Source organism: Tamandua tetradactyla, chromosome 19 (genome assembly GCF_023851605.1).
Source record: "Tamandua tetradactyla isolate mTamTet1 chromosome 19, mTamTet1.pri, whole genome shotgun sequence".
NCBI classification, from domain to species: Eukaryota; Metazoa; Chordata; class Mammalia; order Pilosa; family Myrmecophagidae; genus Tamandua; species Tamandua tetradactyla.
Genome location: NC_135345.1, coordinates 69,443,657 through 69,574,891, shown reverse-complemented (window position 1 = coordinate 69,574,891; position 131,235 = coordinate 69,443,657). Strand labels below are relative to the sequence as shown.

Genomic DNA, 131,235 nt, shown 5'->3' with positions numbered 1-131,235 from the left:
TAACAAGAAATTCATTTCAAAAAAAAGGTAAATGAATGAAATTGAGTAAGTAACTCAAAAAACAAGTGGAGGGAGAAGATGGCGGCTTAGTAAGGTGCGCACGTCTTAGTTCCTCCTCCAGAACAACTACTAAATAACTAGAAACAGTACAGAACAGCTCCCAGAGCCATGACAGAGACCAGACACACAGTGTACCCCAGTCTAGAATGGCTGGACCAGCTACGAGACTCTGCTGCGGTGAGGTCCCCGAGTGGTGCGAGCTTCCCTGGGCCACGGCGGCTGGCGGCCGCCCCCCTCCTTCCCTCCTTCCTGGTCTGGCTGAGAGACTCAGATCGGCGGTTCCCCAAGCCACGGTGGCCAGCGCCCCTCCCCCACATGCGGCTTCCCAGGCTAGCTGGGATCAGCGGTTCCCCAAGCCGCGGAGCCGGCGACCGGAGCCCCTCCCACACACGTGGCTTCCCAGAGGGAAAGGAAAGAGACTCCAACAGTAGTAGAGTCTGAGCCCAACCTAACACCAATAGTGGCATTAATGAACAACTCCTGACTACTAAAAATAGGCCCTTAGCTCAGGCAAAACTGATCAAGGTGGAAGTCGCCTATTGGGCTAACTGAAAAAGAGGAAAGGGGGTGAAACAGAGCCTTCTGCGGCTGTTTCTGTGGAGGCTTGGTTGCCTCTGGGCTCAGTACTGGGATTACACAGGTTGCGACTGCCCCGAACACAGAGGCGGGCTGCTTTCAGGGCTCTCTACCACCTGAACCTTCCCCGCGGGAGGGGTGAAATGCAACTCAGATGGAATCCCTCCCTCAAGGAATTCAGATCCCAGGACTTCACAATTTGAAGCCATTAAAACCAACCTACAACCTTTCTCCTGTCTCCATCACACATCCAGCAGCAAGAGTCTTTCAAAGTTAAAGGAGCCACAACATCTTTTGCTGGTGGGACCCGCAGACAGACAAGCACCACATACTGGGCAGGATAAGAAAAACAGAGTCCAGAGACTTCACAGGAAAGTCTTTCAACCTGCTGGGTCCCACACTCAGGGAAATCTGATTAAATGCCCAGACGCCAGCAGAAGATAATGGATCACGCTCAGAAAATTGAAGATATGGCCCAGTCAAAGGAATAAACCAATAGCTCAAATGAGATACAGAAGCTGAGACAACTAATTCTGAATATACGAACAGAAATGGAAAACCTCTTCAAAAACCAAATCAATAAATTGAGGGAGGACATGAAGAAGGCATGGGATGAGCAAAAAGAAGAAATGGAAAGTCTGAAAAAACAAATCACAGAACTTATGGGAATGAAAGATACAGTAGAAGAGATGAAAAAAACAATGGAAACCTACAATGGTAAATTTCAAGAGACAGAGGCTAGAATTAGTGAACTGGAGGATGGAACATCTGAAATCCAAAAAAAAACAGAAACTATAGGGAAAAGAATGGAAAAATTTGAACAGGGGCTCAGGGAATTGAATGATAATATGAAGCGCACAAATATACATGTTGTGGGTATCCCAGAAGGAGAAGAGAAGGGAAAAGGAGGAGAAAACTAATGGAAGAAATTATCACTGAAAATTTCCAAACTCTTATGAAAGACCTAAAATTACAGATCCAAGAAGTGCAATGCACCCCAAAGAGAATAGATCCAAATAGGCATTCTCCAAGACACTTACTAGTTAGAATGTCAGAGGTCAAAGAGAAAGAGAGGATCTTGAAAGCAGCAAGAGAAAAACAATCCATCACATACAAGGGAAACGCAATAAGATTATGTGTAGATTTCTCAGCAGAAACCATGGAAGCTAGAAGACAGTGGGATGATATATTTAAATTACTAAAAGAGAAAAACTGCCAACCAAGACTTCTATATCCAGCAAAATTGTCCTTCAAAAATGAGGGAGAAATTAAAACATTTTCAGACAAAAAGTCACTGAGAGAATTTGTGACCAAGAGACCAGCTCTGCAAGAAATACTAAAGGGAGCACTAGAGTCAGATACAAAAAGACAGAAGAGAGAGGTATGGAGAAGAGTGTAGAAAGAAGGAAAATCAGATATGATACATATAATACAAAAGGCAAAATGGTAGAGGAAAGTATTACCCAAACAGTAATAACACTAAATGTTAACGGACTGAATTCCCCAATCAAAAGACATAGATGGCAGAATGGATTAAAAAACAGGACCCTTCTATATGCTGTCTACAGGAAACAAATCTTAGACCCAAAGATAAACACAGGTTGAAAGTGAAAGGTTTGGAAAAGATATTTCATGCAAATAACAACCAGAAAAGAGCAGGAGTAGCTATACTAATATCCAACAAATTAGACTTCAAATGTAAAACAGTTAAAAGAGACAAAGAAGGATACGATCTACTAATAAAAAGAACATTCAACAAGAAGACATAACAATCATAAATATTTATGCACCGAATCAGAATGCCCCAAAATATGTGAGGAATGCACTGCAAACACTGAAAAGGGAAATAGACACATCTACCATAATAGTTGGAGACTTCAATTCCCCATTCTCATCAATGGACAGAACATCTAGACAGAGGATCAATAAAGAAACAGAGAATTTGAATATTACAATAAATGAGCTAGACTTAACAGACATTTATAGGACATTACACCCCACAACAGTAGGATACACCATTTTCTCAAGTGCTCATGGATCATTCTCAAAGATAGACCATATTCTGGGTCACAAAGCAAGTCTCAACAAATTTAAAAAGGTTGAAATCATACACAACACTTTCTAGAGTCATAAAGGAATGAAGTTGGAAATCAATAATAGGCAGAGTGCCAGAAAATTCACAAATACGTGGAGGCTCAACAACACACTCTTAAACAACCAGTGGGTCAAGGAAGAAATTACAAGAGAAATTAGTAAATATCTTGAGGTGAATGAAAATGAAAACACAACATATCAAAACTTATGGGATGCAGCAAAGGCAGTGCTAAGAGGGAAATTTATTGCCCTAAATGCCTATATCAGAAAAGAAGAAAGGGCAAAAATTTGGGAATTAACTGTCCACTTGGAAGAACTGGATAAAGAACAGCAAACTAACCCCAAAGCAAGCAAAAGGAAAGAAATAACAAAGATTAGAGCAGAAATAAATGAAATTGAGAACATGAAAACAATAGAGAAAATCAATAAGACCAGAAGTTGGTTCTATGAGAAAATCAATAAGATTGATGGGCCCTTAGCAAGATTGACAAAAAGAAGAAGAGAGAGGATTCAAATAAATAAGACCAGAAATGGAAGAGGCGACATAACCACTGACCTCACAGAAATAAAGGAGGTAATAACAGGATACTATGAACAACTTTACACTAATAAATACAACAACATAGATGAAATGGACAAGTTCCTAGAAAGGCATGAATAACCAACTTTGACTCAAGAAGAAATAGATGACCTCAACAAACCAATCACAACTAAAGAAATTGAATCAGTCATTCAAAAGCTTCCCAAAAAGAAAAGTCCAGGACCAGACGGCTTCACATGTGAATTCTACCAAACATTCCAGAAAGAATTAGTACCAACTCTGCTCAAACTCTTCAAAAAATTGAAGTGGAGGGAAAGCTACCTAATTCATTCTATGAAGCCAACATCACCCTCATACCAAAACCAGGCAAAGATATTACAAAAAAAGAAAACTACAGACCAATCTCTCTAATGAATATAGATGCAAAAATCCTCAACAAAATTCTAGCAAATTGAATCCAGCAACACATTAAAAGAATTATACATCATGACCAAGTAGGATGCATCCCAGGTATGCAAGGATGGTTCAACATAAGAAAATCAATTAATGTAATACACCACATCAACAAATCAAAGCAGAAAAATCACATGATCATCTCAATTGATGCAGAGAAGGCATTTGACAAGATTCAACATCATTTCCTGTTGAAAACACTTCAAAGGATAGGAATACAAGGGAACTTCCTTAAAATGATAGAGGGAATATATGAAAAACCCACAGCTAATATCATCCTCAATGGGGAAAAATTGAAAACTTTTCCCTTAAGATCAGGAACAAAACAAGGATGTCCATTATCACCACTATTATTCAACATTGTGCTGGAGGTTCCTGCCAGAGCAATTAGACAAGATAAAGAAATACAAGGCATCAAAATTGGAAAGGAAGAAGTAAAACTATCACTGTTTGCAGACGATATGATACTATACGTGGAAAACCCAGCAAAATCCACAACAAAACTACTAGAGCTAATAAATGAGTACAGCAAAGTGGCAGGTTACAAGATCAACACTCAAAAATCTGTAGTGTTTCTATACACTAACAATGAACAAGCTGAGGAGGAAATCAAGAAACAAATTCCATTTACAATTGCAACTAAAAGAATAAAATACTTAGGAATAAATTTAACAAAAGAGACAAAAGACTATACAAAGAAAACTACAAAAAACTGCTAAAAGAAATCACAGAAGACCTAAATAGATGGAAGGGCATACTGTGTTCATGGATTGGAAGACTAAATATAGTTCAGATGTCAATTCTACCTAAATTGCTTTACAGATTCAATGCAATACCAATCAAAATCCCAACAACTTACTTTTCAGAAATAGAAAAACCAATAAGCAAATTTATCTGGAAGCGCAGGGGCCCCAAATTACTAAAAGTATCTTGAGGAAAAAAAAACAAAGCTGGAGGTCTCACGCTGCTGGACTTTAAGCATATTATGAAGCCACAGTGGTCAAAACAGCATGGTACTGGCATAAAGATAGATATATCGACCAATGGAATTGACTAGAGTGCTCAGATATAGACCCTCTCATCTATGGACATTTGATCTTTGATAAGGCAGTCAAGCCAACTCACCTGGGACAGAACAGTCTCTTGAGTAAATGGTGCCTAGAGAATTGGATATACATATGCAAAAGAATGAAAGAAGACCCATCTCTCACACCCTATACAAAAGTTAACACAAAATGGATCAAAGATCTAAACATTAGGTCTAAGACCATAAAACAGTTAGAAGAAAATGTAGGGAGATATCTTATGAATCTTATAATTGGAGGCAGTTTTATGGACCTTAAACCTAAAGCAAGAGCACTGAGGAAAGAAATAAATAAATGGGAGCTCCTCAAAATTAAACACTTTTGTGCATCAAAGAACTTCATCAAGAAAGTAGAAAGACAGCCTACACAATGGGAGACAATATTTGGAAACGACATATCAGATAAAGGTCTAGTATCCAGAATTTATAAAGAGATTGTCCAACTCAACAACAAAAAGACAGCCAACCCAATTACAAAATGGGAAAAAGACTTGAACAGACACCTCTCAGAAGAGGAAATACAAATGGCCAAAAGGCACATGAAGAGATGCTCAATGTCCCTGGCCATTAGAGAAATGCAAATCAAAACCACAATGAGATATCATCTCACACCCACCAGAATGGTCATTATCAACAAAACAAAAAATGACAAGTGCTGGAGAGGATGCAGAGAAAGAGGCACACTTATCCACTGTTGGTGGGAATGTCAAATGGTGCAACCACTGTGGAAGGCAGTTTGGTGGTACCTCAAAAAGCTGAATATAGAATTGCCATACGACCCAGCAATACCATTGCTAGGTATCTACTCAAAGGACTTAAGGGCAAAGACACAAACGGACATTTGCACACCAATGTTTATAGCAGCATTATTTACAATTGCAAAGAGATGGAAACAGCCAAAATCTCCATCAACAGACGAGTGGCTAAACAAACTGTGGTATATACATACGATGGAATATTATGCAGCTTTAAGACAGAATAAACTTATGAAGCATGTAATAACATGGATGGACCTAGAGAACATTATGCTGAGTGAGACTAGCCAAAAACTAAAGGACAAATACTGTATGGTCCCACTGATGTGAACCGACATTCGAGAATAAACTTGGAATATGTCATTGGTAACAGAGACCATCAGGAATTAGAAATAGGGTAAGATAATGGGTAATTGGAGCTGAAGGGATACAGACTGTGCAACAGGACTGAATACAAAAACTCAAAATTGGACAGCACAATACTACCTAATTGTAATGTAATTATGTTAAAACACTGAATGAAGCTGTGTGTGAGCTATAGTTTTTTATATATATTTTTTGTATTTTTTATTTTTTTCTCTATATTATCATTTTATTTCTTTTTCTATTGTCTTGCTATTTCTTTTTCTAAATTGATGAAAATGTACTAAGAAATGATGATCATACATCTATGTGATGATATTAAGAATCACTGATTGCATATGTAGAATGGAATGATTTCTAAATGTTGTGTTAGTTAATTTTTTTAATAAATAAAAAAAAAGCAAGTGTAAATTGCAGGGCATTTTCCAGGGCTACCTCTACATTGAACTTATCTCCTTTCATACAAATTAAACTGAAATTACTAATGCAATAAAAATGAGTTGACATATTAGAAAAGGTCTTTTCCATGCAAAATTCATCCATCTATCCATTTATTCATTTTTCATCCATCAATTTATTTATCCATTTATTAGTGTTTTTCAGTGCTTACCATATTCCAAGCCCTATTCAGACCCAGTCAAATTAAGTTCTAGGGAAGAGCAAGCCAGGCAGAAGAAGAAACAAGTGTAAAGTCCCGAGACGGATGCAACCACTGTGGAAGACAATTTGGCGGTTCCTCAGAAAGTTACATATAGAATTACCATACGACCTAGCAATCTCATTTCTAGTTATATGCCCAAAAGAATTGGAATCAGAGATTCAAACAGATATTTGCTCATTGATATTCATAGTGACATTATTCATAATTGCCAAAACATGGAGACAACCCAAGTATCCATCAATTGATGAATAGATAAACAAAATGTGGTATATACACACTTTGGAATATTAGTCAGCTGTGAAAAGGAACACCGTTCTGATACCTGTGACAACATGGACAAACTTTGAGAACATCATGTTGAGTAAGGCCAGACACAAAAGCGTAAATATTTTATGATCTCACTGATATGAAAGAATAAGCAAACTCATAGAGTCAGAACCCAAAATATAGTTTACCAGGGGACAAAGAATAGTTAAGGCTTACGATGTATAGAGGTACAGGGTTTCTATCGGAATGTTTTGGTAATGGATGATAGGGATGGCAGCACAGCATTGTGAACATAATCAACTGTATTGAAATTTTTAGCTGCATGTGATTAAGAGGGGAAATGTTAGGTTGGATACATGGTACTAGAATAATTTTTTTAAATATCCATGGAACTGCACAACACACACAGCGGACCTAGGTTAATTTATGGACTATAATTAGTAATACAATTATAAAAATGTGCTTTCATCAATTGTAACAACATGTATATCAATGCAAGCTGTTAGTAAAAGTACAGCAATGGGAATCCTGTATTTTGTGAATGGCTGTACTGTAAACCGACAACTTCCCTTATTGAAAGAAAAAAAAGATACTGAGGTGATTAGAAGATTGGTAAGTTTAAGGAACTATAAGATGCCAATGTGGCTGGAGGAAAGCTAATGGAGAAAGATCAGTACTGGATAAAGTTGAAGAATTAGGGAATGAGGGATGTTTGGATTTTATTCCAGATGTGAGGGGAAGGTTTGGGAGGGAAATCATGATTAACTTTCCATTTTCTAAAAAGTAATTGGGCTTCTCTAAAGAGAAAGAACTATAGAGGACAAAAGTAGAAGGAACACTAGTCAGAAAGTTATTACAGTCATCCAGGGAAAGGATGATACTGACTTGAATTAAGAAGCTAGAATGAAGATGATGAAAACTAGTTGCTTAAAAAAAAAAGTGAAAACTCTTTCTATGCTAAATACAAAAGAAATTAGTTAATGGGACCAAGGTCATGTGGTAGGAATAGACAGAAGAAAACTCAATTTCTGGTCCTCTGACTCTGCCCAAAACTCTTTCATCATGACCCACAACCTCTCGTCAGCCCTTTCTGTTTTTCTGCCACTGACATTGGTCTATTGAAGGGCCATGGGAAGCTGTTTCTCCATGTCCTTATCTATAAAGCTTGAACAATGTGTCCCTACTTCATCGGGTTTTTCTTTGGGTGAAATGAGGCTCTGTGAACCTTCTAAATCAATTATATGATATATAGAAAATATGTGTTATATTTTCTCAGTTTTCTAGGGCTGCTATAACAAGGAACCACAAACTGAATGGCTTAAATCAATAGAAATGCATTGCTTCACAGTTTCAGAGGCTCAACATTTGAGATCTGTGTTCACGTCCCCTCCCCCTTGTTATAAGAACAGCAATCATATGGAGAAGGGACCCACACTACTCCACAATGATCCTATTTTCACTTATCTAATTCCATCAGAAATGATGCTATTTCCAAATAAGGTCACATTCAAAAGGTTGTTACTTCCACATTTATTTTTTGTGACACTATTCAGCCTATAAAAGTTATTTTAAAAAATATAAGAACCAAATAACTCTGGGCAATGTAATTTTTTAAAGCAAGTGTAAGTTTTTCCTTTGAAAATTAGTCAATTAATTTATTTCACAATTGACTATACATCTGAAATTACTTTATTAAATTTCATGATGATAAGAAGAATGTCTTTCTCTAAAGATCAAAATCATAGTTTTAAAAAACTGCCACTCTTTAGCAATAAGTTCAAAATCCTCTCACTTTTGAAGTTTCCAATCTTATTAGATAAGGCATTTCAGTTCTGTCCTGTCTAGCTACGTAGTTACATGAAAGCACTTCTCTTTTTTGAACAGATTGTGTTGAGCTCCTTTTCATACTTCAAGCCAAAGCCTGATAAGGAAAAATTACAGCAAGAAAGTTTCAATGTTCATACTCTCTTGTTACCAACATTTCTATTTTCTCATTAAATGAAGTTAGCATTAAACCTCTCTCTTAAACACACAATTCAGATAAAGTACTTTTCTTAAATTTGGGGAAAAAGTATATTATAAAAAAGACGTCTGGATTTCTCTCTTTTGCAAAAACATAGCATACCTACCACATTATGGTGCGAGCTTTTGTTTGATAGTTACAGAACTCTCTTGGGCAGAATTCAGGAATTGACACCATTTCATTGAATACTGTGCTGTTTTGAAACTGTTATGTTCCCCCAGAAAAACCATGTTCTTTTTCCTAAACCGGTCTTGTGGGGACAGACCTATTGTTTAATGTGGGATCTTTTGATTAGGTTGCTTCCATGAAGATGACCCACCTAATTGTGAATGGGATCTTTCTTATTAAGTTGTTTCCATGGAGATGTGACTGACCTAAATGTGAGTGACACTTTCTCATTAGGTAGTTTTCATGGAGCTGTGTTTCTGACCATTCAGGGTGGGTCTTACTCCACTTACTGGAGCCATTTTGGAAAAAGGCTTCAAAGCTGACACAGACAGAGATGTTTGGAGATGCAGTAAGAGAATGCCCACAGAGAAACAGGCCAAACCAGAAGCCAGAGAACCAGCAGATACCAGCCACGCACCTTCCGAACTGACAGAGATGCTGTAGACATCATCAGCCTTTCCTGAGTCAAGGTATCTTTCTTTAGATGCATTAGTTTGGGCATTTTTATGTCTTAGAAGTGTAAACTTCTAGCTTAATAAATTCCCTTATAAAAGCTAACTCATTTCTGCTATATTGCATTTTGGCAGTTTTAGCAATCTAAAAAAACACCAATATTAATACATTCAAAGTATGGTAGTCAACCTTTTCAATACTATCCTGAACCCTATAGATTATCCAAAACATCTTCTATTCTATCTGTTAAAACTTGCTTCAGATAAAATCAGTTTTATAAGGATATCTATGTGTTTATTGGCAGCAGTTATGTTAGGATATTCTCACATAAGCTGGTTTGATAGGCTACTCCATTGTAAGCTGTTTTCAGCCTCTTCACTTGACCAATTTTATAACTGTGTTTCAACTAAAAAACATTATTTTAATGCATAACTTCCACATGTTTTCTTACTAACTGCATTACTTGACTAGGAATATTTTTCTTCGATACATACAAATGACAGAAGTCTAAAGTCCCTTCTTTTCCAGGATTTTTTGGGATAATAATGTGTGACAATGGACTAAAAAAAGGATACTGATGTTCTTTATACTTGCAGCCTACACAATACTCAAAATATCTTATGAAGTCAGTCAAGTTGGTAAGGACATCAGGCAGCCCAGAATTGTTTTGGGCACTGTAACAAAGAAAAAAAGAGTTGTCTCATTAGTTTTTCAAACAACTACTTTGCCAATGTATTCACATATACACAAATAGAGTGTATCTGTTTAATATTGCTGACTATATAATTCTAAGAATATTTTACCAAGACTTAATAAGTTATTTGTTAATTTCCCCTTTTGTTCAAGTTTTTGGCATATCATGTATGTCTTATATGTTAAGCAATAAAGTTCAAAACTATATGTAAAAAATATCTCATTAACAATGAGTAAAAGAAGTGTGATTCCATAAAATTCTTGCAGTGAAAAGATCATGGTTTCTTGTGGATCAAAAACCTGACCATTAAAAGTACAATCTTAAATGATAAAAAGTAATGATAATAACGACAAAAATTATAACAATGCTGATACTTATGAAATAGTTACTATCAGACATCTCATGTATTAAATCCATGAGAAATATTATCATCATTATTATTTTTAAGAGGAAGAAACTGAGGATGGGAAAAGTTAAGTAAGATGTCTAAAATCCCAAAGCTGGTAAATTACAGAATTAGGAATAGAAATCAGGATCTTACTTTCTAAAACCTAGGTACTTATTCTTTAAAGACCAATCAATTGTCAGAGGCCTTACATCAAAACTAGAGAATCTAGAAAATGAATAAACAAAACTCAAAGCAAGCAGAAGAAAAGTAATAAATATTAGAGCAAAGAATAAAACCAGAAGTTGGGTTCTTTCAAAAGACCGATAAAATTGGCAAACCTTTAGCTAGGCTAACAGAAAAAAAAGAGAGAAAGGAGACAGAAATAACTAAATATTTTAAAAGGCCATTATCGCTAACCCCACAAAAATAAGAAAGACTATGAGAAGGTACTGTGAGCTGGATGACAACAAATTGGAAAACCTAGATGAAAAGGAAAACTTGCTAGAAACACACAAACTACTTACACTGACTCAAGAAAAAATTGAAGTTCTCAACAAACCAATAACTAAAAAAAAGATTGAATCAGAAATCAAAAGCCTCCCCCAAATGAAAAGCCCAGATGGCTTCACAGGTGTATTTTACCAAAGGTTCCAACAAGAATTAATACCAATCTTGTTCAAAATCTTTCAAAAAATTGAAGAGAAGGAAATACTCCCTAACTAGGAAGCTAACATCATACTCAGACCAAATCCAGGTAAGGAGATCATCAGAAAAGAAACTAACAGACAAATATCTCTTAGGAATATACATGCAAAAATCCTCAACAAAATATAAGCAAACCAAATCCAAGAGTACAACAAAAAAAAATTATGCAACATGATCAAGTAGCATTCATCCAGGTACGCAAGGGTGGTTCAACATAAGAAAATCAATTAATTAAATATACCACATTAACAGAAAAAGGAAAAACCCACATGATCATTTCAATCGAAGGGGGAAAATGTCATTTGAGAAAATCCAGCACCCTTTCTGGATAAAAACACTTAGAAAACTAGAAATAAAAGAAATCTCCCCTACGTGATTAAGAGCATCTATGAAAAATCCACAGCTAACATCATACGCAAAGGTGAACGACTGAAAGCCTTACCTCTAAAATCAGAACAAGACAGAATGTCCACTGTCACCACTATTGTTCCAATATTGTATTGGAAATTCTACTTAGAGCAATTAGGAAAGAGAAAGAAATAAAGTCATCAAAACTGTAGAGAAAATTTTCCCTATTTGCAGATGCCAGCATCCTATACACAAAAATTCCAGTAGCCTTCTCTGCAGAAACAGAAAAACTAAACATCAAAATTATATGGTAACGGACTCTGAAAAGGTAACGACATCATGAAAAAAGAATGAAGTTGGAGGGCTGTGCCAGTTTGAAAGGATTTATGTACCCTAGAAAAAGCCACACTTTAATCCTAATCCAATCTTTTGGAGGCAGCCATTTCTTTTAAACCCTATTCAATACTGTGTGTTGGGAGCTTGATTAGATTATCTCCATGGATGTGTGGGAATTAACTTTGTGGGTCTTGACTAGTTTACTGGAAGAAAAAGCATTTTAGAGAAAGCTTCAGAACGATGAGATAGTCATGAAAACTGCCAGAACCCACACAGTCAGAGACCTTTGAAGATGAAGAGGAACACACCCCCAGATTTGCTTCATGAAAGTAGAAGCCTGGAGAGAAAGCTAGCCGATGTCATTGTGTTTGCCATGTGCCTTTCCAGTTGAGAAAGAAACCCTGAACTTCATCGGCCTTTGTTGAGTGAAGGTAACCTCTTGTTGGTGGTTTAAATTGGACATTTTTATAGACTTGCTCTAATTGGGACATGTTCTCAGCCTTAGAACTGTAAGCTAGCAACTTATTAAATTACCCTTTTCAAAGCCATTTCATTTCTGGTACAGTACATTCCAGCAGCTAGCAAACTAGAACAAAGACTTACACGTCCAATTATAAAATGTAATACATTATAGGCCTCTGATTTTACCTTTACCATGATCATAAAAGTGGAATCATGCAGTAAAAGTGAAGGAGCAGCTAGAAGGAAAAATCTGAGAGGATCATACGGTAGCCCATGACAAGCTCTGGGATCTGTCCTGTAACTATTTGTTGAAGAGTGCTTTGAAGACTATTGCTGTTTTTTCCTTTTTTGCTTTGTATTTATGTTATATTATACAACTAAAAAGTTTTTAAAAACTGAGAAGGCATATAACAGAGAAGATAGGATTAAACAAATTAGTATGACTGCTGAATTATTATATTGATATTTCTTATGGTCTCCAATGTCTTGGAGCAGCTAGAAGACAAAACAAAATATTGTGGAACTATAAACAATACCAAACTTTAAGATCTGCTTTATAACTACTTGTTAAAATATACTTGGAAATGTATTGCTTTTTGTATATATGTTATATTTCACAATAAAAATAATGTTTAAAAATAAAATACAAAGTCACAGTAATCAAAACAGCATAGTTACCAGCCAAGGGCAAATATAAACCAGTGAAATTGAACTGAGAGTTCAGAACACCAGCACATTTATGACAAAATGATTTTTTACAAGGGTGCCAAGTATACTCAATAGGGAAAGAAGAGACCCTTCAACAAATTGTTCTGGGAAACTGGATGTCCATGTGTGAAAGAATGAATGTGGGCCCCTAAATCATACCATATTTAGAAATCAACTCAAAAATAGTTTATAAGCCTAAATATATGAAGCAGGACTATAAAACTCCTAGAGGAAAACACAGGGAAGCATGTTCAGGACCTTGTGTTAGGCAATGGTCTCTTAGATGTTATACACAAGGCACAAGCAACAAAAGAAGAAATAGTAGAGACCTCAACAAAATTTAAAACTTTTGCACATTAAAGGACTTATCATGAAAGTAAAAAGACAATGAGATAAAATATTAGGAAATCACATAGCTGATAAGTGTTTACTATCCAGAATAAATAAAGAAATCTACAGAATAAATTTTAAAAACTCAACAATTAAAAGACAACCTAATTTCAAAAAAAGGGCAAAAGACTTAAATAGACATTTCTCTAAGGAAGATACACAAACGACCAGAAAAGTACATGAAAAAACGCTCAGTATCATAAAATATTAGTGCAATCAAAATATAACTCGTAATGAGATACCATTTCAAACCCACTAGAATACTCCTAGTAAGGAAACAGGAAATTACGTAGGATTGGTTAGGATGGGAAGAAATAGGAACACTCATCTATTGCCGGTGGCAAAATAAAATGGTGCCGTCACCATGGAAGCAGTTTGGCGGTTCCTCAGAAAGTTTCGTTTAGAATTACCATGTTGCCAGCCTTCCTGCTTCTAGGTATAAACACAAAATATTTGAAAGCAGGAACTCAAACAGATATTTGCACATGGTTGTTCATAGCAAAATTATTCACAATTGCCAAAAAATGGAAGCAATCCAAATGTCCATCAACTGGTGAATGGATAAATGAAATATGGTATATACATGCAATAGAATATTCCTCAGCCACAAGAAGAATGAAGTTCTGACACGCGCAACAACATGGCTGAGCCTTGAAGACACCATGTTGAGTGAAGTAAGCCAGACACAAAAGGGCAAATATTTTGTGGCCTCATTGGTATGAAATGATTAGAATTAGGAAGCTCATAGTCAGATGTAGAATATAGGTTATCAGTGGATGGAGTGGGGGTAAGGAAGGTAGAGTTAATGTTTAAATTGTACAGAGTTTTTGTTTGGGGTTGCTCATAAAGTTTTGGTAATGGATGGTGGTGATGGTAGCACAACATTATGAGCATGATTAACGGCATTGAATTATATATTTAAATATGGTTAAAAGGGGAAATTTTATGTATGTTGTTACTAGAATAAAAATTTATTAAGAACACAGGATTGTACAGCACAGTGAATCCTATAGTTAATGATGAACTATAGTAAATAGTACAATTATAAAAATGTTCTTTCATGAATTCTAATGAATGTGTCACACTGATGCAAGTTGTAAATAATAGGGTGGTTTACAGGAATATGTATTTTATGCATGATTTTTATTTATACCTACAACTTCTCTAACTGCCCCCCCCAAAAAACAATCACTTACATGATTTGCATTTTTCACATATAAATGTTACCTTAGGGTTATAGATCTACTGTAGAAAATTACCATGAACTTGTTAGCGTAAAGCAAATTGATTGTCTTACAGTTCTAGAGGCTAGAAATCTGAAATAAAGGTGTTGGCAGAATCATACTTCCTCTGAAACCCCTACAAATGAATTCTTTCTTGCCTCTTTCTAGCTTCTGGTTGTTTGCTGGCCACCTTGGCAGTCCTAGTCTTGTAGCTAAAACACTTCAATCTCTGTCTTCAATGTCATACGGCCTCTTCGCATTTGTCTGTATCTCTTATTCTTTTCTTACAAGGACCTATTTCCAAGTCAGGTCACATTTTGATGCATTGGGGGTTAGGACTTCAACATATATTTTTGGGGGAAGCACATTTCAATCCATAACAATATTATTTTTATTTTCCAAACTATATGAGTTTTCAACCAAAGAAGCAGGCTATCTAAATACATTTTCTGGGTGGGCCATGGTGGCTCAGCAGGCAGAGTACTCGCTTGCCATGCTGGAGACCTGGGTTCGATTCCCAGCACCTGTCCATGCCAAATAAATAAACAAATAAATACATTTTCCTCTGCATGATACCATCCTCTTATTAGTGCCCTCCACATTGTGGGAATCACCATGCTCTGATGATGTGGATTTTCAAAAGTGATTATGTAGTCAGATCCCTACTACAGATGAATATTGACTTTTATTCAAATTGGAACCTTCAGGATCATGACACTCAGATGATTTAACTTTCTGTATGTTCTTCCTCGTGACTATCTAAACACATATTCACTTTCAGTGTTATGGTACACTATATATATGCCCTCTTTTTGGATCATGCTGTTTCCAGTTATCACCACCACATAGAATCTTGCCTGTTCTCCTCTCTTTCCCAGGCTCATACTGCCTACAGTCTCTGACCCATGAAACCATTTCACTATGACCACCTCTCTTCCAACATCCAGGCCTAGATGTTATCTCTGGAGGTGTCTCAAGCTTCCAACCCTCTAAAACAATGCAAGTGACCATGGTGGGGTAGAAAGATTGACCTCTTCCCAAAATCCGTGCCACACTTTTTTCAGAATAAATACTGATGGGGTCTGAGGTCTACAGAAAGATCTGTTGAAGATTTCATTAAGCTTATTCAAATACTCCTGCCTTAAAATTTTGCCAAGCCCTTCATTTAAATAAAATGCTCTTCTGTTTCAGGTCTTTACCCTTTGAGACCTAAAAGCTGTCACTTAGTGCAAGAGACCTGATGCATCATCTGTGTTCCCTCTGGCCACTTATCCAGTGAAAGTCCATCCTCATCTCCAAGAAAGAAAACTAAAGCTTCTATGCATATTAATGGGATTAAAAAGTAATGTTGAGGGGAAATGTAGTACGAAGATATTAGGAGTAGTGGTAAAAGCTTCTGATCTCCAAATGAGCCACCAGAAATTGGTGTTTTACTATAGTTTAAACTACTATAGTTTTTTTCTGCATACATGGTTAACTGACTTAAACACTATTTGGCAACTCCTAAACTGTCCTCTTAGTTCTTTAATGCTGTCTGAACTCAAAAACACTCATACTCAAACTCGTTGTGGGTCCTCTGAAAAATCCTGCCTTTTGATTTTCTTGTCATGAGTTATGCGTCCTCATGGTGATTTCATTGACATTTTCTTTGTTCTGAACAGATTTAAGATGCAACTCTGCTTCATTTCAACATTAAAGGCCATAGTTTTTCTCTACTATTAATAGTCAGAGCTATTTAATGAGGAAGTATAAACTTGTATTAACTATGAAAATCATAAGCAATAAAAATCAGATCATAAAAATCAACACTAACTCCAAAGATACATTTATACCACCTACTTGGCCAATTTAAAGAAAAAAGATCTTCTAAATTACCCTAAGATATTATGGTCTAATTATTATATTTTTCTAGTAAGAAAAAAATTCCCGTTTAGTTTGTAGCATTTAACAGAACAAGGAAACTTTTTCTTATAAAACTCTAAAGCTTTTTACAATTCCCTCTCTAAAACTTTTCTGTACAGAAGACCTGTCAAACTCATTTTCTCTAAATTGCCTGTAACTTCACTTTTTTTCCAAACTCAGCTCAGGAAACATTGAATGCAACATGAAAGGCCCTTGTCTTATAACAACACTTATTCATGTCATGAGACTGAAAAAGAGATTTCCTTTTCTCTTTCAGCACTTCTGTCTTCAGAACTTTCAATTCTTTGTAGTTTCATATAATCTTGGGGGGTGGGGGTAGAGGGCTGAAATGCCAGAGTGGAGACATATTGTAATTGTAGAGCCTGCCTCAGTGGCAAAATTTGAGAAAATAACTCTCTCATGAGAAAGACTCCTCTGATAAGAGGGTTTATTTTACAAAAAAAAAAAGACGCAAATGAACAAAGAAAGAAAAGGTTTTTATAATGTTCCTTTAAAATCTGTTCCTAAATTTTAAAAGCAAAGATGAAAGGTTTTAAAAACTCATTTAAAAGTGGACTGAATAAAATGGCTCTGTAAAAGGGATTAAAAAAAGAAAAAAGAGAGGGGGAGGAATAAGAATTCGAGGGCTCAGAATGTAAAATTACAGAGTATTCTTTATGATAAATTTTACCTCCAGCAGTTTTGTAATTATCCATCAATTAAAAGAAAACATTGATTCATATGTGAGCATATATTGTAAAGTACTTAAGTATGCTAGTTTGAAAGTATTATGTACCCCAGAAAAATCATGTCCTTTAATCTTGATTCAACATTGTAGGGTGGAAACCTTTGATTAGATTGCTTCTATGGAGATTGACCCACCCAAGTTTGGGTATGGCCTTGTGATTAGATTATTCCACGGGATGTGATGTGCCCAATTGTGGGTATGACCTTTTGTTAGATGGAGATGTGACTCCACCATTCAAGGTGGGTCTTGATTAGTTTAGTAGGTTCCTTTAAAAGGGGGAACATTTAGGAGGAACCATGGATGCAGTTGCTTCAGAGCCAATAGACGCACAAACATTTGGAGATGCTTGGAGTGCCAACAGATAGAGCAGTCACTTAGACATGGACATGTGGCGATGCAGAACCTAGCAGACATTGCCACGTACCTTCCCATGAGGTGCTAAGCAAATGAGATGTTAAGCAAGCCAGAACCCAGAGTTGTGTCCCAAAGGAGCTAAGTAAGGCCTACAGATGCTTAGAGAGGATACCACTGACAACAGAAGCTAGAAGTAATGAACCAGGAACAAGGATCAATAGATGCCAGCCACGTGCCATGTGCCTTTCCATGTGACAGACATCAGCCTTTCTTGAGTCAAGGTATCTTTTTCTGGGTGCCTTAGTTTGGTCATTTTTATGGCCTGTGAACTGTAAACTTGTAACTTAATACATTCTCTTTATAAAAGCCAACCCCTTTCTGGTATATTGCATTCCAGCAGTATTTAGTAAACCAAAACATATGTATGTATGGAAAGTCTACATTTTGACATACTGGATTTTTTTCTTTTGTTTTTTTTTCTTTTGTTTCTTTGTTGACATATTGAATTTTAATTATTCAGGCAAGTCTTACTTTTTAAGAAAGCAAGAGATATGTGTGTGTATATTTGCAAAATAGATTTTTTATGAATCTCAATAATATTGAATGATATGATCATTAGATGTTGCTGTGTAGAAATAAAAATATTTACAATATAACCACATAACCAGATTGTATCAGAGCTGTTCCATGAACTGTGTACAACCTCACACTATATGTACACACACTTTCCACTGAATCCTTATGCAGATTTCGATTTTCAATAACATTTGACTTTCATCAATAAAAGTTGACTTTCATCTTAGAATCTCCATCATGATGCATGATATATAATAAGCCTTTAATGAATGTTTTTCAAATGAGTGAAGGTTAAAAACAAGAGTGAAGGTTAAAAACAAGAGGAAATTGGATATAAGGAAATTTTATTTCTTCCCACAATGGATAGGGATTGTAGTCACAAGAAATTTTATCTTACGTGCAGCCAGTTTTTGTGCGTTCTGAAATTAAAACTTGCTTGTTAAAGAATCCAGAATGCATTTGCTTTAAACTTTAGAAAAAATTCTTCCAAAGCCCTTTCCCAGTATACAGCCACCTGAGTCATTAAAGGCTAAGGTGCTGATGAAGAGAGTGCGAGAGATGCTTTCAAACACATACAACTATGGAACTTAAAGAAAAAATATGCACACATACCTACATTTACATATGTATGCATGTATATATTTACATTTATATGTACAAAAACTCATATTATACATTAACAGAAAATGAAGGAAAATATCTTAAAAAAGGATAACTAGAGAATTTTACTAAGACTTATTCTTATATGTTAGGCAATTTTTTACAGAAATAGTTAACAAATGAACCAACACACTTATTAACAAAATACAAAATGGAGTATCTCAAATTATGAATTGGATCTATTTTAGGATTACCTCCTAAATCAGCTTTATTATTATCTAATTAAAATTCTCATATAGAACAATGTCTCTTCTAAAATTGCTTACTTGTTTTGTTCAAAAACCAATAAAATTTCTTCCTTCCTAAGTGTCTTCTAAATATTGAAATACTTTTTTGTACTGCCATGTGTGATTTTCTTACTGATAAAATGCTTTTTCCTCATGAAACATTTTCAATTTGAAAACTGGATAGAAAAATGCATAACGTGTTACATTTACTTTAAGAAGAAATTCATTTTTTTAAATTTCACCTTAAATGTTCAAAAATATATCTAAGTGAATAAGTTAAAATCAAAAACTGTTCCATCTTTTTTTAAAATATATTATATAGAAAACATTACGTTAATGGAAAGTAATTTAAAAATTAATGACACTGAGTTCATGAGTGGTTCGGTGATCAAAAGCTCATCTGTCATGCTGGAGACCTAGGTTGGATTCCCAGCCCATGCACCAAAAAACAAAACAAAATCACTGATACTGTCAATAATAAATCATACCAATTTTCACTTTTCTACATTCTTTTGTACACAGTTCTCATCTATATACATATAATTTATATGATTTGTACTTATAGTAATAAAAAAATTGCATTCTGCCATCTTCACTTTTTATCTCCAACAAAATTCTATTCTGTTTCATGATAATTATCAAAAGGTTTTAATTTTTTCTTTAGTTTATATGTCGATGCACTAGCTAATATTCATTTAAAAAATTATTTTTAGTCTTTCTAATTTCAATCCAATGGCTTGTTTTTTTATTTGGTTGATTGACTTTTAATGGTAAGTTTTAAAGTGAATGCTTAGAGTTGTGATAATAAAAAGAAAAAGAAGAATACTTTTAACTTTTGAAGGTTTTCTAATAAAAATGCATTATCACAAATGTAAGGTGATAGAGACACTTTCAAATGCATACAATTATGGAGCATAAATTGAACCTTAAATTACAACAACCATATAGCACCCCTTTGTTCTACAGAATCTTCTGATCATCCTGTGTGCCTTTCTTTGAATGCTTCTAAACATTTCATTGCTTAAAATCTGACCTTTTAAGAGAGTCCCTTTTTTGTGTAACTTAGAATCTTTTTAAAGTTCAAACTCAAACTTCCTATTCTAACTGATATGATACATCCTTACTACAAACTCAAAGTATACCCCTAATACTGTATTTTTCTTAGGTACAACTCTCTTTTAAGTCCATATTCTGCCTAATGGTAGCAACATATTGTCTAAAGGATTCCATAAATAGTTTGGGATTTTCCCCATTATTACCATTTCCCTCCCACTCCCTCTCCCCCAAGTTTCAGGTGACCTATTTTACAGAGTGTCAAGGCCGTGGGGCTGAGGGGCTGAGCCTCAGTCATCACATGTCTACACAGTCATCTCCCAAGGTGCAAATTTCCCATCTGGTCTGCAAGCACTATCAACCTTCCACACCTATCCCCTCAGAAGTCTGCCTTTCCACCTTGTTTCTGACTCAAAGATCATGTTGCTGTCAATGGCCAAGTATCACCTCAGACCTACCCAGATCTGCCAGCTTTCTCTTTTGCTCACTTCTGCATGCCCCTTAGAGGCATTGAAAAACGTGGGGGGAGGCTTACTCTCCCCTACTACATTGAGTGACCCACAAACTCAACAGGGCCATCTCAGTATCTCTTTGCCTCAACACACTCTGCAGTCTCCATACTCAAGGACTTCAACATCTGGGTGGCACAAAAAACTCTGCAAGGCCATCACTTTCCAACTGCAGATGAGAAGAGGCACACGAGCTTCTCTGCTTTTAGATCCTTCCATCTTTGTCTCAGTTTTATCATGCCTACTCTCCAGAACTAACCCTGAGTTGGGGGAGAAGTATGGGAAGGGTCGAGGGGTCACAGGATATTTGTCAGGCTAGTGTCCTCCTCTCTGGTTCTCTCCTTCTTCCTCCAGCCTACAAAATCTTCATCTAGTTAGGTCAAATAGGAAAAAATGTTATCTCTCAATAACAAAATATTTTTCTATTCTATAGTATAGAGCTCTAACTTAAAATAAGAGTGTATTGTATATACATAGTGAAATAACATATATGCAAAATAGTATATATTTGCATTTACATATGGTTTAAAGAACATTTAAAAAAGAAGCACTAGTACATGTATAATGAGAAATAGAACATTTTTAACACTCTTAAATCTTTGTAAGAGCTCAGTTTTAATAATCAGGCTCTTTTTAAAAGTAGATAAATAAGCAAACAAACAAGCTTTTAATATATTGATTCTGACACATCCCTTAATTGTCTATTTGAATTATCTTTACATTTACCTGCTGTAACAACTTTTACTCAACAGTAGGACAGAATGCATACTGTGGTGTGAGGTTAGCAAAAGAGTAATAGGATTAAGAATAATTACCAGCACTGAAAGAACACTACAGATAGTATTTCAAATTCTTATTATGCCTCATTTGTTTTACTTTCTGAAAATAAGAAAACATGCAAAGTAGGTCAATATGATGAGTTCTCAAATATTTTATCTCAGCTATCATCTCTTCCCTTATTCCTTGACTTCAATTCCTTTCAACCTTTCTTTTTGTGGTTTCTACTTGTATCATGATTCCAGACTTTCCCCTCTCATTTTACTCTCTTATTATTCCCCTAAAAATCCAGCACCCAAAATTGCATACAGTACTCCAGATATGGCCCAATAACTGTGGGAATGCTATTTCCTGTGATTTGGAAAGTTTAATTCTTTCATTGAAGCTCAGTATTGTCTGAAGTTTTTAAGCAGCAGTAGCATACTGTTGACTTATTAAGTATTTGCACCTCTAAAAAATGTTTTGCTTATTCTATACTTAACAGCAAGTTTTAACTTTAATGCAGAACCATATATGAATATGCAAATACTGCACAGTATTTCAAATCTATCATTTTTCCTAGGATTTTACAATTTAATGTGTTAATATTATTTTGACTCTTATCAAGTCTCTTGAATGGGCTTAAATCTCTCCATCTAACTGCTTTATTTAAAACCACTTTCATCTGAATGATTAATAACTTTCTAACTGTTCCCTTTCAATTCCAGTTTTTCCATCCTTCAAAACTTTCCCACATAACGAAACCTGTGTTATTTTAGCAAACAGTTAATCTGATCATATTTAAACCCATCATAAGCACTGCGCTGCCCTGAAATCAAGTTCAAACACATTTACTAGCTCTTCAGACCCTACAGAACCTGGACACTTCCAATTTTTCTCAACTCTTCAGAAGCCAACTCCCCAATCCCACCTCCACTCCCCTACCCCACCTACATACACACACATCAATTTATGGTGAAATTATCTTGAGGTAGTTTTCATTTACCCCAAATTGCAATGCTCTCTTTGCTTTGTGTCTGACTAATTACATTACATTCATTAATTACATTCACTTGTCTAAATATTATATTCCTATGCATTTCTCAGGTCTCAGGTTAGATATCACATCCTCTGAGTACCCTTGCTTGATTCCCTCCCCCATCATAGCAAGATTGAGCTTCATTTTTATGTTCACATGGTGCTCCATACATGCTCCATCAGGTGTTTGTTATGGTATGTTTTCATTGCCAGTTTATTTGACTGTCTTTATGGTGAGACTGTACGCTCCTTAGAGTATTATTTTTAACTCTATAATTTGCATAGTACCTAATACTATATTGCCCATAGTACGTGGCAATATATATTGGGGAAGAAAGAAGGAAAAAAGTATACTGTATCGGGGTTCATTGTTTCTTGATCTCCAAAGACATTCTAAGACATTAATTCAGGAAGTTTCTCATACATACATTTCAGTATAAGGTCCCAGGAGCTTATTAGAGATTATGGTCATCAGATGATAATGCAGTATATTTATAAAAGCCCACATGGAGAAAGAAGGATTGAGATAAGCTTAAAGGATGAGTAAGATTTACATAGACAAGTAGGAGTGGGAAAAATATCCAAATACTTTGAACATATGAACAAAGGTGTAAAATCTGAAATACTCAAATAAATGCATTAAATAGAAATTTTTAAAGAACAGGATCCTATTAATAGCTGATATAAGAAATTGTCATTTTGGTTCTTCTATTTCCAGTGCAAATATAATTTCATGGGTATCTTTCTTTTTACATGACATTGGGAAGAATGAGATAGCATAGGTAGGACACCGATTCTATTTTATCATATAATGTGATTGAGTCTTTTTAATACATAAATAGGAAGTCTTCTCTCCCAGCCTAATATCTGCATTCTCACTGCTGGTCTCTGGCCTCTGGCAAATTCTTTCTCTTCCAAGTAGCTAAACATTAGAGTGTATCCTGTTTAGTCTCCACAACAATGTCAATATTGGCTGCCAAGAACAAGAATGCTGCCCAAAATCTTGGAAAATTACTAATTAGCTCATATATGATTTTGTTAAATAAAAACCAGTGCCCTTTGGATTTCAGTGTATCAAAATTTCTTTAATGAGCGCTAGTGTTTGGGTGGAAGTAAAATTTTCAGGGAGGAATTCATGAAAGGATGATTTACGGGTTGAAGGAGGCAGGCGAGTTATGAGTTGGAAAGCATTCATTTGCTAATGGAAGGTTACAGACGAGAGAGCAATTGGCCTTCCACAGAAGAACAATAAAGAAATTGTCACAATCTTGGGACCTGGAATCTAGAGATTGAGAAGAGCTGCAGCATGTCTCCAAATTCACCAAAAATATGACGCTGAGTAGAGGCTCACTGCCCTCCCCAAACTAGGTGGTCCTATTGCTTTCTCAGTCATAGTAACTGAGAGTTTTAAATTTGCCTCCACTTGGGTCATATGATTACTTATTATTTAAGAGTGACATATATACAGCTCATGTTTTACTATGGTAAAATTAATTAGTAAATGTTTGGAAAACACTTTGAAGATGAAAAGTTGTGTAACTGCTAAGTATTATCATTATACAATTATCATAAAGCATACAAGTCACAAAATCTTGTAGCTAAATAGGTGAAGAATGACTGTGTTGTGCAGCACTCTAGAAGAAGATGGCAAAGGGACAAGCTCAGGAGAGAGAGCAGATACGGACACCTCTTCAGAACAGGTGGGTTTTATGGAGAGAGGGCAGCAGGAGGCCTTGCCATTGTTCAAATAAATTTTCTGAAGAGACCAAATTAATTAAGTAGCATAGTTTATATTTTAAAGTTCTTAATAATAAGTTGTTGCCTCAATCACTTTTATGGAAAAAAGAGTAATATAAATGATAAAGGATAAGATTGATAAATTCTATTCAGTAGAGCCTGCATTTCTCATAATTTTTTGTTATAAATCCTTCAATCACTATTAGAACATTCATTAAATTACATATGTTATTGCTGAAGATATTGAGTGTCATTTTACTTTTAAGAAGATAATGTTACTTTGAAAATTAAAGGGACGCAAGATTTTAATATATTTCTAATGATGTTTGTTGATATAGAGACATAATATTTATGTTCACCCATCTGCTCTTTTACCTATAGAAAGAGTAGTCCAAAATTTAGATCTGAATTTTTTAAAGTTTTGAAACATCACAATGATTCATTAGTATGCATTAGTACCTTGTTCAAAAAAATACCAGAAGCAACACAGAAGATTTTATTCCTTCCTGTTGGCAATGCCAGAAAGCCAAAAATATGCTGTCAAATATGGACAAATAATTTTTGCATTTTGATTCTTAAGATATTCAAATTAATACTCAAAGATAAAATTGACATACACATTACAGTCTTTCCTGGCACTCCAACAAAATGTATACCTTCATAAATCTATTGAGCTTGACTCAAAATTTCAATGAAAATTTCAAACACTTTTTTCTGGTTCTGAGTTCTTGCCATCTTCTAAATTCTAGATGATACTAGGCAGAGTGTAACTGTCTGATAAACAGCTTTAATCATCAGTCGCTTTGCATACTCACATTGATGGCTTAGTTCCCAGTAAGAAAATTTCCAAATTACGCTACTGCTAATCTTTTAAATTTTAATTAACAAAAGGCACTAGTGAAAATATTTCATCTCAGTTTGTAAATAATGTGTTCTGTCCTTCATGTTAATTTGCTCAGCCCTTCATGTTCCATAAATATTTTATGAGAAAAAAAATGTGTAGACAGACTCTGGTTTTATCTTTTTTTTTTAGGAGTTAATTGTTTCTTAAGTACAGCTCACCAACAAGTAATTATTTCTGAAATCCAAATAATCCTTTGGCATCATAACTACTTTATCATTATTATACCTAAATGGCTTCAGCATATTTGATTAATACATAAAACACATATGGAAAATTAAGACACTTTGTTGAAATTAAAGCAGGTTGCTCTATTTCTTACTTCAGCTTTCAACCAAGATCCAATTTCTTTTTAATGATAAGAAGTCTATATTTCAATCAACATATGATAACACTTAGAGAAAATAGAATTCATATGTCATTTTTTTAAAGAATGTTTTAAAGAAAAGACTCTGGATGCTACTAAAATTGAAACTTCTTTTAAAAATTAGAAATTTAAACTCTGGATAAATCCTTTCCAATCAAAAGATCATTTTGTAAGTAGAAAGCATATCTGCATTTTACAAATAGATAGTTTCTTCTTGCACCTTTAAAATTGATTTTTATTCATTAACCATAATTTTGTATTTGTGGGTCAAGATTGTCTTAGACTCTCGTTTCAAGATAAGTGAGAGTTATGAGTGGGATGTAAATATCATATATATCAACTAATAAACTGAATATATAGTTTTCCCTTATTTACAATTAGGAAACTGGGAAGGGTGATTTGCAAAGTTCCTTTCAGCTCAAAACAACTATAGTTTTTTTAATCCAGGGACTTTATGTTGGAGGGAAGTTTGAAGTCACGCAATACTAATAGATGAATGCCTGTATACTAGAATCACTTATGTATCACACTGTAGACAAACCAAAAAGAGAAATGATAAATTAATGTATTTGTGAATCTATAGGTTGAATTATACAAAATTACCAGTATTCAACACTTTTTGACCTACAAAGGTAGCATTTTTTAGATGGTTCAAACTTATATGAGGACATGGTTGAGAAGAATAGAAATACATATCTCAGATGTTTGCCACTTCATATTTCTCACCCCATTTATTACATTCGTTGGTGTTAATCCTATGGCACATTGTGTTGAGTGAAATATGCCGACCCATATCTTTAAATACTCCATATGTAAGTATGGAAGAGGATGCTTTAGAATGACATGTTCGTCTATAGGAAATTAATTTGTCAGGGTTTTAGCATATCATTTGGTCAATTCCTTTTCCAAAAAAAAAAAATGTAAACAATATTTGAGATTCAAAAAATAATTTTCCCAAAGTAAAAAGGTGTTTTCCTCTAAGATTTTAAACATTTTATTACAGACTAAGAAAAAGTTCATGGGAATTGAACATCTGTGAAAGTATTGAGATATCAATTTTATGTGCAGTGTACAAACATAATTTGAAGAGAACATTTTAAATGGACACAGTGGTTTTAAGGCAAAATAAGATTTCTATAAAGATTAAGACTTGCAAATTTCATTTGTCTTGGAGATCTAGTTGTTAACATTTTTTCTAATTACCCATTTTGGATAATGCTAACTACAAAATAAATTTCCTGATAGATATTAAATTCTGTTTGCAAATAAAAGTCAAACTGATAAAGGTGATTATGATAATCAATATTTAGTATAGTCATTTCCATATATTTTTTCTTTGTATATACCAAAAACATCTTAAACATGCATAAAAACACACAAACACTTCCCCACACACAAAAACACAAATATATTGGAAGCATGGTATGTACGCATATCTGTATAGTATATAAAATGGAATTATTTTATAAAGTCCTTGCATTTTATATTTAACAGTCATGTTCATCACTATACTCCCCTAAGCTTAGCACAATGCCTTGCACATAAAAAATGCTCAATAATATTGCTAGAATCAGTTATTTATTTAACTTCCACAGAGATACTTTTTCTTCACAACCATGTATGACAAAGAAAAATATTACTGAACAATAATAAAACATATAAATAGGTATAAGTTGCCCTCCAACTCATAAATAATATGGCAACATAGTCTAAAAGTTATATTATTGCCTTCCTTTATCCAACTATGCATCCCAAGTGGTATATATCATTTAATGACTTTACAATCCCACAAGTCTATGAATAATGATGAGTAAACCCCAAGGTATCTGAGAGGCAGTTTTAATTACAACATTAATTAAAGGATGGAGAAGGTAATAAGCACCCTAGTGTTCTTTTTGGCAGCCTAAATTTTACCTCATGACTTATAAATGAATCCAAGCTATTGTATATAACCTGCGTTAGCCTATGTTATCTTCTCCTATCCTGTTTTTTCTCTTCCTAAAATCTTTTTTTTAACTTTTCTTTTTTATCCTTTCTATAAAGTCATGCCCACATCCTTAGAGAATAAGTGAAAAGACATTACATGCATCTAGCATAAAAGGCACATATTTCAAACACAAACTCCCTGGTCAAATTTGATATATTCATTCAAAAATCTTTATGAAGTATTTAACATGTGCCAGATATTTTTCTAGTATATGTAAGAAATAAAACATGAGGCCTCATGAGGCTTGGAACACACAATACACCAATAAACAAAATTTCAATAACCAGAAGCATACAAAAAATGTGCAAAAATTTTTCCCAATAATGTAAAAAAAATGCTGTTATTCTTCCCATCTTTTCTCTATTCCTTCCACTAAGAACAATCAAACTCTTGGACATTACATATAAAACAAACATTAGATTCTTTTTGCCTGACATATCCCATCATTGGAGCTGAAGAACTGGCAACCTGGAAATGCCAATGGATGCAGACATAAAAAGTCCCCCAGAATATCTGCTCTTTCTAGCTAAAGACCATGAAATGAGCAGCCTACAAAGACAAAAAAGAAAATTAAAAAAAAACTTTTAGACAAGAAATTGTCTAAAGACTACAGATTAATAATTAATACAGAGTGTGGTCCTGCTCTCACCCACACCAGTAAAGATACACTGGATATCCTACACTTCCACCACTGGGGCTATAGCAGATGTACTCCAACACACTTCAACAGGGTGATGTCAAGAAGGCCAAGTAGGAAACCAGGACTTTTATCCTTCCCATCCAGTCATAAGGTGCCTCACCCCTCATGATGTCTGTGGAGGCCCTGTGGAATGCTAAAACAACCATCACAGACACACAATAATGAGATTCATACACAATACTAGAGTGTCAATGAAAGTGAAGAGGGGAACCAAAATTTTGATTGCCACCAAGAAGTAACAAAATGTTCACCTCTCCACCCATGAATGGAGCCATGTCAGAGAAGTCCAGCTAAAACAAGAGATAAAAATAAGAACACAGGACTCATAACATAATATAAAAATGTTCAGTTTCAATTTAAAAATCACTTACTACAATAAGAATCAGGAAAATCAAACTGAGTGAAATATTTGTAAGATTTTAAAGAAACCATGATAAAAATGCAACAGGATTAAATTATGAGTACACTTGAAACAAATAAAATATTGAAAGCCTCACAAAGAAATAAAATGTTTTAAGAAAAAATACAAGACATAAAGGAGTACGACACAGAAATTTTAGAACTGAAAAATATAATAACTGAAATAAAAACTCAGCAAATGGTCTTTACAGCAGAATGAAGGAAACAAAAGAAAGAACTAGTGAACTAAACTATAGAATAACCAAAATTACTCAATCTGAACAACAGAGAGAAATAGACAGAAAAAAAATGAACAGAGCCTCAGGGGCCTATGGGACTACAACAAAATAGCTAACTTTCTTTCATAAAAGTCCCTATGATGCTTAACTACATGGGTCAATTTGGTTAGGTTATGGTATCCAGTTTGGTAAAGCAACCACTGGCCTGATTGTTACCGTGAGAATACTTCTTAGATGGATTTGCATCTATAGTCAGTAGTTGCATCAATGGCTGACTATAACTACAATTAACAAAGTAGATTGCTCTCACCAATGGGGATAGTCCCACATTCAATCATTTAGAGTGCTTAATGAGAATTTCAGAAGTCAGAAAGAATAATTCCTGCTTCTAATTCAACCTCTAGTTCTCCTGAGGTATTCAACCTTAACCTCATCATAAATTTCAACTTGTGACCTGGAATTTAGATTTTCCAATTGTCATGGTCAGGTTCATGTGTCAACTTGGCCAAGTTGTGGTACCTGTTTGTCTGGTTGGACAAGTGCTGGCCTGTCTGTTGCAATGAAGACATTTCATATAATTAGATCTTGATCACATCAGCTGCTCCACAGCTGATTTCATTTGTAACCAGCCAAAGGGGAGTGTCTTCTGCAATGAATGATGCTTAATCTAATCACAGGAAGCCTTTTAAGGAGAATTCAGAGGAAACAGGCTCTATTTCTGCTTCAGCTGGTGAGTCTCTCCAGTGGGGTTCATCAAGACCCTCCATCTGAATCATTGGATTCACAGCCTGCCCTGTGGATTTTGGACTCTGTATTCCTGTGGTCACATGAGACACTTTTATACATTTTATATTTGAGAGTGTTCTTTGCTCATTCTGTCTCTCTAGAGAAACCTAACTAATACACCAATCCACACAATCATGTAAGACAATCCCTATAATATATGATATATGTATAATATATATATATGGTGTATGTGTGTGTGTGTTTGTGTGTATCCTGAAAATTTTGTTTCTGTTTCTCTGAAGAACCCCAACTAATACAATCCTGGAGGAGAAAAAAAGAAAATGAAGCTGAAAAAAATACAAGCTGAAACTTTCCTAATTTGGCAATAGACATAAGTCAACAAATCTGAGAAGCTGAATGAAATCCAAATAAGATAAACAAAAGGAGTCCACACCAAGATACATTAAAGTCAAACCTTTGATATTATAGATAAACAGTAATCTTGATATTAATAAGAAAGTAATGACATCTTACCAATATAGGAAAAACAATTCAAATGGCAGTGTGTTTTTCATCAGAAACCATGGAGTTCAGAGGAAGTGGCACAATATTTTCCAATACTAAAAATAAAGAACTCTCAACCCAGAATCCTGTATCCAGTAAAAATGTTCTAAGGAAATGTGAAGTAATCAAGATATTCTCATATAAGGAAAGTAAGGAAATCTGACACCAGCAGAACTCTCCATAAAGAAATGGCTAAGCTGAGTTTTCTAAACAAAGGATATAATAAAGGAAGAAATCTTGGAACATAAAAAAGAATAAAGAACATAGAGGGCAAAAAAATATGAATAAGTACAATAGGCTTTCATTCTCCTTTTAGTTTTCTAAATTATGTTCAGTGGTTGAAGCAAAAATTATAATACTTTCTGATGTGATTCTAAAGATATGTAGAGGGAATATTTAAGAAAATTATACTATAGATAAAGGAGAGTAAAGGAAATTAAATTTCTACTCTGCATTTGAATTGGTAAAATGTGACACCAGTAAAAAGTAATGTTATGTGTATATAATATAATACATAGAACAACCATTAAAAAGTTACATGAAGGGCGGGCCACGGTGGCTCAGCGGGCAAGAGTGCTTGCCTGCCATGCCGGAGGACCCCGGTTCGATTCCCGGCCCCAGCCCATGTAAAAAACAAACAAACAAACAAAATATAATAAAAAATAAGAAAATGTTTAAAGATGTTTCCCTTTCTTCCTCCCTTCCTTCCTTCCATCCTTCCTTCCTTCTCTGTCTTTCCTTCCCTTCCTCCCTCTCTCTAAAAAAAAAAAAAAAAAAAAAGTTACATGAAGACACATGATCAAAAAATATTGTAAATAAATCAAAACCAAATTCTAAATAATTTCCCCCTACTCTACAGGAAAGCAAGAAAAATAAAACCGTGAATAACAGAACAACCAGAAAAAAGAAAAGCTAAAAATTTTTACTTGGACCTTAATATATCAATAATTATATTATTTGTAACTAACCTAAATACACTATTAAAAAAAGAAATATCACCAGATGTATTTTTAAAATGGACCTGATTATTTATCCCCTACAAGAAATGTGTTCCAAATGTAAAAATATAGGCTGGTGGAAAACAATGGATGGAGAAAGACATATGCCAAGATTACTTTTAAAAAATCAAGATTGAGTGTGTTAACATTAGATAAAGTAGATTTCAAAGCAAGGAAAATTTCTGAAGAATGAGAGATGAATTATAAACTAATAAATGACCATTGTCCAAGAAGATGCAGATATAAATGTATGAATGCAAGCATACATATGATATGAATCATAAATATGAATATGCCAAACAATTATAAATATGAATGCATCAAACAACACAGCTGCAAAAGATATAATGCTTGGAGACAGAAAATGCCCCTGGAGATGCTAAGAAATGAAATTCAGAGTTTGTTCCAGAGAAGCTGAGAGAGGACCCACTATTGCTTAAAAAAGGAAAATGCCTGAGGAGAAACCAGAATGACCTCCCACAGGAGCTAAGAGAGCACGTTCAAATCCAACCCATGAGAGAAAGGCCAACAGACATTGCCACACCACTTCCCATGTGGCAGAGAAGCCCTGGACATGATCAGCCTTTCTTGAGTGGAAGCATCCTCTTGCTGATGATTTAATTTGGAAATTTTTATTGCCTTAGAACAGTAAATTTTTAACCTAATAATTTCCCTTTGTAAAAGCCAATCCATTTCTGTTATATTGCATTCTGGCAGCTTTAGCAAACCAAAACAGATTTTGGTACCAGAGAGGTGGGGTACTGCAATTTGCAAATACCAAAGTGCTAGAACAGCTTTATAAATGTGTAAGGGGAAGATTCTGGAAGAATTGTGAGATGCTTGATAGAGAAGGCCTAGATCATTTTGAAGAGACTCTTGGTAGAAATGTGAACTCTAAAGATACTTCCAATGAGGCTTTAGACAGAAATAAGGAGTGTGTTTTTGCCAACTGGAAAGAAAGCAATCCTTGTTTTAAAGTGGCACAGAACTTGAGAAAATTGAGTCTTGATGCTGGATGGAAGGTGGAATTTGAAAGTGACAAGCTGGTATATCTAGCTGAGGAAATTTCCAAACTGAATATGGAAAATTAAGCCTGGCTTCTTCTTGTAGTTTATGGGAAAATGTGACAGGAAAGGAAAGGAAAGCTGAGAACTCAACTCTTAGATACAATGAGACCAGAAATTGATGGTCTGGAAAATTCTGGGCTTTGAGAAATTGAGACCCCAGAGAATTGTGCCCCATGTGAGAATTTAACCAAATATGGAAAAAATAAAAAATCAGCCACTTCAGAAAGAGCCAGGATTGGAGATGGAGTTATCCAAGGAGGGTTTGTAGAAAGCTCTACTGTCTGATGATTTTGACCCCCATATGCTGCACGGCAAGCCAATATTTGTGTGTGTGTGTGTGTGTGTGTGTGTGAGATCTGTATGGATGAATCACTGCCAATATGAACTTAAAGGGACAGAAAAGGGACAGATAAAAGGAAAAATAACTTCAAACGAATGGAAGCTAAGGTCTGGAGCCAGGAAATCTTGGGTCAGGAGAGTGGACCCCCTGATTCATGCAAAGAGTGTGTGTTTGCCCCAGACACAGAAGGCATATGGAAAAGTGTTGCTTCCTCAGGCCTCAGAGAGGGTGTATCACATTCCCCAGGGATTGGGGGAAGCCTGGATACCATCCCACTGTTCTGAAGAGGTTGATGTGTGCCCCAGAGATGGCAGAATCCGGGTACCACCCAGATGCTTAAGGAGGGTTGGCCTGAAAACATGATGGTCTCCCCAGCAGTCCCCAATGTTGCAACCTTCACCCTTGTGTTTAGAGAAAGAAGGCCCACTGTGTAAGCCCTTAGAGAGGATTGGACTACTGCTATCTCAGGCCCTGAGGATAAAACATCATTCTATAAATGACTCTCAGACTATGAAATCTAATGGAGCTTGCCCTTCAGGCTTTTGGAATTGTTTGGGTCCAATGACTCCTATTGTCCTTCCAATTTCTCCCTATGGACGTAGAAACGTTTATGCTATAACTGTCCCTCATTTGTATATGTGCAGTAAATAACTTGTTCTAAGGTCACAGGTCCACAGTCAGAAGATAATTTTGGCTTAGGGTAGAGCATGCCTGTAGCTAACTTTGATGAGATTTTTACTTTCTGACTTTGTAGCATATTTGTATCATTATTGAAATGGTTTAAGTCTTTTGTAATATTGTGATGGAATGAATGTATTTTGTGTATGGAAAAAAAATGTCTTTTTTGGGTCCAGAAAGTGGAGTGTGCTGGTTCAAAACTGTTATGTTGTCCCAGATAATTCATGTTCTTCTAATCCAATCATGTAGGGGCATGCCTATTATTGGGTGGGACCATTTGATTAGGTTGTTGCCATGGAGATGTGACCCTGCCCATTCAAAGTGGATCTTAATCTGCTTACTGGAGCCCTGTAAGAGGGAGATATTTTGGGAAAAAACACAGACACTTGGAGAAAGTAAAATGCCCTGGGAGATGTTAAGCTAAGCAATGAAATCCAGAGTTTTCCCCAGAGAAGCTGAGAAAGGACCCACCATTGCTTAAAGGAATAAAATGCCCCAGAAGATACCAGAAGAACCCATGGGAGCTGAAAGAGCCATTTTGAAACCAACCCAGGAGAGAAGAGACCAGCAGATGTCACCATGTGCCTTTCCATGTGTCAGAGAAATCCTGCATGCCATTGGCCTTTAAGTGAAGATATCCTCTTATTGATACCTTAATTTGGACATTTTCATTGCCTTAGAGCTGTACATTTATAACTTAATAAATCCCCTTTGTAAAGTAAAAAAAAAGAAATACACTAGAGACATACAACAGATACGAATAGGCAGAAGAAAGAATTAATGAACTAGAAGACAGGACAATTAAAATCATATAGTCAAAAAAAATAGAGAAAATAGGAAAAAAGAAGTGAGTGAGGCCTAAGGGACATGCAGAACTACATGAAGTGCATCAACATATACATTGTGGAATCCCCAGAAGGAGAAGACAAAGGAAAATGAGCAGAAAGAGTAGTTGAAGATATAATAGCTGAACATTTTATAACTCTTATGAAAGACAAATATACATGTGTAAGAAGCACAATTTATTCTGTGCAAGATAAACCCTAATAAACCTACTCCAAGACACATCCTGATCAAAATGTCAAAGGCCAAAGATAAAGGGAGAATTCTGAGAGCAGCAAGAGAATAATAATTCATCACCTATAAGGGATCCTCAATAAGACTAAGTGCCAATTTTTCATCAGTAACCATGGAGGTGAGAGGTGTAGTGTTGTGACATATTTAAAGTACTGAAAGATAAAAGTTGTCAGTCAAAAATTCCTTATCTGGCAAAACTGTCCTTTAAAATGAGGGAGAGTTTAAGACATTCACAGATAAATAAAAACAGAGAGTTTTTGAGATAGATAACAAAAAAATTGCTATACAAGAAATGCTAAAGGAGTTCTTCAGTTTGAAAAAAGAATAGAAGGAAGATTCTGGGAGCAGCATGAATAAGATTTACTGTAAAGGTAATTGCATGAATAAAGGTAAAACCCAATAGCACTTTATCTTCAGTATATAATTCTAATCTTTCTTTCCTATAAGATTTACAATAAAATTAAATAAGATATAATTATATCTCCTTGTATTGGTCACACAAAATATAAAAAGGTAAGGTTGACAAAAACAACTTAAGGAGGAGAAATAAAAGGCTATCATAGCACAGACTGTGGAAGCTATTGAAGCTGTTATCTTTTCAAATAGTAGGTAATAGACTTGGGTTTTTATTACAAACCCGAGGGTAGCCATAAAGAAAGTATTTTAAACATATAAAGAAACAGAATAAAAATGGGATCAATCAGTTCCATAACAAAAGATCAACTATACACAAAATGAGACTGCAATAAAGGAAAAAAGAGGCAAAAATGATATGAAATATAAAACCAAAGGACAAGATGGCTAAAGTAAGTTCCTGCTTCATTAATAACACTGAATGTGAATGGATTATACTCCGCAATCAAAACGCATAGATAGGAAGGACAGATTTTTTAAAAACATGATCCAACCACATATTGTTTAAAAGGACTCATCTTAGACTCAAAAACATAAAGAGGTTGAAAGTGAAAGGGTGGGTAAAAATGTTCCATGACAATAGTAACCAAAAGACAATTGAGGCAATATTGAACAAAAAAAAAAAGCTTTAAGTAAAAAAAAAAAAAAAAACACCTGTTACAGGAGACAAATAGGGTTACTGTATACTGATTGTGTTGGTTTTACAGACGTATGTACCTAGGAAAAACATGTTCTTAAATTCAATCTCTTCCTCGTGGGTGTAAACTCAGTCTAATTAGAAACTTTCGGTGAGTTACTTGAGTTAAGAAGATGGGGCTCACTTCAGTCAGGATGGATCTTAGTCCTGTTAGTGGAATCCTTTAGAAGTGGAATGAAATTCAGCCAGACAGAGAGAGAAAGTGACAGGAAGAGAGAGGCTGGGCATTACAGAACCTGGAAGAGAAGGGAGAGACCAGTAGAAAACACCATGTGCCTTGCCATATGGCAGAGGATCCAAGGCTGACAGCCAGCCCCAGAATGCTGGTCTTCAGGGACAAAGCATCATCCTGCAGACTTGGTTTGGACTTTCTTTCAGCTTCAAAACTATAAGCTAATAAGTCCCCAATGTTTAAGCCAGCCCATTGTAAGGCATTTGTTTGCACAACCTGGGAAATGAAAACACTGATAAATGTCTTAAAATCAACATGAATAAGTAATAATCATTAACACTTCTGCACCTAATCACACTGTCCAAAAAATATAAGGCAAATGCAGACAAAACTGAAGAGGGAAATAAATAGTTGAAGACTTCAATATACCACTTCCATCAATAGCTAAAAATCAAAACAGAAGCTTAAAAGGAAATGGAAAACTTGAATACCATTAAAAGGAAATGGAGAATTTGAATAATAAGATAAATAAACTAGAATCAGAAGACATATACAGAACACTGTACCCCAAAACAGCAATATATACATTCTCCTCAAGTGCACATAGATAATTCTTCAGAATAAACATATTAGGTCACAAAACAAGTCTCAATAAATTCTAAGATTGAAATTAAAAAAGGAATTTCTCAGATCATAATGGAATAAAGATAGAAATTAATAACAGACAGAGACTTGAAAAATTCAAAAACGTGGAAGTAAAAAAAAAATGCACCTTAATCAATAGGTCAAAGAAGAAATCACAAGGAAAACCATAAAATGTCTTTAGGTAATTGAAAATCAGAACACAATGCATCAAAAGTTATGGCAAATAGTGAAGGCAGTGCTCACAATAAAATTTATAATCCTAAATGCTTATTTTTAAAAATAAGAAAAAGGAATTACTGTAAACTGTAAGTGGGGAATTCATAAGCCTCTAGCAAACACAAGCCCAGGAGAAGAAATGGGTTTTGGATTAGGCTCCACACAGGCTTAGATAAATCAAAGAGAATCCCGCACTTTTCAGTTACCTCAGGCTGATCTTCTTGATTGGAGACCATCAGCCAAAGCAGAAATTTGTGCTTATCTCCTTATAAGAGAGTTAAGCTCTACAGAAACCTTCAGCTAAAGCAGAGCCAAACTGCAAAGACAGTGAAAACAGTTTTTAGCCTTGATTTGTCTGTTCTGATTGGCCCCTGGCATTCTAGAAAATCTGTCATATCAAAAGCTGGATACACAGTCAAGTGATGGCCCAGGGACTAACTCCTCCAGTTAAAATAGTAACATGTATAGTGTGTAACAAGGTATTACAGACAGATAAACAGAAAATGATGGCCCAGTCGAAGAAACAGGGCAGAAATCCAGGATCTACCAATGAAGAGGACAAGACTTGCCAGAGACTTTAAAAGAATGATCTTCAGATAGATGAAAGAGAGGGGTGAGGGGTATGGTATGTATGATCTTTTTTTTTTCTGTTATCATTTTATTTCTTTTTCTGTTGTCTTTTTATTTCTTTTTCTAAATCGATGTAAATGTTCTAAGAAATGATGAATATACAACTATGTGATGATATTGAGAATTGCTGATTGTATATGTAGAATGGAATGATATGTTAATATTTTTGTTTGTTGCTAATTTTTTTAATTAATAAATAAATAAAAATTTTTTTAAAGAATGATCTTCAAAGTAAAAAACATTGCTAAAAGAAACCAAAGACCTAAATAAATGGAAGTACTGTTGCAGGTGATGGGTTTTAGTTATTAGTACAAGTATAAGGATGTTCCTTCATGAATTATAACAAATGTATGCCACTAATACAAGATATTGATAGCAGGGTATACAGGGAAAATATGCCTAATGTAAACTGTGGATGACAGTTAATAGTACTATTTTAATAATCTTTCATCAACTGTAACAAAGGTAACCTCTGTTAATAAAATAATGCAATTATAAAAAGTGTTATCAGTGCAAAATTTTAGTAGTAGCGTAGTATATGGGAAACCATGATTTTTATGCATGACTTTCCTGTAAACCCACTACTTCTCAAATAAATTTTTAAAAAGGAAAAAAAAGAATGATCTTCAGTATGCTCAAGGAGATAAAGGTGTAGAGAAAGAACTAAAGGATATGAGGAAAACAATGAATGAACAACTTGAGAATTTCTCCCGAGAAATATTGGAATTGCAGAACACAATAATTGAGATGAAAAATACCCTAGGTAGTTTCAATAGCCAATTAGAGGTGGCAGAACAAAGAATCAATGAACATGAAGACAAGGAAATAACTCAAGTTGAGGAGAACACAATTTTAAAAATTAAAAATAATAAACAAACCCTAAGAGACTTGTGGGACACCATCTAGCATACCAACATACATATTAAGAATGTGATTATATAAGGGCAACATGATGGATCCTTGTGGTGATGGAATGTTCTGTACCTTAATTGTATTGCTGTCGATATCATGGTATATCAAAATGTTAGCATTGGAGGAAACTAGATAAAGGGAATGAATTGTTCTCTGCATTTTTTTACATCTCCACGTGAATGTAGAAATGTCTTAAAACAAAATGTTTAATAAATAAATAAATAAAATTTATTCACTTAGGTAGGACATTTTATAGAACTTACCCAGTAGCTTTAACAAGTAAGTGCTATGAAGAAAAAAAAGTGGGCTATAGAAGCTGTTCTACAATAAAAGAGACTTAACAGATACAAAAAAAATTAATGTAATGTGTAAATTTTTATTGGTTCCTGCTTCAAACAAACTTTAAATGAAATTTTAGGGACTTATAGAGATATTTGAATATGAACTTGCTGTTAGAGGATATTAACAAATTATTGGTAATCTCATTAGGTATGCTAATGGTCATATTAAAATGCTTTTATGCTTTTTAAAAGACAGAGACCGAATTCTTTAGAGTTGATGTCATGGTGCAATTACTATAAAATACTTCAGGAAAATAGAGGAAGTACATGTGGCAAAAATTATTAGTTCTTAAACCCATGTGATGGGTCTAAAATAAAATTTCTCCTGATTCCAGTTGTTCCACTGTGTATAGTCCCATTTCTTTGCTCCTCTTTCCAGCAAAACTGCCTTTAAATGTGGTCAATAGTCATTGTCTCCAGTTGTCTGTTCTCCTTAAAATCCTCCCTAACCAGTCTCCTATCCCTTCCTCTTCTAAAATTTCTCTCATCAATGTCACTAACTACCCCTATGATGCTAAATCCATTGGTCAATTTTCAGTGATCATTTGCTCATCTTATTTGAGTAATTAGCAACATCAGACACAGTTGAGCCCCTCCCTCAATCTTGATTCATGGACGCAGACTTTCTCTCGGCTTTCCTATTACCTCACTGGTCATCTATTTCTTGGTCTCTTTTGATGGTCTTCCTCTTCTCCCTAATCTCTTGATGTTGGAATTACCCACTGATCATATCTTAGTCTTTTTTATCTACATTTAGTCTCATGATCTCAACCAGTCCCAGAACCTAATCAATATATTAATGAATCTGAAATATTTATCTCCAGTCCATATCTCTTTCCCACATTGTGTATCCAACTGACATCTCTACTTGGATGCCAATCAAGCATCTCAGATATAACAAAAGGGAACTCATAGTCAGAGCTCCACAATGAGATCCATCAACAGCCTTCCCCATCTCAATTCATGGCAGCTCCATCCTTCAAGTTCTAAAGCTAAAGACCTTAAAACCATCCTTGGCTCCTCTTCTCTCACATTCTACTTCCAATCTATCAGGAAAACTTGGCAGCACTATACTAAAAGTATATACAAACTTCTGCTTCTTTTCATTGTTTGATTGTTCCAAGCCAATATCATCTTGTGCTTGGCTTATTTTAACCATTCCTATCTTGTTGCTCTCTTTCCAAACTTGCATCCTGCAGTATATTCTCCACAAAACTAGCCAAGTAATCCTATTAAGATCTTAGGTTAGATCAACATACTCCTCTGTTTAAAGCCCTCCAATGCTCCCCATTTCACACAAAGGAAAAGCCAAAATTCTTACCATGAACCACATTGACCTATGTGATTTGGGCCCTAAGTACTTCTTTTACTACACTTCCCCTTATTTCTTGCTCCAGCTGCACTGGCCCCCTAACATATCAGGTATGCTCCTACCTTAGGACTTTTGTCTAGTTGTTCTCTTTTCCTGGAACATTTCACATGGTTAACTGCCTCACCTGTTTCAAGTCTGACCATTTTAACTTTTCAGTAGGTGTAACTAACCAGTACCTTTAAAATAGCATCATGCAACCATCATTATCTCACAGTCCCCTCTACATGTTTAATCTTCTTTACCTAGCTCTTCTTTTCTTCCTCAGTCCTTAATATCTCTTTTTTGGTTAAATAATTGATTTACTTATTACAGTTTTTGTTTGTTTACTGTCTGCCCTCAGTGAAATGCAAGCTCCATAAAGGAAGAGATCTTTGTGCCTAGAACAGTGTCTAGCACATAGTAGGATACCTATAAACATTTGCTGAATGAACAAATTAATCTTGGTTTTATTATTACCATTATTACTTATATGCAATGAAAATTAGACAGAACAAATATTGTATTCACTAATTCTACATCTGTTTTCCAAGCTCAGCAGTCCACTGAATCCAGTTAATGTAAAATAATACTTTTATACTTAATTCCAAACCCATATTTATTTCTGAGAAAGTCCTATGTCATGCTCATATTAACACTTGCACTTTTCGTCCTTTTTTGCTCAGCAGAAGACAGTCAAACACAAAAATGAAACTTACAAGATGTGGAAAGATTACTCTGGGTATCTTAATGATGGTGATTGCCGCAATAGTAATTGGAGTCCTTGTTTATTTTATTGCTTATGGTAAGTATTCATTATGTCTGGCTTTCCAGTCTCATGAGCTTGTTGATCCCATTATTTGAAAAGTCAAGAATTTTAAGAGTGTAGGAAGGAAAGGAATCAAACGAAATTTCTTGGCAGAAAAAATTTCTTATGATAACTAACATCTATTGAAAACTTTGTTTTTTAATGGCTTTTAGCTTAGGGTATTCTAAGAACAGAAATACAGTGTACTCCATTTGTTCTCTCTGAGAAATATTTAGGTGCTTAGAATACATTGATCAATAAAGTAGCCAAAATCCCTACCATTGCTGAATTTATAAAGGAAATAAGTAAATGGACAAATAAATATAAAAGCATAACATTTGAGATTCTAAGATAAGATTTCTTACTCCAAAGTCTATGTTCTTTATTCTATAGCAATATTTCTATCCTTTTATAAGAGTCTACCAATGAAGTATAATATTCCCTAAAGTTGAGGGATGAAAGCAAAAAGAATAGTCAGCACAAATTTTTCTACATCTTTGGCATAAAAATTTTAAAAAGTTATAAGATCTTTGAGTTTGATTTTTATTAAAAGCAATTCTCTTGTCACATTCTATGTACCCTTGTATTTCCTTTCACCTAATGTTTCCTAACCTTTTCAAGGATGGGGATCTTTTAATAAGGAAAAAAAATTTTACACATTCCCATAAGTGAATAATTACTCTGTTGATTAAGAAAATACATAAAGACAAACAAGTACTGTAAATTACTAATACTTTTAAGTTAACTTGTATTTATTTACATCTATCTGTGTTTGAAAAACAGTAACACATGCATGTACTAGAATCATTGTTTATTAAGACTACAAGAACACATACTTGGTGTATATATAAATGTTTTTACCCTGAATGCTTTTCTGCTGCCATCATGACCCCATTGAATATAATCCTTGACTCACAGGCTCACTACTGCTTTAAAACATAACAGTATTTTCTGAAAAAATAATCACATTTAGAAAAGAGACTGGTTAAATGAACATCCAATTCAATTTATAAGGGGAAATAATTTGCATATAGGTAAATAAAGAGGGTTGTACACAGTAGGAGTAAAGAGGCTGTCACCCTGGGAACTAAATGTTTATGAACATCTCTGCTCCATCTTCCATATATGTCCTTCCATGGACACAGGCTGATTATATGAGCACCATCTTTATGAGATTATAATACTAGCTGTTGCCACTCCAAGTCAAGGTCACTGCCAAACCATCATACCATACATCCATAAACTTTGAATAAGAGGTGCCCACTCACATGATAGACCCAGAACATACTGTCTTTCATCAAGGGTATATAAGTGGATGAAGATGTCAGCTTTGGAGCAGTGTGTTCTATAATTTCTCATCCCATCACAACAACTCCAAAATGTGAACAGTAGATATGTTTTTACTTTTACCTGTAGCTGAGAAATTAATGTTAAAAAAAAAAACAACAAACAGTATGACCCTAAAACAACCCTTGCAGATCAAGGAACACAGATTCTGACTCACACCTGAAATATCTAAAAGGCAAGACTGTTGGTGTTTATCCAGCAGAGTTTTATCAACAAGAGCATGTTGGCAAATAATGCTTTGTTGTGTCCTATTGTCCAGGTATAGACCACACAACAAAGAGGCCCATCATCTTAAATCCTGTTCAAGAAGCCACCTGAAGGGATGGGCAGAGCTCAGATTAAAGAATGGGAATCATCTCCAACTGCCTGAGGGTTAAGGAAGGAATAAACTCTAGCTTGAATGAAGATACATTTGTCCTTGTCAAAAACTGTATTTGAGACATTTATAACAATGCACAGAAGGGAGAGTTAAAAGTTCAAAAGTACCCAGAAGGGAGTTAGTTTTAAATGTCTACCAAATCCAGAGAGTGTCAAAGCTATATGCCAAATTCTTAATCATTCAAGTTAACACTTTCCTCTTCCTATCTTCCACTTTCCTCTCCAAACCTGGAGGGATCCAAATAAAGTTAATTAAGAAAGGAAGAACCACAGAATTGGGTAAGTAAAGAATTTGGGGAGGGAAGAAACCCCAACTTTAAATCAAGCTCAAATTTTGATTATTAATAAGGCATTTATTTTAATTTTTGAATTGATATCATGGTTTATAATTTACAGTGATCATATGACTTTCGATTACTATATGTTTAAAAGCAAAAGTACATTATAATTATATCCCATAAAACACACTTGTTGAAATAATAATTTTTATGTGTGCATGTGTGTGCATGTAATCACCATATTCATTGTATCCTAAAGCAATCCTATACAGTAGGCCTAGAAGGAAAAATTCATGTGAAAATGAGTATGAGATCTTAAAATTTAAGATCTCACCCTGGAGTTAGTCATAGTAATACCTATTTCACAGTAATTCTGAACTTCAGTTTCCTTTAAAAACTTACAAAAGGAAGAAAAAACATCCAGCATTAAGTATTTCTTCATCAGAATAATAAAGCAAGTTTTCTGTAAGTCATGGAAAATCTATAAAAATTAGATTAGAACCTTGAGACTGTGCAAAGTTCTTTGATAGTGGCTTCTCAATTTCTAGATTTTATTTCCTCATCTCTTTAAAAATCATTGAAGACTTGCCATCAGAAAGATCTTTTTAAACCACTAAATGAATGATTTTGTCACTAAATGAACAAAATCTCAAGTTAATTAACTGAATTGTATACTTTTTAACCAGATGACTTGTCATCACACAGAGGCAGCCTATGATGTTCTTCTTTTGTAAATTAAAAGCTATCAACATCCTTTTAAATTTTTCTGGTTTATTATCCAAGACTCCAAATCTGAAAGCGACTAGCCATGTCCTCAAAATAATTCCTTTTTCATTACAGCCAGTAATTAAACAAGGGACAGCTAGACAAAACAAATCAAAGAATACATTTTTCCTCCTAGTCATTTTTTTTCTGCTTTATATGACCCTATATTATAATGATGTTTCTATTTTACTAACTTTTTAAGAGAGATAATAAGTACTGTGCAAATAATAAGGTGGGAGAAAGAATAAGGTTATCTGAAACTGTACACAGATTCCACTTCAGCATTCACTGGGTAGCTACTATACGCTTAGTGGCAGGTACTAGACCAGGTGCTATGATAGGGATAAAATTATCCTACAGTGGTACAATTTGTGCCTTTTAACTGAACAGGAGCAATCCAAAATAAAAGCTATATTTTCCTAGGAGTGACCTATTATGTATAGGTTTTGATCAGTGGGATGAAAGGAAAGTGGAATGTGCAACTTCTGACCTGTTTCCCTACTGGGAAAGGACCTGATCTTCTATTCTGTTCAACCTCCCTGCTGGCAAAGCCACCTTGAACATTGAGGTAACCTTGGCAATAGAGGCTGTTTAAGTTTGTAAGCTGCCAGAATGCAATATACCAGTAATGGAACAGCTTTTAAAAAGGGATTTTAATAAGTTACAAGTTTACAGTTCTAAGAAACTGAAAGTGTCCAAATTAAGGCAACCAATAAGAGGTTACCTTCACTCAAGAAAAGCTGATCAGTCTGGACCACCTCTGTCAGCTGGGAAGTCATGTGACTGGCATCAGCTGGTCCCTTGCTCCTGGGTCCCATTGTTTTCAGCCTCTATTCCTATAGCGGTTCTTCACTTTTCTTCTCCACAGGAGACACAAAATGTCACTCTGGTCCATCACTCGGAGTAGGGACTTATGGAGGTTGGGTGATTGATAGAGTTTTAACTCAGGTCTATCTCACAGTGGGTCCAGTGGGGTCCTGGACCCATTCTGTGGTTATTTCCCCATTTCCAGAATACATAATCGGAATCAACACACTCAGCAACTGGCAGAATCCCCACATTGGTTCTCTGGCTCATGGAGTATTATGGTAGGAAAGGCCAAGTGCAAGCCACTAGAACTGCCCCTACCTAGCAAAATAATGAATCAGAAGCAATACTGGATTCTTGAGGGGATTGAAGAGATTGGTCCTACTCAAGGACTTGAAGAACTCAGGGGTGGTGATTCCCATCACATCCCCATTCAACTCTCCTATGTGGCCTGTGTAGAAAACAGCTGGGTCTTGAGGATGACAGTAGATTATGGTAGACTTAACCAGGTGGTGACTCCAATTGCAGCTCCTGCTCCAGATGTAGTACCATTGCTTAAGTAAATCAACACATCGCCTGATACCTGGTTTGCATCTATTGATCTGGCAAATGCTTTTTTCTCAATAGCTGTGAGTAAGGACCACCAGAAAGAGTTTGCATTCAACTGGAAAGGCCAACAGTATACCTTCACTGTTCTGCATCAGGGGTATGTCAACTCTCCAGCCCTATGTCACAATCTTGTCTACAGGAACCTTGATCATTTCTCCTTCCCACAAGACATCACACTTGTGTTAGTTTACAAGCTGCTGAAATGCAATGTACCAGAACTGGAATGGCTCTTTTTTTGGAATGGATTTTTAAAAGGGGAATTTAATAGTTACAAGTTTACAGTTTTAAGCCTATAAAAATGTCAAACTAAGGAATTCAAGGGAAGAAAACTTAGTTCAAAGAAAGTTGATGTGTCAGGAAAACTTCTGTCATGAGGCTGGCATCTGCTGGTCCCTTGCTCCTGGGCTCCATTGCTTTCAGCCTCTTCCTGTGGAGGTTCCTCACTTTGCCTCTCCACAACTGCCCTTCATCTTTTGGCTTCCCTTGGCTCTCTCCAAGTTTTGGCTTGCTTAACATGTCATGGTGATGTCTTCTGGGCTTAAGCATCTCCAAACATCCATTTGTCTGTTCTGCAAGTTTCAGTATCTGTATTCTCTGCTCTGAAGTTTCTGTCAGCTCTGTCATTTCCATCAGCTCTGACTCTCTCCAAAATGTTTCCTCTTTTATAGGATTCCAGTAAACTAATCAAGACCCACCTGGGATGGGTGGAGTCACATCTCTAACAAATCAAAGGTCACATCTCTTTGGAGATATTTGAAAAAGTTTCCAACTTATAGTATTGAATCAGGATTGAAAGAAATGACTGCCCCTGCAAGATTGACTCAGTTTTAGAACATGGCTTTTGGGGGGTACATAATATTTTCAAACTGGCACACCAGAGAATGATGACTTCAGAAGAGGAAGGTTTTAATACTCAAGTGGATAAGATGACCCATCTTGTGGATACAAGTCATCCTCTTTCCTCAGCAACTCCTGCCATTGCCCAATGGGTTCATGAACAAAGTGGGCATGGTGGTAGGGGGATGAAGGTTATGCATGGGCTCAACAACATGGACTTCCACTCACCAAGGCTTACCTGGCTATGGCCACTGCTGAGTGCCCAATCTGCCAGCAGCAGAGACCCACACTAAGTCCCCGATATGGCACCATTCCCTGAGGTGATCAGCCTGCTACTTAGTGACAGGTTGTTTACACTGTACCGCTCCCATCAGGAAAGGAGCAGTGATTTGTTCTAACTGGAAGAGATGCATACTCAAGATATGAGCTTGCCTTCCTTGCATGCAATGCATCCGCAAAAACTACCATCCATGTATTTATGGAATGCCATATCCATTGTTATGGTATTCCACACAGTGTTGCTTCTGATCAAGGAACCCACTTCACAGCAAATGAAGTGCAGGAATGGGCATATGCTCATGGAATTCTCTGGTCTTACCATGTTCCCCATCATCCAGAGGCAACTGCTTTGATAAAACAGTCAAGTGGCCTTTTGAAGAGACAATTATGGTGCCAACTAGATGGCAATACCTTGCAGGGCTGGGGCAATGTTCTCCAGGAGGCTGTGTATGTTCTGAATTAGTATTCACTCTATGGTGCTGTTTCTCCCATAGCAAGGATTCATGGGTCCAGGAATCAAGGGATGGAAATGGAAGTGGCACCACTCATTATAACCCCTAGTGATCCACTAGGAAATTTTTTGCTTCCTTTCCCTGAATCCACAAGCTCTGCTGGCCTACAGGTCTTACTTACAAAAGGAGGAGTGCTCTTACGAGGGAACACAGCAATGATTTCATTGAACTGGAAGTTAAGACTGCCACCTGGCCACTTTGTGCTTCTCATGCACTGAATCAACAGGCATGAATTGGGATTATAGTTCTGCCTGAGGCAATTTATCCTGACTCTCAAGGGAAGTAGGACTGCAACTACACAATTGAGGTAAAGAAGAGTTTTCCCGGAATATAGGAGATCCTCTAGGGCGTCTCTTAATACCACCATGCTCTGTGATTAAAGTCAATGGAAAATTGCCACAACCCAATACAGGCAGGATTACTAATGGCCCAGAAACATCAGGAATCAAACTTCAGGTCACTGCACCTGGCAAAGAACCAAAGCCAGCAGAAGTGCTTGTTGAGGGTAAAGGAAACATAGAATAGGTAGTAGAAGAAGGTAGTGATAAATGTGAATTACAAGCATGTAACCAGTTACAGAAATGAGGACTGGGATTGTATTACAAGTGTCTTTTGTATTTGTATTTGTACATAAGCAAATATCTTATTTTCTTCTTATCATATGTCATAAGTAGTACTTTCATGTTATAATATTAATTATTTTCACAATGTTTTGGTAACATCACCACATCCATTACCAAGACATTTCCATTGTTCCAAATAGAAACCCTGTACATTTTTGTGGGAAGTGAGGTGAGGACATGGGCAGGCTCCAGGAAGTGAACCCGGATCTCCAGCATGGCAAGCAAGAATTCTACCACTGAGTAGCCTTTGCACTGCCCCGAAACCCTGTATATTTTAAACCTTAACTTACCATTCCCTATCCCCAACCCATACTCTGATAACCTCTATTCTAGATCTGGACTCCATGAATTTGCTTATTCTAATTATTTGAAATTGGTGAGTTCATACAATATGTCCTTTTGTGTCTTGTTTATTTCACTTGATATGATGTCCCCAAGGTTCATCAAAGTTGTTTCATGTATCAGGACTTCATTCCTCTTTACAGCTGAATAATATTCCATTGTATGTATTACACCTCATTTAGTTTATCAACCAATCAGTTGATAGACACTTGCATTGCTTCCATCATTTGGCAATTATGAATAATTCTATTAATTTTATAGTGGAATTATCTGTTCAAGTCCCTCTTTTCAATTTTTGGGGTTTATACTTAGCAGTATAGTTGCCAAGTCATATGGCAATTCTATACATAACATTTGGAGGAACCACAAAATTATCTTCTGCAGGAGCTGCATCATTTCACATTACCACCAGCAATGAATAATAGGTATAGGTGTTCCTATTTCTCTGCACCTCTCCAAAACTTGTAATTTTCTGTTTTACTTTAATAGCAGTAATTCTACTGTGTGTGAAATAGTATCTCAATATGGTTTTGATTTACACTTCTCTGATGAGTAATGATGTTGCGCTTCTCTTCATGTGCTTTTTAATCGTTTGTAAATCTTCTTTGGCAAAATATCTATCAAGGTTTTTGGGCATTTTTTATTAGGTTGTTTGATTTTTTGTTGTTAAATTGAAGAATTTCCTTAAATACTCTGAATCTTAACTCTTTATCAGATATGTGGTTTCCAAACATTTTCTCCTGTTGTTTAAATTGTCACCTTACTTTCATGATAAAGTCCTTTTGGTTTTAAGTTTTGATGAGATTCCATACATCTATTTTGCTGTTGATGTTGCTTATGCTTTAATGTAAAATCTAAAAAAACAATTGCTTAACACAATTGAAGATGCACTCCTATGTTTTCTTCCATGACCTTTTTGTTTTAATTTCTGACTTTTATATAGATCTTTGATCCACTTTGAGTTGAATTTTATAAAATGCAAGAGGTAAGGGTCCTCCTTTTCCTTTGCAAATGGAAAATTCCATTTGCAAAGAAACTATTCTCTCAAAATTGAGGGCTCTTTACCCCCTTGTCAAAAATCAGTTGACCAGGGTGCATAGGTGGTTCGGTGGTTAGAATGTCTGCAGTCCATGTGGGAGACTCAGGCTTGATTCCCAGACCATGCACACCACCCCCCAAAAAAAATCAGCTGACCAATCCTCGCCTGCCATGCTGGAGACCAGGGTTCAATTCCTGGTGTCTGCCCATGCAAAAAAAAAAATCTGTTGACCATGAATGTGAGGGTTGATGTCTAAATTCTCAGGAGGGAATTTAACACTATTTAGTCTTCCAATCCATGAACATGGAATGTCCTTCCATTTATTTATCGTCTTTGATTCCTTTAAGTAATGCAATGTTTTTTGTGTGTATGTCCATCATTGGTTAGATCTATTCCTATATGTTTTATTCTTTTGGTTGCTATTTTTAATGGATTTTTTTCTTTATTTCTACTTTTGATCATTCATTACTTGTGTCTAGATGCTCTACTGATTTTTGCATGTTGATCTTGTACCCTGCCACTACGTTGAATATATTTATTAGCTCTGGGAGCCTTGTTTTGTATTTTTCAGGATATTCTGTATATAAGATCATGCTATCTGCAAATAGGGAAAGTTTTAAATCTTCCCTTCCACTTACATGCCCTTTATTTCTTTCTCTTAACTAATTGCTCTGGTAAGAACTTCCAGTACTGTGTTGAAAAACATTGGTAATGGTGGGCATTTTGTTTTGTTCCTGATCATAGAGGTAAGCTATCAGTCTTTCCTCATTAAATTGGATAGCTATGGATTTTTCATATATGTCTTACCTCATTGAGGAAATTTCACTCTATTCCTAGTGTTCTAAGAAATTTTATCAAGAAAATGTTCTGGATTTTGTCAAATACTTTTCCTGCAGCAATTGAGATCATCATATGTTTTTGTCCTTTATTCTGTAATGTGATGTATTACATTAACTAACTTTCTTATGTTGAACCACCCATGCATATGAGAGATAAATTCCACTTATTCATAGTTTATAATTCTTTTTATGTGCTATTGGATTCAGTTTTATAGAATTTTGTCGAGGATTTTTGCACCTATATTCAAAATAGAAATTAGTCTGTAGTTTTCTTGCTCATAGTAATTTTATCTGGGTTTGATATGAGAATAAGTTTGGCCTCATAGAATGAATTAGGGAGTGTTCCCTCCTCTTCAATTTTTGGAAGAATCTGAGCAGGATTGATATTAATTCTTCTTGGAATGATTGGTAAAATTCCCTTATGAAGCTCTCTGTTCCTGGACTTTTCCTTGTTGGGAGGTTTTGTTAAAAAAAAAAAAAAAGGAAAAGGACTATGCCTTTTTGCATCATATAGCTGTTTTTTCCTAAAATTTTTTCACTTCCTATAGTTAATAATTTTCATGATCTGCATTTCCTTTGTGTCTTCAAGGTGTTGTTTCCTTCTCTTGAAATATTTCTTCAAAGGCCTATGTTTTATTTTTGTTTTTCCATTTGTTCTTTTTTATTTTATGCAATTTTATTGATATAAGATTTATATATCAACATAAATATATTTTATATATTTATATGATTTATTTATATCATATAAATCTTCAAAGTATACAATAAATGGCTCAGATTATCATCATACAGTAGTGTGTTCATCAACAATAATCAATTTTAGAACACTTTCATTACTCAAAAAAATAACACCCAAAATATCCCATACTCCATATCACCCCATTAATTATTTATTGTTTTTTTCCTTGTTTTCTTACTCTTCTACCCAAACACTGGATAAAGACAATGTCAATCACAAAGTTTTCACACAATCACATAGTCATACCATAATAGTTACATAGTTATACAATCATCTTCAAGAATCAATGCTGCTGGATTACAGCTCACCAGTTTCAGGCACTTACCTCTAAATACTCAAATATACCAAAAACTGAAATAGGATATCTACATAATACATACAAATAAACTCCAGAATGACTTCTTGACTCTATTTGAAATCTCTCAGCCACTGAATCTTTATTTTGTTTTATATCCCTTTCTCCTTTTGATCAAGAAGTCTTTCTCAGTCTATGATGCTAGGGACAGACTCTTCCCTAGAAATCATATCCCACATTGCCAGAGAGATTTAACCCCTGGAAGTCATGTCTCTATAGGGGGGAAGAGAACTGAATGCATTTGTGAAGTTGGCTTTAGAAAAAGAGGTCACATCTGAGCAATAAAGGAGGTTCTCTGAGGATGACTCTTCAGCATAATCATAAGAAATCTTAGCTTCTCCTGTGCATGAGTAAGTTTCATAAAGACAGGCCCTGACATCAGAATGCTTGGCCTATCAAATTGGTAGTCCTCAATTCTTGTGAGAATATCAGGTCTTCCCTAGATGAGGAAGTTTAATATTTCCATATTTTCCCCAGTCCCTCAATGGGACTTCACAAATACTTTTTTATCTTCTGCTCAGATTAGTCTGGGAGTATCAGAGCATCACACTAACCTGTAAAAACCAATAAGATCTAACTACCTATTCAAGATTTTGTGTGATTACAGTGTTTGAATAATCTGACCATATAAGTTAAATTAGATAATGTGCTACAGAAAATATAAGTTTAGCACTAAATAAACATCTTTTCCTTTAGTCTTATACAGAAGTTGAAATTTTAAAATACAGTCAATATCATCTTTTAGCCTTTACTTTCATATATCTTAGTCCTAACCAGATTGACTCCATTCACATCTCTATATGAAGTCTGACCTATATTTCAGGGTTTTTAAAAAATTGCTGTATAGGGTAATGTTGACTTTCATAGCTACAGAAGCCTAGCTCTGAGTCTCAGGTGTCACAGAGATACTCAAAGTTCTATGGAATGACTAGGTTATATATAAAAAGCTCAGCACTCAGGATTTAGAAACAACATTTACAAAAGCTGTAGGAGCTAACAATCTAGGAATTTTACAGTAAGCCTTCCCTTAATAACCTAGGCTATCAAATTCAATTCTCAGTGTTTGCACATTTTAGTTAATCAATAGTAATGAGGTTTTCCAATATCTGCCTTTTCATTTCTGGGTTTTTTCATTCAACTTAATGTCCCCAAATTTCATTCACCTAGTTTCATGCTGCACAACTTCATTCCTTCTTGGAGCTGCTCAACACTCCCTATGTATACACTACAGTTCACCTTTCCATTCATCCATCAATGTTCACGTAGACAGCCTCCATCCATTGTAAATCATGAATATTGCCACCATAAGCACCAATGCAAAATGTTCATCAGTGACTTTGCTTTCAGTTTGTCCAAGTATATGCCATATGGCAACCTACATTTAGCATCCTGTGGAACTAACTCACTGCCTTCCAAAGGGGTTTCACCATTCTACTTCCCTACCTACAGTGAATAGATATATCTCTCTTGACATTTTCTCCAGAACTCATATATTTCTGAGTTTTTAAGCAGTTTTTTCAAACACCTAAACAATCAATGGTTCCAGGTATAATCACATAGTTATGCATTCAACACCACAACATATGTGAGGACATTTCCTTTTCTTCTGCAAAGAAAGAAGAGGGAAAAAATGAAGGCTAAAAAATAAAAATAAATGAAGTAAGTAAGAGAAACAAAAACAACCCCAAGAATCCCACATTCATCCCTTATATCCCCCTCTTATTGACATTTACCTTTGGCATATTGCCTTTGTTACATTTAACAAAAGCATATTACAATATCACTACTAACCAAGACCTTAGTTTGCATTGATTGTATTTTTTCCATATCCCATCCTTTTTTCAACATCCTGCATGTTGATATTCATTTGTTCTCCTTCAAGTAAAAAATTATTATATTTGTACACTTAATCACCATCATTGATCACTCTAGGTTTTGTTAAGTTATGCAATCCCAGTCTCTATCTTCTATCTTCTTTCTATCATACATGCCCCTAGTCTTCCTCTTTCAACCATACTCATTCAGCTTTGTTCGGTGTACTTGTAATATTGTGCTACCATCAGATAGCATTGTGCTACCATCAGATATTAATCTTGTGCTCTTCATTTCTGGATTTTTACAATCTTGTTGAACACTGTGCACTCTTTCAACATCAAATGCCCAATCTCTACCCTCTTTCTATCTCTGATAATCTGTGTTCTCAACATTAACTTTCAAGGTTTTCTCATTAATGTTAGTTCAAATTAGACCATACTGTATTTGTCCTTCTGTTTCTGGCTAATTTCACTTAACATAGTGACTTCAGATTTCATCCACTTGTTGCATGCATCATGACTTATTACGATATAAATATATATCTCTTCTTTTTTTCTCTTTTTACCCTCACTGATAGAGTTCATTTCTACTCTCTCCAGACCTCTCTCTCCTGTCTTTTATTATCTGCCTGTAGTAATCCCTTTAATATTTTCTGTAGAAGTTTTTTTTAGTCACAAACTCTCTCCGTGTGTTTGTCTGAAAATATGCTAAACTCTCCCTCATTTTTGAAGGTCAATTTTGCCAGATATAGAATTCTTGACTAGCAATTTTTCTCTTTCAATATCTCAGTTATAGCATACCACCATTTTCTCACCCCCATGCTTTCTGCTGAGAAATTCTCACATGGTCTTATTGAGCTTCCCTTATATGTGATGTATCACTTTTCTCTTGCTGCTTTCAGAATTCTCTCTTTGTCTTTGACATTTGGCAATCTAATTAATTAGCATCTTGGAGTAGGTCTATTAGGATCATCCCATTTTTGTTTGGGATACACTGAACTTACTGAATATGTATTTATATATCTTTCACAAGAGATGAGAAATTTTCAGTGATTATTTCCTCCAGTATTCTTTCATCCCCACTCCCTTTTCTTCTCCTTCTTGAACACTCATAACATTTATAGTCATGCGCTTCATGTTGTCTTTCAATTCCCTGATGGCCTTGCTCCTATTCTTCCATTCATTTCCCTATCCATTCTTTTGTGTGTGGGATTTCAGATGTCCTGGACTCTAATTCACTAATCCTCTTACCTACCTCTTCAAAACTGCTGCTGTAAGTCTCCATTATGTCTTTCATCTCTTCTACTGTGCCTTTCATTCCCACCAGTTCTGCTATTTGCTTTTTCAAGCTTCATTTCATGCCAAATGTCTTCTTTATATCCTTCACCTATTTAAATTGATTTAGCATGCTTGTTTGGAAATCATTAATTAGTTGTTTCAACTCCCGTATCTCCTTTAAAATGTTAGTTTGTTCCTTTGACTGGGCCTTATCTTTGTTTTTCCTAGCATGACTTGTCATTTTTTACTGACATCTAGGCATCTGATTTCCTTGATTATTTTTCTGGAGGTTGTTTTCACTCTTGTACCTGGGGTTTTCTTGTTGGTTTGCTTTGTTCTCTATCTGTTCTTTGGCATTCAGTTCAATTTTTTCTAGACCTTAAGAAGAGCATTTGTTTAACTGGTTTCAATTTTTCAGCTCTTGTGTTTGTTTCTTGTCCTGCCTATATGGACCCTTTTTTGTGGGGGGGAAGGTCTCCTCAGATATGATCATCTCGAATCACATTTTTCAAGACAAGGCAGGCCCATGTCTCAGGAGGATGGTGCAGTCAATATTAAGTTTCTCTGAGCATAAGATTCAGTAGTTGGTCTGACATTCCTGTGGAACCTCTAGACTCTGTATTTATTCTATCCCGCCCAGCAGGTGGTGTTTGTCAACCCTCAGCTCCCCACCAGTGAAAATGGTATGGAGTCTTTAATTCTTAACCTGCCAGGGGGATAATTGAGACAGAAGCTGAGGTGGAAGGCAAGCTTAAGCTGTTTCTGATTCCAAGCCCCTGGGGTCTGAATTCTCTGAAAGAGGGCTGCCACTTGATCTGGACCCTGTCCACCATTCTTAGTGAATACACACCCCTTAGGGAATTATCTCCTTCATTTGACTTGTATTTTGTCTCCCAGACCTATCTTAACTCCAACCTTGCCTGTGTCAGCATTGACAATTGAAAATGCCTGATGCTTTCTCTGTTAAACTACTTAAAATTCTTAAAAAAAAAAAAAAAAAAAAGGAAGAAAAAGTAAAGAATAGAGAGGAAAAATAAAATCCCTTTTCAGAGCCAGTCTCTGACCAAGGTTCACCAGTACATTATTCTGAGCCCAGCCAACTTCAAAATCCTCCTTTTTTTCTTGGTCAGCTCTGGCTTCGATGTGCCAAAAGACAGATTGCTCTTTCCTGCTTTCTCTGGGTTTAACTTGCACAGAGCTTGTATTCAACAATACAAATTTCTTAAAACCACAAATGAAACTTGTTTTGAAGTACCTTCCTTTGCTCCTAGTAGAGAACTCTTCTTTTTCCCATGTGGAGGTGTTTCCAGCAGCCTGCCATGCCAGTAGGGGAGGAATACCAGCCTCTGCAGTTTGAGAGTTGTGATCTGTCCTTCCATCCATTCTAGAATATAATATGTGTCTTGTCTCAGATGTCCCACAACCAAGTGTTCCAAACAGTCCTGGCTATTTACTAGCTGCTGTAGAGGAAAAGCTAAATTCCACAACTCCCTACACTAACATCTTTCCCTGCTTCCTGATAATATCTTTTTACAGTCCTTTTTATTTCAGTGTGGCAGGAAGTAATGTCTCTTTTTTCATTTATGACTTTTGTTATTTGTATCCTCTTTCTTTTTTTCTTCACCAGTCATGCTTATGTTTTTTTTTTGAAGCACCAACTTTTGATTCTGTTGATTCTCTCTCTCTCTCTCTCTCTCTCTCTCTCTATTTCATTCATCTCCACTCTAATCATTTTTTTATATCCTTCCTTCAGCTTGCTATAAGTTTAGTTTGCTCTTCTTTTCTCTAGTTCTTCCAGTTTCGGGGTTAGGTCTTTGATTTTTAAAATCTTTTTTCTGTGCCATATGGTGGGGGTCACATTTCATTCTTTTTCCATGTGACTATCCCATTATTGCTGAACCATTTGATGAATTTTTTTTTGGTGAAGGGGGAATCCACGAGTTGGGAATTGAACCTATGTCTACTGGCAAGTGAGAATTCTACCAATGAACTACATTTGCACCCACCTCTTCTTTTTTAATGTAAGCACTTAGAACTATAAATTTACCTCTTGGTACTACTTTTGCTGCATCTCAAAAGATTTGGTATGTTGTATTTTCATTTTTATTTGCCTCAAGAAATATCCTAATTTCCCTTGTGATTTCCTCTTTAAAACTTTGGTGTTTAGAAGGATGTTGTTTAATTTCCAGATATATGTAAATTTTCCATTGTTTCCTTTGTTGTTGATTTCTAGTTTCATTCCATTGTGTTTGTAGAAGATACAGTGTATTATTTCAATGTTTTTCAATATATTGAGACTTGTTTTGTGGCATAACATATGGTCTATCCTGGAGAAAGATCCTTGTGACCTTGAGAAAAAGGATGTACTTTATTGTTGGATGAAATCTTTTATATATGTCTGTTAGGTCTTTGGTTTACAGTATCTTTCAATTCTCTTATTTCCTTATTGAACTTCTAACAGATGTTCTATCCATAATTGGGAGTGGTATATTACAGTCTCCTATTATTCATGTAGAACTCTCTCCTTCAAATCTTTCAGTGTTTATTTCATATACATTGGGACTCTGCTATAGGCATATATATATAAATATATGTTATATATATAAATATATGTTATATATATATGTTATATATGGTTGAATTGGCTTCTTTATCAGTGTATAATAACCAACTTTGTCCCTTACAACTGCTTTAAAGTCTACTTGAGTTTATATTAGGGTAGCTACCTCCAGCTCTTTTTTGTTCACCACTTGCATCGTATATTTTTTTCCCTCCATTCACTTTCAACCTACTTGCATCTTTGAATTTAATGCAAGTCTCTTGCAGACAGCATACATTTGGGTCATGTTTTTTATCCATCCTTCCACTCTCTGCCTTTTGACAGGAGAGTTTAATCCATTTATATTTAAATTCACTATTGATAATGCAGGGCTTTTACTGACATTTTGTTGTTTAGTTTTGGTAAGTCACACTTTTTTCCTATTTTGGCCATTAATGACTATTTTTATATTTATTTTATTTTTTTGTTGTTGTACAATATTGAGTGCCTTCTCTTTTCTATATAGGTATATCTTTGATCTGTTTTCCTTGTGGTAACCATAGGGTTAAAATTTAACATCCTAAACAACAAACAGTCATATCTGGTTTGATACCTCCAACTTAGCTTCAATAGCATTCACACATACTTTTCATATTCCCCCTTAACCTCTGAATGCCTATACATTCCAGTTAGACTTGAGTCCCTGTGAAAACATCAGCTAAAGACAGGAAAAAAAGGAAAAGAAGAAAGAACATCCAAGCAACCCTTTCCTCAGGCTTACCCAAAAGTACAGAATACTAACACTGTGACCGCCTGGGGACATGTGGGTTTGTGGGAATGCGTTTTTCCATATATCACTCTATTATAACCACGTAGTATTAGTATCATACATTTGTTATAACCAGTGAAAGAACATTCATATAGTTTTACTATTAACTATAATCCCCTGCCTACAATACAGTTCATGTGCTGTACAATCTATGTTTTATCTTTTAATTATTATTCTAGTAATAGATACATCCTAAAGTTTCCTCTTTTACCAACATTCTTCTTTATAGTACAGTGCTGTTGATTACACTAACGATATGTGCTACCATCTCCACCATCCATTTCCAAGCCTTTGCCATCAGGCTAAATAGAAATTCTTTACAATTAACCATTAACTCCACATTCTCTAACTCCAGTCGCCCTCCTGGAAACCTATATTCTGGGTTCTGACTCTATGAGCTTGTCTATTATACTTAATTCATAGCAGTTAGATCATATAATGTTTGTTCTTTTCTATTTAGTTTGTTTCTCTCAACATAATGTTCTCAAGGTTCATTCATGCTGCTGCATGCATCAACATTTTATTTCTTTTTACAGCTGAATAATGTTCCATCACATATATATGCCACATTTTTTTATCCATTCATTTGGTGATAGACAACTTGGGTTACTTTCATCTCTTGGCAGTTGTGAACAGTGCTTCAATAAACATTGGTGTGCAATGTCTGCTCAAAGACTTACCTTCAGTTCTTCTGCATATATGCCTATTGGTAGGGTTGCTAGAACATATGTTAATTCTATATTTAGCTGCCTGAGGAACTACAAAATTTCCAATTTGGATGCTTTCTATTTCTTTTTCTTGCATAACTACTCTAGCTAGTACTTCTAGCACAATGTTGAAGAACAGGGGTGATGTGGACATCCTAGTCTTGTTCCAAATCTTAGAGTAAAATCTTTCAGCCTTTCACCATTGAGTACAATGTAAGGTATGGGTTTTTCATATATGCCCTTTATCATGTTGAAGAAGTTTCCTTCTATTCCAAATTTCAAAGTTTTTATCAAGAAACAATGCTGGATTTTATCAAATGCCTTTTCTGCATTAGTCAAGATAATCAAGTGGTTTTTCACTTCAATTTGTTAATGTGGTGGGTTACATCCTCAAAATCCTTCTGCCGAACCAACTTTGCATATCAGGGATAAAACCCATTTATCATGGTGCACATTCTTTTAATTTGCTGTTGGATTTGAATTACAAGTATTTTGCTGAGGATTTTTGCATCTAAACTTAAATTAAACAAATTGATTGGTAATTTTCTTGTGGTATCTTTATCTGACCTTGATTTTAGGGTGATGTTGGCCCCATACAATGAATTAAGTAGTGTTCCCTCCTCTTCAATGTTATGTAAAAGTTTGAGCAGGATTGGTATTAATTCTTCTTGGAATGACTATAGAAATACCCTGTGAAGCCAGCTGGTCCTGGTCTTTTCTCTTTGGGGAGGATTTTGATGACTTAATTAACCTCTTTACTTGTATTGGTCTGTTGAAGTTTTCTACTTCTTCTATAGTCAGGGTAGGTTGTTGACGTGTTTTTAGGAATTTTTCATCAAGGTTGTCTAATTTGTTGTCATACAGTTGTTCACAGTATCCTCTCATGGTCCTTTTTATTTGTATACAGTTAGTAGTAATGTCTCTCCTCTGATTTTATTTATTTTTGTCATCTCCCTTTTTCTTTTGTCCCTTTTAGCTAAGGGTTTGTCAATTTTATTGATCTTCTCACAGCACTAACTTTCGGTTTTGTTAATTCTCTATTTTTTTTTCTCAATTTCATTTATTTCAGCTCTAGTCTTTCTTATTTCCTTTTGCTTGTTTTAGGATTAGTTTTCTGTTTTTCTTGTAATTCCTCCAGATGTGTTATTAGGTCTTCAATTTCAGCTCTTTCTTCTTTTTTAATATAAGCATTAAAGCTATATATTTCACCCTCAGCACCATCTTCACTGCATTCCATAAGTTTTGATATGTTGTCTTCTTATTTTCATTTGTCTTGAAATTTCCTCTTTGACCTACTGATTGTTTATACATGTGGTATTTAACTTCAATGTATTTGTGAATTTTCCAGTTCTCCACCTCTTATTGATTTCCAGCTGCATTCCATTATGGTCAGAAAAACTGTTTTGTATCATTTCAATCTTTGTAAATTTATTGAAGCTTGCTTTGTGACCCAGCATGAAGTTTATCCTACAGAATGATCCATGAGCACTTGAAAAGAATATATTTCCTGCTGTTTGGGGATACAATGTTATGCATATGTTTCTTAGATCTAGTTCACTTATTCAAATTATCTGTTTCCTTACTGATCCTCTATCTAGATGTTCTATCTATTGCTGAGAGTGGTGTATTGAAGTCTCCAACTACTATTACAGAGACGTATATTTCTCCCTCAGGCTTGCGAATGTTTGCCTCATATATTTTGGTGCACCATGGTTAGGTCCATAAATATTTATGATTGCTTTTCTTCTTGACTGATTGCTTTATTAATATATAGTGTCCTTCTTTTTTCCTTATTAATTTTGCATTTAAAGTCTATTTTGTCAGATATTATTATATCAGCTCTTTTTGTTTAGTGTTTGTGTAGAATATCTTTTTCCAATTTTCCACTTTCAACTTATTTGTTTCTTTGAGTCTGAGGTGAGTCTCGTAGACAGCATGTAGTTGGATCATACTTTTTTTTATCCTTTCTGCCAAACTGTCTTTTTTTTATTGCGAAGTTTAATCTATCAACATTCAATGTTATTACAGTAAGGACAGTACTTACTTAATGATTTTGTCAAATCCTTGAGGCCCTGCTCTATTTTTTCCATTCCTTTCTCTATCTGTTTCTGTTTGTAAGATTTTGTTCATCCTATCTTCTAGTTCACTGTTTCTTCTGCAGTTCAAATTTGCTGTCATATGCTTCTAGGGTATTTTAATCAATTACATTCTGTCTTGCATTCCCATAATTTCTGTTTTGTTTCATTTTATACTTTTAATACTTCTTTATGCTTACGTGGTGTCCTCTTAATATCCTCTTTAGCCATATTTACCTTTATTTCCTTGAATTTATTTAGAAGGTTTGTTTTTATATCTTTCAGTAGTTGTTCCAAATTCTGTATCTCCTTCAAAGTTTTAATTTGTTCCTTTAGGGACCAGGTCATATCTTCCTGTTTCTTAGTATGGCTTGTAATATTTTACTGACATCTAGACATCTGATTATCTTGATGAGTTTACTCTGAAGGTCATTTTCTCTCTCTTGCCTAGGGTTTTATTTTGATTGATGTTGTGTTAAGGCTCTTCTTTGACTTCAATTTATTCTAGATCATTAGACCAGTCATTGTTTAACAGATAGCTCTTTTCATCTGATTCTTGCTCTGGATAGCACAATTTTTAAGATTACACTATTTGTCCAATTGTTTCCCTCCCAGGAGAAAGCTTTCTTCCTTCTGTACCTTCTCTGGCAATCTTTATCTGTTCTGGTTGTTTCTGTTTTATACACTTTCATTGTCTCTAGATGCTTTTACCTGGAGGGCAAATTCTGGGTGGAGGATGACCCCGGAGAGGATTTTCCCAAGTCAGTATTTTCCAGCCGAAACAGAGCCAGGGACCCACAAACAGGGTGCTGACTGGCTCCAAAGTGCTCTCAGAAGAGGGTCAGGAAAGATGCCAAATCTTTTTGAAGGCTCCCCTAAGCTGTGTTTCTCTGACTTGTTCACAGATGGCATCCTTCAGCAAACTGTTCCTCACAAAGGCCTGGGGAGGCACTGTGTCTCCAAACTGCCACTGCCTCAGACCCTGTCAGGGGTGAGGCTGACACAATGACCACCCCTGCCTTTGTCCAGGGATGGATGTAGCAGTAGCTCAAAGTTGGGACTCAACAATCCAAATTTGCTAATCAAAAGCCATGATCAGTGGCTATTAGGTCTTCAATTTTAGCTCTTTTTTCTTTTTTAATATAAGCATTAAAGCTATATATTTCACTCTCAGCACCACCTTCACTGCATCCCATAAGTTTTGATATGTTGTCTTCTTATTTTCATTTATCTTGAAATTTCCATATTCCCCTCCCTCTATTCTTGGGGAAGAGTTGTATGTCCTTTTCTGGCAGGAGCAACTAACCAGGGACTGGATCCCAAAGTGCCCTGCACCAAGAGTGGGAATGAGCACCATCAGCTGCTGTGTGAGAAAGCTACTTTACAGCTCTTTACAGTAGTTTATCAACCTCTTCTTCCCTCTCTTCTCTGGGTACTGCACATTGTTCTTATGGCCTCCAGAGCCCCAGAACAGTTGTTTCAGATAATTACCACCAGTTTACTAGCTGTTTTGGAGGAAGGAGTGAGTCCTGGAGTTCTCTACTCTCCCATCTTCCCTGGGTGTTCTACTGCTAATCATTCAATATTGGGCACATTTCCTTCCTGTCTTTTATTTCCCCCTTTCATGTGCATTTTCCATAACATTAAATATTATTCTAAAACAATACTTTTCATGATAATATAATATTCTAAAATAGATAAATCATAATTCATTTTCTTATTTTCCTACTTTAGGAATAAAAAGGAGAGGCTATATCTCATTGTTTCAATTAACATTCTTATAAGAGTGCCTGAGTATTATTTTTTTGTCATCTTTGCCAGTTTAATCCAATAACAATGGCTATCTTGTCATACTTTGTATTCCTTTGATTATTTGTGAGAGAACTGGGAAGATATTTCCAAATTATTAACTTTAACCACTAACATGAATGTTCCAAACTGTTTTTTCTCACTTTCTCTCTTTCTCTCACTCTAGTTCTCTCTATCTCTAACTTTAGCTCTATCATCTCTATCTCAATCTATCTTTCATTAAACTCTTCTCAGTCTATATAGTGGAGAAGTAAAATAAAGTCACACAAAAAAATCATTAACTTATACTTGAGATGAATTAAAATAATCTAGTCCAACCTAGCCCTCATGCTTCTTCCTTAGGGTTGCTTATCTTAAGTTGTTCATTTCTTTGTTCTATTTACTTAGTTTATAATTTGTGCCTCATTTTATTTTCTCCTTTATTCATTTTAATTTCCTAGATAGTTCATAAATCATAAACCCTAAGAGTCCACCGATTTTCTTAAATGTAATGTGAAAATCATAAAGACCAATTTACTAATTTACTTTAATGTAAATTTCTTGTCATTGTCACATATCTGTCTTTAGATTGCCCAAATTTGAAAGCTAGCACATTAAACTTTATAAAATAATCTGAATGCATTCTTAAAGTTACCATGTAATTAAAATTCTTCTGTCAAAGCTATTTCAACAATCTCTGGGCATCAAGACTATTTAATAATCCAGTTACCTGAAATTTTATCACTCTATTTCAAATGATTTTCAGGAGAATGGAAGTGATTACACAATAAACAAAGTAAGAATTATTTTTTCCTTTTCTCTCCTCAGGAAAAACACCTTTCTACTATCACATCAGCTTTAAAGTCAATAACATTGATTATGACAGCAAGTTTCAAAAATCATATTCTCAAGAATATATGGACCTAAATAAAAAGATAGTGTCTTTGGTAAGTTGAAAATTTTCTCTGCACATGGTACTTTTCTGTGCTATGGTCTAAATGCCAGGATCATAGAACTTGCCTTCAATGTTGGAAATTATTGATAACTTCAAACTGTTTTTTTACCACTACCTTAGTTCAAGGTTAGGACAATCAGCCACTTGAGAGGATTGGTTAGATAAAATAGAGAAAAAAAAATTTATGGGATATATTTCAAAAAGAATTTCAGATCATATTTAGTAAGCATTTACTTAATGCCAAACACTTTGTGAAGTCCTGGCAATACACTAGAGAGGAAAATAAAGCAAGGTCCCTGACTTCATGGAGTTATCGTGTATATCACCACAATTAGCTCAAGTAACCCTACCAGCTAATCCAAATCTTGCCAAAAGCACTGTAGCATCATTTATCTGCCATTTCCCCCAGCAGATCCTTGACAGGTAATCTTTACATCTAACTCTATCTGATGTAAGAATGTGGTCTTTCCATAACATCACAATACTTTCCAGTTCCTAATAAATTTGAAGTTCTTGTAAATCCTGACCTGCTTTTACCATTCCATTGGAAATAATTAGATAGAAAATAGTGGCAGAAAAATCCCCACTTTGAGCTTATTTTTATGAATAAAAGGAAATTAAAATGAAGCAATATACAACGGCTAATAAATATCAACAGTTTATGGACTCATAGTCCTTCCTCAGTTCTAAGTTTAACCTTTTACTAGCTATATAACCTTAAATAAGTCATTTAATCCCTCCACACTGCAGTTTTCTTCAACTAAAAATAAGACAAGACATACCTACATATAAGCTGTTGTAAGAAATAAATGATATGAAGTATAACAAGCCCTTAGCATAAATCCTATTATCCTATGATCCCTAAAATAAAATGAGTCCCTCTAAAATTTCCCAAAACAGGATCATTAATTTTCTTAATAGACTCTAAGTGTATAAAAAGTTAACATATAACTTTAAAATAGCTCCAAATCTATCCACACTAAGAAAATCACCATTTCTGTTGTAAATTCAGACCAATAAGTGAATAAGCTAATACTAACAGTGTGATCAATTATCATCTCAGCCTGGTCTTTCAACCACTTCTCCTGATATCTTGCTTCAGGTTCTCTTAGCAGCCTTCATTACAGTTTCTATCTCACCTGCATTAAAATAGTCATCATATATTTCTCACACTTTTTCATTTACATTCATCAGTAGACCTACTTTTACCTGCCTTCCTTTCTATGTTCATTCAATACAATTATGTTCCATCTATTATGGTTATCACCTGATATACACCTTTCATAACTACAACACTGGTGATAATGGCATAAATCTAATGGAGTTGTGAATCACATATTACCTGATATATTACCTACTCGTTACTATAATACCTACAGTCAATTTTTCTTCTTCTGATTTCTATTAAATAACTTTTGTGATAATTCACTCTTTAAAAACCAAAAGGAATTGAAGAAAGAGAGATGCTGTTTTACAATGAATGCTTGTTTTTTAACTACAGAAGATCAGCATTAATAAATAACATTTTCACATTTTAGATATGTGGTTTTTTAAAGAGAAAATCAAGAAAAAACTCTCTATGCAATTTCTTGATTTTTTTACAGCTCTCTAGCAGATCCAATACCCAGTTAAAATGAATAGAAATTCTAAAAATTTAGGAGAGAGGCAGTAGCTTAACAATTTACTAACTGTCAATACTGGCCTAAGCACTCTATATATTAACTTATTTAATCCTCACATTTACATTTTAATATGTGGAAACTGAGGCGTTAAAGGTTGATTTATCCAAAGTTGCATTTGAAGTATGCTTCCACTCATCATTATGATTGATTGTTCTATAATTCAAGAGCAGACAAGTGTTATAAAATCTTGAGCACAATTATCTTACATAAATTTCACACTGCCAGTCAAATATTCCAAGTGTCTAACCAAATTCTATGTGATTACAAAATACAATGGGTAATAGATGCCCAAAATGATACCTGATATGAATATGGCACTTCAGATTATTCCTGCAAAGCAGACTAGCCCAGTTCATAGATAAAACTAGATACCAGAGTGCCCAAGATCGAGGGCATCTTTCACCACTATGAAACCAAGACATTTGACAAATAAATTTTCCACTGATCAAGCCTGTTTTATTTTGCTAAAGCTGCTCAAAATAGATACCATAAAATGGGTTGCCTTTTAACAGTGGGAATTTATTAGCTTACAAGCTTACAGTTTTGAGGCTGAGAAAAAATGTCCAAATCAAGGCAACATCAGACAATTCTTTCTCTGCAAAGTCCAGCTGCAGATAGTCCTGGACTGTTCTGTCACCTGATAAGGTACATGACAGCATCTGCTGGTCTTTCCCTTCCCTTCTGGATTCCATTGCCTTCCGCTTCTTGCTTCCATGGTTTTCTCTCTTTGTCTGAATTTCATTATCTTATGAAGGACTTCAGTAACAAGATCAAGACCTACCCTGAATGAGGTTGTTTGCATCTTAATTTAAGATCCTATGCCTCAAATATCCCATTTACAGTGGGTCCACATGCACAGGAATGGATTAACTTTAAGAACACACTTTTCCGGGGGACATAAGTCTTCAAACCATCACACGGCCTAAACCTGCTATGGAATATGAACTTTTATGTATATCACCTTTTCAATATGAGAGATTATTTGTAGAACTCATCAGGATTGCAAATATATAATAAAAAGATAACAAAGTAAAAGACCACATGCCGACCTCATCTTCCATCTAATAAGAGCTAGCAATGTTTCAGTTTGAGTATCAACGAGGTTAGCATTCGTTTGGTTTCATGTTCCTCAAACTCTATCATAAAACTAATAAGAATTCCAACAACGGACCTGAATTCAATAATTAGAATTCTCTCTATTCAGGGATATTTTAAAACAAATTAAAATATTTAGCCCAATGTAATAAATGGAAATCACTTTGTGTCTAGTTTCCAGGCAGGACAAAATTAAGCAGTTCTAAGGTTTATCAAAAGATGAAACCAATGATATTGAGGTATTTTCAAGTCTCAAATGATATGAAAACAATTTACAAAATTACTGATACTGCAAATGTACTAAGAAACAATGACCATGCATCTATGTGATGATGTTAAGAATTACTGATTGCATATGTAGAATGGTATGATTTCTAAAAAAAAAAAAAAAATGGTCAGCACAATACTACCTAATTGTAATGCAATTATGTTAAAACACTGAATGAAGCTGCATCTGATCTATAGTTTTTTTTTCTTATATATTTTTGTACTTTTTATTTTTATTTTTATTTTTATTTTCTCTCTATATTATCGTTTTATTTCTTTTTCTGTTGTCTTGCTATTTCTTTCTCTAAATCGATGCATATGTACTAAGAAATGATGACCACACACCTATGTGATGATATTAAGAATTACTGATTGCATATGTAGAATGGAATGATTTCTAAATGTTATGTTAGTTAATTTTTTTTAATTAATAAAAAAAAATTACTGATACACTAGTTTTATAAAATTGGAAAAAAATAGAAAAATTATACTGGTTTACTAGATTCTCAGGGTGTCTGAAGTAATGGGGAGTTACCGTAAAATGACAGAAGGGACCAGACACAAATTTCACTCCATATATGGGACACTGGACTAAGAAACATGTAAAACTCCCTTGTGTCCAATTCTGGAGCATTTGTCTTATAGAGTTGATATTTTCTTGCCTCTATTAAAATTCCTCACTTTGTAATCCTTTGTCACAAAAATAACAATATAAGCTAGCAATATAACATCACTACCAATAAAAAATTTGCCTATATATTTGTGTTCATCAATTGATGAATGAACACAATGTGGTATATATACAGAATAGAATATTACTCAGCCATAAAAAGGAAGTTCTGATGTATATAGCAACATAAACATTGTGTGAATGAAATAAACCAGACACAAAAAGACAGTTATATGTCCTCACTAATATGAAATAATTAGAATAAGCAAGTTCATAAAGTCAAAATCTAGACTAAAAGTTACCAAGGGATGAGGTGGAGGTAAGGAATAAGGAGTTAATGCTTAAATTGTACAGAATTTCTAGTTAGGATGATGGAAAAATTTTGTAATGGATGATGGTGATAGTGGCACAACATTGAACACAGTTAACATTGCTGAATTATATATTTGAACGTGAATAGAATGGGAAATTTTAGGTTGCATATATGTTACTACAGTAAAATTTTTTTAAATTATCCATGGAACAATACAGCACAAACAGTGAACCTTAAGTTAAACCATGCACCATAGTCAATAGTACGATTATAAAAATGTGCTTTCATCAACTGTAACAAATGTGCCACACTAATGGAAGCTGTTAATAATAGGGTGGTATATTGGAATCCTTTATTTTATGCATTATTTTTCTGTAAATCTACGAACTGCACTAATAAAAAAATATGTTAAACAATCTTATTCTGTTACCACATTAAAATTTGGTGAATTCGAGACAAAAAAAAAATTTAGAAAGTGGTTCTGATTAATTTCCAAAATTTTTCCCATTCCTCCTAGGCTATAATTATTTTTCTTGATCTTTAGGACTTTCTATTTAGTCTGAATTTTTTAAAGAACAGTCCCTTGTATTTTTTACGTAGTTTTTCAAAACACTATATACTGCAGACTTTGATTAGGTTCTTCTGCTTACTAAAAATATGTATTGATTGGTACTTTTAAGCCTCCTGTATTTAATAAGTATTATAATGACAAATTATTCACCCATGAAGGTAATTTTAATTTTATAAATTATTTTGCAGCTAATAACCCCATTCTTGTGTTCATAATTTTCAAGATCTTCCCAGAATCTCCTTCCACCCACTCGTCTAACTGATGACTTGGTTGGCATCTTATGAATTCTACTTCAGAGGGAAGGAAAGAAAGAGGGCGGGATGATATGTGGCAGCTGGGAGAAGAAACTGGGTTCATCTGTTACAAATGAGAAAGATTTAGAGCTGTGATATGTGTGTCTTTTGGCCTCAGCTGTAATTTCCAACTTTGTTCTTCCTTATTTCTATAAAAAGAATTTGTTCTAAAATCCATGCCCAAAGGTATACTCAAGTGGTTTCTTGTCATAGCTTCCTAACTGCTAAAATAAATACCAGAAAATGGGTTTGTTTATGCAATGGGAATTTATTGGCTCATGGTTTTGAGTCTAAAAGAAGTCCCAAAAGTCTGGGGCTGGCTTCCAGTGATCCTTGGTCCTCTGCTTTTCTGTCATATACCAATGAAATGGCAATGTCTTCTCCTTTCTCGTTGGGTTCCTGTTGACTTCCATCTTCTGCCTGCTCGCTGTGGCTTATCCCTTACGGCCTTACCTATCAGATAAAACTTCTCATATTACTGAAGGCAATCTCCTTTGTTGATTTAAAAGGAAATCAGCCATAGATGCAATCAACTAATTAACTATTTAAATCCATGAAAGAACTTCACAGTAATAAGCAGGGTAGTATTTGCTTGACCAACCAAACACCGTAACCTAGGCAATTTAATATGTGACATTTACCATCACAGTTCCTAAAACCTGGCATTTACTTTCAAGTCAAATGTTTAACAACCATAGAATAGTTTATTAATTCTGAAATTTAAGCATTAACTCCCAATTTCCTACCCCCACTCTCCCCCCGACAAACCTGTGTTCTAGACTATGATTCTGTGAGCTTGTTTATTCTAATTATTATATGTCAATGAGGTCATATGGTATTTGTCCTTTTGTGTCTAGCCTATTTTGCTCAACATGATGTTGCAAAGATTCATCCAAGTTGTCACATATGGAAGAACTTCAATCATTTTAATAGCTGAATAATATTCCATTGTGTGTATAATCTACATTTTATTTATCCATTCATCAGTTGATGGATACTTTGGTTGCATCTATCTTTTGACAATTGTGTATAATGCTCTTATGAACATTGGTAGACAAATATCTGTTTGAACCCCTGCTCACACAGAGATCCCATTACCGTATACCTAGTGTTTCAGTTTGTTAAACTGTCAGAATGCAATGTACCAGAAATGAGTTGGCTTTTACCATTAGTTTACAAATAGACAGTTCCAAGGCCATGAAAATGCCCCCAACTAAGGTATTAAGAGGATGATGGCTTCTCTGAAGAAGTCTATTGGCATCTGGGGTTCGTCTGTCACATGGGAAGGCACATGGCTGATGTCTGCTGATCCTTCTCTCCCAGGTTTCATTGCTTTCAGGTTTTGGTTCTTTCAGTTTCTGTGGGTTCTTGCTTGCTTCTCCTGGGTGTTTACTCTTTAAGCTCTCTGGGTGTTTCTCTCTGAGTTCTCTGGGCTTTTAACTGTCCTTTGTCCTCTCATAAAAGATTCTAATAAAGGATTAAGACCCACATTAAATTGGGTGAGTTATATCTCAATTGAAACACTTAATCAAAAACTCCCACCCACAATAGGTCTGCATCCACAAGAATGAACTAAAAGAACATCACCTTTTCTGAGGTTCATAACTCCACACCTAGTAATGGGATTGCTGGGTCATATGATAATTTTATACTTAACTTTCAGAGGAACTACCAAACAATTTGTTATCTGGGAATGCGGGAATGTCCTACTGTGGCATGTCATCCCCTTGGTTGTTGGGGGGAGGGGGTTGGGTGTAGTTGAGAAAGTGATTATTCCTTAAAATTTATCTGAGAGATTTCTGCTTAATTTGTCTACCAGACAAATTGAAAGAGCAGGGGAAATTGTTTTACAGTCCAGACACAAAAGAGCTGTCCATGGTATAAAACATTAGAAATAGTTCCTCTTTCTGGGGACATTTCTATTCAGTTTTATGGCATTGCTTATATAGATAAGGCTGAACATGGAAAGCAAATAATATCAGCTGGTCTGTTAAATACACTTCTTCAAAATGAATATTCTGCCCCCCTTATGTTACTTTTATAAAAAAACTTATCCTTTGTGTGCAAATAAATAAAACTGTTCAAAAATGAACAGAAAGAAACAAGTGCAAGAGAAAATGTGGAGAAAGAGATATACCTATTCACTGTTGGTAAGGAAGCTGAGAGGTACAGCTCCTTTTGTTACTCAGATGTGGCATCTCTCTCTCCAAGCCAATTCAGCAGGTGAACTCTCAACCCTCCATCCCTTCATGGGGCATGATCCCCTTCATGGGGTAAATCCTCCTGGCAATGTGGGACAGAAATCCTGGGATAAATCAGGACATGACATCATGGGATTGAGAAAGTTTTCTTGACAAAAAGGGGAAGAGAGAAACTATACAAAATAAAGTTTCAGTGGCTGCTAGATTTCAAACAGAGTCAAGAGGTTAACCTGTAGGTTATTCTTATGCATTATATAGATATCCCTTTTTAGTTTATGTTGTATTAGAGTGGCTGGAGGGAAGTACCTGAAATTATTGAGCTGTGTTCCAGTAGCCTTGATTCCTAAAGATGATGGCATAAAGTTATAAATTCTACAATGTGACTGTATGATGTGTCTGATGCTCCTTTTATCCAGGGTATGGACAGATGAGTAAAAATACACAGATAAAAATAAATAATAAGGAGTACAAAGGGTAGAATAAATTGGGTAGATGGAAACACTTGTGGTCAATGAGAGGGAGGGGCAAGTGGTATGGTATGTATTTTTTTTCTCTTTTTATTTCTTTTTCTTGAGTAATCCAAATGCTCTTAAAAATGATCATGGTGATGAATACACAACTATGTGATGATGTGATGATATGGTGAGCCATTGATTGTACATCATGTACGGAATGTATGTATGAAGATTTGTCAGTAAAAATATTTTTTTAAATACTTGTGCTTTGTATCTCATGTTGCTTTTAAGAAGCAAATAAATTTGCCTCATTTTGCCACATAATTTATTGATTTAAGGATATTTATAAATGGAATTTGAGTCAACATTAAGATAATTCTCAAAAAGTGTGCTTAATACATCACATTTTTTTCTTAAACAGGTCTATGATCTGAGGAAATATGAACATTGTACTGGACAAAATTAAGGGATTAATTTTATAGTGTGATGATGGCATTGTGATTATGTTTAAATACAGTCCACATACAATACACACACATATATGTACATATGTGCACAGACACACATATAATGTATATGGACAAAATTATATGAATTAAATTATCCTCCCTAAAACAATCTGTCAAAGTGAGAGATATGTGTAGGAGTAAAATGAAACAAGTTTGACCACATACTGATAACTGGTGAAGTTGAATGATGGGTAAACGGGGTTCATTATACTATTCTATTTGTTTTTGTGTATTTTTGAAGTTTTCTATAATGAAAATTTAAAAATAGAAAAATAAATATGTCATTATCCATTTTATTTTTAACAGATGAATGAAACATTTCATAGATCCAAACTGAGAAGACAGTATGTCACATCTCATGTCGTCCAAGTAAGGTATGTAAAGCAGCTATAGACGCACAGAGGCGGAAATGAACATTTGTCATTCAACTCCACATCTTAAAATATCTTTTGCTTGGTATACAGTTAAATGGTTGAGATAAATTTGATTTTGAGATTTTAAACCCCCCAGCATTTCAAATGTAAAAGAAAGACATTTAAAGCCTGTTGGAAAATTAGTAGACTAGAACCAGGAATTCAGGCTGATCATGAACAATCAAGTGGAAGTTAAAGGAGCTTGTTTTTATCTGGGGGCAAAAAATTGAAAAGCAATGGAAAATCATGAGATCAGTTCAAGAGAGGATGAGAGAGCCATTTACAGAATGTCTGATCCAAAAGTGGCAAACTGTTAGCCAATGTGTCAAATCTAGCTTAGAGAGGTCTTTCTGATTTTTATAAAGATTTGAAAAATGAGTTAAATATAAAAGTTGGGAAATTTCACATAAAAATGGAAGTTTCATTCTGTTGAAAAAATCAGAAGATTTTGCAACATAGGGCCTACATTCCTGCATGGGATTTTCTCCCTTGCTTGTTATTTTTCCTCAGAACCACTTTCTTTTCTAAGTGAGAATAGGAGGAAAAATAACAAGCAAGGTAGGAAATTTAATAAGCTTTGGAATCTAGGCCTGCTTGAAACTGAACCTGTGGTATTTTATTTTCTTGGTTCATTTTTTAAGTAATCCATGCTCTTAACCAGTACCCCAGAGGACTTTATTAATGTTAATTCATTTAAACCTTATAACAACTCTGTATGGTAGCTATTTTATTTTTCCATTTTACAGGTGAGAAAACTGAAGCACAAATAGGTTAAGTAACATGCAAAGGTGAAACATTTAGTAACTAATAAAGCTGTAATTTTATCCCAGGTGGTTTTATAAAGCCCCTAACCATTACATGCATAGCCTTTCCTAGAGTTGCCACCAAATAACAGCACCTTGAAAAGTACCTACTGATTAAGAGCATAGATGATCTCAAAATGAACCAAGAAAACAAAGTAGCACAGGTTTAGTTTCAGGCAGATCTAAATCCCAAGGTTTATTACCTTTCCTATGTATATACAGCGTGAATTTGTAAATATTTTTTAAAGGAATTTCTGGTCATATAACTTTCAGTACTTAATCTCCATTGCTTCAGTTTTTCTCCTTTATAAATGGAGAAAATAATACTTAACTCATAGAGTTCTTATAAGCACACAATAAATATTAGTCATTTTAATAATTTTGCTTCTCTAGGTATGTTTTGCTTTGTTAAATACTGCTGTAATGCTATACACTAAAATTGGGTTAGCTTTTACAAAGGGGGATTTATTATATTACAAATTTACAGTTCTAAGGTCATAAAAAATGATCAAACTAAGGTGACCAGGGAAAGATACCTTGCCTCAAGAAAGGTTGATGAAATCTGGAACACCTCTGTCAGCTGGGAAGGCATGTGACTGGTATCTGCTGGTCCTTTAGCTTCTGATTTCAAACAGCCTCCCAGGAAGCATTTTCTTTCTGCATCTCCAAATGTCTCTGTCTGTATCAGCTCTGAGCTCTCTCCAGAATGTTTCCCATTTTAAAGGACTCTAGTAAACTAATCAAGACACACCTTAAACAGGCAGAGTCACATCTCCATCTAAAAAAAGATAACACCCACTATTGATTGGGTGTCTCACATCTCCATGGAAACAATCCAATCAAAAAGACCCCACCGTATAATATTAAATCAGGATTAAAGAACATGGCTTTTTGGAAGTACAAAACAGTTTCAAACTAGCACATTCCACCCTTGAATCCCCCTGTTCTAGTTTGCTAGCTACCGGAATGCAGCACACCAGAGACAGATTGGCTTTTAATAAAAGGGGATTTATTTTGTTAGTTCTTCAGAGGAAGAAGAAAGTTAGGCAGCTAACTTTCCACTGAGGTTCTTTCTTATGTGGGAAGGCACAGGATGGTCTCTGCTGGCCTTCTCTCCAGGCCTCTGGGTTCCAACAACTTTCCCTGGGATGATTTCTTTCTGCATCTCCAAAGGCCTGGGCTGAGCTGCAAATGCTGAGATGAGGTATGCTGAGCTGCTTGGGCTGTGCTACGTTGTGCTCTCTCATTTAAGCACTAGCCAATTAAGTCAAACATCATTCATTGCAGCAGGCATGCCTCCTAGCTGACTGCAGATGTAATCAGCAACAGATGAGGCAGCAACAGAACTAGGCATGTTCACCTGGCCAAGTTGACAACTGAATCTAACTACCACATACCCAAAGACATGTTCTTTACACATACGAAATATATTCATTCCATCACAATATCACAAGGCCTTAAACCATTTGAATAATAATACAAACACAATACAAAGTCAGAAACCGTACAAAATCTCATCAAAATTGGTTACAGACATGTTCTGTTCTAAGGCAAAAAGTTCTCCTCTGGTTGTTGACCTGTGAAACTCAGAACAAATTATCTGCTACCAATATACAAGGGAGGCACAGTCATAGGATACATGTTCCCATTGCCATAGGGGGAGTGTGGAAGGGAAACAGTGGTCACCAGATCCAAACAGTTCTGGAAACTTTTAGGGAAAACGCCATTAGATTTCAGAGTCAGAGTCAATTATCCTTGGGGCTTTGAAAGCAGGAGTCCCATCCTCTCTAAGGGCCTATGCAGTGGTCCTGCTTTCTGCAAGTGCTGGGATGAGGGTTTCAAAATTAGGGTACCTTGGAGGGACCACCTTTCTCTTGGTTCCACCATCTCCAAACACTGAGGCAGAACCCAGGCTCCCTGCGATCTTCAGGGCATATGCTTAACCTCCCCAGAACAATGAGACAATTGTCAGACTCCCCTAAAACTCTCGTGTATGTGCTCCACCATCTCCAAAAGCCTGGGGCACCAAAGTTCTTACTGAACAATGAAGCAGGTCTTCCTCTGTTTCTGGGGCAAACTAACCCTTCCCTTGTGTATGACTGAGTTTGCTCTCTTGGACTGAGATTTCCTGGTCCAGACTTTGGTTTCCATGGCTCTGCCTTTGAGGTAATTTTTCCTTCAATCTGTCCCTTTTCTGTTCCTTTGATCCAGAGTGGAATTGGTTCCATTTATAGAGATCTTGCAAGAGATCAGGTCAGTTTTCTATGCAGTATACAGGGAATCATAGCCATCAGACAATAGGACTTTCCACAAACCGTCTCTGGATAATTCATCTCCAATCCTCTCTTGTCCTATAATGGCAGACTACTTCCATGTTTTGTTAAATCCTCATGTGGGGCCTTATTCACTGGGTTCTCACTTCCTGGAAGCCCTGAATTTTCCAGACCATCAATTTCTGTTTTCTTTGCCTCAACTTATCTCTTTCATGTCACATTTTACTGTAAGCTGCAAGGAAGAGCCAGGTTGTATTTTCCACATTAGTTTGTAAATTTCCTCAGCTAAGTATCACAGGTTGTCACCTTTAAATTCTAACTTCTATCCAACAGCAAAAAATATGGGTCATCTTTCTTCCAGTTTACAATAATGCATGCATTATTTCCATCTAAAGCTTCATCAGAGATTTCACATTTCTAGCAACAGTTTCTTCAAAGCATTCTATGCCTTCTCTATCAAGTTCCTCACAACTCTTCCAGAATCTTCCCTTTATCCATTTAAAAAGCTATCCCAACATGTTTAGCATTTTCAAACTGCAGCATCTCACTTCTCTGGGGCCAAAATCTGTTTTGTTAAATGCTGACAGAATGTAGTACATCAGAAATGGAATGGCTTTTAAGAAGGAAAATCATTAAGTTACAAATTCACAGTTCTAATGCCATAAAAATGTCCAAGCTATAGCATCCACAGAAAGATACTTTGACTCAAGAAAAGTTGATGACATCTGGAGCACCTCTGTCTGCTGGGAAGACTGTCTGTCAGCTCTAAGCTCTCTCCAAAAAGCTTTCCCTTATAAAGAGCTCCAGTAAACTAATCAAGTCACACCTAAAGTGGTTGGAGTCACATCTCCATCTAATCAAAATATCACATGCGCTATTGGGTGTGTCACATCTCCATGGAAACAGTCCAGTCAAAAAGATCTCACCCTTCATTATTATTAAAATAGGATTAAAGAACACAGCTTTTCTGGGGTACAAACAGTTACAAACTGTCACAAAGTATTTGGATATCTTGCTAAGTATCTTAAAAATAATTGTCAAAAAATAATATGCATATGACATATTTTCCATCAAAACAGTTTCAAATTTCATTCTATATCATTCTTAAGGTCTTTGCTATTCAACTTTTAAAAAGTCTCAATTCAATGATCACTTTGAAGATAATTCCTTTTATATTATTATAACACAGTGCTATTCTGTATTTTTTAACTGCACAAATATACAAATTATATCATAATAACTGAGAAATAATACAGCATTTCACTTCAATTTTGATGACTATAATCTTATATTAACTTCATTAGAACCAAAATGTGGAAAGCAACCATAACTGTTCATCTCTGATTTTCCAAGAAACCCTATCCATTAACTGCCATTTTGTCTAACTTTTCATATGTCAAGCAGCATTTTACAGTGCCACCTGTTACCTTTAATTAAGTAAAGCAGGTGAGTAACCCTAGGGGAAGAATCACTAGCTGAAATCAAGACAAAAAATAAATAACCTAAGACAGGTGCAATAGAAATGTCCAAAAGAGGGAACAAGCTGTTGAGTTCAGACACCCGAAGAGCTACAAACAGGAGGGCCTCCACTTTCTCCATCCACCTGTCTCTGCTACATCCTTGCCCAAACTCTCTTTTGTGTTTTTTTAGAGAAGGGCCACATCTGAGCAACAAAAGAAGCTCTCTCAGGGGTGACTCTTAGGCCTAATTTTAAGTAGGCTTAACCTATCCTTTGCAGGATTAAGTTTCATATGAACAAATCCCAAGATTGGGGGCTTAGTCTATTGCTTTGGTTGTCCCCACTGCTTGTGAGAATATCAAGAATTCTCCACCTGAGGAAGCTGAATTTTCCCCCTTTCTCACCATTCCCCCAAGGGGGTTTTGCAAATACTTTTTTTATTCACTGTTCAAATCACTCTGGGATTTATTGGGGCATCACTTTAGACGAAACTACAAATTCTCATGCCCTACTCAAGGCTCCATGTACTACAGTGTTCAATTAAGCTGTTCACATAAGTTATATTAGGAAATACACTAGTCAAAATATAAATATTGTATCAAATAAACTTTTTTGCTTTAGTCTCACACATAAGTTAAAGTGTTAAAATATAAATTACCATCCATTTTCAACACCCTGCAATAATGACATTCCTTTGTTCTTCCTCACACAAAAACATTTTTAAATTTGTACATTTAGTCAATATTATTATACACTCTAGGCATTCTAGATTATGCCATCTCAGTCCTTATCTTCTATCTTTCCTTTTGATTTCATTTGTGCCCCCAGGCCTCCTCCCTCTATCATTCTCAAATTCAACTTCATTCAGTGTTCTAACATTATTGTGTTACAGTTAGGTAGTATTGTGCTATCTATTTCTGAATTTTTTTTTCTTTCTTATCTGTTTATTCTGTCTTTCTTTCTGGCTAATCTTTAGCTTTCACTACTGTCCTACTACAATCCACACAGCAACTAAAATGAATTGGGAAAATGCTTATTACCCTCCAGTAGTTTCCTACAAATTCCAAATTCTTTTTTGTTATAGTCCAAAGACCCTGCTTGATCTGGCCCCTGCCTCATTCTCTGACCTCATGTCACACCCCATCCTCACTTACAACTTTATACCCATACTGACGTACTTTCTATTCTTCCAATAACCTTGCGAAATCATTCCCACCACAGGACCTTTACACTTGCTCTCCTGCTTCCTGGGATGTTCCTCCAGATCCTAGCATGAGTCTTTCTCACCATCAGGGGCTCACCTCAAAGAGGCTCTGCCTGCTTCCACCTTAATTGCCAGGCACTGCTCTGTCTTCTTCACAGCACTTAGCTTGTGGATTATTGTACTCCTTTGTTTTCTTGTTTCTCTGCCTCTCCTAAGTGGAATGCGAACATGGGCCTTATGGTCTTATATGCTGAAATAGCGCTAGGATCTAGAACTGTTTGGCATGTTGTCTGAACCAATACACATGTGTTAACTGAATGAATGGTAAGTTCAGGAAGAAAAGAAAACTACTTATGCAGATATTTGTCATATAGCACTAAAGATTATTTCATAAATCCAGAGTAAAATTTAAATAACTTTTAGTTCATGTTTTTGATGATAGAGATCATATGTCCCTAATGACATCAGGTTAAAAAACCGTGCGTCTATATTTAATTTGGTTTTAGTTTGTTATTTGACCCAGGAGAAAAGTTCAGAGTGACATCCATGATTTGACAAAATCCTTAAACAGAATTAATATAGTATGTCCTTGTCCAGTCCACAAGGAACAAAGGGTTTATTACTGCAAATCAAACAAGAGAGATAACATTGTGCCTGTGGGAGGCATAAAAGCAGAGGAAGAGGTGCGAATACATAATAAATTAACATGTAATTGGCAATGGCCTGACACTGCACAAAGGAAATTAAAATAATACATTCATAGTCCCAAAGGGATGAGTGCCTGGTTTAGTGTACACCTTAAAACACAACGTGATAAGGGTTTTATAGAAATCAACTAATCCACTTGTATAGAATCATCCTGGAGAAAAATCATTGGAATAATAGGCATTATAATCACTCAGAAAATCTTGGATCCTTGGGTTTTATTTTTGTTCATGAGCTTTATAAAGGTTTGGAGGTAGATGTTTTTAGGCTCCTTCTCAAATCACAGAGAGCCCCAGGGCTGTTGTGTGAACAAATGTGGAGACATGCCAATGAAAAGGCGAGAAGCCACAGAAATAAAGATGAAAGCAGAATAGACATTTCATTCCAGGTCAATAGTAGTTCTCCCCTTTAAAAATTTCTGACATTTGCAACTTCAAGGGAGAATTACAAATTGAGATAAATCCAGTATAACATTTTCTCCCAGTCATTATTTCCAACCAGTGAGAGAGAATTGACTCATTACTGCAAACTGTGCCTCAGCTAAAAGAAAATTGAGATAATTAATGATTGTGTTATCTTATCCATTATGTTTCATTCTGTTATTTTTTATTGGCCCTTTCTGCAGTATCTGTAGTGTTATTTGAAATACATAAATATATTTATATTAATAAATAATTTTTGCATAGCATGCTAAGATTTTCAAAATACCTCCATATCTGTTACCTCATATGACTTTTATAATCTAGTAAATATTATTATCATCCCCATTTTAGAGATGAGGAAATGTAAGTAGAGAATGCAAATAGTTAGATATAGTCAAGGCATTGGCAAATGGTGGATCTAAAAGGTAAACTCAATTTTTCTGAGTCTAAATCACACTCTCTTTACAACGTTTCACCATGTCCATGAAGTGCCATTTCCCTTTCTTGGGAGATATTGGAATAGCTGTCAGGAACACCACAAAACAAAGTGTCGCCAAGAAGCTCAGTAGTAAAATCATAATTTATTTTTCTGTTTATGTTCTGCAGCCAATCCAGAGGGAAAATAGTAGTGCACATTGTGCTGAAGTTTAAATCCTGTTACAAAAATAATGCAGCAAAATTTCGGGATAGAATCAAAATCACTTTGTATCAGAAGCTAATGGGCAACACTGGGTCTTTACAGATAGATTCTTTCTCATTTAAATTCTCAGGTAAGCCTTTTTATGTGTGGTTTAGAATAAGTTTCATCTTTTAATTTGAATGTATTGTTTTATTACCCAAATGAAAATACTCCTATCCCATTGCTAAAGTAAGCAGATTTCACACACACACACACACACACACAAGCATGCACACTCTCTCTCTCTCTCTCTCTCTCTCTCTCTCTCTCTCTCTCTCTCTCTCTCTCTCTATCTATCTATCTATCTATATATATATATATATATATATATATATATATATATATATATATATATATATAGCATTTCTTTGTTAGAACAAGGCAGTCTTATTCTGTAGGTCACAATTCTTCTCTCTATTCTGGATGTCTCAAGAATCTAGACTCTTAAATGCCACATGTGAGTTTGAGCCCCTTTAACATCAAATATTTCCTAATAAGTCTTTTATGGTCCTTTTCTCTTTTCCTCTTATTTGCAGTATAATTCTTATTCTTATTCTCAGTTGCCTACCAGTATTGTGAGAGACAGCCTCCAAAAAGATGGAGACAAGAGGCCCTCCATTTCCAGGATAATGAATGTCTCTCTGGTCTTGATAAAAGTACATCCAATACCTGGCACAGCTAAGCTAGGCTATTAGTTCTCTGCAACAACAAATTTCCCCAAGGGCAAAGAGTCTCTACACTTACAGAAAGGTATTAAAGGACTAAATGTTTATTATAAAGAAAAGAAAAAAAATAATCTAGGCCAAGGGTTCATTTGCATGGAACATCAAACAGGTCAAAATGCAGAACCTAAAAAAGCTTCTCCTAGATATGAAGTCACTTTGTTTTTGAAATGTAACTCTCCTCAATTTATGATAGGTTTTCCCTTAGCACCTTTCTTCTCTAGCTGCTTACCTTGTGTGCTCTGGGACTTAGAAGAAACAGAGAGAAATAAAGCACCTTTCCAATTTATAATGGATTTGCACCCAAGACATGTTTTTAGGAGCTCATCTGCTACAAAAAAAAATAGATAAATTCAAATGTAAGGAAACATAGCATTATCTTCCTGGTATTTCTCCAAACTTTAGAACAATGTGTGGGATGCCAGGAAAATAGACTGTTCAGGCGGTCTTTGCCAATTTTATGTTTATTTTTTTCAGCAGTTTTATTTATTACAAGGCCATCCTACAATTTTATAAAGAACTGTGATTACTAAGTGTAACACACTTAGGTATGGATTGTGTTTTGCTATTGCCTTAGCCTAATCCTTTGCGTAGCAACCCTCTCTTCACCCCTCATCAGAAGACTGGGGGAATTGGCTGTGGGTCCACAGGTGCAGGATGAAACCCAGCAGCCAGCAAAGGGGACCTCCAAAGCCACAACCAGTGAGCTGACACAGGCTCACATGCAAGACAGTTCTCACTGAGGCCACCTATGAGTTCATGTAAATGTCTTTGGGTTAGGGATCTGAAGAAAGTTTATTACAAGAGTCAAGGTTAGTGTCATGGTATTTGATTAGATAGCCCTGCCATTCTTAGGTTGCCTGATTAGTTCAATTGTTTAAAGGTTACTTCTAAATGTCAAAGTTGTGGATTTCATTTTCATACAGGCTGCTTGATGTAGAGGAGAAAGTCACTGTTTCTTACAAATGTGGCTTAGATATCACCAACCACTACTATTTTTTAGGATGAATGCCTGAAAACAGCACCAGTGTTCATATATTATTATGCCTAAAAAAGAGATGATCAAGTATAGGGGGTAAGGTCATTGGTGCTGCTATGAGATGGACTGAGATGGAGTCCCAGGTATTCTACATTTTAGCTACGTGACTTCAGGAAAATGTCACCAGTGGGTAAAATCAAACAATAACTTCAAGTTGCTAAATAAGGATAGCTGAAAACTGTTTTTGTCAGCAACATACACAAAGGCATGGTTCTCAGTCCATTAGTCTCTAGACACTTGTCACCACTTTTCATAGCAGTCCTAGTCGAGGTCAGTCTCCCTTGATGCAGGTCTTCCAGAAGCCCATTTCTTTCCTTCAGAGCACAGATCAGGTTCTAATTATGCATTCAACATTCATTAAGATGATTATTTGATTGCTGACAGTATGGCCCACCAGACCATACTGTTCATGAGGACATGGAGGCCATGCCAAGTTTTGCTTTCCATTATATCTTCAGAGCCTAGCACAGAGCCTGGCACATAGCAAGTTATGAATAAATAGCTGTTAGATGAATTAATAAATTCCATAGTATCAAAACTTCAGCTGACAACCAGAATAGGAGGAGAGAAGACAACTTTTCTCAACTGAGGTTTTACAAGAGAATTAAACCGTAAAGGAAATGGCTTGGGTGACTATCTTTTCAATTCTTCCAAGGGTGACACACAGCTAGTACAAGTCTAGATACATAGGAAAAAGTTAATTCTTTTCACACTAGCATTGCCTTAGAGCTTAATCCTCTTGCAAAATCCAAGTTGAGTAAGGCCAACACCCAGTGTAGCTCTTGTATTACATTGCTGACTGTAGAAAAAAGACACTTGGTACCACCTTCAGGGGAGGACTCTAACCAGTGGAGAGTAGCAAAGAGCATAACAATGCCTGTCACCAGGAGCAGCAGTCCTAGAGCCCCAACCCACTCCACAATTTGCAGATGTCAGGGTCACCAACAAAAACAGGGCCCTCATAGGCACTGGATAGAACAATGTTTTACTCACACAGAGAAGATACAGTTGAGGCCAGCTTCATGACTGGGCCTCAGTCCCCTGTGGTCAATAGGTCTTTATCCATGGCTGATCAGGGAGATGGTCTACCACACACACCTCTTGTGCTTAGGGGAAGGAGTTCGTCCCTTCCCAGAGGGAGCTGATATAGCACAGAGGTGGATCAGGTGCCTGAAAACTTACATACCTAGTCTGGGAATGTTTATATGTGCTCAGGGCAAAAGATTAAGGGCTACTGTCTGCTACACAATATGTTTTATGTCAATATGCCCCCAAGAAGGGAATCAGCCCACATTTATCATCATGATCTGAGAGCCAGGCTAATATATCTAGTCCTAAGCACAGAGTTTATTTGTGGGTCACAGGGAAAAGTGGCAGGCTGCACTTGGGTTCCACAATTGCTATTTCCAACCTCCTAATCATCATCCCACACCCACTGAGCTCAGACTTGTCCTCTAAGCAACTATTACTAATCCACTAGAGCTGGGATTAGGGAAGAAAATTGAACCAGGTTCATGAAAAGTCAAAAGGAAAGAAGAGGTAGATTTGAGTAGAACTGTAAAAATGGACTATGTGGCTAGAGGAAAAGTAAGCTATTAACAGAAATAAGAAATTCATTGATTTGGACAAGTTGATATCTTTGATCAGATTTGTTATGGAATAGAAAGGTAGTGTCTTAGTTTAAGTGCATTGGTTGGTTAGCAGATAAAATACCTCTGGGAATAGGAAAGAATAGTTATTTACTTTTTTTTTTTTAAAGACTGCTTAGCTTTTAGGATTGAAAATGCATTGAATTATCAAGAGCCACAAATATAATAGGTAACTTCATTTTCCATTCACTGTTGAAATCCCATAACATTTAATAATACTGCTACCTACCTAGGTACTAACAAAGTTAGTATTTATGAAATGTATTCTTCAGTGAGAGATCAATGTTTTCTCCACCAATTTTAAACTCATTAGATCAGCAAATTTTCAAATTGACTTTTTAGCCTAAAAACCTAGTAACATCATCTGGAGTATAGTTTTCTCTTGCCCAGGAAAAAAATGTTTCCTTAAAGATCCTTCATAAGAAAAAAAATCCTTCATAAGGTAAAATCTTTAAACTAATTCTATTAATTTCAACGGGAAAAATTTTATGCATTACTGAACAGAATTCCAAAATGTATATTTACTTATGCTTATACAACACCATGTTCCTTAAAAATAGAGATAATAACTTCAATGATTAAAATTAGTTAACCCAATCAATTTTCTCTTTAATAATTATTTTGTAATATGACTGCTTACATGATCTCATTAAGCTTGTTTTAGCTTAACAATCAAAACAGAACAAATACATAACATTTAACGTTTATGTAATTCAAATTTTAATGCAAAAGAAAGGAAGAAAGAAAAGATCAAGTAAAGCAATGCAAATAATATCTCACCAAACAAGGTGCCCTCACAGTGTGTTGTATTTCACTGTCTCTGCCATAAAATAGCTAGGCAAAAGCTGAGAAGAGAACAGAGTACATATACTAGAACACATGCAATGTCCACTACTCAACTGCAAATATGGCTACATGGTGACTCTCTCCTGAAAGCTCTGGGAGGAAAAATCTAAATCATTCCTTGTAAATATAAATAAATGCCTTGTAATCTAAAGTGAAGGTTTTATATGAAATGCCTCATAAAGTTGAACGCTCGTAAATTGAAAAGGCAAATGTAAAGGTATGACTTTAATTTGTTTTTACAAACAATAATCCTCTATGCAAAAATGCCTTGTATATACTGGTACACTTAACCTAGTGAATCAAACAGGCATAAAAAAATATTTTAAGGACATCCTAAATCAGAATTAAAACAAAAATTCAAATTACATTGGAGTAATAGAAATAATAAGAATAACATAGACTTTCATACATGAGGATGATAGTCTTGACCCACACTATCAAGAGTTTCCCAAAAGATTAATCCAGACCTGCCACCACGAGATCAAATTCCATCCTGACCAAAAGGGGGGAAAGAAGTGTAACAAATAAAATATCAGTGGCAGAGGGAGATCAAATAGACTCGAGAGGTAACTCTGGAGGTTACTCTTACTCAAGCTTCAGTTAGACCTTGATACCTATCATAACCTGCCAACCCCCAACCAGGGCCATTCCGGCCCATCCTAAAGAACACCTAGGGCAATATATAAGATTCCACAAGAGTTCCATGCACTAGAATAACCTTCCAGAAACCTACAACCTCCATTTGGGTCCCTGGTCCAGATAAGTCCTGAAACCTAGTCCAGCCTCTCCAGGACATCAGATAGTTCCATCTCCCTACCCCATATTAGTGACAGACCCTTCCAATATGAAAAATTAAGAATTTCCATATCCCAAACACCCCTAAAGAGAGGAATGGAAAGATCAAAGCATGATGGTGGCGTTATACATGGAAGATAGGATTTAACAAATGAATACGAATGTTGAATCATTAAATTGATATCTCTTAGTCTCCAGTATTTTAGAGCAGCTAGAAGTAAAAACCTAAAATTGTGGAATTGTAACCCATGTCAAAGTCTGAAATATGTTCTACACCTAATTGTGGTGCTGTGCTTTGAAATTTATAGCTTTTTTTGTATATATGTTTTTTTCACAAAAAAAGAAGGAAAAAAGTCAACTGTGATGATAAAACAATATTTAAGCCCTCTAGCCTCTTAAATTCTGAAGCACCTAAAGGGAAAAATATGAGAGGATCATATGGTACCCATGACAAATTCTGGGATCTGTCCTGTAACTACTTGTTGAGGAGTACTTTGAAAACAATTGCTTTTTTATTTCTTTGCTTTGTATATATGTTATACTAAAAAAAGAAAAAAAACAAGAGTTTCTCAAGAATGAAGCTGCTCATAAGCAGCTGGCCAACATGGAGGTATGGACTGATATTGGTAGAATTTTCCTTTTTCATGTGACTTAGTTCTAATATAATGCATAGCTTCATGTTTTAAATGATCGAACCAGCCAATCATTCTTTGTTAAAACCTACAGGCCATTTTTTTAAAAAGCTATATGCATATACCAAAGCATATCATTTCTCAGTGTGCTTTCTTAACAAAGAACCAGTCTTCAGCTCTATATTCTAACTAGTGTAAGAGCTTACCCCCACAGTTCCCTGAAAATAAATCTTTCTAAATAGGCAACTTTTTTGAAGAGACTATATTTTACCTTTTTATTAAATTATGGAATCTAATTTTAGGTCTGACTAATTTGTAGATGATAACCTCATACAGAAATAGGAGACTGTGGAGAAGGAGTAGCAGATAGAAGGTGATAAGCTTAGATTTTGAGTATGAGATCAAATATACATCACCAGATAAGATTGCTTATCAAGCATTCAGAAATAAAGGGCTGGTCCTCTAGAGGAAACTCAGGTCCAATACCATAAATCTAGCGGTTATCTCCATGAGGAGATCCTTGAAAAAGAATAACATTTCAGAGTATACAGAGAATAGTAAATGACATGGTAGTGAACTCCTCAGATTTTCTAGGAAGATAGAGAAGAAGGAGAGTCAAAGACAGAATTTCAGGATTTTCAGGAACCATTTTCATTTATGAGAAAAAAGAAAGAAGAGTCAAAATATGAGATGACATAAAAAGGAATAGACAGAAATGTAGTAGAAAAAAATAACTTTATAAAAATGTGATTAGAAAGATGGAGTAGATGTAATTACCCCTATACAGCTTAAAACCCTGGACATTATATGAAGAAAAACATAAGAAAGCTATGAAATGTGGAGAAAAAAGGAGAACTGATTAGGGATTTCAGGACTCAAAGAACACAATGGTGAATTCCCTGGGTTTTCCTTTTACTTTATATATCCAGGAATTGGAACTGAAGAAGTCAAAATCCCAAAACACCAAAGGGCGCAGGGTAAGAAAGAACCCCAACCAAAGATGGCTCTCTGTAGCCAAAAGATCAAGACAGACCACTCTCAGACAGTGACTGCTACACTCCAGCCAAAACATCACAGAAGGTACCATGGCCCCTCCTCCACCAATGCCAACTAAGTCCAAATGGGGAAACTCCCAGTGCGTCACAAAACATGTGCAAGACCTGTATGCTAAAAGCTACACAAAGCTGATGAAGGAAATCAAAGAAGATCTAAACACATTGAGAAACATATCACATTCATGAATTAGGAGAGTCAACATAGTAAAATGTCAAACGGCCCCAAATTAATATCTAGATTTTATGCAATTCTTATCAAAATCCAGGCAAGATTTTTGTAGATATGGACAAGAGTATTCTAAAATTTATATGGAAACACATAGGAACAAAGATAGTTTAAAATATTTTGAAAAGAAGAAAGTGGGGGAATCAGTCTATCAGATTTTAAAACATTATATAGCTATAGTAATCAAAATTATGTACTACTGGCAGAGGGATAGACACATAAATCAATGGAACAGAATTGAGGACCCCAAAATAGACCACACAATCATGCCCAAATGATTTTTTTTCTCTTTTTTAAAAAATATGGAACGTTTCACGAATTTGCGTGTCATCCTTGTGCAGGGGCCATGCTAATCTTCTCTGTATCGTTCCAATTTTAGTATATGTGCTGCCGAAGTGAGCACCCAAATGATTTTTGAGAAGGGAGCAATTAGCAATTCAATTAAGGAAGTATAACTTCTTCAACAAATGGTGCAAATTGTTGAAGGCTAAAAAACAATGAATTTCAACCTAAATTTCATACCTCATATAAAATTAATCCAAATGGATTATGGACTTCAATGTAAAGCATAAAATAATAAAATTTTTAGGCAAAAACATAGGAAAATCATTGGGATCTTCTTAGACTTAATACCAAAAGCATGGTCCATATGAGGAAAACTTAATAAATTTGGCTTTCTCAAAATTTAAAACTTTTGATCTGTGAAAGACTCTTAAGAGAGTAAAAAGACAAGCTAGGAGAAAATATTTGCATACCACATATCCAGCAAAGGACTAGTGTCTAGAACTATAAAGTATGCTCAAAACTCAACACATATAAAGTATACTCAAAATAATTTTTAATCCAACTAGAAAATAGGCAAAAGATATTTCACCAAAGAGGATGTAAAAATGCAAATAAGCTTTGAAAAGATGTTCAATGTATCATTAGCCACTAAAGAAATGTAAGTTAAAATCACAGTGGTAATAGTATATGCCTACAGAATGGCTTAAATAAAAAAATGGTAAAAGCACATTATTCTGGCAGGATGCAGAGAAACTGATCACTCACACATTGCTGGTCAGAATGTAAAATAGCACAGCCACTTTGGAAAACAGTTGGACAGTTTCTAAAAAACTGAAACATGCAGCTACCTTATGACCTAGCAATTGCATTCCTGGGCATTGCCCACAGAAGGGATGACTTATGTTCACACAAAAACATGTACAGGAATGTTTATGATGGCTTTATTCCTAACAACCAAAGGCTGGTAACCACCCATGTATCCTTCAAAGGTGAATGGTTAAACAAACTGTAGTACATCTATACCACGGAATACTACTCACCAGTAAAAAGGAATGAGCCTCCACAAAATTTATGCCAAGCAAAAAACAATCAAAAGGTTACATACTTTATTTCTATTTATATGGGGTTCTTGAAATGAAAAAATTATAGAAAATAAAAATAGGTTAATAGTCTCCGGGGGTTAAGGAGAGTGTGGGGGCAGGAGGGAAGGAGTGTGGCTATAAAAGGGCACACAAGGGATCCTTGCAGGGATGCAAATGTTCTTCACCTTGACTGCATCAATGTTAATATCCAATATTGTACCATAGATTTGCAAGATGCTACCTTTGGGGAAAGCTGGGTAAAGAGTACATGGGATCTCTCTATATTAATTCTTATAACTGCATGTGACTATACAATTAGATCATAATAAGACATTTAATCTCAAAACTACATTATTAAACAACTACACACATTGCTGTGATTCGATCTCAGATGCCATGATGAGTTTGACTCTTTCTCATGTTCTTAGATCTCTTATTATCATAGCAAATATTATTGCAGATTAATCTGTTAAATACAAAGGCGAGTCATAGTGTGAGTTTGTAATGCCTTTGGAAAGTTTGGAAATTTTATCAAGAACCTAAGAAATTAGCATTTTTTGTATGCTGTAGTGTTATCCTATAATATATATGTATAATAGTGATATTCTATCTTCCATCCCAGCAGCCTCCAATCTTGTGACATTTATGAACACTTTATATGAGACTGTAGAAGCAGTAAAACAATCAAACAAAATCACATTGGTTCTTCTTTTATGAATGCTTAAACAAACTGTAGTTCATCTATACTATGGAATATTTTTCAGCCATAAAAAAACTGACTGTTTCCTTTCTATTTCTCTTAATATAATACAGGTTAAATAGTTAAAAGTGTCATATACTAAATGTCAACTTTAACTTTTTTCCTTTCGAGGTGATTTCTGTTTCTAAGACATGCATCTGTCTATTAAATCTCATGATGTGAAAGAAAAACAACAATAAAAGATAGGAAGAGACACTCAACATGTTCATAGCCCTTTTATAAAACGAAAAACATTTCCTGCATTTACCAGATCTCTCAGTCTTGGGCTAGCTTGCAATGTGTACTTAAAGATTTCAGGAATTTCTTCCAAACCAGTTTTACCACTCTGTACTTCTGTATATTTTGCCCCGTATACAGAATTTCAGAAGAAACACTAATGAATACAGAAAAACAGTTATGGTCTATAATTCATGACAGCTTAATTGTGCAGCTTCAAAAACCATATGATTGTCATGGATTTACTTATAAGAATTTCAGGAAATTCTGTTATGGTTGTAATTAGGTATGCCTGGATATGTTTATTTTTCTATTTTTTTTATTTCAAACATAAATAGCTCCCAGAAGAACTATTTTTTCTTATTATAGGAAGGATAGTTATTATAAAAGTAAACAACTTGAAATAAGTTCCAGAGGAAAAAAAATTAACTGTATTAGCAAGTGAGTATTATCAGATAATTGTTATTTTGCATCAGAAACTACTACATGAAAACTGGCAAAGGAACATATACAGCTACAGAATGGTCTGAGAGGAAGGAAGGACATAAGAAGGAAAGCTTCTTGGAGACACTACCTCTTGAGTCTTAAAGAAAGCAATGGACAAGATTTGAAGGGAATCCAGAAAATATTCTGGAGACACCAGAGCTGTGCTATCCAAATTTTGTGTAGACTTCACAAAATTCCTGGAAGTTACCCGAAAGAATCAAATTAGGAAATTTCCAAATGAAAAGTGCTAATACTAAATATTAACTTCCTGTTCAATGTGTGTCCTCAAAAGGACTCCTAAAAATACAAGGATGTATCTCACTTGCATTATGCTCTACTTAACTACATAAAATATATAAAATAACTGCCTAAATATGCTTTTCTCTACATGTCTTGTACTCTTCATTCACCAGCCTTTTGTACTGTTCCCAAGCTTAAAATCAACAATGACTTGAGTCATAAGAGGAACATATACAATAACCAAATAAAATTGGATATTCTGGGTTTTCATATTTCTTGAATTCTGCACAAAGGTTAAAAAAAAAAAAGACCATATTCTGCTTTTAAAACTACCACTTGCTCATACAACTAGGACTTAATAAAGTAATGAAATTTTTTCATGTTCAGAGTCAAAATGGCAAGTATATTAAGGCACATATTGTGAAAAAACAGCCTATATTACACTGAGGAATGACAAATGATGTGTAATACCTAGCCACAGAAATAATTTTCAGTCTAATTAAACACAAAAAGAAAAGCATTTATTGAGATTAGGAATGCAGTAGGTGACTAATCAAAACCTGAAGAAAGGGAAGGATTCTGATTTTTTGTTCAACTACAATAAAGATATGTTCTTTTGCCTTTTAATGCAGGCACTTTTTGGCAAAAATATTATGAATATTTATTAATGAATATTATGAATGAACTTCCATGTGGTGGATGACTATTTATAATAGTTATTTTATTCATTGAGTCAATGTACATTTATAGTTTTAAAGTTTTCGGAAATCTTCCACTTGAATATTTTTAAAGACCCCATAAAAGACATTCCATTAAAAGTATATAACTAAACTCCTCTATATTTTTAATGCTAGAATTCTAAGAAAATTACCTGAGAAGTAGAATTGAACAACTAGTTTAGCATTTTGTCTAGTGTAAAGTAATAAATTCTCCTAAGCAGAGTTAAAGTCTGTGATCTATCTAAAATTTATCTTACAAATAAATCTACCAGTACAGTAGAATTCTTTCTTATACAACAGAATCTTACAATTTAGTTTTCATTAAAATGATCTGTTTCAGATTTCTTCTATTAAGGAATAAAATATCCACTGAATATCAGAATTTGGGGCGAATTCTCAAAATGTATCCAAACATTTTTTATTTCCCTATCCTGGAAAAACACAAGTTATGAAATAATCATCAATGGCCTGAGACACTTACTACAGCTCCAAAAGTCCATTTAGAAAGCATCTGAACATCTTTTCTAATCTTATGTTCAACATTCAGTGAATTACACTAATTTTTCCCTCAGTAAAATCAATTTCTCAACATCCACCCCCAAAAGAATATTTGTCATCAGCTGTCCCTATCATCCCTGAAAGCTGTTCCTATCCTCTAAGCTAAGTGATTTTTCTTGGTGCACCAGATTCGTATGCATACTTCTGCCATAACCCTAATCACATGATATTAAATTATTTACTTAAGTGTCGGTCTTTTCCACCAGACTTCAGGTTCCTTGGGAGTAGTGTCCATGTCTATTCCTCTTTGATTTCTCACCCATAGAGAAGACCAATGCACACCTGCTGAGCTGTTTTTTAACACGCTTTGCCTTATTATCCTTGGAAGCAATTTCTTTCTTGGCAGGAACAATTCCATTGTTTGTCACTTCCTTTACATGGTACCTATAAATGGAGTATCCTGGTTACATTTGTTGACTCCTTGATTCTGACTAAGTATACAGGAGTTCCAGCCTTTGAGTGTGAGCCAAGGGACTTAAAAGGAGAGACTCAAACAGCCACAGCAGTGACTCAGTCCAAATGGGTGACAGCTAAAGTCACTTCCCCATTCATTGTAGCCTGATTGTCTTCCACCTCACCCAAGTGGTGATTAAACTATTAAGCTCTGGGAGAGAACAACTATTAAAATTTAAAATTACTCTAGATCATTTCTTTCCTTTAGCAAATCATGTATCATTAAAGAAAACCTCAAAGAAAGAAGGCTTTTCTATGAACATAGCAGGGTTTCTAAACAATTCGTTCTTAAGGTAGAGTAATTAACATTTTCCTAGTCCTCAGAAAGAGTTTAATTATTTCCCAAAATTTAAATATGGTTTGTATCTTTTATCAAGGCCCAAAACTTAAAACTACACTCTAGAAGTATCATGTCAAACAAAAAAAAACAAAAAACCAGCCTCTGGAAGGTAGCTGTGAGGGATTGGATGGAAATATGCCAACTTTCTGTTTTAAGTAGGGTGTGGCTCATATATTCTTACAGCCCCTCTGACTGCTGAATCGCTCCTGTCTTTTTGTTCAGACAGGCTGACTTCCTGGTAAAGGATTCTTTTTTCTCTAAGGCTGGTTTTATAACCTAATGTATGAACATGTAATTGTAATTGGCAAGCAAAACTGGAACTCCCTCCCGGATTTATAGAAATCCAAGAACAGAACAAAAATGAACCTACACTGGCATTTCTAGTGTTCGATTTTTAGAAAGACTGGTGATTCCTTTTTGAAAAAGAATTCTTAAGGAGAAATGGCTATTGGGTTTATGGTTCTCTGCCTTTCAAATTTGGAGGATAATTGTGTCATTTGTTCCTTCCCTCCTCACACACTTTCCACATGAATTAAAGAGGTTTGCAGTTCTCCAGTGATGTGGGGCCCATAGCAAAATTGTATGGACTAAATAATCTCGTCTTGCAATATTCCCTAGAATGATGTGTCTATCCAGGAATAAGTAGACAATGTTAAAGTCTGCCTTATTAGTAAAAAAAATTTTTGACCCAGAATGAATGAGGAATGGGGTTGTATACTTAATTGAATGTTCTGAAGAATTGAAATTTACCACACAGAGAGAACTAATTTGAAAGGGAATAAAATGTAGTAAAACGCACTCAATACAAAAAAACTACTCTAAATATAACAATGTATGTACTCTTTCGCAGTTACTGGTATTTTTATCATCATATATAGTTATTTGATTGTCTTAGCCTGGTTCCTCCATAAAGTGGAACCTGAGACAAAGGCTTGCGGGTAGATGGTAGATTGGAGAAGAGTCAAGGGCAAGGAGAATGGAATGGATATGGCGAGTTGGCCACCATGAGAGGCAACTGTATCTCTCTCCCATGGTGCCTTATTCCTCTGAAATGTCTTCCCGTGTAACTATAGGGAAAAGCATCCACGTCACATGGGCCTGTGGCCCCACGGGCACTGACTCCAACATTTCAAGATTGAGTATCTGGAAGTATCCAGCAGGTTTCTTCTGAAATAAGTGAGAATTTTAGGTGCTGACTTGAGGAGAAAACCTGTCAAGTTACCCCTGAGAAAAGCTGATCCAAAACAGCATGGAATTAGTCACCACAGTTGCAGCTATAGTGAAAGACAGGCTAAAAGGATTTGAAGTGGCATATAAAAGATGGCAAATACATTCCGTTTTCTGGTCATTTGGATTCAGAATACATTAGGAGATCACCATTTTTCACACATCAGAGTGCTTTCCATAATCCAGGTCTCTTTGTCAAATAGCTTACAGTGGAGGACTTGAGATTCTCTATCGAAACAGAGGAATGAATACTAAAATACTTTTACTGTCTATTCTAACTTATGAACATAGAAATTATTTGGTCAAGATTAAATAAGATGATTATTCCTAATGAATAATAACGAGCTCCCACAAAACAAAATAATTAATATTAAAATCAATCATTCATAAAAGTAAATACTTTAACTTTATTTTCTCTTTTCTTTCAGACATTGCAATGGCAATGGCAGAAAATCTTCTCAATACCTGTAAGTTTATCAACAAAGAATCATTTTCTAGTGAAAATTAATTCCTTGGTCCCACCACCACCTGAGTCAGTATGGTACTTTAAAGCATAATATGAAGCCTGATTTTAGAAGCTTGTATGATGGTGTTGTAGTTGACTTTAAATTGACTAATATCATGGATTTAAAATGAGGAACATTGTCACATGCCATCACGTGCAGGGAGTAACAAAAATCTTGTAGTGATGATTAAGAACTTAGAATTTAAAATCAGGTACACATGAATTTTGAGTCCATGCTACTTATTAACTGGATGACCTTTCATAGGTTATTTAACCTCTCAAAGCCTTACTGCCAAGTTGTTGCAAAGATGAAATAAAGTAACACAAATACTTTTAAGAGTACATGGTGCATAATGAGCACTCAGTAAATGTTCGTTATTTGTATCTTCTATTTTTGCCTATGAAAACCCCAGGCATAGTAACTCACTAGGAATTCTGACCCTATATACCAAGTTTTTTTTATGTGTTGAGAAGTAAGAGTTGCCTTACCTGCAAACAGCTTCCTTGCCAGCCAAGGCATCTGCTTCCATTCTCCTAACCTAGTGAGGTAGGAGCAGGCTGTAACATGAAGTAGTGCTCCTATCTGGGGACTAAGACTAATTGGGACAACTAGATTAGAGAAGTTGCCCCCCGGAGCCAGGTGACACCAGCCCAACCACTCAGACTATCCTTCAATTACAAGTATAGTTATTTCTGAGCAATCTGGCCAAAACATAAACCCAAAGCTGCATTAGATTATTTTTCTCTCTGATATGTTTAGGTTGAATAAACCTCAAGTAACTTGACAGGACATATTAAAAGTCAACTATTCCAATTTAAAACTTCAACATCAAACACTCAATATTCATGATTGGGGATTCATCAGGGTGGTAGAAAAGAGATACTCAAGACAGGAATAGAAACAGTGGTAAGGAAGAGATCAGCCAATTTGCCTGTCTCCCATCTGGAACACTAAATGCCCATCCATATCAGTATACCGAATTTAATTTGACATATTTGGTATTTTGATCATACTCCAAATAAAAGAGCAGCGGAATGGTTAAGAAAAATCAAACAAGATCAAGGAAAGAATAGAGTTTTGGAATGTGACATAAAGTGTTTTAAAGTTTAACAATAGGCAATGAAGTAGAAGTTAGAAGGGTAGGGATGCTGTAAGAGCTTTGATAGATTCTCTGGTGCTTCTGAAAGTATCAGCCAGTAAGTCTTCCTTATATTTCTAATGGCCTTGAAATTTACCATATGACCTCTTTTGGCATAACAAAGCTACAAGTGCTGTGTAAGACTTCAGCAGAAGTAGTAACAAGTGCTGAGGTGAAGGCTGAAAGCTTAACAGTGACAATACTTGTAAGTGAGAAATCAGAATGGAAGTTGATGCATGGGTATAAACTAGATTAAAATTGTGAGTAAAAGCAAATACAAGGAAGTAGAGGTGCCTGGGGGATATTCTCCTAGTCCAAAAACAGCTTCTTTCTTTTGATATTTCTCTGGAGGAAGTTGAATAAAAGCCAACAAGGAGTTGTCCACATAAAAGGGAGGACAGGGAGGAACCACTATATCTCTGGGTTCTGGAGTTTTGTTTTACCCTCTTAAGTATCCATGGTAAAGGAGTGGGAAGAAATAAGAAACAAAAAAAGGGAGTACATTCTGTGAGTCAATGTGAGAGCCTTCTCACTCAGACCAAAGCATTGCTGCAGCTGAGTGGTTTTATGGAAAGGATGCTTTCACAACCAGGTTTGAGTTGTATCAAGAGAAGAACCTAAAGGGGGAGACTTCCAGGGAAGTCTTCCAAGGAAGATGTCAGAGTAGAGAGCTCCACGATCCAGTCCTTCCACCAAAACAATGATTAAACAGGCAGGAACTGCCTGAAACAACTATGTTGAAACTCCAGAGACCAGAAGAACACTGTGCAGCATCCGGGGAAGAGCAGGAGGAAGAAGGTGATAAATTATGGAAACTAACAGTAAATTGCTCTCTCCAAGGGGCAGCCACCAGTACCCATTCTACACTCCAGCAGCAGGTGCCTGCAAGGTCCAGTCCATGGCTAGCTAACTGGCAACAGAAAAGGGCATAAATATCCAAAACAGGGTGAGCATAACCAATCACTGATCATGGATAGGATTAGCAAATTCAGATCACTAGATGCCTGCTGTGACGGAAGCCATTGTTTCAATTCTCCTCAGACGAGGACTGAAGTAGTGCAGATTTCAAGACTCAGTGCTTCCTCAGGGCTATGAGTGACAGTTAGCTGAAGGGCTGTTTTTGCTGGGCAGGTCAGAAAGTCTCAGCTTTGGGGAGCCATCAGAGAAGGTCTTGGTGCCCTTGCTGATCCCTACCCCATGGCACTTTGGAGCCAGACAGCACCCCCTTCGTAGGGCGCTGGCCCTATTTTGGCTAGAGGAGATTGACTGGGAAAGTCCTCTCAGGAGGCAGCCCTCCTTGCAGAATTTGCCCTCCAGGCAGAAGCAGCCTGAGATGATGAAAAGAGTAAAAAAACTATGGAGACAGATAGTCTGGGACAAAAGAATGCTGGCTTCAAACACCCAGGAGAAGGAGGTCTGTGTCCTGGGAAGCACGTGGGACAGCCAAGATCCAAAACAACTAACAAACAAAAGCCCTAGACAAGACACAAGCCCAGAAAAGCAGAGGAACCGAGCACACGGCCTTCACCTGGGGCAGATCTTCCTGATAGAAGGGCTGAAACTCAAGAAAATCTCTCTCTCGCCAGCTAGTTACAAAACAAAGAAACAGACATACCACAGAATAGATACCAGAGTTATTTAAAAATATTAAAATGTATAATATGCAACAAAAGACTGCAAGACAAATAAAGAATCAGGAGATGATGGCTCATACAAAGGAAAAGGATAAAAATCCAGAAAACATCAATGAAGAAGACGAGAATGTGGATATACCAAACAAAGATCCTTAAAAAAAGATCTTAAAAATGCTTTAAGAGAGAAGAGAGAACTTTCATCTCTACTTCAGCCAGCAAGCTTCTCTTCAAAACTCATCGAAAGCTTTCATTGGAATTGCTATTTTGCAGCCTGCTCTATGGAATTTGGACTGTGAGAATTCACAGTTACATGAGACATTTTCATAAAATCACAAACTATTTAATGATGTGTACTGTTGGTTCTGTTTCCTTAGAGAACCATGTCTAAAACATAGTCTTAAATAACCAGTGGGTTAAAGAAGAAATCATGAGAAAAATGAAGAAATATCTTGAGGTGAATGAAAATGAAAACATACCAAGACTTATGGAATACAGCACAAGCAGTGATAAAATGGAAATTTACAGTTCTAAATGCTAAGATTTAAAAAGAAGAAAGATCTCAAATCTGAGACCTAACTTCACAAATGGATGATCTAGAATAATAATAGGAAACTAAATCCAAAACGAACAGAAGGAGGGAAATAACAAAGATTAGTGTGAAGATAAATGAAATAGAGAATAAAAAACAATAGAGAGAATCAATGAAAACAAAAGTTGCTTCTTTGAAAAGATCAATAAAATCTACAAAACTTAAGCTAACTAAACTTAGAAAGAAAAGGGGGGGTACAAATAATTAAAATTAGAAAATTAGAAATGACTACCAACCTCACAGAAATAAAAAGGATTATAAGAGGATACTATGAACAGCTCTACACCAACAATTTAGATAACCTAGATGAAATGGACAAATTCCTAGAAACACGCACACTACTTACCATGACTCAAGAAGAAATACGAGATCTTAAGAGACAAATAATATATGTAAAGAGATTGAATCAGTAATCAAAACCTCCCTACAAAGAACAGGCCAAGACAGAGACTTCATTGTTGAATTTCACCACACATTCTAAGGAGAATTAACACCAATCCTACCTAATCCCTTCCAAAAAAATTGAAGAGAAGGAATCACTTCTTAACTTTTTCTGTGAATCCAACATTACCCTAATACCAAAGCCAAATAAAGAAACCACAAGAAAAGAAGATTATTTTAAGAATATAGATGAAAAAAACCTTAACAAAATGCTAGCAAACTGAACATTGAAAGAATTTATACACCATGATCAACTGGGTTTGACCTAGGTATGCAAGGTGGTTCAAAAATGAAAATCAATTACAGTAATACATCATATTAATAGAATAAAGGAAAAATTCATATGATCATCTTAATTGATACAGAAAGGCATTTAACAAAATCTAGCATCCCTTCTTGATAAAAACACTCAAAAAAGTAAAAATAAAAAGGAAATTTCTCAAAATGTTAAAGGGTGTATATGAAAATTCACAGCTAACATCATACTCAATGGTGAAAGACTGAACTCTGTCTCTCTAACATTGGGAATATGGCAAGGATGTCCACTGTCACCACTGTTATTCAACATTGTGCTGGACATTCTAGCCATAGCAATTAGGCAAGAAAAAAAAAGTTATCTACATTGGAAAAGAAGAAGTAAAAACTTTTCCCATTTTGCAGCTGATATGATTGTATACAGAAAATCATAAAAATCAACAACAAAGCTCCTGGATCTAATAAATGAATTCAGGAAAGTGGTGGGGTACAAGAGCAACACTCCAAAATTATTAGTGTTTGTATATAACAGTAGTGAAAAATCTGAAGAAGAAATCAAGAAAAAAGTTCCATTTACAATAGCAACTAAGTGAATCAAATATCTAGAAATAAATTTAACTAATGATATAAAGGGCTTGTACACAGAAAACCATAAAATATTGCTGAATTAGACCAAAAGAACAAATATTGTATGATCTTACTCATTTGAAACAATTAGAAGACGCAAACTCATAGAGTCAGAATCTAGAATATAGGTTCCCAGAGGAGAAGATGGGGATAGGGAAATAAGGCTTAAAACGTAGAGGGTTCCTATTTGGAATTATGGAAATGTTTTGGTAATGGATGGTTGCACAACATCGTGAAAACAATCAACAGCACTGAAACCTGAATATGATGACAAGTGGAAATGTTAGATTGTGTATATGGTAACAGAATAAAAATTCAAAACACAATCCATGGAACTACACTACACAGTAGCCCTAAGTTAAACCACAGACTTTAATTAATAGTACAATTGTAAAAATGTGCTATCATCAATTGTAACAAATGCTCTACACCAATGCAAGGTGTTGATGGTTAGGTAGTGTGTGGGAATCCTGTATTTTAGGTATGATTGTTCTGCAAACCCAGAACTTCTCTAATAAAAATAAATAAATAAAATGTGTTTAAAAATAAGGTAGCCTAGGGCGGGCCACGGTCGGGCTCAGCAGGCAGAGTTCTCGCCTGCCATGCCAGAGACCTGGGTTCATTACCAGGTCCCTGCCCATGCAAAAAAATAGTAATAATAAGATAACCTAGAATCAGTAAACAAACTTAAGGATTTAGAGGATCAGTGAAGACCTATACAAAACTCTGCAGGAGCTTATCCTGTGCTTCTGATGCTTTCTCACTCTCAGGAAAGAGTATCTTAAGTTATATTTAGGTTCATGAAATCAATAACATCTTTGTGAAGCAAGTAATTATCTAACGTTTCCAATTAATTCAAATGTTCTCAAACATGACACAAGTACCTTTCTCTAACCTGGGTTTCTCATACTTAACACCATTGACATTTTAGAATAGATAATTCTTTGTTGCAGGTGGGTTATCCTGTGCACTGTAGGATATTTAGCAACACCCCTGGCCTGTACACACTAGATAACAGTAGCATGACCAAATGTCTCCAGATATTGCCAAATAGTCCCCGGGGGAAGCGAAATTATCCATCATTAAGAGCTACTGCTTCAATCTATGCCCCCTACATTGATTCCAAAAAGCTTTTTCACTCTAAATGCCTAGGAAGATGCCTACTATAGTGAAAGTGTACGAAATTAAGTATCATTTTTATTTCAAGATATCTCATGGACTATATAGACTTCATTTCTACAAATATTTATTGACCTCCTTTGATGTTATAGGTTCTCTGTGGTAGTTATGGAAACTTACATATATTTTTTAAAGATATGGTTCTTGACATCTAAAAATGTTTATTGATAAGGAGGACAATCTCTAGTAAAAGATACCACAAACTGTTTAGGGACAAACTCAGTGCTTTAGTTGAAGTAAATATGAGATAGTCAAAGGAACAGATGAGAGAGAAGGATAATAACTGCTGATTTACTTTTAAAACTTAAGAGTAATGTGCAACTATGTGATGATATTGTGAATTACTGATTATATAGGTAGAACAGAATGATCAAAAGTTACGAATGTTTGCATTTGTTTGGTGTTTTTTGGTATTTTTAAAAAAATTAAAAACTAATAAAAAAAGCTTTAAACTAAAAAAAACTGTAAGAGTTCAGTTAAAAAGAAACTAAAGCACAGTCTTGGTTCAGAGAAGCATGTAACTTTGGAAGATGATTAGCTATCCCTATATGTTATTTTTTAAGCCAGGTATTGTGTATTGTGACTTGAGTGTGAACACTATCTACTCTATCCTATTAATATTTCATTTACATTCACCTTCATTTACATTTCCTTATGAATGTTTCCATAGCAATCATTGTTCCTTAACAATTGCTCACCCAAATTAGAAAGTACACATTTCCCTGTGTTAGTCTGTAACTTGTTATATGGTTGTGTTCTTCCAAACGCAAATATTTAATTCCACCTGCCTCTTCAGCAGGTAATAGACAGGCCAGACAAACACACACATTGTGTATGTGAATGTTGGTCAGGGAGTGGGGGAGGGCGAGGATGTCAATCATTTTGAATGCATTCTCAGGAAATTTTGTATTAGCAGTCAACCCTAAGACTGTAAGTTTAATAGTTAATAGAGAGATGTATTATGGGGAGCTTGTTTACTATAGCAATGTGTGTGTAAACAATGTCAATGCTAACGGACTCTGTTTTGAGCAGGTTGTGGACGACGCACAATAACTCCCTCTGGCAACAAAATAGTAGGAGGCATGAATGCTGAGGAAGGGGAATGGCCCTGGCAAGCTAGTCTTCAACAAGACAATGTCCACCGATGCGGAGCTACTCTGATTAGTAACAATTGGCTTGTCACTGCTGCCCACTGTTTCATAGAGTAAGTTCTGGCCTGTATGAAGGCTTCAAAATCATTCAAGTGCTAAAAGTTTGATACATACCTTTCAAAGTATTTTTGAATACTTTGTGTGTGACTTTCATACAGTCACACAACTATGCCTCCAATAATCCAATATGGTGAGGAGTAGCCTCAAAATTATTTGATGAATTATCAGTAAAGTAATAGACATAGTCAGGCAAGAGCAGAGTTTGTCAACAATGGCACTATTGACATTTTGAACTAGATAAATCTTTGCTGTGGGAGATGGTCCTATGCATTGTGGAATGTTTAACAGCATCCCTGGCATCTACCTACTAGATGCAAGTAGCACCCTCAAGTTATGACAACCAAAAATGTCTCGAGATATTACAAAATGTCCTCTCGGGAGAAAAATCAACACCTTCCCCTCATTAAGAACCACTGGTTTGGGGTAATTTACATCACTTTTATGAGGTGCTGGGAATCCCAAATTGAACGTAAGGTTTCTATTTCTTTCTCATTATTATTACATGGGGTTTTAATATTTTTGTCATCAGTATTTAGATTCAGCCTGCATCCTCCCATATATGTTAAAGCTATATTTGAAATGATTCTTATTACTTTAAAGGATAACTTACTGAGTCAAAAGTTTATTGATTTAAAAAAAACTAAAGGTTTTTATTCTTTTGGTTGATGGTTCTTTTCTTTAACTTCTATTGGTTTTGTATAGCACTTTTTTGAAACTTGATCAGCTCTCTTTTCAAAATCATGCATGCTTATTATGTCACTTGAGTAGAGAGTTTGAAAATGTTCCACAAGCACTATTTTTCATTACTAACAAATCATTGATCAAAAATAGTAAAATTCAGGAATATTTCTTCTTATTTATAGTTTTTAATGTTCAAAATGAGGAGTTAGACTTTTTCCTTAATTTCTATATATTCACTCTGTAAATTGTTTGCCCATTTTTTATATTTAATCATACTATCTTGTGATGTCATATTTATCTTTCTAATTCACCTTGAATTCTTTCTGAATAAAATAAAGGATAAAATGTATTTTCTCGGTGTTATCCTTTAACACATAACTTATTGAGTTACTCAAATTCTATTCATATTATAATTTTTATTTTTTCTCTTACATACATCTTCACTGTTGTATGCTTATAAGCACCATGGGAATTTGAAACCTTTTAAATTGTTTTAAAAAAGAATAAAAAATGAATTCCTACAACTCAAAATATAGACCTTTTAATATACAACTCTATTTTCTTTAGGGTCAATGATCCCAAAAATTGGAATGTTAGTTTTGGGCTTCTTTTAAGTGATCCACAAACACAGCGAACCATCAAGGACATCATAATTCACGAACACTACCATTACCCTGCTCATGAGAATGACATTGCTGTTGTACACATGTCTTCACCAGTATTGTACACAAGCAATATCCGAAGAGCCTGTCTTCCAGAAGCTACATTTACGTTCCCACCCAATTCCGATGCAGTGGTCACAGGATGGGGAACATTGAAACATAATGGTGAGTTTCTAATCTCCCTTTACTATATGGTTTGAATTTTAGAAGTTGAGAAAATACCCAGAATCACAACTAAATCTGAGAAATACTTTCTCTGGATCATTTTAAAGAAGATAACGTGCAATGGCTTGAAAAATACACTTAAAAACAAAAGCTATAAGTTTCACAGCGCTGGCCACAATAAGGTTGCTTAACAATGTCAGTTTTTATAGCAATATATTATCTGAATAAATAATTCATTTTTCTCTATTTCATTCATTCATTCAATAAGCATTCACTGTGACTACTACCTTAGTCCTAGGTACCGTTCTAAGTGGTTTGGACACATTAATGAATAAAATAGGCAAATATTCCTATTCTCAAAAAGCTTACATTCTTAGCAAAGGAAGTCAGTTAACAATCAATAAATATCATAAATAATTAAATTATACAACATATGTTATGGTGGTAAGTGCTATAGAAAAAATAGGAACTACAGGTGACTTGGCATATAGGAGCATAAGAAATGGGAATGAGGATTGCAAATTTAATGGTGTGCAATAAATCACCCTCAGTGACCAGGCAATATGTGAGCAAAGATCATTTAAATATATGCATATTCATGATCATAATAGTGTAAAGATTTAGTGGCTTTTTGCATTCATTTGAAAGCAAAAAGAAAGTTAAAAATAATTCAGAGATTCAGAAAAAAGGTAACAAAACTGGCAGAAAATATAAAAAAAGCCATGAATTTGAACTTTTCATTTTGCTTTCTAAGGCATAAATATAATATATATAAAAGTCCAAAACTATTCAAAAGGAAAAAATCCCATCACACATGGATGAACACATTAAGAACTCCTAAGTCTGGTCATTTTTAATAATACTTTGGCCTGTTTATAAATATTGCTTCTTTGTTGCTAAGTAAGGAGATAAATACAAGCTGGATTAAAATTATTTGGAGAGTTTTACATTGATTTGGTAAGTGTGCACAGTGTTAAAGTTTGGTACTAATACACTAGCCAGAAAGATTAATATTGACTTTAGCAAAAATTACATAATTTTCTTCCCTTAGGAGAAATTCCTAATATACTCCAAAAAGGATTAGTAAAGATTATAGATAATAAGACCTGCAACAGTGAAGCAGTGTATAGTGGTGACATCACACCTGGAATGTTGTGTGCCGGGTTCCTGAAGGGACGTGTGGATGCCTGCCAGGTAAATCTGATTGTTCCAATTTTAAGATTTTTTCCATATAGTTTTTAATATCTAATTAACCAGTTCAAGTTTCTCAAAGGGCTGACAATTTTTAAAGACTTAAGTATATATTAAAGCCAAAATATGCCATTAAAATTATTTTGAAATTTTATAGGTCTCATTAAAGCACTAAAGTTTATAAACCACCCTTCCTGTTATAAGAAGTTCGAGTAGGAATGGGGAAGAGACTCAGTGTAGAATAAACAATTAAAAGATGAAATGGAATATTGGTGATCTCAGTTTGATTGGCCTTTTTTCATTGAAAAACTGAGTCAAACACCAAACCTAATGATCATGGACCTTTCTTGATCTGGCTAATATCCTTATCCAATGTTCTAAATATTTAATTTATTTAACAACACTTAAAAAGCATTCCCCATGTGCCAGGCACTGTTTTAAGTCTTGAATGAATTCTATTTCTCAAATGACATTAAGACAATAAGAGATCAATTAACTTGTGCAAGGACACACAACCAGCCTGTTACAGAGCTGAGAGCCAAGCCCAGAAAATTTGGTTTTGGAGCCCATACTTTGAAGCCTACACTAAGCTGCCTTTCCTTGTGCTTAGTGTGCTTCTAATATCCCTATGTTCTTTATAAGCAATAGTCCTGAAACAAAAATACTATTCTTGCTATCTAGGCAGGCAAGAATCAGTGATCAATTCAGGAAGACCTTTAATTTCAACATTCATTTCTCACATAATGACTATTTATCATCCCAGACACTGCGCTAGGTTCAGGGAAGTTCAAGATGAATCAAGAGCATTATTCCTGTACTTTAGGAGCTAAAAGACATGCAAACATGTATTTGTGATATATAATTATCATCCTAATTACATAATTCTATCTTTTTAACTATCCTACTAAATCTATTCTTTGGAGTCATAGAGAGCTTAAGTCCCTGTATCTTTCCGTTTTCTCTATCACCTCTATCCTCATGGCTCTCTTCCAACTTTTTAGACCCTAAAACACACATTTTATTTTTCCACCACGCTATTGACAACACCTGCAATGACCTCACTGTCTTCTACTTCCCCCACACCCATCCTAATAATGTCCAACCACAGAGTAACCTATCTGCTTTATTTGCTCTTACATGCAAGCTGCCAAGCACAGCTACAGGAAGTCTTGCAGTCTTGTAAACTGGTGTCATACAATTACGGCTGAGTCCTTAACTCACTACAATTCATTAATGTGTCTTTTATGGAACTGTGTCAAAACTTCATTACATTCTTTAACCTACCTGTCTCACCATGCCTTTATCTTCCTTAACTAATAACATTTCCTCCTACTTACCAGAAAAAAAAATGAAAGCAATTATAAGAGAACTCCTTAATGTCTTTCTCCCTGATATTTTTTTATCTGTACTCATCCTTGCCTTCTAGGCTCAGGATGAACAAGTTTCTTCTACTCTTCAAAGCTAATTTCTTTCCTGTGTTCTTCATGCAGGTATTGAATTTTCTATTTATTTGAACTTTCTTCCATATTTTCCAATCATTCTCACTCTAAGGGACCTTTCCTCACATTCTATAAACATGACAGATCTTATTCTATCTTTATAGATCCTACTCTATCTTTCTTCTTTCCTTCTTGGTCATATTTCTAAATAATAGTTTATCCTCATTGTCTCACATTCTGAATTTTTTCACTCTCTGACCAACTACTTGCAGACTATTGACCCATCAGTTCACTGAAAGTATTCTAGCTATAATTACGAATGATTTTCTAATTGCCAAATTCAATATGTACAGAGTGGAAGATGAACTGGAAGCAATTGAGCTAGAGGTAGTGGGATCTTTTGTTTTGCCTGAGAAAAGGAATAAGGATTTCACCGAAAACTCAGTATGAATGAAAAAACAATAAGAAAGTTGAATGGAGAAGATTTTGTGGCTGATTAGATGTGAGAATGAAGGAAAAGAAAGTTTCTCAGTGAGAAACTTGAGGGAGGGTGTATAGGAGAAAGAATAGGTTTAGGGGAGTGAAAGTTCGGTTTGGAGTGTGCTGAATTTGAGGAACATCTGGGATATCCAGGTAGATATGTCTAGTGTTCCATTGAAAATAAAAACCTTGAGTTCAAGAAAGAGTTTTGGCTGGAGATAGTAATTTCCAACTGGGTGGTAGTTAAACCCATGAACACAGATACAATTGCCTAGCTAAAATTGTAAAATAAAAAACATCTAATAACAGAACTCTTGGGTATACATGCTTCTAAGAGGCTATCAGTAAAATGTAAAAAGCAGAGGTATTGGGGGTGCAAGGGTAGTTCAGTGGTAGAATTCTCCCCTGCCATGTGAGAGACCCAGGTTTGATTACTGGCCCATACAGTTCCCCCCAAAAAACAAACAAGCAAGCAAACAAACAAACAAAAATTCACCAAATGATACTGCAATAACGGATTCTCACATGGAAAAAGAATGACATGTGACCCTGCCATGCAGCATACAATAAAGCAAAGGTGTTGTAGAATTCAGCAGTCAGAAAAACAACAAAAAATTGGTATTGCAGAAGTCCAGAGATCAGAAAAAGGAATAGTTAAAAGTGATTCATGCCATTGAAAGATCAAGTAAGAAAAATTCCGTAGTCTGTCAAATTCAACAATTTGTTCATTGGTGAACTTTGGGAAATCAATTTTCATACACTGAAGAAAAGAAAAATCATTTAGAAGAAAGTTGAGAATGCTATGAGGAACTGGACACTTTTAATACAGTGATTTTAAGATATTTGGTTATGAAAGAAAGAAGGAAATTAAGGCAACTGAGGAGGTCTTAAAAACCAGAAAGGTTGTTATTTTTTAGCTAGACGAGACCAAAAAAAAAAAAAAAAAAAATCATGTTTATGTCCAGAGGGGACAGATAGAGGAGAAAACGAAGACATATTAGGAAAAAACAACCAATGAGAATATTATTGATAAAACAAGGTGCTTGATTCAGAGAATACAGGAGATTAGCCTTGAAAAGAACTGAATACATCCATTTATCTGAGAAGAAAGAGAATGGATACAGCATGGGGTGATGTAGGTGAGCTGGGAAATCAAAAGGGACAAGGACAAGAAATGAAGGGATTGCCATCTGTTACTCTCTATGTATTTTATGTATTTCAAAGTAAGTAATATGTTAGATTCATACTGAAGGAACCAGATTTTACAATTGTGAAATGTCAAAAATTTGGGATGACTACCCTGAAAAACAGAGAAAGAAAACTGGTCAGAGATGCATAAATACTCTTGAAAGGCTTTGGTTTCAGGATGTAAATTTGTAAAACAGTTTTCCACAGTGTATGGTTTGGCTTAGGATATGGTGGAGAAGAAGATAAGAAGCTGAAGATGCTGTTGAAAGAGAGTGCTTTGGGTGAATAATATGGTAGCATAAATAAAGATGGGCAGTAAAAAGTCAACAAATACACCAGGAAAAAAAGAGAGAAGTCAAAAATTGACCTTCTCCATGAGGTTGAAAGTAGATTTAGAGTGATAAAAATGGAATATGAAAACTGAAGGGATGAGTAAATGTGATAATAATGCTACATAATGGCATTTCAGAGGTAGAACACAGGTGATTACAAGGAGTGACATGGAAGGGTTGAATAAAAATGTGGATGAGCAGAGTCAAGGAAGCCAGGAGATTGTGGGCTAAGATACAGAAAAGGCATCCAATAGATGATAGAACTATTCACAGTGGTGGGAAGAATTAGAATAAAGGAGAATACAGATGCCTATATCTTCTATTATCCTTGGGAAAATGGTCTAAAGATTAGTCGATGAAAATCACAAGGAATGTAGGGAGTAGTGTAACCAAATTGCATAATTCTGGAATTTTGCAGAATGTTTACACAAGAATAGAAGAGCTATAGTTTAATGCCAGTGGTGGGTAAATACAAATCTTTCCTTTTTCTCATCATCAGACTGGAAATAGGGGAGTTTGGGAAGATAATCAAAGAGTTCATCAACATGGCTGTGTAAGCAATACTACCTCCAATATCCTTTTGGGTAATAATTGAGCTAGAATGTATCATACATGTTTTGTATTGTTTTATGTTTATTCAAAAACATATACTGATACTTTTGATTTCCAAGAAATGACTATAAAATGCAAAAATATTTTTAAATAGAGGCATTTAAAATGATTCACCTTTTAACTATAGTAATTGCATATATCCTATTTCTCTCTAGGGTGACTCTGGTGGACCTCTAGTTCGTGAAAATTCTAAAGGCATCTGGTTCCTTGCTGGTATTGTAAGCTGGGGAGATGAATGTGCTCTTCCAAACAAACCTGGAGTCTACACTCGCGTGACATACTATCGAGACTGGATCAAGTCCAAAACTGGTCTCTAGAAAATAAGTTCACAGGTCCTTTGCTTATCAAATATGTTTGTAAATCCCAAAACACATTTACTTTAGATATCATCTCCCTTTATGCATACTAATTGTGCAAATATAGATGCATACAATTTTAGAACAATGAAAAAATTATTTGTTAGACTTTGAAAAGGGTTGTTGGAGACTAAGGGACTAGGACATAAAATTTTCCTTTTACCATTTTCCAGATTGAAGGTAATTATAACAGTAAGTATAGATTGAAGTTTACAAAAGACATCTGCCCTACCAATTTACAGTTAGATAACTAATCATGATTTCCCAAGGAAATCATATGTCTTAGCAATAAATTCACTTCTGAATGTATACATAATCCCATACCGATAGACACGTGGTTTGTACAGCCTCAATATATTGGCAGATTATAATTTAAATACAGTAATACCACTTATAAAAAGTCACCAAAGAAATCTGTCTATTTTATTTCTAGTCCTTGTACCAACGGTAATCCCTTCTCTTTTTATAGCTTTCTCACCTTGAGTGACACAAAACAGCATGATAATCTCATAGATTGTATAGAATAGATAATGGTGCATGTTGATTTTCCTCATTTGTCTTTCAAGCATGAAAGTAAGTCCAGAGGATAATTTACTATTGTTCTCACCAACAGCAACTTTTCCTCAGAACGCATAGGCTAAGTTTCAATATAGAGCTTGAATAATGCAAATAAGGCTGTTATAGATCTTAAACTCTTAAAATTCTTCAATGCAAATTATCGACAAAATAAATAATGCAGAATTTTCTTCTCCATTTGATTCAACTTTGCCCATACAGAACCATCCCCCTGAAGTCGTAGATGCCTATGAGTGCATTGCCTTGCTGTTATGCCTCATGCCAAGTTGCCAAATCAGCAAGTCAGTTAACTTTTATTCAGAATATTATTCATCAGGGTGCTTTCCCATTGGGCAGACCACCAGTGTCTCTAGAGGAGTTTGCCCATCTCTTTTTATTACTAACAATTCTACAGCTACCAATAATAGCCATAACTATGATGTAAAATGTTTTCACAGACCCAACAGCATAATCGCATTAATAATACTATTGAACACTTACTATGTGTCAGACATTATTTGAAGTATTTTCATTTATTATTACATTGAATGTTCACATTAACCCTGTCCCTTATTTTTTCAATTTTATAAAAAAGGAAACTGAGGTACAGAGAAGTCAAGTAACTTGCCCAAGATCGGAGATTTTATAATTGACTGAGTTGGGATTCAAAATGGTGATTTTTGATTCTAGAGTCCATATTCTTAGCAAGTATAGTATGTTATGGTATGGTTATAACTAAGGATCTATGTAATATGCAAATTAGTCAGAATTCTTTAGTTTAAAGTGACAGAAACTCAATTAACATTAGCTTAAGTAACATGAACAAATGTATTGGTTCATATAACTAAAAAATCTAGGGAAGTATTTTTGGCATGGCTCAGGCTAGACTCAGGTACTCAAATAATATCTCTATTTCTAGCAACATCTTAACTCTCCTCTTCTCTGATTCTTACATGGGCAGGAGCTACCTCCGAAGTGGTAACAAAATAGTGAATACTTCCAGATTTAGGTTTTCCTTAGGGCTAAGCTAAGCCAACATCCCAAACAGAACTACAGCCCACCTGGCCATTGACTCCAATTTAAAAAAGAATTTGAGGATCACTCTGGCACAGCTTGAATCAGGTGTAAAAAAATGCTGGGTAAACAAAAAATGATAGTTACCCATTATTCAATGCAAGCTATGCTACCTTCTGAACACTGTTGCTCTAAATCATAGAACCTCAGAATAAACAGAGATCCTATTTTTTAATTTTTAATTCTTGTTACAGATTTTGCATAAGGAAATGTTATGTTTGCGTTTTCTCGTATCTTGTAGAAAAGCAGTTTGGATGAGTGATATAAGCCATCAGTACTCCTCTTAACCTAATTTCTTCATCTATAGAAACTAGGTATAATTTCTGTAGGGAAATAGTACAAAATATTTCATTTTGAAAATAATTTGACATAGAGCCACATATGATAACACATTTAAGAGTATGCTACCTCCAAATAGGGCTGGTTCAAGTAAACCAACCGATGTTGATATGCTGTGTAATGATACACTCCCCTTTCCTCTCAACAGCAGAGAGAAAATAATAATAATGGACCTCCCCCACTTGGGTATCAATCTGAAGGAACCCTTCAGATTTGAGCATTTCTGCTATAAATAGGGTCCGTCAAAAATTCATGACTAGAAACTGAATTAATAGTGAAATTAATACACCAAATATAAATTATAACCAAGTTTATTATATAGGTAGTTAAATATTACATATATGTCACGATTAAGCTCCATATATTGAAGTATAATTTGTGCACCAATCCCTCCTCACTAGCAAGCTAGTAATTTATTCATAAACTGAAGCTTCATTTCTCAATTAGTTTCTTCTTTGGCCTTCTTAAACTTCAAGCTTTTGTGATTCCTGCCAGCTGAATTATCTGGCATCTCTTTCAGCATCTTTGTGATTGTGTCGTACTCAGCTGTGGCTTAAAGACTCTTTCTTAAGGTAATTCAATATTTAGTAAGACCAGCTCTAGTAGAATTTGCTACCCTTATTGAACACTAATATTTGCACTTCGATATCTGGTTTATCTCTTTTTTACTTAAACTGCTACTGTTGCTGCTTTTCTGGGCTCTTTTGCTGAGCATACTGTTCTGTTTATGCTGCTGCAAATGTACTGCAGATTGCTTAGATACTTTCTGGAATAATTTGTTTACTTCCTTTTAGAAAAACTTGTTGAGGTGGGAAGGACTGGCTTTCTCAAAGATCTGCACCAAAAGGACTTTCCACCAAGTAAACAGTACAAAATAAAAGTAAAAGCCCTTCAAGAGAGCTTATTCTTTCTTTGTTTTCAAAAATCCCCTTACTTAAAAATAAGTTATACTGCATACATTTTTCAACCCCCAGAAAAAAGTATAGTTTTGTCACATTCTCTTTCAACTTTTTTGCTGTGTGGGTATTTTAATATAAGTTCAAATTAATTGCTTTGCTAAGAGTAAAACTGTTCTCCTTCCAATGTATTTCTTAAAATTGTTGCTTAATAAAAAAATATAAAGTCCATGAGATTAGGGCTTTTGTCTTCTTCTGTATTCCCAAAGCCTTGACCTCTGTCTGGCATATAATTATAAATATTTGCTTTAGCATTTATTTGTTAATGAATGAAAGGGTAAACTTTGAGAAGTTTGTTAGATGATGCATATTCACAAATGATCATAGATCAGTTTAATGAGTGGAAAGATAGCATAATAAAAGAGAAAACAGAAAATAATTTTGAAACTGGAAAGAGAACTTAAAGATTATGATGTGAATTTCATGGATAATAGAGATGAAATCCAAGAGCATCGAGGACTGCACAAGAGTATTGAGATCTACTGATTCTCAATATGCTTCTCTTTCTTCTGTATTACATTCATTATTTTAAAAAAAAACAGCTTAAATTCCATTACAGAGGATGCTATTGCCCTCAAGCACTGATTCCCTAGAAACATCTTTCAATCAATTATACTGGTTATAAAGTACATTGTTGATGCCCAAACCCAGGTCCTCTTTATCGGAAATGGACACTCCTCTACCAATTATGAGTGTTGACTGGTAAGGGCTCATCCTTACCCTCTTCTTCAAAAATATACCCTTACCTTACAGGAGGTACCATCCAGATATGACAGATAAATTATACTTCCCCCCCCCACGTCGCAGGTGGATCTCAGCCAATGAGCAACCAACATGGAACCTCAATTCTGTGGCCCCATTCTCACTTGTGGGATCAGGCTAAGGCTAGACTTCAGCTGAATCAGTTTCTTCCTCTGCGCTATCTTGATTCCTCACTCTCTTTCAGCTCAGAGCATCCCTCAAATCACTAGCACAAGAATCTCCATCTCAGGTCCTGATTCTAAGGAATTCAACTTAATGCACTGGTTAATTTAGGTTTATACTAATCGAAATGTGAGGGAAAACTGTTTTGTTGTAATTTCTCCTAAAATACATAGGTGTACTTTTCTAATTCAATAAATTCAGTACAGTAAATGCAATTGTATCTTTATTGTTTCAGAATATCTTGCCTAAAGTTCATCATTCCAAACAAGAAAGTCCTTGTATTAGAAAGTGAAATGCAGATGGCTAAGCATTTAAATGTAGCTATACTGATTTTAGCACATGTTCTTGTGTTTGACAAAACCCCTATTTCACTTCATTTTCTTTTTTATTTGTCCCTCATGAAAGTACAAAAAAAATTTCTAGGTAACTAACGTATAATAATCCTGATTAGTAGAATTCCAGTTAATTCAGTTTTACTGTTCAAAGACTTCTGTTTAAAAAGTTCTTTGCTTGTCCCTATGGATGCTTTTGTGATATAATAAGGAAAAATTCTACATAACAAATACCACTACAAAATTTATCTATATATAAAAGTATATTTTAAAAATTATTCTTTATTAAAAAGGCCTTCTTCCTTCTATATGCTATATCTGGGGAACTAGACAAGCTTCTTTCTATCAATCCTATCTTTGAAAAATAATAGATTTCCAAATTACATATTCTCTCAAAACCCATCAAAAATTCCAGATAAAAAGAAGTATGGGTAGCTATTACTTGACTAAAAGTATCCTTCAAAGAACTTGTTAAATAATTATAGCACTTCTGAATGTCAAATCTCTTTTAACCTGAATCCTAAAGATTCATAAACATAACTTTTTAAAATACCAATTTTAAAAATTAAATTAATCATAAAAAATTAGTGTCATAATCATGAGCTCTGAAATGTACAATTCCGATTATGGGGAGAGAACATTAGGCTGATAGTGGCTTCTTGTATGAACTGGCACTGACTGGGGAGCCAACTTACCTGGGCTCAAACTTTGGCTTTGTCACCTCTTAGCAATGTGATCTTCAGCAAGTAACTTAACATCTATATGACTCAGTTTCCCCATCCATAAAATCAGGATAATAACAGTACCTACCTTAGAAGGTAGTTATGAGAATTAAATTATTTGATATCTACAGAGCACTTAGGATAATTTTCAGTATTTGATAATTTCTGTATTAGTGTTTGCAAAGTAAAAGTCTTTATTTACAGCAGTCTGACATTCTTGAAGAATTACAACTATTCCATATTACCTCCTACTTTTAGAGGAATATAATTCACAAAAACAAAAGAAAAATAATAAAATGGAAATTGTTTAAGTTAATGTATTCTCATCCTTGTGAAACATTCTGTAGAGGTTTGTGGGACATTATTCCCATTATTGACTAAATAATAATTAGGAAATAGTTCAGTCTTACAGATAAAGAGGAATTCCCCGACATTCTCTAGAAGTAGCATAAGAAGCAAATTAAATTTTTTTAATTATATGCTATTTTTTCCATAATTATATATTTGTTAATTATACTAATTATTTCTAAGCTAACTTCAGTGGCACTATGAGATACTATAAGGTTTGGAAATCTATATAATCTTCTGCTAAGAAAAAATGTCTTATTTAAGCTTTGAGGGTAATATAGTAGAATTTAAAGCAAGGAATAATTGATTTTTTTATTTTTATTGAAAAGAACATCAAAGAATTATCAAAGCATCAAAGATTTCATACAAACATTTTTAAAAGGTAAAAATAAGAGAAAGAAAGAATAAAAATGAAATAAGTATATTGCAGTAATAGTATGCCAATTAATTTCATATGAGCCTGTCTTACAGAAACTTAATTTGAATAGAAATAGATAATACCAATTGTTTATCTTACTTATATTATGCTACATTGCATTATAAATTTTTAATTAAAACGGTCATTGGAGATCTAGCTTTCATAGTTTCATCTAAGAAGATGGAATTAAGAGGTGTATTTTATGACTTAGAAATGCTGTGTCAACAGAAGATTATCAACAAAAGAATAAAATAATTATACAATAAATTCCCACTGTTTAAGCCAAGAAATGATAATCATATTGTTTTAATTTGAATAAAATAATCATATTGCTTCTTTAATTTTTAATTAAAAATTTTATTGGAAATCTGTATATATTACCATAATAAAATTATGAAATATGTTTGAATGTCTCAAATATAATGAGCTAGCCTTTCTTTAGTATCTACTAGTACAATGCCTACTACATAATAGTCAATAAATGTTTGATTAATTATTGATTAAACAAAAATAATTCTTATATTGTTACTTTATATTTAGTTATACATTCTTAATTATAATTAAAGCAAAATAAAATTATCACTTAGTAAACATTTTAATTTTGACGAATAAATATGATCATTATGCTTCTGCTTTTTCATTCATTAAAAAGTTGATGATTTATTTTATATCTGTTTTCCTTAATCTGACCTCTGAAATCTGACATCAATTTTTAATCACAATTTCCTAACATTTACCTCTGATACATATATACTGAAATAGGAATTGTAATAAAGTCTCAGGGCATGACTTTCCAAATAAGATACAGTCTCAGAAAACGACACTGAATCTGCCATTTTGATGGCTATACATAATCTAACATAGCTTAGATAAATTTGTATCACTTAGAATTTGTTCCTTATCTCCCTATCAATTTTGTGTGAGCATTTCCTTATAATCAGTAGTACATATTCCTTCTTCAGATCTTCACTTCAGTAAAAATACTCCCTTTTGTCCCCTTACTTAAACAAAGAATGTGTATTGAAAAACAGAAAAAAGTATATATTCCTTTCCTCCAATATTGTGCTGTTTCTCTCTTTTCTCTTTATTGGAAACAAAGTTTTCTCCCAAATAATCCTTTATCATCCACTTATTTCTCCTCTGGAAGAGCTTCATTCTTCTGTTCTTCCATTCGTAATGGTAAAAGAGGTGTTAAAAATCAATTTCTTGTTACCCTGAATCACTTCCAAACCATCCTCATCAATGTATCCCCCTCAATATCACTCAATAACACCCCCCTCCTTTAACTCAATAAACAATCGGAAACAGAGGATTCCAAGATGTTACTCACAGCTTAATGGTGAAGACAGACAAATAATAATTAGGTAATTATGACAATGGGATGCATGCAACAATTGAGGTATGTGCATGTTTGTGTCGGAGGCTTCCCCAAATGTATCATCAAAATGTTAATGTCTCAAAAAAAAAAAGAAATAAAGAGATGGAGTTAACAAAAATATAGCTGACAGTTAAAAAATGGTGATTCTTGCAAATTTCAGTAGAAGTGATATTGTTTCCTTTTTAAGTCAGTTGCAGGTTTACAGAAAAATCATGCATAAATAGAGCTCCCATATACCACCCCATTATTAACACTTTCAATGGAGTACATTTGTTACAATTGAAGAAGGAACATTTTTATAATTTTTCCAGTATGGTTTACATCTGGGCCCAGTAGGTTGTATAGTTCTGTGAATTTATTTTTTTATTGTTATTCTAGTAACGTGGATACCACCTCGAATTTCCCTTTTCAACCACATTCAAATAAATAATTCAGTACTACTAATTATATTTACAATGCAATTCATACCACTGAATTCTTACCACTTGAATTCTTACCACTTGGAAGTGTTAAAACAGGAAAGTTTGAGTCATATATGCTATTATAACGAAAAGCTCTTTTTTTAAGGAATTGATAGGGACATACCACAAAAGACACAGAAACTAGCATCTGCTGGCAAATTTGTAATAATTTGAGCATCAAAATAAATGTTAGTAAACTGATTATAACACATTAGTTTTTAAAATCCATGAGCACATACAAAGTTTTTTCGTATCTGACTCTAGTGCTCCCTTTAGTATTTCTTGCAGAGCTGGTCTCTTGGTCACAAATTCTCTCAGTGACTTTTTGTCTGAAAATGTTTTGATTTCTCCCTCATTTTTGAAGGACAATTTTGCTGGATATAGAAGTCTTGGTTGGCAGTTTTTCTCTTTTAGTAATTTAAATATATCATCCCACTGTCTTCTTGCTTCCATGGTTTCTGCTGAGAAATCTACACATAGTCTTATTGGGTTTCCCTTGTATGTGATGGATTGTTTTTCTCTTGCTGCTTTCAAGATCCTCTCTTTCTCTTTGACCTCTGACATTCTAACTAGTAAGTGTCTTGGAAACGCCTATTTGGATCTATTCTCTTTGGGGTGCACTGCACTTCTTGGATCTGTAATTTTAGGTCTTTCATAAGAGTTGGGAAATTTTCAGTGATAATTTCTTCCATTAGTTTTTCTCCTCCTTTTCCCTTCTCTTCTCCTTCTGGGACACCCACAACACGTATATTTGTGTGCTTCATATTATCATTCAATTCCCTGAGCCCTGCTCAAATTTTTCCATTCTTTTCCCTATAGTTTCTGTTTCTTTTTGGATTTCAGATGTTCCATCCTCTAGTTCACTAATCCTAACCTCTGTCTCTTGAAATTTACCATTGTAGGTTTCCATTGTTTTTTTTCATTTCTTCTACTGTATCTTTCATTCCCATAAGTTCTGTGATTTGTTTTTTCAGACTTTCCATTTCTTCTTTTTGTTCATCCCTTGCCTTCTTCATGTCCTCCCTCAATTGATTGATTTGGTTTTTGAAGAGGTTTTCCATTTCTGTTCATATATTCAGAATTAGTTGTCTCAGCTCCTGTATCTCATTTGAACTATTGGTTTGTTCCTTTGACTAGGCCATACCTTCAATTTTCCTGATGTGATTTGTTATTTTTTGCTGACGTCTGGACATTTAATCAGATTTCCCTGAGTGTGAGACCCAACAGGTTGAAAGATTTTCCTGTGAAGTCTCTGGACTCTGTTTTTTTATCCTGCCCAGTAGGTGGTACTTGTCTGTCTGTGGATCCCACCAGCAAAAGATGTTGTGGCTCCTTTATTAATGCCACTATTGGTGTTTGGTTGGACCCAGTCCCTGCCACTGTTGGAAACTCCTTCCTCTCCCTCCGGGCAGCCGCCTATGGGGGAGGGTCGCTGGCCGCCGGCCGCCGCGGCCCGGGGAACTCCCCACCGGACCGGGAAGCCGCCTGTGGGGGAGGGGCACCGGTCACCAGCCACCGTGGCCTAGGTAGCTCGCCGATCCAAGACCCGCTGCCAGACTGGGAATCCACCCATGGAGGAGGGGCGCCAGTTGCCGGCCGCCACAGCTTGGGGAGCCCCCTGATCCGAGACTCGTAGCCGGTCCGGGAAGCCAGCTGCCGTGGCTTGGGAAACTTGCTTCTCCAAGACTCTCAGCTGGCCCGGGAAGGAGGGAGGGAGGAGTTCCAGCCACCAGCCGCCGCGGCCCAGGGAAGCATGCGCCGCTCAGGGATCTCCCCGCAGCAGAGTCTCACAGTTGGTCTAGCCAGTCCAGACTGTGGTACGCTGTGTGTCCGTTCCCTTCCATGGCCCCGGGAGCTGTTCTGCACTGTTTCTGGTCACCTAGTAGTTGCTCTGGAGGAGGAACTAAGACACGTGTACCTTACTAAGCCGCCATCTTGGCCCGGTCCTCAAAGTTTTTTAATATGAGATGAAATTGGTGAAGAAAGGAAAAGAGAAATACACCTTAACAGAAAAAAAAATGCCAACTAATAAATTACAAAGGATGATTGATTCAGAAAATGTTATCTTGCAACTATCATAGAGTCAGACAAGTCATCAATGGACACTAAAACCAGTGGATGAGAGATTACTGGAAGACAGGCTATCCAGGAGTCTAAAAGTATCTCCCCATAGATAACATTCATTTCAAAGGGGAAACATCTTTTCAAGGGAGAAATCTCACAGCCTCTGCTTAATCATATGATCAAACACCATTGCCAATAAAGAGACAAACTGCTATCATGCACCTCCCGATATAAGGTACTGACAAGGACACAATGGTTTATGTAGTATTCCAGTCCAAAATGTTTCCCAATTCTTACCACTTGGAAATCCCAATTGAGGAACGCTCTGCAAAACAACAGTTGAACTCTTTAAAAATATCAAAACACGAAATGAAAAGAAGGCTTGGGAACTATTCCAGATTGACAGAGAATAAAATAGAAAACCAAAGATAGTGAATGACCCCTGATTGCATTGTTTATCAAAACTAATGGAAGCCATTATTAAAGTAGTTGGGAAAATTCAGTAAATACTCTAGAGTACATAATAACATTTCATGCATATTAAATTTCCTGTGTGATCATTGTATTGTGCATATGCAGAAGAATGTCCTCTTCTTGGAATATACATGCTGAAGTGTTTAGGAACAAAGTATTATAATGTCTGCAACTTATCCTCAAATGGTTCATAGTGGAAATATAGTGATGGATTTAACAAAAATATAGCAGAAAGTTTAAAATTGGTGATTCTTGCAAATTTCAGTAGAAGTGATATTGTTTCCTTTTTAAGTTAGTTGTAGGTTTACAGAAAAAGCATGCATAAATAGAGTTCCAATATACCACCCCATTATTAACACCTTCAATGGAGTAGCACACACTACAATTGAAGGAGGAACATTTTTATAATTTTCCCAGTATAGCCCATGGTTTACATTTGGGTCCAGTTGGTTGTACAGTTCTGTGGATTTATTTTTTTAATGTCATTCTAGTAATGTGAATACAACCTCAAATTTCCCTTTTCAGCCATGTTCAAATAAATAATTCAATACTACTAATTATATGCACAATATTGTGCTAACAACACCACCATCTATTATCAAAATTTTCCCAACATCATAAATAAAAACTCTACAATTTAAGTATTAACTCCCCATTCTCTACCAAATTTCACATCCTCTATGACACTTGTTATATTCTGCTCTTTTTTTTAATACTAGCAATTCTAGTGAGTATGAAATGGTATCTCATTGTGGTTTTGATTTGCATTTCTGTGATGACTAAGGATGTTGAGCATCTTCTCTTGTGCTTTTTTTTTTGGTCATTTGTGTATCTTCTTTGGAGAAATGTCTATTCAAATCTGTTGTTCATTTTTAATTGGGTTTATTATTTTTTGTTGTTGAATTGTAGGATTTACTTAAATATTTTGGTTATTAAAACATTATCAGCTATGTGATTTCCAAATAGTTCTCTCATTGTGTAGGTTCTCATTTTACTTTAATGATAAAATCTTTTAATGTGCAAGTTTTTAGTTTTGATGAGGTCCCATTTATCTATTTCATCTGTAATTGCTTGTGCTTTGAGTATAAAGTCTAAGAAACCGTTGCCTAATATAAGGTCCTCAAGATATTTCCCTACATTTTTATGTAGGAGTTTTATAGTTTGATTCTTGCATTTAAGTCTTTGATCCACTTCAAGTTGATTTTATATATGGTGTGAGGTAGAGATCTACTTCATTCTTTTGCACATGGACATCCAGTTTTCCTAGCACCACTTGTTGAAATGACTATTCTTTCCCAATTGAATGGACTTGGCACCCTTGTCAAAAATAATTTGGTTATATTCAAATAGAGTTGAAAGGCTAATCTGGAGGTCACTCTTATGCAAGCTTCAGTTAGACATCGGTACTTACCATAATTTGCCAAGCCCCAACCAAAACCATTCCTGCCAATCCTAAAGAATACCTAGGGCACTGTATAAGATTCTACAAAGGTTTCATGCACTAGGGTAATTTTCTAAAACCTACAATCTCCAGATGGGTCCCTGGATCAGATAAATACTGAAATGCAAAGGGACTCGGACCTTCTAGAACATCAACTATTTCCATTTTCCTATCCCATATTACTGACAGCTCCTTCCAATATGAAAAAGTTAGAATAGATACAGCCCAAATACCTGCAAATAGTGTGAGAAATATCAAAGGTGATGGTGGAGTTATACAGAGAAGGTTAGGTTTAACAAATGACTATGAGTACTAATATTTCTTTTAGCCCCCAGTACCTTACAGTAGCTAGAAATAAAAACCTAAAACTGTGGAATTGTGACCCATACCAAACTCTAAAATCTGTTCTATCACTAATTATTATGGTGGGCTTTGAAGTTTATTGCTTATATGTATAAATGTTATGTAAAGAGAAGGAAGAGTATAACAAAGAAGATAAGATTTAACAAATGAGTATGACTGCTGAATCATTATTGTGCTGGTTTGAAAGGATGTATGAACCCTAGAAAAGCCATGTTTTAATCCAAATCCCATTTTGTAAGGGCAGAATAATCCCTATTCAATACTGTATGTTCAAAACTGTAATCAGATCATTTCCCTGGAAATGTGATTTAATCAAGAGTGGTTGTTAAGCTGGATTAGGTGATGGCATATCTCCCCCCATTTGGGTGGGTCTTGATAAATTTCTGGAGTCCTATAAAAGAGGAAACATTTTGGAGAATGAAGGAGATTCAGGGAGAGCAGAGAATGCTTTAGCACCACAAAGCCAGTGCTTTGGAGATGAAGAAGGAAAACGCCTCCTGGGGAGCTTCATGAAACAGGAAGCCAAGAGAGAAAGCTAATAGATGATGCTATGCTCCCCATGTGCCCTTCCAGCTGAGGGAGAAACCATGACTATGTTCACCATGTGCCTTCTCACTTGAGAGAGAAACCCTGAACTTCATCAGCCTTCTTGAACCAAGGTTATCTTTCCCTGGATGTCTTTGAGTGGACATTTCTATAGACTTATTTTAATTGGGACATTTTTTCGGCCTTAGAACTGTAAACTAGCAACTCATTAAATTCCTCTTTTTAAAAGCCATTCCATTTCTGGTATATTGCATTCCAGCAGCTAGCAAACTAGAACAATTATATTGATATTTCTTTTGATCTCCAATGTCTTGGAGCAGCTAGAAGAAAAATTTAAAAATCATGGTACTGTAACCTAAACCAAACTTTAGAATCTGTTCTATAACTACTTGTTAAAATAGTTCTATAACTACTTGGAAATTTATTGCTTTTTTGTATATATGTTATATTCTACAAAAAAAATGAATGAATGAGTGAACCTCACTAGTTCAAAAAATAATAATAAGTTGGCTATAAAAGTAAAGGTTGATTTCTGATCTCTGAATTCAATTCCATTCCATATGTCTAGTCTTATGTCAGATTGTGTTGATTATTGTCCAATGTCCTCTCCTTTCAGTGTGAAAAACTCCCTTCAGCATTCCTTTTAAGGCAGTTCTACTGGTAATGAACTCCCTCAGCTTTTGCTTATCTGTGACTGCCTTAATCTCTCTCTTATGTTTGACAGGAAGTCTTGCTGGATATAAAATTTTTGGTCAGCAACATTTTCTCTCAGCATTTTAAGTCTTAAGGCCACTGCCTTCCCCCATTTCTGATGAGAAACAGGGACTTAATGTAATTGGGACTCCCCTGTATGTAACAATTTTTTTTCTCTTGCAGTTTTCACAACCCTTTCCTTGTCCTTTGCATTTAACAGTTTGATAACTATGTGTCTGGACTATTTCCCTTCCAGCTTATTCTGTTTGGTGTCTTCATATTCACATCTTTTGCCAAGTTTGGGAAGTTTTCTGTCATTATTTCTTTATATATTCCTTCCAGCCCTATTTTTCTTACCTCCCCCTCTGGAACTCCCATAATGTGCATATTGGTATGCTTGATAGTGCCTTAGAGGTCTCTTAGGCTATTTTCACCTTTTACAAATCTTTATTCTTTCTACTCCTCAGCCTGACTTATTTCAATTGGCTTTTCTTCAAGTTTACTGATTCTTTCTCCCACCAGCTCCAAACCACTTTTTTTTTTGGCATTTTAAACAAAATATAATCATTATAAAATCTGTGTTTGTACAAGAAACTTCATAAGCTAATTTAAAATTAGAGTGACCATAGCATCAGGAAATGCATTTTTCTCAAATGCCCATAGATCATTCTCAAGGATAGACCATATCCTGGTTCACAAAGCAAGTCTTAATTTTTTTTTTTGTATGCTGTATGATGGGATCACATTTCATTCTTTTTCCATGTGAATATCCCATCATTGCCGCAACATTTGTTGAATTTTTGTTGTAGTTGTCGTTTCTTTGTTTTTGTTGGGTTTTTCTTTCTTTCTTTTTTTGGGAAGTACATGAACTGGGAATCAAACCGGGGTCTCCCCATGGCAGGTGAGAATTCTACCACTTAACTACTACTGCACCCTGTGAACTATTCTCACACACCTGTTTTAAAAGTTTGAAATCATGCAAAACACTTTCTCAGAGCATAATGGAATGAAGTAGGAAATCAACAACAAGAAGAGGGCCAGAAAATTCACAAATATATGGAGGGTAAACAGCACGCTCTTAAACAACCAGAGGGTCAAGGAAGAAGTTACAAGAGAAATCAGTAAATATCTTAAGGCAAATGAAAATGAAAACACAACATATCAAAATTTATGGGATTCAGCAAAGGCAGTTCTTAGAGGGAAATTTATCACCTTAAATGCCTACATTAAAAAGGAAGGAAGAGCAAAAATTGAAGAATAAACTGTTCACTCAGAAGAACTAGAGAAAGAACAGCAATTAACCCCAAAGCAAACAAAAGGAAAGAAATAACAAAGATTAGAGCAGAAAGAAATGAAATTGAGAACATGAAAACAATCAAGAAAATCAACAAAACCAGAAGTTGGTTCTTTGAGAAAATCAACAAAATTGATGGCCCTTAGCTCAGTTGACAAAGAATAAAGAAAGAGAATACAAATAAATAAAAATCAGAAATGGAAAAGGAGACATAACAACTGACCCCGCAGAAATAAATGAGGTAATGAGAGGATACTATAAGCAACTGTATGCCAATAACCAGACAATGTAGATGAAATGTACAACTTCCTAGAAAGTCATGAACAACCAATATTGACTCAAGATGAAACAGATGATTCAACAAATCAGTCACAAGTAAAGAGATTGGATCAGTCATCAAGAAGCTCACAAAAAAGAAAAGTCCAGGGCCCGATGACTTCATATGTAAAGTCTACCAAACATTCAAGAATTAATTAGTACTGATATTGCTGAAACTCTTCAGAAAAATTGAAGAGGAGGGAAAACTACCTAACTGATTCTATGAAGCCAACATCACCCTCATAACAAAGCCAGACAAAGATACTACAAGAAAAGAAAATTGCAGACCAATCTCTCTAATGAATATAGATGAAAAAAAGAGTCAACAAAATACTTGCAAATCAAATCCAGCAGCACATTAAAAGAATTATACACCATGACCAAGTGGGATTTATTCCAGGTATGCAAGGACGGTTCAACATAAAACCAATTAATATAATACACCATATCAACAAATCAAAGCAAAAAAGCCATATATGATCATCTCAACTAATGCAGAAAATACACCTGACAAATTTCAATAACCTTTCTTGATGAAAACGCTTCAAAGGATAGGAATAGAATGGAACTTCCTCAACATGATAAAGGGCATATGTGAAAAACTCATGGCTGACATCATCCACAATGGGGAAAGACTGAAAGCTTTCCTCCTAAGATCAAGAACAAAACAAGGATGTCCACTGTTACCATTGTTATTCAACTTTATGCTGGAAGTTCTAGCCAGAGCAATTAGACAGGAAAAAGAAATAAAAGGCATCCAAATTGGAAAGGAAGAAATAAAACTCTCACTATTTGCAGATGATATGACACTATATGTTGTAAATCCAAAAACTCAACGGCAAAGCTACTAGAGCTAATAAATGAGTGCAGCAAAGTGGCAGGGTACAAGATCAATGCCCAAAAATCAGTACTGTTTCTATACACTATGAATGAGCAATCTGAGGAGAAAATCAAGAAAAAAATTTCATTTATAATAGCAACCAAAACAATCAAATATTTAGGAATAAATTTAACTAAGGATACAAAGACATGCACAGAAAACTATAAGAAATTACTCAAAGAAATCATGGAAGACCTAAATAAATGGAAGACCATACTATGTTCATGGATTGGAAGACTAAAAATAGTTTAAATGTCAATTCTACCCAAATTGATTCAATTCAATAGCAATTAAACCCAAAAACTTACTTTAAAGAAATAGAAAAAATAATAACAAATTTATTTTGGAGGGCAGGGTGCCCTGAATAGCTAGGAATATCTTGAGAAAGAAAAATGAGGTGGGAGGTTTCATGATTCCTGGCTTTAAAGCATATTATGAAGCTACCGTGGTCAAAAGAGCATGGTATTGCCATAAAGATAGATATACTGACCAATGGAATCAAATAAAGTGCTCAGATAGAGACCCTCTCATCTATGGACAATTGATCTTTGATAAGGTAGTCAAGCCAACTCACCTGGGGCAGAGCAGCCTTTTCAATAAATGGTGCTTGAGAACTGGATATCTATATGCAAAAGAATGAAAGAGGATCTGTATCTCACACCTTATATAAAAATTAATTCAAAATGAGTCAAAGACCTAAACATTAGAGCTAAGACCATAAAGCTTTCAAAAGAAAAGTTAGGGAAATATCTCATAAAACGTGCAATAGGAGGCAGGTTCCTAGATCTTACACGCAAAGCATGAGCACTGAAAAAAGAAATAGATAAATGAGAACTCCTCAAAATTAAACACTTTTGTGCATCAAAGAACTTTGTTAAGAAAATACAAAGGCAGTCTAAGCAATGGGAGACTATATTTGGAAACCACTTATCAGATAAGGTTTTAGTATCCAGAATATATAGAGATTCTTCAGCTTAACAACAAAAAGAAAAACAACCCAATTTAAAAATGGGTTAAACGTCTGGGACAGGCCGTGGTGACTCAGCAGGCAGAGTTCTCGCCAGCCAAGCCAGAGATCCAGGTTTGATTTCCAGTGCCTGCCCATGCAGGAAAAAAAAAATGGGTGAAAGACATGAACAGACACTTTTCAGAAGAGGAAATACAAATGGCTAAAAGCACATGCAAAGATGCTTAACTTCACAGGCTATTAGTGAAATGCAAATCAAAACCAAACAGAGCTATCATCTCACACCCAACAAAATGATCATTATAAAAAAAAAAAAAACAGAAAATGACAAGTGAAGGGGAGGATGTGGAAAAAGAGGCATACTTATCCACTGTTGGTCAGAATGTAGAATGGTACAACCACTATGGAAGGCAGTTTGGTGCTTCTACAGGAAGCTAAGTATAGAATTGCCATATGCTCCACCAATCCTGTTGCTAAGTTTTATTTAGAGGACATGAGGGCAAGGACACAAACAGACATTTGCACACCAATGTTTATAGCAATATTATTTACAATTGCCAAGAGATGGAAACAGCCCAATGTTCATCAACAGAAGAGTGGCTAAACAAGCTGTGGTATGTATGTACAATGGAATATTATGCAGCTGTAAGACAGAATAAAGTTATGAAGCATGTAACAGCATGGATGGACGTTAAGGACATTACACTGAGTGAAATTAGCTAGAAACAAAAGGGCAAATACTGTATGGTCTCACTAATATGAACTAACATTAGTAAGTGAACTTGGACAGTTGAAGCTAAGAATGCAGGTTATCAGGAGATAAAAACAGGATAGAGATTGGGCAATTGGTGCTGAAAGAATATGGACTGTGCAACAGGATTGATTGTAAAAATTCAGAAATGAATAGCACAATGCAACATGATTGTAGCACAACAATTTAAATACACTGAATGAAGCTTAACATGAGTATGACAGAGGAAGAAGGTCTGGGAGCATGTATGAAACCAGAGGAAAGAAAAAGGATAAAGACTGGCATGGTATAATTTGGGAATGCCTAGAGTGTACAGTGATGGTAATTAAATATACAAATTAAAAAATGTTCTTGGAAAAAAAATGCTTTGCATGAGGGAGAGCAAATGAATGTCAGTATTGCAGGGTGTTGAAAATAGACAGTATATGGGAAAAAGTACAATCGATATAAGCTAGGGTCTGTTGTCAATAGTAACCTTGTAATATGCTTCCACTGAATTTAACAAAGGCATTATGCCAAAACTAAATGTCAGCAGACAAGGTGACTGGGAAAGGGGTATGGATTCTGGGTGAAGGTAAAGGAAATGTCTTCAGATAGAGTAAGATGGTGAAGGCGCGTCCATACAATTAGGCTGGGTTGTATGATGTGTGAATATAAAACTGTTTAAAAATCAACAGAGAGAAACAAGTGCTAGAGAGAATGTGGAGAGAGAGATGTACCTATTCAGGTAGGGAAATGAGAGGTCCAACCCCTTGGAGGCAGTGAGTTGGTTCCACAGGAGACGAGGGTGGAGTTGCCATATGATCCTGAAACCTCTCTGCTCAGTGTATACCTGGAGGAACTGTGTGTGAGGATACAAACGGACACTGGCACACTGGTGTTTCTGGCAGTAATGTTCATGACCCACAATGAATGGAGGTGGCTTAAGGGTACAATGACTGAGGGATGGGAGGAGGAACTATGCTGCATACATATAATGGACTACTGAGTGGCGCAAGAAGGAATGAAATTGTGAGGCCTGCAACTTGATGAATGAACCTTAAGAGCTGTATGCTGAATGAAGTGTCAGGAACAAGAAGACAAATATTATCATGCCTCAATCATATGGACTAACTATAACATAAAAATTTGGTGAACGAAAGTCGAGAGCATGGGTTATGAGATTGGGGCTCATTGTAAAGGGTCCTAGATTGTAAGCTCTTACAGCAGTCACACATATTCAGAAGGTGTAATGGCTAATTCTAAATTCTGAGGTACTGAGCTGTTTGTATGTTACATGGTCTTTCTCAGAAACTTTGGGTATTTACATAACACCTGAGAATCAGAGGTAGAGCTCCGAAGCTATGAAAATCTGCACTATCCCATAAAGGAATTGTTTAAAAAGTTGAAAAAGTGATCAGACATCAAGTGGAGATATGAATGAAACTGATGTGAATAGGACTAAGCTATATCAGAATGCAATAAAGGATGATATCATCCATGTTTTAGAACTTCAACTTCTGTGTGAGGCTTAAGAGAGATGTTTATTTGGTGCAAAATTGTTATTTCGTATAGTGCATTTCCTAGTATGGTTGGTTCAGTTAACGCCATAAGTGCACGGAATGTTGAATAGGGCATGGGATTTTTGTTGGTTTGTCTATATTATGTGATGCCCAGATAATCTCAAAATGATTTGGACAGTGAATAAAGAAGTCTTTGCACAGTCACCTGGGGGACTGGGGAGAAAGGAAGAAATATTTAACTTACCCATTTGGAGAATTTCTAATGTTCCTACAAACAGTAGGGACAACCAAATCAATATGCCAAGCCACCAATCTTAGGGTTCACCCTTTTGAGACTTATTCTTGCAAAAGATAGGCTAAATCTTCTTAAAATTTGGCCTCAGAGTCACCCTCTTTTTTGTTGAGATGTGGCCTCTCTCTCTCTAAGCCAACACAGCAGGTGAACTCACTGCCCTCCCCTTCTACGTAGGACATGAGTGTCAGGGTGTAAATCTCCCCGGCAATGTGGGACAGAAATCCCAGGAGGAGGCAAACTCAGCATCAAGGGATTGAGAAAACCTTTTTGACCAAAAGGGAAAAGAGAGAAATGAGAAAAAAATGAACTGTCAGTGGCTGAGAGATTTCAAACAGAATCGACAGGTTATTCACAAGGTTTTTCTTACACCTTATGTAGGTATCTCCTTTTCAGTTTATGGTGTATCAGAGTGGCTAGAGGGAAGTACCTGAAACTGTAGAGCTGCGCTCCAGTAGCCTTGTTTCTTGAAGATGATTATATAACTATATAGCTTTTCCAACATGACTGTGTGATTGTGAAAACCTTGTGTCTGATGCTCCTTTTATCTGAGATATGGACAGATGACTTAAAAATATGGATTAAAAAACAAATAATAGGGGGAACAAAGGTTAAAATAAATTGGGTAGATGGAAATTATATGGGTAGAGGGAGGGGAAAGGGGTATGGTATATACAAGCTTTTTTCTTTTTTCTTTTTTCTTTCTGTTTCTGGAGTGAAACAAATGTTAAAAAAATGATCATGGTGATGAACACACAACTATGTGATGATATTGTGAGTCATTGTACACTACGTGTGGAATGTTTGTATGCTAAGAATGTTTATATGCTTGTATGTTGTTTTATCAATAAAAATATTTTTTAAAAAATTAGAGTAATCAAGGAAAAATCTACGGTACAGGTATCAGAGTTTCTTGAATTCTAAACACGAAATACCATTTGATCAGCCTTCAAAACTGAATATTTTCAAACATCAATTAGAAAGTTATTACAAATATCAGCTTTGCTATGGTAATGACCTACATTACTGCACATTTTCAAATTTTTGATTATAGGAAAATATAAAGATAAAAATGTTTTTACAATCAATATCTGAAAATCTTAACCACCAAAAGTGGATATCTTGGTTAACTTATCCACAGGCATATAATCATTGCAAAGCCTGTGTTTGTACAGTAAGTTTCATAAACCAATTTAAAATCAAAGCAAATAAGGAAAAAAATCTCGAGATACAGATATCAGAGTTTCTTGAATTCTAAATATTAAACCCTAACTTAAATACCATTTAATTAGCTATCAAAACTGTATACATTCTCAAAACATCAAGTAGAAAATTATTAGAACCATCAACTTTGCTATAGTGATGACCTTTGTGACTGAATGTTTTCAGGTTTTTGATTTCAGGAAATGTTTTTACAATTAACATATGAAAACCTTATTTCTTATGATATCACAGTATTTAAATTCTATTTTACCTAATATTATAGCTACCTGTGCTTTCTTTTGGCTGCAGCTTGCATAGAACTCTGTTTCCATATTTCTACTCTGAATCTGTTTGTATCCTTAGATCTAAGATAGGTCTCTTGTGAGTAACATATAGACAGATCATATTATTTAATCTGTTCTGTCGATCTGCCTTTTAATTAGTGAGTTTTGTCCATTACTGATATGGTAGATAAAATGTCCATTATTAACATTCAAAATTATTGCTGTAAAAGCAGCTTTTGCATCTAGCATCTTATCCTATGTTTACAAATACAGATAGCAGTTTCTTAAATTCTTAAGCATTTAATCCTTAAATTCTAAATATAGCATCTTATCCCATACTTTTTGTCAGATCTATATATCCTTTTCCCTCTCTCACTTCTTATCCTTTAAGTTACTCTTGTTAATATTCTTCAATTCTGTACCCTCCTCCATGCCTCCTTCTCTCCTTTCCTCAGACAACACAGCTCCCTTCAATATTTCTTGTAAGGCAGGTCTCTTGTTGGCAAATTCTTGCAGCTGTTGTTTATCTGTGAAGACTTTAACCTCTCCCTCAATTTTGCAGGACTTGTCAGGATAATGAATTCTTGGCTGGAAGTTTTTCTCATTCAGAATCTTAAATATGTCAAACCACTGCCTTCTCGCCCCCATGGTGCCTGTTCAGAAGTCTGAGCTCAGTCTTAAGTAGTTTCCCTTGTATGTAATAAATCTCTTTTCTCTTGCTGTTCTCATGGCTTTTTGCTTCTCCTCAAGATTTGACATTCTGGTAAATATATGTCTTGGAGTAAACCTATTTGGATTTACCAATTTGGAATTTGTCGGGCTTGTTTGGTTTGGATATTTATGTCTTTTCTAAGGGTTGGGAAGTTTCCCCCCCATTATATCTTCAACTAGCTTTCCTATCCCTTTACTCTTCTCTTCTTCCTCTGGGGCACCAATAATTCTTATATTTGTATGCTTTTTGTTGTCTATCATTTCCCTGAAATCAAGTCCCATTTTCTGCATCTTTCCTATCATTTTGTCTTTTGCATATTCAAGTTTATTTTTTGTGGGTCTCTAATATGTTTTTAATTTGGTCGCCAGTATCTTTCTTCTCTCTGATGTCTGATATTTTTCTATTTATTCTCTCAAATTCTTCTTTATGCTCCTCTACTATCTGCTTGATATCCTTTTTATCATTATTAATGTCCTTTATTAGTTCCAAATTTTAGGTCCCTTTGGATGACTTAATTTGGCCATTTGGCTGAGTCATATTTGCATCTTCTTTATGCTCCCCCAGTGTCTTCTCGATGTCTTTTGCCTCATTTTGACCAAGCTTAATCAGCTATTCCAAATTCTGTGTCCGCTCGGGTAATTTAATTTGGTCGTTTGACTGGGTCATATCTGCCTGTCCTTCACACACTTTATGATCTTCTGCTGTGGACAAGGCAATTTAATGTCTCTTTGCAGATTTATTTCCTTCCCATGTCTAAGATTTTGTATCTACTTGTATTAACCATGAAGGTCCCCTTTCAGATTTTTGTTGGTTTTTCCCTGTCAGACCAAGACCCTAATCTCAAAGAAGGGTTGGGATTCTAGTCAGGGCTTTGAGAGCTAGGCAGATAGGCACTTTGTCAGACTGGAGTTTCCTCTCCTTCCTAGTAGATGGTACCCTTGAGTCCTCTTGTCCCCTTAGACCTACCTGACCCTGACCTCAGGTGCTATCCCAATTAAGTGAAAATCTGATGAGACTCCAGCCAAGGCCACTGACCCCGGCACACATCAAAATCCACCAACCCTGGGCTAGGGTATGGGTGGCACAGAGACATCCCCTGTGTGGCTGATTGATCTGGTAACCTCCAAACTCCCTCCCCATCCCACACCACCCCTGAGATAATGCCAGGCTGCAGGACAGGGTATTTCAGCTTCACCAGCCCACTGCCTCATTGCAGCACCCAGCTTAGCTGGTTTCCTTGGCCTCACCTCTCCATGTCCCCACACCTGAGGTCCTTAGGCTTCCATGAGGGTAGCAGAGTGGCACCAGGACCCAAATGGGTCTCTTTTTGCTGGGTGCATGTTGGAGCAGCACCCTCCACATCCCCCTGCTCCCCAGGGAAGGACCTTCCCCACCACTCCAATTCCTATCAAATAAAAACCAGCACCCACAACTGTGTGTCACAAGGGCTGGGAGCAGGCACTTTCCCATGACTAAGTGGATTATTCCTTGACTAAGGGACAATCTTCCAAAGCCGACTGTGGGGGCGGGCAGAGTTGTGACTGAACATTCACCCTCTTCACTACACCCAAATTTCACGGGAGGGTTTTGTGGATTTTTTGTTGTTTTTTTGCCCAGGGCCTCCCTGTACATGATCCAATATCATTTGCATCTTGGAACCACTGTTGGGTCATTTTTCTGTCGTGTTCCTTATTGTTGCCCCAAGCCGGACTACCTCAGCCTCGCCTATCCCACCCGTTTACCTAAAGTCTCCAATCTACTTTTGAAACTCCTCTAAGAATTTTTCATTTTAGTTATTGTGGTCTTCAACTCCAGTAGCATTTTTGTGTTCCTTTTTTATAATTTCTATCTCTTTATTGAGATTTGCATATTATTCATTGTTTTCCTGATTTCTTTTAGTTCTTTCTCTGTATTTTCTTTCATCTCCTGGAGCATATTGAAGATTGAAGATCTATAATATTTTTTTTTTTGGTCTTTATCCAGTATTTGCAGTATGTTCTTATCCATTGATGTTTTCTGAATTTTTTTCTTCTTTCTTGGGATAACTCATCATTTCCAGTTTCTTTGTTTTATGTAATCTTTTCTTGCACCCTGTATACTTTAATATTTTAAAGCGTTAACTCTGGAATTTATTCCCTGAGCTGGCCTTTTCGTGCGTGTGTATCTAGCTAGTGATATGACAGAGATAATCTTGAGTACCAGGAGCTAACAAAGCCAAGCAAACTAATGCAAAAAAAAAAATTCCTTTTACAGTCTTTCCAAACTGGCTTTTCACTGGCTAGTGCTTTCCTTCAGAATTCAGTCCTTCTATCAAGAAGGTTAGCCCTAGGTGAATGCAAAGTTTGCAGTTTTCTCCCTGTCTTTTCTAAGTCTGTGTCTGGTCCTGAGCTTGTACTTCCTAGTGGCCTTAGGAGATCTCTTAAGAAGTTCGCAGGAAGTTGAATGTTCCTTCTACTTCCTAGGAAACAGATCTTCTCCTTCGCGCAGGCATTCCTCCAGGGCAGGACTTAAAGCAAGTAAGCCTTAGCCCCAAGCCACCCAACTCATTGTTCCTTACACTGCTTTAGCTGTGGGAAACTGCTTTTACCTGGAGAGCAAATTCTGGGAAGGGGGCAAGCCATAGAGGAGTTTCCTAGATCAGTCTTTCCCAACTTAGAAGGAGGCCAGAGACTGGCAAAGGAAGGTCTGGTCTATTCCACACTACCCTTGGGAGGGCTGGTGGGTGGGGCAGCAAGGGTGCCGGGAGAGTCTTCTATATTTCTTTGAAGCTGCATTTTCTTTTGTATATTGTATGGCAGGCATCAGATTTCATTCTTTTTCCATGTAAGTATCCCCTTATTGCAGCACTATTGGTTGACTTTTTTGTTTGGTTGGTTGGTTTGGTTTTTCATTTATTTGTTTTTTGGTTTTTTGTTTTTTGTTTTTTTTCCTGCCTTTTTTGTTTGTTTGTTTGTTTGTTTTGCTTATTTGTTTGTTTGGGAAGTGCATGGGCTGGGAAACAAACCCAGGTCTCCCACATGGCAGGCGAAAATTCTACCACTGATCTACCCTCACACCCCATGTATTTTCTTGATTTGATTCTTATCCAGTAAATGCAGACTTACAGTTTTCTGTAGCTTTTAAGAGTACTATCATTAAGAATCCTTCGCCACTCTTGCTTGAAGTGGGTTGGAACATTTGCCACCCTCAGAGCTGAGTTCCCAGCAATCTGAAGTATCTAATCAAAAGCAGTGATCAGTAATCAGCAGCACCCCCCACACACATACACAGATCTCTGGGACCGAGGTCTTTATACCTCACCCGGGTACCAGCAAACTGAACCAGGAGGTGGATTTTAGGACCTTACTGCTCCCTGCCATGAGGCTGGAGAATGGGTGATATTAACTGTTGCATGAAAAGTGAAATTAATTGGCATTTACTGCAATTTACCAGCCTCTTTCTTCCACTCTTCCCTGGAAGCTGCACAGTGTTCTACTAGACCCCAAAGTTTCAAAATAGTTGATTCAGACAGCTCCTTCCTCTTTTCTGGTAGAGGGACTGATGGAAATTCCTATTCCACCATCTTTGCACAATCCCAGGAAAGATAGTTTAAAAATAAAAAAAATAGAGCTAAACATCAAAGTCTTAGCACAACTAAGGCTT

General features: G+C 35.4%; 1 protein-coding gene and 1 non-coding gene across 2 annotated transcripts; one reads left to right on the top strand and one right to left on the bottom strand.

The window, feature by feature from the left end:
- The first annotated feature begins 24,219 nt into the window (after positions 1-24,219).
- On the top strand, positions 24,220-106,363 carry LOC143663413 (transmembrane protease serine 11C-like). The gene is made up of 10 exons (XM_077137091.1): positions 24,220-24,275; positions 40,417-40,535; positions 62,146-62,264; positions 70,635-70,702; positions 78,214-78,377; positions 92,045-92,083; positions 99,018-99,189; positions 100,445-100,704; positions 101,756-101,898; positions 106,102-106,363. Exons 1-10 carry the CDS (start codon positions 24,220-24,222, stop codon positions 106,261-106,263), a joined length of 1,302 nt encoding a protein of 433 aa, XP_076993206.1. The 3' UTR covers positions 106,264-106,363.
- Positions 85,547-85,653, bottom strand: LOC143663786 (U6 spliceosomal RNA). Its single transcript, XR_013166168.1, has one exon. It is a non-coding gene; the product is annotated as a U6 spliceosomal RNA (small nuclear RNA).
- Positions 106,364-131,235: the final 24,872 nt, after the last annotated feature.

Excerpts from the sequence above, each read along its gene's own strand:
- LOC143663413 (XM_077137091.1), top strand. The coding sequence starts at position 24,220 with ATGGCAAAGGGACAAGCTCAGGAGAGAGAGCAGATACGGACACCTCTT. Across the intron at positions 24,276-40,416 it reads CGGACACCTCTTCAGAACAG|CAGAAGACAGTCAAACACAA; the intron begins GTGGGTTTTATG and ends TTTTTTGCTCAG. Across the intron at positions 99,190-100,444 it reads GCTGCCCACTGTTTCATAGA|GGTCAATGATCCCAAAAATT; the intron begins GTAAGTTCTGGC and ends TATTTTCTTTAG.